The sequence below is a fragment of the Vombatus ursinus genome, unplaced genomic scaffold (genome assembly GCF_900497805.2).
Source record: "Vombatus ursinus unplaced genomic scaffold, bare-nosed wombat genome assembly UNPS02005286.1, whole genome shotgun sequence".
Classification (NCBI taxonomy): Eukaryota; Metazoa; Chordata; class Mammalia; order Diprotodontia; family Vombatidae; genus Vombatus; species Vombatus ursinus.
The window spans coordinates 14,899,507-15,043,685 of NW_020945064.1; the positions used below are offsets into that span (position 1 = coordinate 14,899,507).

Genomic DNA, 144,179 nt, shown 5'->3' on the forward strand with positions numbered 1-144,179 from the left:
AAGGATCCTTTGAGGGCTAGGCCTTCACATTTCCACTGGGCTGTCCCCAAGAAGGATTCCTAGTCAACCAAACATGAAAACTGAGGAGGGGGATGTCAAGAAAGAAAAGAAAATGACCAAATCAACCTCCTCCATTTGGTAAGATTGATCATTAACACCTCCTGCCACAAGGTCTCTGCACAATACACACAAACGGAGAGAAATGGCATCTTGCGTTCCCAGACAAACAGCCCCTGTGGCACCGTCCTGCACCACTTGCTTTTCCTCAATTGTGCTTTCTTTGGGTCCTCCCTTTGGCTGGTCCTGGGCAGCTCTGATCCCAGGTATCACTGCTGCAGGGGAAAAGTTAAACTCATTTCACTCTCACCACCGAGGGATCCAGTTTGATCCTGGATGTGAAAATCGCCTGTCCGGGAGCCTGATGCCAGCCAGACCTCCTCCAACACGTTCTGCCGATTCCCGTAGGAACATCCTGTCTTAAGCACCTTCAGCTTTAATTCTCTGCGTAGCCTCTTTAAATAGAAGCAATCAGGCATTTTCCTCTCCCTCTTACCCGTGGAATTTTTTTAACTTTATCCTAAGCTACTACTTAGATTTTGACCTTGGTTTTTTGGCGATCTCTGGTTTTAAACAGAATGTTGTTACTGATCGTTCACACAACCATACAACACCCTGAGCTCTTACTCACACCGGTCTCATACCCCAGCATAGTCCACAGTAAGAACAGGGTGATGACAGCACCAGAACCCCATGGTACAAATTCTCCTCGTCTTAGTACATTGACCCTGTGCCTTCTGATGCCTTCATCTGCATGGCAGGCTGAGTGAAGGTGATGGGCAGGAGCGGCCGGGGGGGGGGGGGGGGACATATGACTCTCCTTCATCCCAATCCAGCCAACCATCCGTCCTCAGCCAAATGCAGCCAGGAGGCAAGACTGGCTATGGACAGGTGACCCGTGTGTGACCCATCCAAAGGCCTTAGCCCTTCACAGCCATGAGACACTGCTACTGTTTGGGGGAACAAATACCCCTCCCAAGTCAGGTAAGCCCAGGGCAGCTCTATGTATGATTCTGCTATAGGACTAGACCCAAGGTTAGGCTCAAATTCATGGAAACCAAGGCTGACAAATAACCGTTCCCAGGCAGTTTGACAGCAGGTGTCAGGAACGGAAGATGAAGAGCAAAGAACAGGACCCAGGGCAGCCAAGCCACTGCAAGTCTGAGGGGGAACAGTGCTGCCTGAGCCCACTCCATCAAGAAATGCTATTTTTCTGAAGGGAGCAAGATCTAAGCTTGAAACAAAGGATGAAAGGGTGCAGGCTATAGCTGAGTGTCTGATCAAATCATTCCTCTTGCTTAGTGAATCCTCCCTATTCCTGATCTCACCTCCAAGGGTCACCACGGGAGTGATCACAACCACAGAAAGCAAGGGCTCCTAGCTATGCTAGGAAGAGAGCTGACCTACCCCAAGAGAGCACTGCCAGTGTCCCGCCATCTTTACCAGGGTGTTTCATCCAGAAATCATGGTTGCAGCATCTCTACATTCCCATGGCTAGCGTGCTTTGAGGAATGCTAAACTCCAGGCCCTCCCTACCTGTCTGTTCACTCACTGATTCTCCAAACAAGACTGACATCTTTTTGGAATCATCCTCACTTTAGAAAGAGTTTTCACAGAGCTAGAGAATCCCAACCTCTTGTAAGAGAGAAGCCTTTAGACTCCGGGATTTTTTTAACATTCACTTATTCTGGTTTGTCAGCGTGCATGAATCATGTGATTGTATGATTGAACACATGCAACAGGACTCATCTGGTTACAATTGTTCCAGCTGTGAAGCCACACACCCCTACCCACAAACACAACCACCACCCACAGCCGTGCACGTACGGACATCCTCACATACAGAGCCTTGCAGAGCGCCCTGAGACCAGGGCCAGTGATGGAGAATGTCACCTTTCCCTGGCTGGGACGAGCAGAGGAGCCAGGGAACAGTGAGGGCCAGTCCTTGGAAGCCAGGCAGGGACTGGTGCCTCTCTCAAAGGCTGGAGATAGAACAAATGATGGTTAGCACTGTTCTGCCAAGTGGGCCGTCTGCTGGGAACTGTATTCACTCACCTGGAAGCAACTGTCCCATCTGGAACATGATGGCTGGGTCACACACTCCCCCCTTGCTGACTACACAGCCTTAGGCAAGTCTTTCAGTCTCCCTGTGCCTCCATCCTGTCCTCTGTAAAACAGGGACAAAGTCCGGCCAGCCTTTGGCTGGAGGGAGCAGCTTGCTCCCTCTTTCTGCTCAAACACCTAGCCCTGCTTTTATCCTTTTTGATAGAGATGTAAACTCGTGCTCAGAGACCACAACTTCCCATCCCTCAATCCTTGGCAACCAGCCCAGAGCATCTGCTTGTCATCCTGGTTTTAGGAAACCCATAGATTATTCTAAGGGGGCTTGTCCATAAACTAAAATTTTTACAATCTTGATTTTTTAAAAAATTTCCCTGTGACTCAGATTCAATCAAATCAAGTAATGTCCAAGCTAGGAGTAGCTCACAGTCTCGCTCCTAGCTTAGAAACAATAATCTGCTTCTGCTTCTGCTCCTACTCCAGGGCTGGGGAAGGGGAAGATACCTCTGACCAGCTACAAGATAAGCCATGCATTGAGACCCAGTTCAGTCAGATGGCTTATGAAGGAAGCGTTTTCATGTGTCCAAAACCATCTTGAGTTTTAAGTATGAATATTAATCTTGATGCTTTTTAAATATTGTATTACTGCTAAGGTTTAGAAAATACTGTTTTAAAAAAACTTTTTTAATTTCAATAATTTTTCTGTATTGTATCCTTCTGGGACCTGAAGGGATTTTATACGGTAAGCACACCTAACGTTTTGGTAAAACTGTATCTGATATATATTCATCTGTTTCTTCCCTATAAGAAAACAAGTCTTACACCTAATAAAATATTTTGAAGGGGTTTTTTTTTTCCATTTATTGGTGCTGAAAGGAATGAATAGTTGATATGAAGGAGAAAATAAAACATTAAAACTCAAAGCTTCTGTTTCCCATTTATTTGAGTGATTTATTGGGGAAATTCATTTTGCTCTGACCCCAGAGTAAAAGTCACTTTTCAGGGTTTTAAAAACCAAAGAAGACCCACCCATTCCTGATCTCTGAGAGAACCCACAATGGTAGCTAACAAATTTCTATTATATTCCTCATGTATCTCCCAAAGATGCAACTTATGATTACAGAAAGAAGATGCACAGCAAGACCCCAGTTCCAGGCCCAGCTCTGCCATTATATGTAACCATGACCAAATGCCCTAAGCAAGTAACTAATCCTGACTTTCCTCCAAAATGAGGATACACTGCTTGTCCTACCTACTTCATGGAGCTATTGTTAGCAAAGTACTTTCAATTCTTCAAAACATCTGTCGTTTTCTCTTTATAGGTACTTCCCCCAACAATGCAGCCTGAAAACCCTTCCTCTATTGCTTGGTAAACGTTTCACAGTTAGCTGTGGTGGGAAAAAATCCCTAAGCTGGTGGCAAACCCTACACTAACAAGCCTCTCTGTAGTCAGCTGAGCCAGACAACTGCAAGCAACAGCACAGGCTCATACTTGAGGCCTTTCCAGTTCAGTTGGGATCTGCCCCTCCTGATGGCAAGGCCCATTCCCCAGCGGAGGGCTTGAATGGAGAATTATCCGCTTCAAAAGCAGTTAACACAGGAAAGGACAGGATGTTCCCCAACTGGCCTCTAATACTGCATCCAACACCCTTTCCTGCCATTGAAGATGCAGTGGATGCTTTGAAGGCCAGGAGGGGGCTCCAGTGCCACCTCAACTGACTGAATCACTGGCTCCCACATCTCCTGGGCACCAGTTTTCGGAGCTCGGGTGGTTGCAGTTTTGTTTTGTGGCTTTCGCTTTGGCCTAGATGAGTGACAGTGAGAAACTGAAAGGTAAAAGACACTGACATAGTAAGGAACCATCTTCCAACACTGGGATCTGCAGCAAGGCGTTGGCTCTTGACTTCAATGACCCCATCTCCTCACCTCCAACCTCAAATGACATTCCCACAGCTCCATGGGAACAGCTCATTATCTGTCCAATGCAACTCTCCTCTGCAGGGAGAGACATCAGCTTTCACCAGTTTTCTCTCTCTTGACTGAACTCCCCTTACAGAGTACAAAGCAAAACTAAGCCTCTAAGATGCTGGGCCACCCCAACCTTCCAGAGAAAAGTGATCAATGCCCAATTCAAAAGGTATATGATTACTACCCCATACAACTACCCTGTAGGACCTCATCTCAATTCCTTGCACGAAGTCAGGCCCCCACCTGCAAGTCCCTTCTGGGCCCTGCTTTTGTCTCTAGATGTGGATAAGTCTCTCCTCTTTCGTGATACAACTTCCCTGAATGCAAAGCTGGTAGGTCCTCTCAGGTAACTTATGATAACAGTGTAAACCAGAAGTGTTATACATGCAGCCCACAGTACTCCCAAATGTGGCCTAATCCAGATTAAAATATAATTAGGAAATATTTAACAAAATAAATAAAAATACAAGACAGAGATAGCATTAATGTGATTTTCTAAGTCAACATGAGGCCCTTAGGAATCCTTACGTATAGTTCGGTGCCCCTCTCCACCACCCATTTCTATTTGAGTTTGACACCACTGGGATAAACCACATGACTAAACCATCTGCCATTAGACTGTCTGTTTTCAGTGTTACTCGAAACCTGCCACATGTCATGATTACCTGCCAAAGGCATTTCCTTCACCATCTGAAGCAAGAAGTTCCCAGGTCATCTCCATCTATAACCACTAGCTCTCCCTCCCCAAACTGGTTGTGGACAAGCAGCAATAGCCCCACCACCTGGAAAGTCAAAAGATGAATCTATCTCAAGCAAGGGAAACCAATGCAAATGTGGTCTCTATTTCTCTCCGTTTGCCAAAAATGGTCCTGATCAATGGAGCCTCTGAGTGTACCCTCATGGAATCACCAACCTGAGCTAAGAGTTTCAGGCAACTTTACACCATATTAACTACCAAAAATGAAGTTGTACCAGGAAGGCCTTATTGGTGAGGCACAGTTGGAGGAAACCCAAGCTACTCTTTTTTTATTATTATTAATTTATTTTGATTTATCAATAATCACTTCCATATGCTTTTGAGTTTAAAATTTTTCTCCCCCTTCCTCCCCACCACCCTCCCCAAGATGGCATGCAATCTGATATAGGCTCTACATATACATTCATATTAAACATATTTTCACATTAGTGATGTTGTAAGTAGAAATTAAAACCAATATGAGGAACCATCAGAAAGAGGAAACAACTCAACAGAAGAGAAAAAAAATTAACAGTTCGGCTTCCATAGTTCTTTCTTTGGATCATAGCATCTTCCATCACAAGGCCTCTGGAGATGTCTTAGATCCTTGTATTGCCAGGAAGGGTTAAGTTTAAGGGTTAAGGGTTAGTCATCACACAACGTGACTGTTATTGTGTACAACATTCTCTTGGTTCTGCTCACTTTCACTCAGCATCAGACCATACAAGTCTTTCCAAGTTTTTCTGAAGTCAGCCTGTTCATCATTTCTTATAGCACAACAGTATTCCATCACATTCATATACCACAACTTGCTCATCCATTCCCCAATTGATGGGCATCCTCTCAATTTCCAATTCTTTGCAACCATAAAAAGAGCTGCTATGAATATTTTTGTACATGTAGGTCCTTTTCCCATTGGTGTGATCTCTTTGGGATACAGCCCTAGAAGTGCTATCGCTGGGTGAAAGGGTATGCACATTTTTATAGCCCTTTGGGCATAGTTCCAAATTGCTCTCCAAAATGGTTGGATCATTTCACAACTCTACCAACAATGCATTAGTGTTCCAATTTTCCCACATCTTCTAAATTGGGAAAGAATTTTTACAACCAGTCTCTCTGATAATGGCCTCATTTCTAAAATATATACAGAATTAAGTCAAATGTATAAGAATTCAAGCCATTCCCCAATTGATAAGTGATCAAAGGATATGAACAGCCAGTTCTCAGATGAAGAAATTAAAGCCATCTATAGTCATATGAAAAAATGCTCTAAATCACTATTGATTAGAGAAATGCAAATCAAAACAACTCTGAGGTACCGCATTACACCTATCAGAATGGCCAACATGACAAAACAGGAAAATAATAAATGCTTTGTTGGTAATATACAGAAATGCCGATGATTTATGTGGGTTTATTTTATAGCCTGCAACTTTGCTGAAGTTGTTTATTATTTCAAGAAGTTTTTTACTTGATTCTCTGGGATTCTCTAAATATAACATCATGTCAACTGCAAAGAATGATAGCTTTGTTTCTTCTTTGCCTATTCCAATGCCTTCAATGTCTTTTTCTTCTCTTATTGCTAAAGCTAACGTTTCCAATATGATGTTGAATAACAGTGGTGATAATGGACATCTTTGTTTCACCCCCAACCTTACTGGAAATGCTTCTAGCTTGTCCCCATTACATATTATGCTTGCTGAAGGTTTTAGATAGATGCTATTTATTATTTTAAGGAAGACTCCATTTATACCTATGCTCTCCAGTGTTTTTGATAGGAATGGGTGTTGTATTTTTGTCAAAAGCTTTTTCTGCATCTATTGAGATGATCATGTGGTTTCTGTTAGTTTTGAAACCCAAGCTACTCTTACCACAGCTAAGTAAAGTGCTTTTTCATCCAAGTTGGGATTTCCTGAGCCAGCTGTGACAATCTCTGACCACATGGTCACTTGATGGAAGCCTCCTGGTTTGGCTACTGTGAGATGGATTACAAGGTCTGTGCAAGAGATAAAACAGCAAAGAAAGGCCATGTGGGATAATGGATAGAGTGCTGGACATGGGCTCAGAAGACATGGATTCCAGTCTGACCTCAGACACATATAAGCCATGTCATCTAAATTTCCCGTGCCTCAGTTTCCTCATCTAGAAAATGAGGTGGATATGAACACAATCACAAAGCACTTTTCACACAAATAAAGTCAGATCTAAATAAATGGAAAAACATCAGTTGCTCGTGGGTAGGCCAAGCTAATATAATAAAAATGACAATTCTACCTAAGCTAATTTACTTATTCAGTGCCATACCAATCAAACTACCAAAAAATTATTGTATAGAGCTAGAAAAAAAAACAATAACAAGATTCATTTGGAAGAACAAAAGGTCCAGAATATCAAGGAAAGTAATAAAAAGAAATTCTAGGGAAGGCTGTCTAGCCCTTCCAGATCTTAAATTGTATTATAAAGCAGCAATCGTTAAAACTACTTGTTACTAGCTAAGAAATAGAGTGGTGGATCAGTGGAATAGGTCAAGTATGCACGACACAGCAGTCAATGACTATAGTAATCTACTATTTGATAAACCAAAAAACTCCAGCTTCTGGGATAAGAACTCACTATTTGACAAAAACTGCAGGGAAAACTGGAAAAGAGTATGGCAGAAACTAGGCATAAATCAAAATCTCACACCATATACCAAAATAAAGTCAAAATGGGTTCATGATTTAGATATAAAGGCTGATACTACAAGCAAACCGGGAGAGCAAGGAATAGTTTACTTGTCAGTTTTACAGAGAACAGGAATTTATGACCAAACAAGAGATAGAGATTATGAAATGCGAAGTGGATAACTTTGATTACATTAAATTGAAAAGTTTCTGCACAAAGTCAATGCAACCAAGATTAGTAGGGAAGCAGAAAACTGGGAAAGAATTTTTACAATCAGTGCCTCTGACAAGGGCCTCATTTCTAAAATGTATAGAGAACTAAGTCAAATTTATAAGAATACAAGTCATTCCCCAATTGATAAATGGTCAAAGGATATGAACAGGCAGTTCTCAGATGAAGAAATTAAAGCCATCTATAGTCATATGAAAAAATGCTCTAAATCACTATTGATTAGAGAAATGCAAATCAAAACAACTCTGAGGTACGACCTCACACCTATCAGATTGGCTAACATGACAAAACAGGAAAATGATAAATGTTGGAGAAGATGTGAGAAAATTGGAACACTAATGCATCGTTGGTGGAGTTGTGAACTGATCCAACCATTTTGGAGAGCAATTTGGAACTATGCCCAAAGGGCTATAAAAATGTGCATACCCTTTCACCCAACAATAGCACTTCTAGGGCTGTATCCCAAAGAGATCATAAAAATGGGAAAAGGACCCACATGTACAAAAATATTTACAGCAGCTCTTTCTGTGGTGGCAAAGAATTGGAAATTAAGGGGATGCCCATCAATTGGGGAATGGCTGAACAAGTTGTAGTATATGAATGTAATGGAATACTATTGTGCTGTAAGAAATGATGAACAAATAGACCAGAAAAACCTGGAAAGACTTGTATGAACTGATGCTGAGTAAAATGAGAACAGGAGAATATTGTACACAGTATTTAGCCACGCTGTGTGATGACTTTGATAGACTTAGCCCTTCTCAGCAATGCAAGAATCTAAGACATCTACAAAAGTCTCATGATGGAAAATGCTATCCACATCCAGAGAAAGAACTATGGAGTTTGCTTGCAGATTGAAGCATACTATTTGCCTTTTTTTTTCATTCTGTTTTGTTTCTTCTTTCTTGTGGTTCCTCCTATTGGTTCTAATTCTTCTTTATAACATGACTAATGTGAAAACATGTTTAAAAGGAATGTATATGTAGAGCCTATATCAGATTGCATGCCGTCTTGGGAAGGGAAGGGGGGAAGAAGGGGGAGAAAATTTAAAACTCAAAAGTTTGTGGAAGTGATTGTTGAAAACAAAAAACAAATTTATTAATTAAAAAAAAGAAATAAGATATGTACAGTTTTAAAAGGGGTTTTAATTGGGGCAACTAGGTGGCGTAGTAGATAGAGCACCAGCCCTGAAGTCAGAAGGCCCTGAAGTCAGGAGGACCTGAGTTCAAATCCAGACTCAGACCAAACACTTGACACTTACTAGCTGTGTGACCCTGGGCAAGTCACTTAACCCCAATTGCCTAAAAAAAAGGGGGGGGGGGGCTTTAATCAAAGTCCACCAGAGGGATAAGTAAATAGAAGAAAAGGCAAGAAAGTTGAAACATGTAGGAATGAGAGGAGATGGGTAAACAGAAAGGCATAATCTATTTGCACAAACTGTGTGAACAGAGGGTTTGAGAGTAACGGTTTGGAAACATTTGGAAAACTATAAAATTGTAAATTTGTAAACCGTAAATTGTAAAAATTGTAATTTCAATTGTAAATAAAAAAAATTCTCTCTCTCTCTCTCTAAAAACAAAAAAATTAAGTGGGACTTTATGACCTCCATGGTCCCTTCCACCTCTAATCTATGTCCCTGTGAAATCACGATATTGCGATATCCTTTTACAACTGTTGATCATGACCACAGAACAAGGAAGGAGCACATCCACATTGCTGGGGACAGATGGACTCCCCAAGAAGGCCGCTGATGAATGGCTGGTGGGGGTGACCTACGGAGCAGAACACTGGCTCAGAAAGCAGGGACTCTGGCTTCCCAAGCACACGGTCTGCAGCAAGTCATTCAATGGGATCCTGTTTTCTCACCTGAAAAGTGGGAGGTGGGGGAGTGGGAAAGAAATCTTGAAGTCCCTCCCAATGGTAGAGTCTACACTTCCTTGTTAGAGGGGTTGTGTTAACAGAGAGCCAGGAAGGACAGCAAAGCTCAGTCTGGCCTTTGGAATGAGGCCACCTGAGCCTGTCAGATGAAAGCCGCCATCATCTGCTCTTCTGAAGCATCCGCACTTTGGCTTCAGGCACACCACGCCTCCTGCTGCAGGTGAAGTCACTACTCAAGCTTCATCTCAAACGAAATTCAACCCTCTCAAATTAGATACAGATTGGCTGAATTTTTGCAAGATTTCAAAACAACATGGAAGGTTCTGGTTATGTTCTTTTCCCACAAGAAAATACTAGAACCAATTTTCATATTCCTTTTAAAACTTTACCTGTGAAAGGGTAAAGTTTTCTCTCTCCTCCAATCCCAGTGGAGATTAGGCTCATTCTTCTGACCCAGGCTGCAAACCATTACTGATCCCCCTACTTGTTGCAGCTTTAAATACTAAAAACTCAAGAAGAGCTCAACAGCAGGGGTTCTAAACCTTTGTGGGTCATAGAACACTTTGAAAGTCTGGTAAAGACTGTGGACCCCTTCACAGAATAATGTTTTAAATGGAAGGAAATGCTAAATTCCAATCACAAATTAGTAAAAATAAAGACATAATTTTTTCCCACCCAAGTTCACAGATCCCTTAAAAATGTGGAGACACCTGCTGGAAACTGCCCATGAAGAAATGCTCTAGTAGCACCATTAACTGATTTTGTTAAGAATTGTCAACATCTAGATCAGGGATTCTTAACTGGGGTCCATGATCTTGTTTTTAAATACTTTTTTAGAACTGTATTTTACTATAACTGGTTTTCTTTGTAATCTTTTATATTTTATGAATTTAAAGATCTTATTCTGAGAATGAGTCCTTCCACGGAGTCCATGACACAAAAAAAGGGGAAGAGCCCTCGGCCTGGTGCCCATCTCACCCCCACACCCCCTTTCAGTCTCCTCACACCTTGCACCCCGCCTCCTGTACATATGCTCTGGGATCCAGGTACAACAGCCTCCTCACACGGGACACACCATCTCTTGGCTCCGGGCTTTTTCTCTGGCTGTCCCTCAGGCCCTCCTCAAATCTGCTTCCTGGCTTCTTTTAAGGCCAAATTAAAATCCCATCTTCTCCAGGAAACTTTCCCAACTCCCCTTCACTCCGGTGCCCTCTCTCTACCAATTACTTCAAACTTCTCTTGTCCATATCTTGTTTGTCCACAGCTGTTGGCATGCCACCTCCCTCCCTAGCCTGTGAGCTCGGGGACAGTGGGGACTGCCTTTAATCCTTCTTTGTAGCCCCAACTGTGACCCCTAGAAGACATTTATTTTTTGTTGAATGCTGATCTAGAACACCAGAGCTAGAACGACCACAGAACCAAAAATGCTTCAATAGACAATACAGAACATCAGAAAAACAACATCTAAGTCTAACCCTGCCCACCCCTGCCCCCTTTTCTTACAGACCCCGAGGAGTAAAGGCCAAAGGTCAAACAGCCAGCTTCTACTTGAAAAGGACCCTGACATGTTGTGCTTCCCTCCATCTTAAAGAGCAATTTTCTTCTTCGCGTTCATATTGAACTTCATTCCCTTCTCAGGGAAGGGAGGCTGGGCTTCACATGTTCTGTTCCAGAGCCACGAGGCTTTTGAGACTTAGCCCCCAGACCTCATTTAGACTCTGGCCTTGCCGTGAGGACACCACTTTCCTGGTCATCTTTGTTCCATCCAGCCTGCGGCGGCTTCTCCTTACTAATCAGGGCTCCCCAAGAAAAGACAGGGGTGGTTTTTAACTCTCCCTTCCCAAGAAAGCCACTGATGACATCATGACAGCTCTTGTGCTACTTTATTTCTTTATAACTGGAAAAGTCCAGGAGAGCGGATTAATTTTAGCTTACAAGCCTGAAATCCATGGAAATATCACCCACTTTTGGGTTAAACTCAAGGGCATAGGTGACAGTCTGGGGACTGTCTTGAGTTTTTGCTTCCAAAGTAGAATTAAGGAAATAAACAGCCTGTTTACAGTGGGGGTTCCACAAGCACTCACCCTGTGGGAGAGAAAAGAGAGATTTTATGAGTTCTGGAGCTTTTCAATGACCAAACCCAGTAAGCAAGGTGGGGAAGGAGTTTGCCCTGAGCTGTTTTGTTTTGTTTTTTTTTTTCAATTTAAGATAAGGACTTTACATTAATCCTTACTACATTTAATAGAGGTTAATTTTCATTCCCCCAATTGTAAATTCCATCATTAGGTTAAGCTCTCCACAGATCCTGATTCCATCATCTGCTCTCTCCCTTTGCCCATCGCCCCTGACCACTGCTGACCAGCCCAAAGCAGACAGAGTCATCCCCTGCTCTAGATTCTTTAAGGGCTCCTCACAACCTCATGGTTTAAAATACAAGTTGCTCTGCCTGGTATTGAAAGCTCTCCAAGTGGGCTCCCCACTCCCCTTCAGTCTCATTTCTCAGTACTCCCACAATCCCGCATTCTCCACTCCCCGTGGCCTGCTGCTGGCTGTTTCCTGGACAGGACATTCTCTCTCCTCCCTCGGGGCCTCTGCCAACATCCCCCAGGATACTGCAAGATGTTATCTCCTCACCTCTGCCTTCCTGATCTCCCCTCCATGCCTGGTCACTAGCAATTCTCTCTTTAGTCTGTATTTCTTAACACACACTGGGGTATGTGTGTGTCTCCTCAGTGCGTGCATTTAGGATTGCAAAGTGTAAGCACTCCGAAGGCAGGGCTCTTCCTTGTTGTATCTGACGTCCCCAGCTCCTCACAAGGAGGACCTGGGGGACTGAACGGTCAATGCTCCGAGCCCTCGTGCTAGGCCCCAGAGCTCAGCCAGTGAGGAAGGAACAAGATTTCTCATTCATCTTCCAATGGGCTCTCTCAGTCGCTGCAGATAACCCAATGATCTGAGAACAGAACTGAACACCGGAGAGCGCTGGCTGGACCGCCCCAGAGAAGCTGGGCAGCCCTTCAGTGAACTCAGGTTGCCACCTGACCCACAGGTCCATGTTCTTTTTAACACTGACGAGTTTTCCTCAAATTCCAAGCTCATCATGCCCCACGGCAGGGAGGTACAGGTTAGCATGGATTAACAAAAGCACCAGCTTTGACCAGGCCCTTGTGAGCTGTCCAAGGACTCACTGGCCAACGCCTCTTGACCACCATGTGCTAAGTCACAGAAGCTCTGCCATCCATGTCAGGAAGGATACCAACAAAGGCATGATCTCCTAGTATGGAAGTCAGAATATTCCCCTGGCCATGCTGAAAGTCTGCAATCATGAACTTCAGAAGAACTGGCAGCAGGGTGCAGTGAACAGAGTGCTGGGCTCAGCATCGGGAAGACCCGAGTTCAAACTTGACCTCAGACACTTCCGAGCTGTGTGACCCTGGGCAAGTCACTTAAATTCTGTCTACCTCAGTTTCTTCACCGTACAATGGAGATAATAGCATGTACTACTTCTCAGGGTTGTTTTAAAAGTCAAACGAGATAACCACTAGGTAAAAGGCTTTGCAAACTTCAAAATACTATTTAATTGGTAGCAATTATCATTATTATTAATCATCATCATCAAACTGCAAGTGGTCCAAAGGACAACAGAAAGGGCTCTGATGGGCACAAGCAGGCTCAACAAGAGCACAATGAGCCAGCGATGACTTAGGCAGAGACCAAGGGCGCACGTCCCTAGGACAAGGAATGTGAAGGGTGAGGTGCCTACAAAGCACCAGAAGAAGGAGGCAGTAAGTACACTGGGCAGATTCTCCATGAAGGAGCTGCCCAGGAGGAAAGCCCATGCATGAACTGGGATCTGCACTAGTAAGGGCAGCACCCACATCAAATAGATGATAGAAGCGATGGAGTACTCAGCTTGGGAGTCAGGAAGACCTGAGTGCAAATCCTGCCCCAGACACTCACTAGCTGGACCACCCTGGACAAATACTTTTACCTCTGTCTGCCTCAGTTTCCTCATCTATAAAACAGGGATAATAATAGCACCTCCCTCCCAGGGTTGTTTGTGAGGATCAAATGAGATCATATTTGTAAAGCCTTTTGAAAAACTTAAGGTGCTACGTAAATTCTATTGTTATTATTGTTATTACTATTAAATTCATAGGCTCATCGAAGTATTCTGACCAAAATTACATTTATCTGGAATATCATACTAATAGCCCTCTAAGGCATGTCCTGTGCTACTTCTCTTGGCCAGTTATCTGGGTTCCATGGCCATAAAAAAAACAACCATTCTCAAGAAGGTAATTGGCAAGGGGCTGATGGGAGACACGTGAACAAAAAGAGCCAAAGTGACAGATGAAGTTACTGGCATAACCACTAGGTTAAAAACAAACACACACCCAACCTACTTTTGATAAGTTCATTCTGGCTTGTAACCCTGCCAGGCACTAGAGATACAAAGAGGAGGAGCATGAGCCCTATTAGAGGAAACACTAAGTACCTAAATAAGTAAATTCTGAATGTTTACAAAATAAAGACAAAGTAAACTTGGGGGTAGGGATGGGAGAATCAGGGTGATTGGATCAGGAAAGATTTCCTGTAAAAAGTGGCATTGATACCAGTCTTGAAAGAAACAGGCACTCCAAGGCCAGTTTGTGATTAGGCAAGTGCAGCAAACATATCTAGGAGCAGGGCTCAGAACACGCGTCCTTCACTTAGGATGTGAAGGTTTTATAGAAAGGAATAAAGGCATGTACTATCCAGCCACGCTCCACAACCCTCCAGATACCTGGGCCTCGGGCTTCTGGACAAGGCCTGTGCTGATCCAGCTCTCGGCAGTCAGGTGGTACTCCATCCAAAGGACCACCCCATGGCTCCTTCCAGGCCTGGAAGAAAAGGCCGTGAAGAGTGGCGTGAGTTGTGGCCTGAAAAGATCCTCAGCAAACCAAAATGGCAGCTCCCCCATCTATTTCCCAAAACATTTGTTTGTCCTCTCACTTCTGGACCTGCCTCAGAAAAAAGTCTTCTTCAGAGAGCTCAGTCTCCAGCTCTTCCACAACAGCAAAAGAAGCTCAGACTGGGAAGGGAAGGTCAGGGTCAGCCACAGTGGACCCTACAATGGCCTCCACCACTCAGCAGTCAATAATCCCAAGACCTGAAAGGCCTAGATGGGTGGGTTCTCCTGGTAAAAGAATGTCCCAAAAGAAGAACTAAAAGTTCATCCAACAGGCCTTAAGGGCCCTTTCCTTTCTCCACTTGCTATTTCCAGTTCTCATGAGTACTTGGGACATCCTGAAGCAGAAACTACTATAGAGACAAATGTAGTAGAAAGCATTTCATTCAACTAAATAGTAGTCTTTCTTTTTTTTTTTTTTTTTTTTGGCTAGGCAATGGGGTTAAGTGACCTGCCCAAGGTCACACAGCTAGTGTTAAGTGTCTGAGGCCGGATTTGAACTCAGGTCTTCCTGACTCCAGGGCCAGTGCTCTATCCACTGCACCACCTAGCTGCCCCTCCATTCTTTCTAAAAGCCATTTTGCTTAGACTGTTTCATCATGCCCTGAAAAGAACTGCTATCTCCCAAGGGGGCAGCTAGGTGGCGCAGTGAATACAGCGCTGGCCCTGGAGTCAGGAGGACCTCAGTTCAAATCCGACCTCACACAAGTAATACTCACTAGCTGTGTGACCCTGGGCAGGTCACTTAACCCTACTGCCTAGCAAAAAGAAAAAGAAAAAAAAAAAGAAATGCTATCTCCCCCATTAGACTGTAAGACCTCTGAAAGCAGCATCTGTCTTTGGCCTTTCTTTATCTCCCCAACAGCGCCTAACATATAGCAAGAGCTTAATAAGTAAGTGCTGACTTCACTGAGAAAGACTGCCTGGGGGGTGATGGTGGGCAGAGAGTAGTTAGTACCCAGTCCCACAAAAGGACATCCTTCACAACAGAAAAACAGGCAGGGTGAATTTCATTATCGTTAGGAATAATCTGCTTTTCTTTTCTTTTTTTTGTGAGGCAATTGGGGTTAAGTGACTTGCCCAGGGTCACACAGCTAGTGAGTGTTATGTGTCTGAGGCCGAATTTGAACTCAGGTTCTCCTGACTCCTGCTCTATCCACTGTGCCACCTAGCTGCCCCAATAATCTGCTTTTCTAAATAGCCAAGGACCTTCCCAGGGAAAATGCAGAGGAGTTTAAACACCACAATAGGAAGGTCCCAGGGGCCTTGTGCTTTGTAAACTTTAAAAAGCTGTACAAATTCCCTGTTATTAGAGGAGATTCCTGTTTGGGTACAAGGTTGTACCACATGACCTCCAAAGTCCCTTCTAACTCTGAGATGCTATGATTCTGCAGTATAACTGCATTCCTTTTAAAATACACTATGAAGGCAGCTAGGTGGCACAGTGGATAGAGCACCGGCCCTGGATTCAGGAGGACCCGAGTTCAAATCCAGCCTCAGACACATAACACTTACTAGCTGTGTGACCCTGGGCAAGTCACTTAACCCCATTGCCTAGCCAAAAAAAGACAAAACAAAAAACACTATGGACTTTTTACCTAGTCCCACATCAACAGATGCTTTATGGATATCTCCTGGGTAGTTCATTATTATTTCAAACTCAATAAATCAAAAAACAAATTCATTATCTTTCCCCTAAACCTGCCCCTCCTCCAAACTTCCTTATTTCCACTGAAGGCATCACCTCATTACAGCGACCCAGGTCATACTCTAGGAATAATCCTTGACTTCTCAGGGTCCCTCAACCTCCACAGCCAGTTGGTGGCCAAGTCTGGCCAATTCTACCGCCACCACAGCTCCTTCTCATCAGCCTCCATCTCTCTCCCCACATGTGGCTAACACCATTGTTCATTACTTCTCAATTAGACTACTGTAATAGCCTTCCACTGGGCTCCTTTTTAAAAGTATACTTTCCATACAGGCAAAACATACTGATCTTAAAGACAGGATAAGTAAAGACAACTTATACTACAGATCTCCCAGAAGAACACAACAAATAAAACTTGAACACCACAATGCAAAAGAAATACAAGAAACTGCCCAGAACCTCTAAACACAGAAAACAAAGTATTAATTTTTTAAAAATCCACAGGTCACCTCCAGAAAAAAAAAAACAAAAAACTCTAAGGCACATAGTGCTTAAATTTAACAATTCCATGGAGAAACAACAAATTCTAAAAGCAACCGGGAGGAAGATCTTCAAATACAAAGTATAGGAAAGGTGAATAATACAGGGCTATTCAGCAGTTCCAAGGAGCAAGGCAGCTAGCTCAAGGTCAGACCAAGGTGACCTGCCCTGCAAGAGAGATGGATGGTCAGTAACAGAAAGTCATTCAACTAGGGGAGCTGTGAAATGGTACAACCATTTGGAAAGGTAATTTCCCCCCACATTTGTGTTTCCTAAAAACTGACACTAAACAAAACCTGTACAAAAAAACATTCTGACTTGGGTGGCACTCGTGGAAGACGACCTCTGCTAGCACCCCGTCTTCCTCTGCCATGACCACATCCTCATCCTCCAGCCCACCTCGGCTTCTTCCTGCAACAGCCTCCCTTTGCTTAGGTTTTACCTTTGGCTCAGCACCCACAAGTACCCAGAGGTGAGCTGTCTCAGTGTTTTCCATAATACGGGCTCTCTGTTCTTCAAGGCCATTTTCATAGCTTTAAGACACGGATTCATACTAACTAACAATTATGCAAACTATACAAATAAAGTAATTATGCAAATGAAGTTACTAAAAAAAAAAAAAAAACGGCCATACCCTTTGAACCACAGACTCTATTACCGGGCTTATAATCCAAGGAGGCCTTTGATTGACCAAGAAGAAAGTCCCCAAATATTCTAACCTATTTATAGCAGCATTTATGGTAGTAAGACCAACAGCTGCTAAACTGACCTCCACTCGACGCCACCAGGGACTCTATCTGTGGGCGTCACTACAAGGAGCACCACAGTGCCTGCCTAACACCTTAGAACCTGGCATCAGGCCTTCTGCCAACAGTTCTGCAAACCATCCCTAGGATGGTGACATCCTATCAAGGAAAAGCCAGGCTTCCAATTCTTCTTTATGATGGGACTGAACGTGCTCAACTCTATCTCACAATGATGGCTTGCTAATAACCAAAACAGCACTGCTTTGCTGCATCTCTAGAGAGTAGAGGAAATGGTTAAATTGAAAAGCATAACCACATAAACAAAACCAAAATGTCTCTGCAGCTGTAAGAAAATGGGCCAAGTTACTGGAGAGCAAAGTTCCTGAATCTCTAACAGAAATTAGGGTGAAACACAAAATGGGCTCTTCCCGCACTAAATTCATACAAACTAGGGGTCTCCTATCAGATACAGGGCAGGTGTAAGAATGTGATTCTTCTATGACTGAGGAACTGGAGCCTATAATAAAAATCACACAAGAGGGGCACTGAGAAGGATCAGTGTCTAAGTGTGGCCTTGGTCTAAGGTGTGGGGCTTTATGCCCAAGCTAGGAACTGTCTCTCTTTATAAAGGCTTACTGCACTGAAAGCCATATCCTCAGTGGCCACTCAGGGAGGAGAAGCTGAAGATAAGCCCTTTCAGAAGGAGCCGAAGCGGGTGTGGCATCATCAGGAATCTGCTCCACCTCTTGGGACGCCCTGGGCGATAGTCTTCCTCACCTTATCTGTTCTGGGGACCTGCTCACCTTTGCAGGGTGATGGAGCCTTTGGCACCAAGTGGCTGCTGAGGGACAGGCTTTTGGAAGTCAAAGGTCAGGACCTGCTGGGGCTCCGACAAGCATCTGCTTGAGTACTCCCAGAGAGGGTGAGGCTCTGCTTCCCAGGCTTCCCTAAAGTCCAGCGAGTGCTGAGGAAAAAGAACAGTAACCGTAACAACAAGCTGAATTTCTACAGCACCTTAAGGTTTTCAGACATTCTCAGCACAACCACTCCTATGAGGCAAAGCAGTGCTGGCATCCTTCTCTCTTCTTTCATGGCTGAAGAGCCTTCCTCGCCCCTGGCCTCACACAGGGCAAGGGTCAGAGCTGAGACCTGAGCCCTGATCCGCCTCACTCCGCATAACAATGACTCAAAATAACAGGGTCCCCAGAAAAGGGATGAGGCAGGATGGATCCGGCAGAGACACAAAGGAAGACTTGGCCTGGCAGATAACGTGGACAACAGAGTGCAGACTTTGACGTCCATGCGCCTCAGGCTAGAAACCTGGATGACTGCAGCTCTCATTTACACAATGCTTTAGAGTAAACGCATCACCTGGATACCCTCGGAGGGTTAACTCTGTGCAATCTCAGGTCTCCTTCAATCCAAGACTCCCCTGTCAGTCTCTCTCTATGGGCTTCCTGACAGTTGACAGTAACTTAGCTGCGTTACAGTCACCTTAAGGCTCTGCTCATTTGAGGAGGTGCCAGGAGGAAAGCTGGTGGCTCCTGAGGCCTGAAATCCTCATCTTCTGTCAGTGATTACTTTTAATTGAGTGAAAATTCTGCCCCAGCTCCCCACCATCACAGGGTTGTCCCAGGATGTCCTAGAGACAGGCACTGTCTCAAAATACCTAAAAAGGAGTCATTTCTGTTTGGCTAAGGAGTTGCTTCCTGCCACCTGTCGTAGCAGAGGCTGCACGTCCCATATCTCCTTCCTTCAAACATAACAAATGGGCTAGGGGATGAGAGAGATCTGGCTGAGCCAGGGCTGCCCCAACCGAGGAGGGCTGCAGGAAGTTGGCTCCACACCCTACACCCCAGCCTGCCCTCCAGGGCTGGGAGATCAAAGGAGAAGTGTCTGTCCACAGAGCCATGATATCATCTCAATACCTGCCTGTGCAGGATACCTCCGCTGACACTATCAGTGCGGGACTACTCCAGTACCACCTAAAGATGGCAGACTGTGCCCACCTTAATCATGTCATCCATAATGTGAACGTCAAAGCCTTCACAGCTACCACATGGGCTTCGGATGCGCCACAGGTCCTGGGAATAACAAAATAAACATTCACATCCTATACCAAGCTGATTAGAAACAGGTCTGTAATTTCACTAGGAAACCAAAAGGGAAAAAGGGAAAAATCACATATCCACAAGTAGGCCCACAACTCAATCTCCCAAAATGTACAATCCCTAAAAAGTTCATTAAAACAGCAGATAAGACAAATCTAAACAACTGGAGAAATATTAATTACTCATGGGTAGACCTAGGCAGTCAATGTAATAAGAATGAAAACACTATCTAAATTAATTTACTTATTTAGTACCACAGAATTATTTTATAGTTTTAAAAAAAAGTAAAATTCATCTGGAGGAAGAAAAAAATCAAGAATATCAAGGGAATCAATGAAAAAAAAAATGGGAAGAAGAGGGAATAGCAGTACCAGATCTCAAATGATGCCAGAAAGTTGTACTCATCCAGATAATCTGGTACTAGGTAAGAAATGGAGTGGTAGATCAATGGAACAGATTAGACACACAATATACAGAAGTAAATGAGCATAGTAACCTAAGGATTGATAAACCAAAAAATTCAAGCCACTGGGGCAAGAACTCACTCGTTTACTGCTGGGAAACTGGAAAATAGTATAGCAGAAACTAGTTATCGACCAACATCTCACACCATACATACATACTGAGATAATCTCAAAATAAGTACATGAAATGGACATAAAGGGTGACATCATAAGCAAATTAGGGAAACATGGAAAAAATTCCATGTTACATCTGGATAAGGGAAGAGTTCATGACCAGACAAGAGACAGAGAGGATCACAAGAGGTAAAATGGATAATATTTATTATATTAAATTTAAAAGGGGTTGAACAAACAAAACCAATGCAGCCAAAATTAGAAAGAAAGCAGACAACTGAGGAAAAAATGTTACAGCAAGTGTCTCTGACAAAGGTCTCATTTCTCAAATACATAGGGAATCGGGCCAAACTTTAAAAAATAAAAGCCAACTGATGAATGGTCAAAGGATATGAAGAGGAAGTTTTCAGAGGAAGAAATCCAAGCCATCAACAGTCATTTAAAAAAAGCTCTAAATCACTAATAATTAGAGAAATGCAAAGTTAAGACAACTCAAGTTCTACCCCATACACATCATAGTGACAAAATTGACAAAAGGAAAATGGCTCTTAAAAAATAAGATTCTATTATACAGAACCCTGCAATATGCATAATTTCAAATGCCCCAGCTTAACCCAAATTATCCGAAATAAAATTGTTCCATACAGTTTACCTTGAACTCCACAACCACCATGTGCAAGGAGGCAGCTTGTGGCAATACTGTAATGCTGTCAGTGAGGTGTTCAGTCACAGCTGTCCTTGCATACCAGAAGTACAGACTGTGCCATGGCAACAGACTGGTTGTGAAGAAAGGCTCCCCAAGAAGAACAGAGATCTGAACGAGAAAAAGAAGATGAAACCATCAGCCTGATCTTACTTGGAATCAAGTGTAAGCCACAAATCCTAAGCATACAGGAAGGAAAGAGGACTTTCCAATTTTAGGGAAATAGACATGATTGATAGATATGATAAATTCTGAGTCATTTCTGCAATCTGAAGGCAAAAAACTGATGGTATAATGGTTTCTATTATTTATCAATTTAGTATCTTTACAAATGTTAATACGTTAAGCTAAAAATCTTTAGAGTATTAGTGGGATAAGTAACACAGCAAGATCTATTCCCAGAAAACAAGAGATGGGTAAACAAAAATTGCACTTGGAAGTTTGCAATGAGACTGGTCAGTACTGGAACTTTTTCATTAAAACAGTCTTGCATAAACATACCATCCATATTACAGTCTCTATTCTCTTGTAAAGAAATATAATAAATTAAATTAGGTAACTTAAATAAACCTTACTTAAGTGAAATGTCAAAACAAAAAGCAGTGTGGCTTGGAGTACTGCCTTCAGCAGGTATGTGTCACTAATGCAAACATACAGTACCTATTACTCACCTTTCTATCACCCAAATCTGCAGAGGTGAGTAATTCAGGACGCTTCTCTATTATGCTAATTTTATCCTCTAGGTGATTAGCCTTAAGAATCTTTAAGAGAAAAAAATAAATTGATGGCTTTTTTTTAAACAACTTCAATCTATAGGCCTGCCCAATGCAGTCTTTGCTTCCCAAACACCAATTTCTCTTTTGTGTGTATTCAGCATAAAAGCATCATGATGTGTCAAGGACAAGACTGCCAAAGAATCAGCATGATTCCAAAACAAACGGCTCTTGTAAGCACTTAAGCAAATCCAGTTTCTTTATGACAATACAACTTTCTGAGAAGAATTTCAAATTTGCCCATTTCATCTCCTGACACATTTTACTATCTTCCCCCACACCCACAGGATAAGGACAAAGGCATAAACTCATCAGGATATGGATGTGATAAACTTAATTCCCCAAGTGGAACTATTCCTCAGACAAACACTACAGAATTATTACTGCAAAGGTTCTATATCCTTCTTGTAGTCTTTTTACTATTCTGTGAAATGAAGGAAACAAGTCTCAGTAAGAACAGGTAACCTCAGGTTTTTCACCAAAAACAAATTAAAATATAGTACCATATGTTAGTTTTATACTCAAGCAGAAAACAAGACAATCTACAGGTCACCTGTTTCTCCATTTTGTTCTAAATTTCAAAGGGATAGAATCAAAAACAACAGTTCAATGCCAGATGTTTAATCTCCCATATCACCATTCTAGCCAAATCCATCACATCCCCTGAATATTTATCCACTCACTTTTTTCATCAGTCGATGTGACACTGCCAAGTTCTCTACTGTGAATACCTAAAGGCAATCATGCGCCATTAGTCACAACTGGATTGAATTCTTAATACCATTAGAAAATTACAAATACTAACACTTTATAAGAGCATAATAAAATGAGAGATTAGGAAATACTATCTGTATGACAGATACTTGTCCATTCCAAAAACTGCCCATTATCCAGAAACACAAACCACAATGCTGGTCTGGACAATGCCTTGAAAGCCTCAAAGCCTCAAGATCTGAATTTTTTTTTAATTTTTTTATTTTTAGTTTTCAATATTTACTTCCACAAGATTTTGAGTTCCAAATTTTCACCCCATCTCACCCCTCCCCCCACCCCAAGATGGCATGCATTCTGAATACCCCTTCCCCTAGTCTGCTTTCCCTGCTATCTCTCCCCCCCTTCCCCTTCTATTTTGCTGTAGGGCAGGATAGATTTCTGTACCCCATTTCCTGTATTTCTTATTTCCCAGTTGCATGTGAAAACATTTTTTTTAAACATGTGTTTTTTAAACTTTGGGTTCCAAATTTTCTCCCTTCCTTCCTCCCCACCCACCCTCATTGAAAAGGCAAGCAACTCAATATAGGCTATATGTGTGCAGTTATGCAAAACACTTCCATAGTACACATGCTGTGAAAAACTAACTCTATTTCCCTTAATCCTATCCCACCCCCCCATTTATTCTATTCTTTCTTTTCACCCTGTCCCTCCTCAGAAGCATTTGCTTTTGATTACCCCCTTTCCCAGTCTGCCCTCCTCTCTATCATCCCCCTACTCTCTTGTCCCCTTCCCCTCCTATTGTCCTGTAAGGTAAGACAGATTTCCATAACCAATTGAGTGTGTATGTTATACCCTCCTGAAGTCAAATCCTATGAGAATAAGATTCACTCATTTCCTCTCACCTTCCCCCAGTTCCCCTCTACTGTAAGAGCCTTTTCTTTTATGTTTGTGAGATAATTTACCCCATTCTACCTTTCCCTTTCTCCTTCTCCTAGTATAATCCTCTCTCACCCCTTAATTTTATTCTCCAGATATGACCCCTTCATCTTCAACTCACCCTGTGCCCTCTATCTATCTATCTATCTATCTATCTATCTATACATACATATAATTTTTTCCCTCCAATTACCCTAACACTGACAAAGGTCTCATGAGTTACAAATATCATCTTTCCATGCAGGAATGTAAACAGTTCAACCTTAATAAGTCTCTTATGATTTCTCTTTCCTGTTTACCTCTTCATGTTCCACTTCAATCTTGTATTTGAAAGTCAAATTTTCTATTCAGCTCTGGTCTTTTCATCAAGAATGCTTGAAAGTCCTCTATTTCACTGAATGACCATTTTTCCCCTGAAGAATTATACTCAGTTTTGCTGGGTAGGTGATTCTTGGTTGTAATCCTATCTCCTTTACCTTCCGGAATATTATATTCCACGCCCTGCAGTCCCTTAATGTAGAAGCAGCTAAATCTTGGGTTATCCTGATTGTGTTTCCACAATATTTGAATTGTTTCTTTCTGGCTACTTGTAATATTTTCTCCTTGACCTGGGAACTCTGGAATTTGGCTACAATATTCCTAGGAGTTTTCCTTTGGGGATCTCTTTCAGGAGGAGATCGGTGGATTCTTTCAATTTCTATTTTGCCCTCTGGTTCTAAAATATCAAGGCAGTTTTCCTTGATAATTTCTTGAAATATGATGTCTAGGCTTCAAGATCTGAATTCTAAAGATGACTCTGCTGGGCTATACCCATGAGCTAGCCAGAGCCCTTAAGTTTCTAATATGTGTATCTAAGAGGCATGAATAGAGTATCTGGCCAAGATAAAGTAAGCAGTGTGAGCACTTCCTATGCCACACAAATTGCAACCTTTCCATGCCTTAGAAGACATTTCCCTAGGTTGCTGTGGCCCACACCCAGTCGTCACCTGCCGGCCAGGCCTCTGGGTCAGGCTTCTTGGCACTCTCCGGCCGCTATTGTTCAAAGTCCTCCCTCCAGGGAAGACTGCACTCCATCAGCACTGCCTCCCAGAACACCTGCTCACCTGCATGAAGCACTTCCCTCCCTCCACACTGCAGTGCAGGAAGGGCAAGTCCTACCACCCTCGAAGGCATCAACTACATGAACAACACACCAAAACTGTTCAGCATGTGGGTGAAGGAAAAGCTATAAACTATAAACAAAAATGAGGTAAAAGTGCTAGAAGCAGTTAACTTCAAAAACTGATCTAAGAAGAATGTAGCAATGTGCTGTTACCTGTTCTGCCCCCACACAGTGAGCCAGTATTGGAAGCAGGCTGCCATCACTGATGCAGAGACAAATACTGTCTACTTTCAATACCTAAGAGAAGAAAACTACTGTCAGCATCTGCTTTTGTTACAGATTAAAAGGTTTTCAGACATCATTTGTCAAGAAATTCCTGCCAGTTTAAAATACAGAAGAAACTCATTAATCTGCCTTTATTATTTCAGAATTGACAATAATTAAATGTGGTCAGAACTCACCTTAACATCTATAGAAATTATGACAAAAACAGACTGATAAGCAAACAAAGTCTGTAAACAGGATTGAGGAGGTGGATTTAACCTGTTCAGGAGAGGGGTTTTTAAGGTATTTAGCACTTCTAAAAAACGCATAATACTACTAGTTACAAATAATTTTATCTGCAAAGCCATCTCTGGGGAACTGCACAGTTCACCACTCAACTTACCTTATATCTCATGACTCCCCAATACAAACTATCCTCTGTACACATCATATTCATTCCAACCAACTTCTGTGCTGATCTGGTACCCACAGGCTGGGGGCCCTTCATATTTCTCTCGGTCAATTCAACCCCTCACTTCTCTCAAGCACTGACTTCTCCACAAAGCCTTCCTTGATTTCCTTGTCAGTAATGATCTTTTCCCTTCCTGGAATTTTATAGCACAGAGTATCTATGCCAGACAATCTTGGTTAACTATAGTTTACCGTATGCTTTTCTGTAGTTGTTCTCATATGTTTACATCTTGTTTCCCCAGCTAAACTCTGAGCTCCCTGACCATAAGAACAGAGTCTGGAGAAGACTTACCCCTTCTTACCCGCCTCTCCTATGCCCACAATACCTAGCACATTGGGTACATAGAAAGCATGTAAAATACTTGTTGACTTCTGAGCGGAAAAAAAAACCTGTCACCCATTTATATGAAATATATTGCAAGCCCTACCTTAAAGTATCCAAAAAGTAATGGAGTCAGTCTTTAAAATCTCATAATCTAATGTCTCAAACATTATCATCATAACATCTAACCCTAAATCATTCATTCTATGCTTTAAAAGGATTCCTTTACATAGGGCATGTGTGTATAGAGAAGTTCTAGATTGCAAAGAGATTTTTCAAAGGGAAATTAGCTTCTAATCCTAGTATAAGATTAATTCTATTGTTAGGTAATATAAACTTCAGCCAAACCCTGCAAATTAGAATGGATATGGCACAAGTTAATATCACAGCCCAGTTCTAAAAGGACTTAGGCAGATTCACAGACGAAATTAAGAGCAGCACAAGATGTTTTGGGGACATCCCTAAGCTTCTGAAGTTGATTGACATCATGGAGGAGAATCATTCTGATCACAAACTATCCCTTGGTGCCCCTACCAAAAGGGACTCCTGAGCAGGCTTCTTTGGGAGTCTGACCCAGGGCACCACTGCAGATGGCCCTCAGCTATAGGAGTCAAGCACAGCAACTTTACTCTTTAGACAAATCCAGTCTTCTTTAATGATATCTAGCAAAAATGCATTAGAAACATATCACCAAATGATTACAGCAGTCTGGTTAGGGCAATAATTCAGGCAAATGTGCACCTTACCATCATGTTTCCTTGATTGGAAAAGGCCCTCAGAGAGCCATGATCTACTGATTCTCTGCTTGTGTAGCCTGCCTTAGGGAAGGCAGATTGGCAAGTTAACAGGTTACAGTCTAGAGCTGGAGGGGGTCCACAAGGCAATCCAGTCCAACATCCAAGTTTACAGCAGGTCGAGCAAGAAAAACCAAGTCAGTTCAGACAGCCCAGACACCTACCTTCTTCAATGCTTGGATGTATCGTTCTGTTCTGTTTTGGTCATTTAGTTCTCCAAATCGTGGCCGGTTCCAGAGCAAATGGGCTTGACATTCACAGACTGGACGCTCTCCATGGAAGTTGCTCTTGCTTTTTTCAATCCTAAGGCACACAACGAACTAAAAGGTAAGGTAACTGACAAGGTATCAGGAAATACTAAAGAGGCTGTCAAGGTGCTAATGGGGTAATAAGAGTAAAAAGTCACTTTTCTGAGACGGAAATCATTCACAAAATGCAGCCTGGTGGGGAAAAGGGTTAAGGCCTGAGAATCTCACTCCATATAAGTATGGGGAGCATGGCAAAGTTTGCCATTTACTGCACTGCATGCCCAGCTCTGGATTTCTGCCTTGGTCCTGTGTCTTTCTATGCCCTAAGTACAGGCTGTTCTCCCTCCTGTAAGAAAAGGTAAAGGAAACCTGAAGAACACCTCTCCAATTTCCAGATTACCAATGATAACTCGAGGCTCTTTAAAAAGGTAGAAGAGCTTCACTGTGAAAAAAATTAAGAGGAAAAAGAATCTGAAGAATGAAAAAGGAATCTTTACCTGGGTCAAGAGTTGGACAGCGGAAAGATATAAGTTGGAAGGGAGAAGGATTAATATGGAGGGGAAGATTAAGAAACAAATCTTAAGCTGATTGCTGCTTAGAAAGCCCCTGCTCCTCCCTAAGGCTCATCAAGTAGGCCCACACCTGTGGTCAGGTAGGAGATTATCCCCAGCAAACATCAAGAGAAGACGTGATTGGAATTCCTAGATGAGGAGAACTAATGATATCTATTTGTCAGCCTAATAACAACAGAGATGCTGCTGTTGTCTTCATCCTCCGGTGTCTTCCCAGAACATGTATCCAAGGCATGACAGAAATATCCCAAGCCTTGTCAAAATGACTATTACAAACTTCTGCTGATTCACATGGGCACAGATGACACTGTTTGAAGGAAATTAGAAATCATTACTATTGATCATGGAGTCTTGCACAAGATTTTATAAAGACTTTGGGGGCACACAGTGAAGACAAGGGATTCAAAAAAAAAATCAAAAGTGGGAAGTGAACAAGTGGTTAAGAAGATGGTGTCTCAGTACAGTATTTAGATTGCAGGCCATAGCTTAAAATATAGGAATGATAGGCTTCTGAGCACCTAACAAGACCTAGTAAAAATGTTTTCCTAAGAGCCCTGGCAAATCTAAAGTGCTTTCAAACTGAAAAGGAAGGGGAAGAGAGAAAACTCTCTATATACAACAAGCTGAAAACCACAGAGCAGGGTTCACAAACTTTTTGTCTCAAAACCCTTTTACATTTTTTAAATTATTGAGGATCCCCAAGAACTTTTATGTGGATTACACCTATCAATATGTACTGTATTAGGAATTAAACATTAATATTATTATGAAAATAATTTTCATCTTGAGGACTCTTTGAAAGGGTCTCAGGGACTTTGAGGGATCCCCAGATTACACTTTGAAAAAGGCTGCCAAAGAACAAGGTGGAGAAAAGCACAGCAGGAAAGCTACTCAAAAGTTCACAGGATAAGCCAGAAATAAAATCTATAGCCTCAAATTCTCTACAGACAAATGTAACAAGGAAAATGGAGTAGAGATTCTCATGAGAGGAAACAAATTTGACCTTGGTGAGATAAGACCTATGACTAGAATATGTCTCTGGAAAGAAATACTTTGTTCAAATAGAAGATGTTAGGTAAGAGGGGAAAGATAAGCACTGCATATTAAGATATACTCGTGAGGAAATTCAAGTAGAAGAATATGAAATTATAGAGAGCATTTGTGCAAAAATCAATTAAAGCAAAGCCAAAAACAATATGGTCACTTTCATATATATATGACATTTTGGTTAAAAAGAGAAAAGAAATGGGAGAGTTCACAAGTTGAGAACAAAGTTAAGATATACTAGTAAAAGAAAATTATCTGGACATCTGTTGGTATCTGGACCTCTGCTGGTAATCTCTGACAACAGCAACACAGCCAACAATTTCCTAACTTCCCTTAATGACCATGTCATTCATCAAAAGGGAAAAAGCTATTTTGGATCCAATTCTCACCAATATGAAAGAACTAATTAGCTGTTGGGGAGAGGAGATCAAATGTAATAGAGAGTGTGCTGGACTTGGAATCAGGAAGACCTGGGTTCAAATTCTGCCTCAGACACTTGCTACCTCTGTGACTCTTGGCAAGTCATTTAACTTCCATAAGCCTCAGTTTCCTCATCTGTAAAATGAGGAGGATGAACTCAATAACCTCAACGGTCCATTCCAGATCTAAATCAATGATCCTATGATGACAAAGGGATCGTTCTATCTCAGAATTTGTAACAGAAAAGCAGAAGAAAGAGGAAGTAAATTGAAATGCAAGTGTCAGGAAAGGCTATTTCAAAAATCTTCAGAGGATATCAGTTGTACTTCTATATGAAATTATTTTAATCAGGGTTATAGCCTTTCTTCTATCTCTCCTAATGGGGACGGCCAGAAAGTTCTCAAGGCTTAAATATTAAAGACATAAAGAGAAATAACGTCAGTGAGGAAGAGAGAAAGTTTCCTTTAGAGAACAAAGTGGATACAGAGAAAACATAATGATCAATTTCTCTACATTAAGTGAAACAAAGCTTCCCAGGGAGAGGCCCCTCGTACTCTGCCTTCATCAGCTCGTGTCCTGAGTGCTATATATAGAGCCCTGGTACCACATTCTAGGTAAGCCTGGAAGAGTCCAAAAGAGAGAAACCAGGACAGTGGAGTGCCTTCAGTTCATGCTACATAAGGGTCAAACTAAGGAGCTGGGGGCATTTATTCTGAAGAAAAGAAGAATTAAGTGGGAAATGACAGGAGTTATCTTCAAGGATTTGGAGGACAGTAACATGAAAGAGGGAGTAAAGTTATTTTGCTTTTTCTCAAAAGCAAAATGAGTAATGACTGAAAGCTACTAAGAGATAAATTCAAGTTTGGTCTAAGAAGAAGATTCCTAAGAACCAGGTATCCAAAATGAAACGAGCTGCTTCAGGAGACAGGAAGTTTCCACTCACTGGAGGTTCTCAAGCAAAGGCTAGGTGACTATTTGTCTTATCATCTTATAGAAATGATTTTTTTTTCCAAGAATGATTTGGAATTGGTAACTACCAAGTTCCCTTCTGTGAAATTCTGTGATTCTATAGAACAAATGACACTCTTTCTTTCTACCTACTTTAAATTCAACAAAAATTTATTAAACATTTCCTGGGCTTTTCCTGAGTAGATAATTAGGCCAAACTCTTTGATTATGGAAACTCCTTTAGGAGGCTCTGCAATGCTCCAGGCCTTAATGCAACAAGCACAATGTCATCAATAAACAGGAACATCTAGGGAGCCGGAACATCTACGGGGAACCCCTCTTTAACTGGAACTCTGCACTGGGCCTTCTCCATGGCAGTGGTGAAAACCTGTGGGTTTATCTCACTTGATATGAATAACCAGAGAGGATCTTTGAGGAAAATTATCTCTGTTATTACCTTTGCTTAAAACTTGAATAAGTTTGATACACGCACAGGGAGACACCTTATTGGAAGGCAAACTTTAAGGAGGCATTCTGCTCTGCTAAATCAAATGTTTTCTGTAGTCAACAAATAATAAACAGTAATACCTTGTATTTTTAAATCTTTCAATCAGTTGTGTAATGGCAAATAAATAATCTACTGTGGAATATCCTTTGCAAAGGCTAGTCAGTTTCCTACTAATACCCTTGTCAAGAATGCCCTCAATGTATCTGCAGATGCTTCTCACAAAAAAACTTTATATAAATGGGAAAATAGGCATATAGGTCAAGAGCTACTGTTGCTCTTTGTCACCTTTTCTTGGTATTTATAATGTCCAAGATTGTTTTCAACACCTTCAGTATCTTCCTCCTTTCAGAGACTTGATGACTCAATCCCTCAGCACCAATATTTGCGTCAGATCTCTTTCACATGCACTTGGTCAGACTGTTGGTCACATATACTACGTAGCTGTTCTTCCCATCTTTGGTCTCTTTAGAACCACTTCCACCTCCTCTATAAGCAAACAGACTTAGAGAACGCCAAGGTCACCTCCACTACGTGATGAGGCATCAAACAGGACTACTAAATCAAAACAAATGCAAAAATGTTCATGGGGACAAGTCTCCTACATTTTCTGTGATTACACATTTAGCCCATCTCTCTCTTTGGGCTTATTACCTGGTTTTATGAAGGTTGTACCACACACAATAATCATCCCGGTGTGCAGTCAGATAGAGGGATTCACCCTGAACCACTGGCTCCTCATTTGGCAGAAAATAGACACACTGCATCCAATGATCTCGCCACTAGAAGAATTTTACATAAAAAAAGAACAAAAAAGGGAAAATTTTTCTATGAAAAGAAAATCAAAATGGGGAGTAAGAAATAATAAAAATGATCAGTAATGAATAGAAATTACTCAAAATGATCAGAAATTACCCAGATTTGCAGACTACTTTTCTCTACCCATCTGACCCCCAACACTTCCCATCAATGCGCTATAATAGCAATATTCTATTTCAGGATCACAATGAAGTTTTCAAAATGAAGGTCACGGAGATTTAGTTATATGGAGGTTGTGAATACTAATCAACCCACATTCTCTTGGAGGAGCACAGGGTGGGTTTTTTTGACAGTAACTGTACTACAAAAGATAGCGTAGCCCTCCTCCCTCCCAAATATTACAATGGCCTGAGATATCTTTTTTTTTTGATTAAGCTAAAGAATAAGAAGAAAATTCTAAAATTTGGTCTGCTAACTTAAAAAATATATAAACCCTGAACCTATGCTATAACACAATTCACTACAAGAAAGATTTAATTTTACAAGAAGTCCATAGCACAGATCCCAAGAACAATTTTATAAGTCTTCCATATATTCAAATTATATGTCAGCCCATTAGTAATTTTGCAGAGACAAAGCAGGGTTTTTTCCCCTTAAATGCTATTTTCCAACACTGTTCAATAAAACCAGGACACAGAATTGATTCCTGGGGTACTTTCACTGTGACTTATCTCAGAATTGAAAGGTAGCAAAATTTATCCTAGGACAAGTTCTGTTTAGCATCCTCACTTTTACTGAAAAGTGTCAGAAGGCGCGTGCATGTGTGTTTGTGTGTGTATGTGTGTGTGTGTGTATGTATAATGTCCAATAAGCAATCACTGACTTGTAAAGCACACTCTAAGTTTATTCAATATATGCTGAATGAGACACATCAATCTGGCCCGAAATTTTGCCTGACACTAGACATTGAAAACAAGTATTTGTTCAACAGATCCCCTCACCTGCGAAAAGACAATACGAGAAGCAATGATACCAGTGTACCTACAAACGCAGTGCTGAAGGTCGTTAAAACGACTATTCAACAAAAGCTCAACAATGTTAGAGCTTGCAAGACTTTGGGGTCATCTATTCCAACCTCCTCATGTTGCACAAAAGAAAACAGAGGCCTGAGGTTTCGCCTCACTACACAGCAAACTGACAAAGCTGACAAAAGACAGCAATAACCAACACTGAAGGGGCTGTGGAAACAAAGGCACCCTAATGCACTGAGTGCAGCTGTGAATTAGTACAACCACTCCGGAAAACAATTTGAAATTATCCAAAAAACTGGCTAAAATGTCCATCCCTCTTGACCCAAAGATCCTCGGCATAAAATCCAAGGAGGCCTAGTCGACAAAGCATTTACTAAGCACCGACCAAGTGCCAGGCCCCCTACTAAGCATGAGGGACACAAAGAGAGGCCAAAAAAACAGTAACAGTCCTTGTTCTCAGGGAGCTCATAGTCTAATGGGTCACTGAGAAGAAGACAGGCTTCATATACACCAAAATATTCATTACAGCATTTTTATGTTAGCAAAGAACTAGAAAAAAATGGATGCCCATTGATTAGGGAATGGCTAAACAAACTGTGACATATAAAAGTAACAAACATTACTGTAGGGCATTTAGCACAATGCCTGGAACATAACCGAAGCTTAATAAATGTAGGTTTTCCCTTCCCTGCTCTGCCACTTACTTGAAATGTGAGCATGGACAAGTCCCTTTCTATTTCCCCGTGATAATTGCTACAGTTTCTTCCAACACTATGATTTCAACATTCAATACACTACTATATTTGTTGCTTGTTTAACAACGAAAAAAATTTCAAACATGTCTCTTACCTGGATATTTTTAGGGTCAGAATGCACCCAGTAAGGTGCCATACTGCACTTTATTTTCCCATCAGGATCCATATCAATATCCCACCATGACAGGACCACCTGGGCTCTGCCAGACACTAGAGGCTCAAACTGCATTGTGTGATAGGTTGGTGAGCTATTCACTTGCTTGCTGAAGTCCACACTGTAAAAAAATATTCAAGAAACTTAAGAAGTTTTTAATGTCATGGGTCTTCACAGTTTAAGAATATATGACATGATATAGGGGGAAATCTAGACAATGAAAAACTAAAGATCTTGATAAATCAACGTATATGTATATTACACACATACACACACACACACACACACACACACACACACTCCCCATAAAAAACAAGAGTCCTTCCCCCAATGGATAAGTAGTCAAATGACAGAACAGGAAGTATTCAAAAAAGGAAATACAAGCTATTAGTATCTATATGAAAGAATTATTGACTACAAAATATGCAAATTACTACTCCGAGGTGTTGCCTCACCCAACAAATTGACAAGGGTGATGAAAGAGAAAAAATGATACATGTTTGAGGGGCAATGGGAAGATAAATACACTACTGATGGAATTGTGAATTGATCCAACCATTCTGGGAAGTGATTTGTAATCATATTTTAAAAAGTCATTAAAAGTATAATAATAGCTCAAAAACCAGGAATTCAACAGTTATTAAAATACCACCTAATACTTCTAATGATTGTTGCTTATAAAATTATATATGACCATTGCCAGTTTAAGCCTATATCACAAGTTTTAACATCTGTGTAAGGGACAGCAGGTGGACAGCCAGAGTGCTCCACTGGTCCCCCAGCTAGCTGGAAGCACGGAAGAATCCAGCATGGTGAGTGGACCTCTCCCTCCCCCTCACTACAAAGAGGATGTGGACAAGAGGGCAGAAAGGATGAGCAGACATGGTCGGGTAGCAATTTACATCACTGAAGGACAGTTCTAAATCAGTGAGATCACAGATCCATTGGAGTATATACCCTATGAAGGTCACAGATAGGAGGAAAAGTCTATAATATAGTGTAAAAAAATGGGGCCACACTTTTTTAACAACAAATAACAGGAAGCAAAGTGGATGGCCATTAGTTGGGGAACAGCTAGACAAACTGTGGTACGTAAACGCGGAGGAACATTATTATACCATAATAAACGATGAATACGAAGAATTCAGAAACTTGTTAAGATTTAGGTGAACTGATACAGAGGGAAATAATAGGAACTCGGAGACCAATTTACACAATGACCACAATAATATAAAGGACAGCCTGAAGACTCTGATCAATGAAGTAATCAAAAGTAAGTTCAAAGAACCTGAGAGTGAAACACATCTTACCTCTCAGTAAAGTGGGATAAGCAAAAGGTACAGAGTGAGATATACATTTCAGACATGGCCAAAATGTTCAATTGTTTTGTTGACCATATCTATTTATTACAAGGGAGGGTCCTATGGGCTAGGGGAAAGAGATAGTGATGTTTAAAAAAAAAAAAAGAACATCAATAAAACAATTTTAAGAAGATCTGATATGCCAGGGGCAGCTAGGTGGCTCAGTGGATAGAGCAACCGCCCTGAAGTCAAGAGGACCTGAGCTCAAATCCGGCCTCAGACACATAACACTCAATAGCTGTGTGACTCTGGGCAAGTCACTTAACCCCAATTGCCTCACAAAAAAAAAAAAAAGAAGAAGAAGAAGAAGAAGATATGATATGCCTACCAACAATTAAATTAGACTCCATGATCAATCAAGAAGCATCTCTCCACCTCAAAGGCAGTGTGCTGCTTTCCCTTTCAAGCCCCCAATTCTATTACGTGTCTTTGCCTGTGTCTTTACTTTCCTGCTTTCTGCTTTCTGGACAGCACATTGTAACAAAAGGATTGGATTGTTGGTTTTTTGGTTTTTTTTTTTTCCTTTCTTACCTAAACATTGTCAGTACATTACTGAGGACAGTGAAGTCACCCCATGGCATCTGGTTCAGCTGAATATCATAGACTGATGGAGCCCCAGGGCAATTCTCCATTTCTGATGGAGCAACAATAATTTTCTCAGCATTGTCTGTCTGGATATGAACAGGAAACAACTTATTCCAGGACCACATTCTTCTGGACTCCACCAGCTGGGCATATACAGTTGCCTTGTGGGGCACTGCCTCACAGTTTTCCTAAAGGTTCATAAAAAAGAGAAATGCAATGAAGTCAGTTACTTTTATGCTTATTACTTCCATGCAGGCAAAGGTCAACTATTTTTAAATATTAAACATTTGTGGTAACTTCTACTACCTTGTAATCTGATATAAGTAACTTGAATTAAAGAAAGGGCATATATGACGTGTCCTACGTTACAAGAAGAGGCATAGACTTCAGAGCGCCTCACTTTATAATTATGTTCCCTTCTTAAATACTTTTAAAAATAGGCTGTTAACTGTGGTCCTGCAGATTAACTCCCGCATTCACTCTGTCACAGGCCTACCCTGAATAGCAAAGACATAACACTAAGCCATAGCTGCTAAGCTCTACTTCCGGCAAAACAGAGCATGTAGCAAAGCTTACTTGGTATTTTGAAAGGAAAATATTTAAAGCAGTGCTTTTCAAGTTTTTTACAATGCTCATCCCTTATGTAATTTGCCTCTCCACTGAGGACCTTACCTATTACTTCACTGAGAAAAACGAGGCCGTTAAGCTGCCTCTTCTCTTCATTTCAAAACACCTTGACATCATCCCCCACTTCCCTCCCTCCATTCTCAGATCCTTTTCATCTTCCCCAGCAGAGGGAACCACAATCATCCCCTCTTTCTATGACCTTCAGTCTCTCCTTATTTCCACGTTCCTTTTCAAATGCCTTCAAACGTGTCCAAGTCTAACTCATCAGGAAAAATCTTTTACTGGACCCACAATCCCCGCTGAAGTCAGCCTCTTATAAAAGCTATCCGCATTCACTGCCTTGGCTCCATTTCCACTCACTCACTTATTCATTGACCCATGCAGTCCAGCTTCTGACCTCATCACTTCTCTGAAACTGCTCTCTCCAAAGCTACCAAGGATCCCTTAATGCTCACAGCTAATGATCTCTTCTCACTCATCCTCCTTGACCTCAGTGCCGCGTGATACAGCTGACCACACTCTCCTCTTGGAAGCTCTGCACTCCCTAGTTTTCATGAGAACACTCTCTCCTGGTTCTCCTGCTCTCGATCTGATGGCTCCTTCTCAGTCTCCTTTGCTGTCTGATCATCCGGGCCCTGCCCCAAAGCTCTGTCCTGGGGCTTCTTGTCTCCTCTATTCTCTCTCTCTCTCATCAGTGATCTCATCAGATTTCGATTTTAATGATCATCTCTATGTAGACAACTCCAAGATCCATGGCTCTACCCCTGAGTTCTAGTCCCACATCACTAAATGACTTATGGATATGTTGAACTGGACGTCCTACAGAAATCTCAAATTCAACTTGTCTAAAAACTGAACTTAATGTCTTTGGTACTACCATTCCTCCTAGCATTGTTCTAAACTCACCTTTCCTCAGCTCACGTATCTAACCAGTTGCTAGATTTCTCCATTTCTCATCTCCATCTCACACCTCTTGTATCCACCTATTGTCTTTATTCATACAGTCACAACCTTCGTCCTGGTCTTCATCAGCTCCTGTCTGGGCTATTGCATTGACCCCTAGTTGGCCTTCCTACCACAAGTCCCTCTCCAGTTCATCCTCCACACAGTCAAAGTGATTTTCCTAAGAACGGCCCGAACATGTCATTCTGCTAACTTACTCAATGTCACTGGTTCCCTATTAACCCAGGATTAAATATAAACTTGTCTACTGGATTTTTAAAGCCCTTGACAACTTGGCCCCAACCTAAGCTTGGAGTCTCACTCTGTATGACTGTTCTCCTTCACACCCTCCATAGTCCTATCAAACTGGACAGCTCTATGTCCGTACCATGACTTTACAAGGGTTGTCCCCCATGCCTGGAATGAATTATCTCCTCAACTCCACATCAAAGAATCTCTCACCTCTTCAAGACGCAGCTCAAGTACTGTCTTCTACACAAAGTCTTTCTTGACTCCCAAGAAAGGAGAAGCGATACATCGATCAAACAGGACAAGAGAATTCTTTAGACTCCACCATTTGGCTATGCCCTACCATAATTTCCATGACAGCAAGACAGAAAGTTGTTAGAATTCCCAAATATTACCAACACAGTAGGGTGCAATCCATGAGACTGGCTAAAAAGCAACATTTTAAATGAAAATGGGTTTAACCCTGCATGGTTATACTAAAATCCTTGAGTCAATGTTTCCATCTATACAGATGAGCTTTACATTGCAAACTTCAGGGGGCAGCTAGGTGGTGCAGTGGATAAAGCACCGGCCCTGAAGTCAAGAGGATCTGAGTTCAAATCCGGCCTCAGACCAAACACTTGACACTTGCTAGCTGTGTGACCCTAGGCAAGTCACTTAACCCCAGTTGCCTAATTTAAAAAAAAATTTTTTGCAAACTTCAAACTTCTTCCTACCTCTACAAGATTCTTATGGGCATGCTCATAGGAGGGTAAGGCACCCTCCCCTATCAGCTCTGTATCAAACAGCTCAGTGACCAGGATGTTTGCATAGCACTGCATGTCACCATCTAGAAATCACAAGGGAAAACATAAGAAACAGGTTATTTATCGATCACAGGACTATAAGCTTCCGTTCCCAAGGGTTCATTAGATCCCACCTCGTCTCTGAAGTCACTGAGCTAAAAGAAAGTCAGAGCTAAAGAAAATTTGTTTATATGATTCTGACATATTCCTAATGCCTATCAAACTATAAAATATAACTACTGTATAAAAAAAAATAATGCTTCTCCTTGGATTCCAACAGACACTTAACTGTCCATTTATTGAAGTTTTTTTTTTCCTAATATCAGTCTTACATACAATAATGCTACAAATGCAAGGAATGCAAAGGAATAAAAATCCCTTTCCCTATTAGGCAGTTTTCAGAGGTCAGACATAGATAAACATATTAAAATGTAGTTGTTTGGGAAGTTTCAGTTTTAATACACATTTCTTAAGCCTCCTTAGGGAAATCCACAAATAGTCAAAAGACATTACTTTAAGCATCCACATGGAAAAAGAAATGATGACAAACATACACTGCCCAAATGATGACATGCAACTGGATGGTTGGCTCACTGAACAAGTCTGTCTGTCTCAGATAGTGCTAAAGATGGACAACGAGCAAGCACAGAGACGATGACAAGGATGAAAATGGGCATTAGAACGAGCGCATGTATGGAACTCCACAGTGCTGTCAGGGATACCATACCACCAGCTGCTAGCAAAGGCTATCTCATCAGCACCAAGAATCTTCTGGTGATACTGCATAGCCATGAATCATGAAAGACCAGAGCAAAAAGAAGAATTAAAATTGGAGGTGATCCAAAGGGCACTGGGAAAATACATGGTATGTGTAAAGTGAAGTACATAACCAACCATGACCTCCTAATGAGAAGTACTATGAAACACATCAATAAAGACAGATATGCCCCAAAAAGTAAGGAAGCCAATCACGTTGGGACAATGGAAGACAGCAACGAACAGCCCAACTGCTACAATGGTAACCTCCAGACATTAAAAGAACTGGAGGAAGACTCTGCATGTTGAATGACTACCCTAAGAAGGATTTACAGGAAAGCATGGACAAAAATCACAAAAAGTATAAAGTAGTTTCAACTTGCACCAGGGGAGCATCAAAACTGTATCACCATCAAAACTGACATTCATATGGGGCTTTAAGGATTGCAAAGTACTTTCCATATGTTATCTCATCCCCATATGGTTCTACAGGTACTATTAGGCCCATTTTACAGATAAGAAAACTAAGGCTCAGAGAGGTTAAGTTACCTGTGCATGGTCACAAAGCTAGGAAGTATCTGAGGCCGGATTCAAACCGAGGTCTTCCTGACTTCTGGTCCAAAGATTAGGATCACAGTACTTCAGTTTTAGTAGCTACTCTGTACAATGCATATCTGAACAAGAATTCCCCCCAAACATACAAAGGGAGATGGCTCAAACAGTAGAAAAAAGTGATAGTCAGGAAGACATGAATTCAAATCCTACCTAAGACACTATCTGTGTGACCCCGGCCAAACCACTGTAAAATGGGGTCCTAATAGGTCCTACCTCCAAGGATTGATGAAAGGATTGAAAGAGTTAATATACATAAAACATGTTGCAAATCTTCAAGTGTAACAAATTTTAGTTTTTATTATCACTGTTGTTATTATTATTATTACCTGCAAAGTGGTCATCTAGCTTTTGCATGAATATGTCCAATGAGGGGGAAATTCACCACTTCCATTTGGTGACAGCCATTTTTTAGACCAAGACCCAATTTGTCCCTGTGCTCCTAATTCTGCAACAAGTCTAATCCCTCTCCTAAAGCCTTCTCATGCCTTCTCAGCCTTTCAGATACTTGAGGGCCTCCCTCCAAATCTCTCTTCTCCTAGCTAAATATGCCAATTCCTTCCACAGGTCTTCCTGTCAAAGGAATTTATGGCTTTTTAACCATCTTGGATAACCTGGTCTGGAGGCTCAAGCCAGCTTTATCCATGTCCTTTCTAAAATGAGGCCCCCACAAGTAAACACAACACTGTGGGAGGAGTCTGACCAGGGCAAAGAACTCCAGGACTACCCTCTCCTTTTTTCCTGAAAGTAAGCCTCTCCTAAGGGCCCATTAACCTTCTTGGCTGCCATATCAGGACACTGACCCAACCTATAGCTCAGGAAAATCCCCACAAGTTTTACAGACCAACTACTGTTTCCCATCTTTGATATGACAAAGCGATGAAATGTAGGGAAAGGTGACTATGTGAAAGGTTGAACTGCATGGAGACCAGTATCTTTAGAATCTTTCCTATCAACAGTTTGCTCCTTCTGCAGATTTTGTGCATTCTAGGTGCAAACAAGCATGAAAACCTGGCTGTACTTATTCATTTCCACACAGCCAAAGCTATGAGAAAAACAGGTCCTGATGAACACTCTCCTAGGGCCCACGGAACATGCCCACAGGGCACTGTCCTTGACCACAAGGAGTTTCTATTCTAAGTGGAAAGGAAAGACATATACATTCTAACTGCTTGTTTAATTAAACAAGTATATAAAGCAATATATTATACTGCCAAATTAGTAGTACAGACAATAAGCATTCGGGAGAGGGAGAGATCACTTTGGACTAAGTCACAGTTAGGGAAACTTCATGGAAGAAGCAGGAAGAGAACCAGGACTGTGGGAATGGTAGGATTTTAAAATGGCTGAGAGAACAGCAATGTGTTAGGAGGATGCATGAGAATAAGAAAACAACACAAACTCTGGGCAAGGGGATTTAACCTCTCAGCCTCAGCTCATCATCTGTGAAATGGAGATAACGAGGCAGATACTGGGACTGAAGAAGGGAAAATGTGTTCAGAGGACAGTCTAGACTTTATCCTTTAGCAATGAGGCGTTAATTACTATTCTGGAGGAGAGGTGTGACAAGAAGAGTGTTTTAAGCACATAACAAGAGATTATAAATGCTTGCATAAAAGTTTAATAAATATAAGCACAGAATGGCCCATGGTACATGAAGACCAAAAGCAGGAAAACCAGTCCAGTGGCTCTTGTAACAATTCGTGCACAAGATAATAAGAGCCTGAACTAGGTTAACAGAAGGAAATGATGCAATCATTAAGGAAGAATGCATAGGCAGGGATCAGACAGGGAAGCCTTGAGGGAGCAGAGAAGGAAAACCATAGAAGCTTATAAGTGGAAGGGGCATTAGAGAGCATCAGCTGCCACCCTCTCCTGAGGAAGCCGAGCACCAGAGGGGAAGAGCACAGCAAAGCTGGGACTGGAATCCAGGTCCAATGGTCATTGCATCAAGCCACACTGCATCAAGAACGCCATACATGGCAAAGCAACAGAGCCCAGGCTCAAAATGACTCTTCTCCTGGTCAGACCCTAATGGCCCTCGTACCTGCCCTGGTCTCCACCTGCGCTCTTTCATTAGAGTTACCCCTCTGCACCTGCAGCCCTGACTAGTTCCCATTCAAGAAACAAGAAAACTCTCCCAGGTTAAACTCATCCTCTCTAATCTCATCACCCTGCTGCTAATTCATCACCAATCCATTGGACACTGTCTTCCTCAGCCTCCTCTCCCCTCTGATTGGAGGGCAGGAGGGGGCATACCAAACTCCTCCCGATGATGTCCTTTAGAGAGGGCAGAAACTGGACTCTCAGCTCACCCTGTTAACCTGCCTGGTTTCCACTCCACAGAACAAGATTCTAGGCCAGGGACCCCTTAGTGTTCCATTCCCTCCCAACATACTTTCCTCCCTCCTTTTGTGTATTGTCTCCCATTAGATTGTAAGTTCCCTGAGGGCAAGGACTGTCTTTCCTTTTATTAACTGCATCCCCAGCACTTAGCACAGTGCCTGGCACGTAGAAGGTGCTGAATAAATGTTTACTGGATTAGCTTAGTGTCTAGATTTGTGCCATTGGTATAGCCATCATTTGTCCAGGTATAATGTCTCAGGCTATGAACACTCCTGAGGGTGGGAGTTTTGGCGTAAAAACTCAAATGATAAATTCAATTGCTGATCAACATGATGGATTTAAAGTACTGAACAACTGTCTACAGACTAACAATTTCTGTAACCAAAAAAAAAAAAAAAACTCCTATGAAGGGAAATATACCTCCATTTTACCATTCTCTACTATTAATAATTTTTTTTAAATGAGTATTTGATCACCAGCCCTATCACCTTCAGCATTACAGCTGGTGTGTCAAACACTTCTGATGGGTGCTCGGGCCCCAGCCCTAAGATCATGTCTCTGGAAGCCTCCCAATTTCTCACAGGACAGGGGCTACTTCCAATTTCCTGAACAGCAGCTACCAACACTCAGCCCTTTCTACCATGCTGCTTCTCACTTCTCTGATCTCTCCCTGTCCAATGGCTCCTTCCTACTGCCCTCAAGCATTCCCAGGATTCCCTCGCTCATTTAAAAATCTCACCTTGACCTGCTCAAATTACTGTCCTTTTCCGTATCACCCGTCCCCTCCCTTTCACTGCCAAACTCCTAGGAGAAAAGTCTCCACTCACCGTCTCCATTGCTGCTCAGTCTCTTGCAACCCAGATCCTGAACCTGAATCACTTAGATTGATCTCCCTGAGGTTACCTACAGTCCGTGAACAGCCTATGCTCAGTCCTCACCCTTCTTACCCCTCTGTAGCCTTTCACAGGACAGACCCTTCCCCTTGCCCCTAGATACTCTCTCCCCCGGGCTGTGGTGACACTGCTCTTGCCAGGTTTTACTTCCGACTGTCTGACCTCTTCATTCTCCTCTCCTGGATCACCATTCATGTCTAGACTCCTACCCCAAAACTCGGACTTAGACCTTCTTCTTTTCTCTTCTTATATCTTCTCTCTTGGTCATCTCATCAACTCCCACGGGCTTATTATTTCATGCAGCTCATTTCAAGATATAGATAGATTAGATAGATAGATAGATACATATAAATAAAACATACACACACACGCGCGCGCATGCGCGCGCCCAAATGCAGTCCAAACTACATTAAAATATAATTGGGAAATATTTTACAAAATAAATAAAAATGATAGAACACAGCTAATATTTATATGTAGTTTTCTGAGGCAATAGGAGCCTGTGGGGATCCTTATGTATAGTTTAATGGCCCCCATTTCTATCTGAATTTGACTCCACTGCTCTAAGGCACCTCAAACTCAATATGTAAAAAATCAAACTTATATATCTTTTCCCCCAACCACCAAACCCATCCCTCCTCTCCAAAATTCTCTGTTTGCTGAGAATACCATCACCCTTCCAGGTTCCCAGCTTTATAATCTCAGAGTCCTCTATTATTGTTTCCTTTCCCTCATTTCCCATATTTAATCAGCTGCTGAATCTTGTTGATTCTACTTCCTAATAAACTGTGCTTTGTACTCACCTGAGTGATTTTAACAGAATTCACTATACTATCTTCTAACATAAACATTTCTTCCTGCTGTGCCCTCCAGAGGACAGAGGTTCTGAGACGGTTACTTTAAAAGAATCACAAGCTCACAGTAGTATTTTAAAAAGCTGATCTTCACTTGACACTTACTAGCTGTGTGACCCTGGGCAAGTCACTTAACACCAATTGCCTAAAAACTTAAAAAAAAAAAAAAGCTGATCTGAAACATTAGATTGCAAACCACTCTGGAAAGCTCACGACATCATACTTTGCTATGGAGTATCTGCTATCACTTGTATTTAGCGAGGCTACCAAGACTATGTAAATATATTGTTCTGATCATTTATTGTCTAAAACTGGGAAACAAAAAGGAGCGTGGGGATATTATTTTAGATCTCGAGCCTTTTAGGCCTGACCAATAATGACCTAATAATGACAAGTACACATCTCGCAACCTCTCTCCAGTCATGAGTTATAACTTGTCTGTTATCTTAAACAGAACTTAAAATGAATAATTAGTATGAATTTGAATCATTAAGTTATGCTTTCCTTCCTACCTCAAATGTAAGAATGAGCCTTCCTTATTGTGGATAATAACCTTTCTACCCATTGACATGATCCCCAATTTCCATCAGTTATCTCTACTCTCTCTCGCCTTTGGTATTCCGTTAATATTAGTTTTCTTCAATTCTAGCCAGTGAAAAAATATCAGAATTAGCCACATACTTATTTTAATAATTACCATCCCCCCCCTCAAAAAAAAAAAAAACTACCATCCCCAAAAATCTATCCTTCCTTTCAATTTCACACATGCATTTCCCTAGAGAAAGGAAGGCACAGGGGGATTATGGTAGCCTTCTTCAAGTACTTGAAGGGATGTCATGTGAGAGATCAGGGATTACACTTGTTTTTTGGGCCCCAGAGGAGAGAACTAGGAGCAAAGGGAGAAATTATAGGGAGATAAGATTTTGACTCAATATTGAGCAAAATTTCCTATTAATTAAAACTGCCTAATAATGAAATGAAAAGTCTTCATGCAAAGGTTGGAATGACCACTTGTCAGGGATTCATGATGTGGTTAGATTAGTAGATAACTTCTAAATTATTTCTAAGATTCCATGATTTCTAAGTTGTGACATTACACCTTCCTCACACAGAAATATACCAGTAAGACATCTGAGAAAGGAATCCATGACCCTTACCTGGCCCCACACTGACTTCAGTAGAATGTTTATTAATGATCTTAATTTTATCACTGAAGCCATTTTTCTCCACAATCTTCACAGCAGCATCAGCCATTGGTTTGAAAACCTGAAATAAGGAGCCAAAATCAAAGCTGAAATGAGAGATTACTAGTATACTACTGCAACAACTGAAACTGCCTCCTGATAACGATCCTTGCACTTGAATTTGGGGAGCCGCAGATAAGGATGTCATAGAATTAATTTATTCCTCTGATTCAGCAGTGTACCCATGTTTCCATTTTTTATCATACAAATACAAAAGTTTGTTTTAGGCTTATCTTAACCAAATTAGTAAGAATCCTATTGTCTCACTTAAAATATAAAATATAATTTCTTTTGTAGAAATTTATAGCCAGAGTTGTAGAAAAAAATAAGACTGCATTATGAGTTCAATGCTCTTCAGAGAAAAGATGGAATATAAAGTGTAACTGTATCAGCATTATCATTTGTAATTGTAATAAAAATAATAGTAAACTAACACTAACAAGCTAAGTAAACTCCAGCTTCAAAGAGAAAGGTGAGTTAATCTGCACAGGATGATTCTTGAAATGAACTTAAATATTGCATATGAGGCAAATGCCCCAACCACTAAAAATCTACCTGAGAATAAGAGCAATGATGAGATTAAAATTTCATGTCTAATTACGGGAGCTGGTTGTCACCATGACCAGCTATCAAGAATGCAACAAGGTCGGGGCAGCTAGGTGGTGCAGTGGATAGAGCATCAGCCCTGAAGTCAGGAAGACCTGAGTTCAAATCCAGCCTCAGACCAAACACTTGACACTTTCTAGCTGTGTGACCCTGGGCAAGTCACTTAACCACAATTGCCTAAAAAAAAAAAAAAAAAAAAAACAGAATGCAACAAGGCAAGTGAGGTACCAGAAAAACTGCGAGGTGTGGTGGAATCAGGGCTCACTCACCATGGCTGAGGGCTCTTGGTGTGAGCACCTACCTGTATTTGGCAGCAAAGGCCTCTCCAGTGTCCATGCTGCTGGGAAGGATGGCAGGGAGAAAGGGAAAAGGTCTAAGCACAAGAATTACATGCCCTACAAAATGGGCACCTACAGGATATCCTGTGCAGTCAACCAAGGCCTCAGGGGCCCAGAGCTGAGGTGGGATGCTGTTGTCCTCCAAATTCATATCCAAACCGGGGGTGGCAACTCCAAAAATGGATTCTCAGACTTTCTCCTTTTATCGTATAGGAAAAGACCCACCTCTGACATGTGTTACGAGTTGCTTCCCCGTTTACAAGGTTTTCAGGATGGTGACTGGTGGAGGACAGTATATTATCTGCTGCCTCTGCCTTCAGTGCCATGCTTTGGGGTCTCTGAGCACAGTAACTGGTTGAGGAGATTCAAAGCATGAGAGTAAAATATTCTCATTCACACCAGGTTGGATCACAAAAGAAAACAGAAGGTCTTAGCCATGCTTCCAGGTTCTATACTTCCATCTGAGCCCAAATGGACACTTCATCTATAAACTTATTACTGGGGAAAAAAGGAGAGACCTTCACAGCTGATTTTAAGAGTAAAAGAAAAACAAAAAGAAAAGCAACAAGAGACAAAGTAAAAAGTGGCAAAGTACCTGCCACGTGTTCTGGGCATAAATCTGCTCACAGAGTTGTCTCTTCAATTATCTGGCACATGCCAAGAAGAAAGGCCTGGGGCTATTCTCTCAAGTGAGAGCTCAAAAGTCCTTTCCTTCTTAGGACTCCTATCTGTGACATGTTATCTCAGACTCCATAGGAGAAGGGGAAAAAATGTCTAATGCACAAAGATCCTAATGGAGGAACAAAGCCCTTATTTATTAATTTATCTACGGATGATGCACATGTATATGTATACATAGTGTAAGTATATATGTATACATATACACACACATACATATACTGTACAAGCAATGGTGTTTCATTTGTACTACTCAGAGTGAGGAAAGAAAGCACGTGAAATTACCCAATTCTAAAGAGCAAAATGATAACCTTCTTATATACACAATAAAGAGGGGTCAGAGGAACCAGAGTCAAACACCAAGAAATAAATCATGGCAGTCCCAATGCAGCAATCCCTCAAATAGCACTGCAAGGAGTACGGGGCTTCAGCACAAGAAGACCAGAGTTCAAGCCCTATTTCCAACATATTAGTTGTGTGATGATAGTGGGCAAGTACCCCACCTTGCTAGGCCTCAGTTTCCTCATCTGTAAAATAAGGATGAAATGCATAGAATCTACCTCACAATATTATTACAAAGTACTTTGTAAATTATAATGCATTGTGAAAAAGAGGGCTAAAATTAATTTTTAAATGTGGCCAGTTTTCTCACCTATAAAATGAGTCTAATGCATGCCCTGCCTGTCTCACAGGTTGCAGTAATAATGACAGTAGCTGGCATGTAAATAGTTCTTGATAAAGGCCATAAGATGCCCAATACAATACCTCACTGGCTCCTTGCAGTGTCCCTGTGAGGTATATTACCCAGGTACAATTATCTCCACTTTACAGAGGAAGTAAGCTCAGACAGGTAAAATAACTTGACTACGAGCACACAATGTGAGATGAAGGATTTGAACCCAGTTCTCTGCTGATTCCCAGCTCCCAATCTTTTTACATAACATGACACTTGTAAGGAACAAATGATATAATCTAAGGTCAGTCAGTAAATAAACATTTATTAAGAATCTACTGTGTGCCAGGCACCATGCTAAACACTGAGGAGACAAAGAAAGGCAAAAAACAAAAAGCTCCAGCTCTAAAGGATCTCATGGTCTACAGGAATGCATTTTATAAAGAATAAAATGCTACACAAATCTTAAAAAAAGATGTTGTCAAAAATGGCAAAGCAAAGAGCTGAAAAACAATGTTTAGGGTTTTTTCCAAAACCAAATGTGTTTAATCAGTAACTAAAGAAAAACACTAAAAAATTTTGGAGAAATTAAATTTTAAACTACAGCACTGGTCTTTACCAGGTTATTTTTTCAAAAGTCTAAAAGCATTTGTGCTGTTCAAAAATGCTGATTATTTTAATTGTTGTTGTTTATTAAGCATTCATTAAACAGCTACTGTACCAGGCACTGTGCTAAGTGCTGGGGATACAAAGAAAGGCAGAAGGTAGACCTTGCTCTCAAGGAGTTCACAGCCCTATGGGGAGACAGCATGCAAACAACTCTGTCTAAATAAGCTACAGACAGGATAAACTGGGGATGGACTTAGAGGAAAGACCCCAGTATTAAGGGTTCTTGCAGAAGGGGGGATTTTAAAACTAAAAGATGTCAGGGAAGCTGGGAGGCAAGGATGAGAAGGGAGAGCACTCCAGGCCCAGGGTCAGGAGATGGAGGGGCTTGTAAGAGGAACAGCAAACATGCTGCATAGTGGAAAGAGACCTTTATTACCTCTGTGTGACATTGGACAAATGACTCACCTAAGTCTTTCCTAAACAGTTGCCATACCACCACCACAAGAGGAGCATACACACGTGAGTAAGTGAGGCTCACCTCAATGGCATAGCAGAAATCGGCCCCAGCGCTAACTGCCATCATTGACAGAAGTCCTGTGCCAGTTCCAATGTCCAGAACTATCGCCGGCTGCCCTCTTTCTTTCACCCTCCTCACAGCAGCCCGAATGCCCTGATAATACTTCACATTCTAAGAAAAAGAGAGAGTCATTATTTCAAGTAACATTGTCTTCAAACCACTATAATCCAGTCTTAGTGATTTCAGTAAGATCACAGCCTAATAGTGCCCCTGATGGGAGTCAGCAAGCAAACATTCCTGATGTCCAAATCGGGGTAAGGAGGGGAACAAGGGTTTTGAGGAGGTGATAGGTAAACTCCAAGCCCCAACGGATCCTGCCACCTTTTCCAGAGTCCCCCCATCCTCAATTTCTGAAGCCATTTCATCTGAGATCTCTTGCACTGCATCTTAGAGAATTCCTTATTACAAAGCAAACATGCTTTTAATGAAGAACTGGGGGATGGGGGGGAGGAGAGAGACAAGAAACAGCCAAGGCAACTTCAGAACTCTACCAGGCAAGCAGAGCACCAGAGCATCCAGGCCTGAGCCCAACCAGCCAAAGCCTGAGAGACTACGGGCCTACTTTAGTCTCCCTCAGTCAAAGGCAGCAAGGCTCTCAGACCTCTGTGCCCCCAAGAGTCTGCCACCAGGGTCAGAGACAGCCCGGCTCCTAACTAAGAAGGCAGCTCTGAGGACTAATAATACCAGAATCCAGAATCTCACAGTTACAGAAGATAGGATTTCAGTGGCCATTGATAAATGTCCAACCTATCAAACCTTCAACAGTAACTTGTGGTGACATGGCTAAGCCATAAGAAACTCAAAGGGCCCATCACTGTGGCCTCCTGTATTCTAGAATATGGTGAAGAGGCTTGAATCCACAAAACCACACCAAGCTTGGCCCAGGGCCCTGCCCGACAAAAACATCTCCCTTTCTCCAGTCCCCCCCAACAGCTGAGGAAACTCCCTGCCTTCCCCATTCTAGTTGAAAGTTACAGAAGATTAAAGACTGGTAGAGGAGAAGCAATAACTCAGCTGAATGTCTTACGGCATTGTCCCCCAAACAACTTTAAAGTAACTCCTCAAATTGTGGAATAGCAGGGTCAACAAAAGGTGAGACATTTTTCCAGGGTTAGACAACTGAGGAGGTCAACCAAATAGGTCAGTGACACCCAGGTGGGGACTGGCCAGGAGCAGACCTGGTGGCAGGCAGCACCAGTACCAGCACCAGCAATAGGCCTTGGAGGTAGCTTCAGCAGCAACAGCTTCAGGAGCTCTCACCCCAGAGACAATAGTAGGGGGGTCAGACAACTGGTCAGAAAGAGATTACAGGGAACCCTGTGCTGGCAATGATTGGCAACTCTATTGCCCATAGGCAGTTCTGGGTCACAGTTCCAGGGGGGTGAGGAGTACTTGTGGTTGGTCACAAAGCAGCAGGGACCCTGGTTGCAGTTTCAAGGCAGAGAGGAGCACTAGCGCTTACAGGTACGAGGGAAAGGGGGACTCCATCACAGTTCCAGGGCCAAGTGGAGCACTAGCTCTTTAGGCCAGAGCACAGGCCATGAAAGCAACGACCACACATCTCTCTGGATCACACTGAAAGCCTGCAGACCTCCAGAACTAGCGAGGACAGCAGCACGAAAAACCCTGAAGCTGCTCACCCTCAGGTGAGCAGAGCCCAACCTTAACATAAAGTTCAAAGCCAAGAAAACAGATATGAAAAATAAGCAAACAGAAAAAAGAACTTGACCATAAAAATCTACTACGGTGGCAGGGAAGACCAAGACATAAACTCAGAAGAAGACAACAGTATGAAAACAGCTACAACCAAAACTTGAAAGAAAAATGTTAATTGGACACAAGCCCAACAAGAATTCCTAGAAGCATTAAAGAAAGAGATAAAACTGGCAAAGGAAAAATTAGAAAAAAAAGGAAAATGATGCAAAAAAATATGAAAAGAGAAGTAACAGCTTGATAAAAGAGACACAAAAAAACACTGGAGAAAATAACACCTTAAAAAATAAAATTGGCCTAATGGTAAAAGAGGCACAAAAATTCATGAAGAAAAGAACTCCTTAAAAAGAGGAATAGGCCAAACAGAAAAGGAGGTACAAAAAACTGACTGAAGAAAAGAACTGAAAAAGCAGAATTGGCCAAATAGAAAAAAGAGATCCAAAAACTCACTGAAGAAATACATCCTTAAAAATCAGTACTGGGCAACTGGAAGATAATGAATCTATGACACAGCAAGAAACAATAAAACAAAGTCAAACGAATGAAAAAAAAATAGAAAAAAATGTGAAATATGTTGTTAGAAAAACAACTGAACTAGAAAATAGATGGAAGAGAGATAATTTAAGAATTGTTGGCCCCAATTGATAAATGGTCAAAGGATATGAATAGGCAGTTCTCAGATGAAGAAATTAAAGCCATCTAGAGTCATATGAAAAAATACTCTAAATCACTATCGATTACAGAAATGCAAATCAAAATAACTCTAAGGTACCACATCACACCTATCAGATTGGCCAAGATGACAAAGTAAGAAAATGATAAATGTTGGAGAAGATGTGGGAAAATTGGAACACTAATGCATTGTTGGTGGAGTTGTGAAATGATCCAACCATTTTGGAGAGCAATTTGGAACTATGCCCAAAGGGCTATAAAAATGTGCATACCCTTTGACCCAGCAATAGCACTTCTAGGGCTATATCCCAAAGGGATCATACAAATGGGAAAAGCACCCACATGTACAAAAATATTTATAGCAGCTCTTTTTGTGGTGGCAAAGAATTGGAAACTGAGAGGATGCCCATCAATTGAGGAATGGCTGAGCAAGTTGTGGTATATGAATGTAACGGAATACTGTGGTGCTATAAGAAATGATGAATAGGCAGACTTCAGAAAAACCTGGAAAGACTTGTATGGTCTGATGCTGAGAGAAGTAAGCAGAACCAAGAGAATGTCGTACACAATAACAGCCAAATTGTGCGATGACTAATATTGATAAACTTAACCCTTCCCAGCGATACAAGGATCTAAGACCTCTCCAAAGGCCTCATGATGTAAAATGCTATCCACATCCAAAGAAAGAACTATAGAATTTGAATGCAGATTGAAGCATATTATTTGCTATTTTTTTTTCTCTTCTGTTGGGTTTTGTTTCCTCTTTCTGGTGATTCCTCCTATTGATTCTAATTCTTACTTACAACATCACTAATGTGAAAATATGTTTAATAGGAACGTATATGTATAGCCTATATCAGATTGTGTACCATCTTGGGGAGGGTGGTGGGGAGGAAGGGGGAGAAAAATTTTAAACTCAAAAGCATATGGAAGTGATTGTTGATAAATCAAAATAAATTAATTAAAAAAAAAGAATTGTTGGACTACAACTGATCTGGAGACCAGTTTGGAACTATGCCCAAAGGGCAATCAAACTGTACATACCTTCTGACTCAACAATACTACTAACTAGGTCTGTATCCCAAAGAGATCATAAAAAAGAGAAAAGGACCCACATAGACAAAAATATTTATAGCAGCTCTTTTTGTGGTGGCAAAGAATTGGACATTGAGGGGATGCCCATCAACCAGGGAATGGCTGAAGAAGTTGTGGTATATGAATGTGATGGAACACTATTGTGCTATAAGAAATGATGAGCAGGCAGATTTCAGAAAAACCTGGAAAAACTTACATGAACTCACAGTGAGTGAAGTGAGCAGAACCAGGAGAACACTGTATATAATAATATAAACACTGTATAATGATCAACTATGACAGACTTAGCTCTTCTCAGTAATACAATGATCCAAAACAATTCACAAAGACTTGTAATGGAAAATATTATCTACATCCAGAGAAAGAACTATGGAGTCTGAATGCAGATCGAAGCATACTATTTTCACTTTTTTTTCCATGGGTTTTCTCTTTTGTTCCGTTTCTTCTTTCACAAAATGACTAATGTGGAAATATGTTTACATTACTGCACATGTCTAACCTATATCAGATTGCATGCCATCTTAGGGAAGGGATATGGGAAAGAGAAAGGAAGAAAAAATTTGGAACTCGAAATCTTATTAAAAAATGAATGCTGAAAACTATCTTTACATGTAATTGGGGGAAAAAATAAAATACAGCTTGCCATGTTTTTAAAAATAAAAAGAATTGCTGGAGTACCAGAAAGTCATGATCAAAAAAGGAGCCTAGACATCATATTTCAAAACATTATTAAGGAATAACATACACACTCAATTGGGTATGGAAATCTATCTTACCCTACAGGAAAATAGGGGAGGAAGGGGACAAGAGAGAAGGCAGATGATAGAGGGAGGGGCAGACTGGGGGAGGGGGTAATCAGAAGCAAACACTTCTAAGGAGGGGCAGGGTCAAAAGAGAGAATAGAAGAAATAAGGGACAGGATAGGATTAAGGGAAATATACTTAGTTTTTCACAACATGACTACTATGGAAGTGTTTTGTATGACTATACACATGTATAACGTGTATTGAGTTGCTTGCCTTTTCAATGAGGGTGGGTAGGGAGGGAGGAAGGGAGAAAATTTGGAACCCCAAATTTTAAAAACAAAAGTTTAAAAAAAAATTGTTTTCACATGCAACTGGGAAAAAAAGATATACGGGAAATGGGGTATTGAAATCTATCCTGCCCTACAGGAAAATTGAAGGGGAAAGGGATAAGAGAAGGGGGGGAGAGATAGAAGGGAGGGCAGATTAGGAGAAGGGGTACTCAGAATGCATGCCATCTTGGGGTGGGGGGAGGGACGAGATGGGGAGAAAATTTGTAACTCAAAATCTGTGGAAGTGCATGTTGAAAACTAAAAATAAATTAATTTAAAAAAAAAACCACTATTAAAGAAAACTGCCTCCAATATCTTAGATTCAGAAAGCAAAACAGAAATTGAAAGAAACCACTGATCATCTCCTGAAAGAGATCCCAAAATGAAAACTCCCAAGAATACTGTAGTCAAAATCCTATGCTCCCAGGTGAAAGAGAAAATATTGCAAGCAGCTAGAAAGAAACAATTCAAATATCATGAAGCCATAGTCAGGATCACACATGATTAAGCAGCTTCCATGGTAAAGGAGTGAAGGGCTTAAACTATAATATTCCTGAAAGTAAAGCAGCTAAGATTAAAACCAAGAATCACCTACTCAGCAAAACTAAGTATAATATTTCAGGGGGAAAATTGGACATTTAATGAAACAGAACTTCCAGGTATTCCTGATGAAATGACCTGAGCCAAAGAGAAAATATGACATTCAAACACGAAACTCAAGAAAAGCATAAAATGGTAAACATGAAAGAGTAATCATAAGAGAATCAAAAAAGTTAAACTGTTTACATTCCTATATAAGAAGATGATACATGCAACTTCCAAAAATTTTATCATTATTAAGGTGGTTAGAAACAATCTACATAGGCAGAGGGCATGGGTGTGAGTCGATTATGTGGGGATAATCTCCAAAAAAATAAAGGGGGGAAAAAGAGGGATGCACTGGAAAGGGGAAAGAGAGAGAGACAGAATGGGGAAAATGTCCTCACATAGAAGAGGTACACAAGGAAGAGCTTTTATAGGGAAAGAAAATGGCGGGCGGAGGACAATGCTTGAACGTCGCTCTCCTTCAACTGGGTACAGAAACCTATCTTGCCCAGCAGGGAAATATGAGGGGATGGGGACGAGAGATATGGGGTGGGAGAGGATAATAAAAGGAAGGGTGGATTAAGTGAGACAGTGATTAGAAGCAAAACAGACTTCTGAGGAGGGACAGGATAGAAAGAGAAAAGGAAAAAGACACAGTAATCACAACTGTGAATGTGAATGGGATGAAATCACTCATAAAAGCAGATAGAATGAATTAAAAACCAGAATCCAGCAATATGTTGTTTACAAGAGATACACTTGAAAGAAAAACACAGTTAAAATAAAGGGGTGGAGCAGGATCTATTAAAAAGGCAGGAGTAGCAATCATGATCTCAGATAAGTAAAAGCAAAAATAGACCTAATTAAAAGAAACAATCAAGGAAACAACATTTGACTAAAAGATAGCATAGACAATGAATATCAAAAATTTTTATAGCAAGTTTCTCTGATAAAGGTCTCATTTCTCAAATATATAGAGAACTGAGTCAAATTTATAAGTATATTTATATTTATTTATTTCTATTTATATAATTTATTTATTAAAATTTATAAAAGGCATTCCCCAACTGATAAATGATCAAGGGATATGAACAGGCAGTTTCAGAAAAAGAAATCAAAGCTATCTATAGTCATATGAAAAAATGCTCTAAATCACTATTGATTAAAGAAAGGCAAGTTAAAACAACTCTGAAATACCACTTCACACCTATCAGAAAAGACAAATGCTGAAGGGAGTGAGGGAAAGTAGGTAGGTACACTAATAAACTATTGACGGAGCTGTCAATGGTACAACCATTCTGGAGAACAATTTGCAACTACGCCCAAAGGGCTATAAAACCAGGCATACTCTTTGACCCAGCAATATCACTACTAGAGCTGTACCCCAAAGAAATCAAAGAAAAAGGAAAAAGACCTACGTGTACAAAAATATTTATAGCACCTCTTTTTATGATGGCAAAGAATTGGATATTGAGGGAATGCTCATCATTTGGGGAATGATTGAACAAACTGTGACATATGATTGTGATGGAGTACCATTGTGCTATAAGAAATGATGAGGCGGATGGTTTGAGAAAAAACATGGCAATGTTGTATGAAATGATGCAAAGTGAAGTGTGAAGAATCAGAAGATCATTGTGTATAGTAACAGCAATACTGTAATGATGATCAACTATAAAAGACTTGGCTACTCTGATTAATATAACGATCCAACAGACTCAAGATGAAAAAAATGCTATTCACCTTCAGAGAGAGAAATGATAAACTCTGAGTGCAAATTGAAGTATGATTTTCTCACTTGATTTGGGGGGGGGGGTTTACAATATGGCTAAATCTGGAAATATGTTTTGCATGATTTCACATGTATAGCTAATACCATTTTGCTTGCATTCACAGTGAGTGGAAGATGGATAGGAAAGAGGGAGAAAATCTGGAATTCAAAATTTAAAAAGAAAAAAATGCTAAATATAAATAAATACATAAACTGAAAAACAGCAAGAAAAATAAACTTTCAAATAGGCAAAATTTTAATGTCAAAAAAAGATTAAAGCAAACTTAATAAAAATCAAGAAAACATTTAAACTTCATTTGCAATAACAACAAAAATCACAAACTGTGCCAATAAACCTACCTAGGAATACACAAAATTTATATAAAGGTAACAAAACTATTATAAGCAAGGATATTCAAGGACATTCCAGTTGTGATACATTTGATTAATATAGCAAAAATGACAATACTCCCCAAATTAATGTATATATTCAATGAATAGCTATCAAAACATCAAGGGACTGGGGCAGCTAGGTGGAGCAATTGGGGCAGCTAGATGGTGCAGTGAATAGAGCACCAGCCCTAAAGTGAAAAGGACCTGAGTTCAAATCTGGCCTCAGACCAAACACTTGACACTTACTAGCTGTACGACCCTGTGCATGTCGCTTAACCTCAATTGACTAAAAATTAAAAAAAAAATACCAAGGGACTTCTTTATAGAAAGAGACAAAATCCTTTATAAAGAAAAAGAAAAGGTTCTTATCAGTAGGATGAGAAAATTTGCTGAAAATGGTCTTGAATGACCCAACTTTCAAACATATTATTAAACACACCAAAACTACCTGGTTTGGGGGGGAAGGAAGGATAGAAAAAAAAATCAGAGATGAGATAAATAAGTCATCCAACCAAATGCATACAAGAGTGCTGTTGGATAAACCTCTGGGGAAAGAGTTTATATCCAAAGAGAAGTTGGTTGGTGTTGTCCTTCGTTCCTGAAGAGGACCAAAATGGCATCACTATGCTAGAGTCAAGTTACAGTGCGTCCGACTGTGGCTGAGCAGACCAGCACAAGCTCAAAATGCTCATCCACAAGTCGGGCACAAATAGTCCATGTAAATACTTGGGGTGGATTCTCTAAATTTGCACATCTCAAGTTTCTTTTGAGCTACTTCAATTCTGCTTTGCTCATAGAGCACAGCTCCTTCTCTGATGTGGGCACACCATGCTGGGTGGTCCTGTGCCAATGTCTCCCATGTCACACAATCAATTCCAAAGTTCTTAATGAGCGTGTCCTTATATCACTTCTTCTGACCACCATGTAAGCACTAGCCCTGTGTGAGTTCTCCATAAAATGGTCTTTTTGGCAAGCGTATGTTTGGCATTCAAACAACGTGGCCAGCCCATCATCGCTGCACTCTCTGCAGTAGAGTCTGAATGCTTGGCAGTATAGTTCAAGAAAGGACCTCAATGTCTGGTATCTTATCCTGCCAGGTGATCTTCAGAATCCTCCTAAGACAATTCAAATAGAAGTGATTCCATTTCCTGGCATGGTATTGATATATTGTCCAAGTTTCACAGGCATACAACAACGAGGTCAGCACAACAGCTCTGTAGACCTTCAGTTTGGTAGTCAGTCTAATACCTCTTCTCTCCCACACTTTCCTTCATAACTGTTTTCAGCCATGTTGTCAAACGCCTTCAATGAGAAGCAACATGACATCAAAGTCAGGTACTGTACTGGGAGTAAATTCTTCGACTTGAAAAGGCTACAAGCCAAGACCAAAGTGGAGGGAGTGTTGGTACATGGACATTCTATCCACTGGTTAACACTATCATACCTTCTCCTCCAAGTGTTCCTTAGCAAGTATGGTTATATTCATGTCCAGTGTTTAATAAAACACCTGATAAAAACTCATGAGTCCTCACTGGGTCGTATTTAGCAAGGAGCCAATCTCCTTGGCCTCTCACAATCCGGCTCCAACATCCCCTTCCCTTCAAGCCTCATCTCCCCTATTCCCTAACCTATTCTATTTTCCAAGTATACTGGACTACTCACCATCCTCTGAATTCATTCTGTACTTTCCCACCTTTCCATCCTGCATATGTTATTCCCTAGATCCCTATGTCCTCCTCCCCAACATGCACCTGCTGACACTCTATCCACTGTTTTAACACTATCATACCTTCTCCTCCAAAAACTCATTCCTTGACAGGACATTGAGCCATCTTGAAAAAGGCTGAGGAATAAAACGCACTTCCGTGGCTACTAACACTGGCCTCCTGGCTGGTCCATGAACCAGTCCATTTCTTGGCTCCTGGCCTTTTCTATGGCTGTCCGCTATGTCTGGAATGCTTTCCTTCCTCATCTCTTTCCCTGGCTTCCTTCAAGTCCCAACTAAAACCCCTTCTTCTACAAGAAGCCCTTCCCAATCCCTCTTGTTTCTAGTGTCTTCCCTCTTTCAATTATTTCCTATTTTTCTATATATAGCTTGTATGTACATGTTTATTTGTTGTTTCCCTCAACAGATTGTGAGCTCCTTGAGGACAGGAACTGTCTTTTACTACTTTTTGAATTCCTACCATTTAGCCCAATCCTGGCACATAGTAGGCACTTAAAAAATGTTTATTTACTGATTACTGAAACATTATTTGTGAGAAACTTGATTTGGCTTTCCATCCAATAAAATACAAATTGGTATGCCCTGCATTATGTGTTCAAATGCATCCAATTATATGTTGTATGTGTCAACTCAATTTGTCAGCTGGCTAATCTGAAAAGTATAACACTATCACAATTTCGCCAAAGAAGTTCTAAGAATTAGAACTGAGATTCACTCCAGGCAGTACTATTACAGTTAACCCATCACATTCACACAAACACATAATCCCTAAAAAGTTTTGGAAAAAAATTTATTTCTTCTCATAGTTTTTTTTTCTGTTCATTTAAAGTTAATAGAACTAATTCCAACTTTGTACTGTTATGAGGCCTCCCTCAAAACATGCTGCCATTGGCTCAACATTCATTCAAGACATTAGGTGGTCACCATGAGCAGTGTGTTGATTGATGTCTGGTTACTATTCGAGAATACTACAGTCAATAAAGTGCTGTTTCTATAAACAAATAATTAAAGGATTAACCAATATAATTGTACATACCTGAGAATTCTTCCTAAGGTTCATCCCTAATATCCTATGAAAATGTTTTTGCCTCAGACACTTTTACTGTACTCTATGCTAACCACAAAAACAACTGCTCAGAACATTTCATGCCCTGCCTATATCAAACAGCAAGGTAAGGAGGGGTATGCTTGGATGTAGCTGGTGAGTACACCTACTAGAAGAAACTCTTTTTCTTAATATCTTATAAAGGTGCCAGTTGGCTCCTGTTCCAGTGCCACCGAGGAGGTCTCCCCAGTGTAGGTCCAGAACCTCCCACTGCCTGGTGCACAGTTTCTCCCTGCACTGGGATGCTCCTGCAAAGCTTCCCAAGTGGCTGACAGCATCTGAGTCCAGAGGTATCTTCTGTTGTTCAGACCCAAACTCAGGTGAGAAACTTGCAGAGCTCACTCAGACCGAGGAGGCAGACCACTCTGGGAGTACTGAAAGCTTGCAGGTCTCCAGCCTAAGCAGTCTCTGAAATCCTGAAATAACACAATACTCCATACCCCAAGAAAACAGCAACATGACAAGTCCAGAGCCCTCCAAAAGTGGGGCCAAGCCCAGCCCTAATATAAAGTTCAAAGTCAAATAGTAGGCTGGAAAAATGAGCAAACAAAAAACCATATAGAATCACTTTGATGACAGAGATGGATGCACAAGACACAAATCCAGAAAAGAATGACTCCAAAACATCTACAATCAAAGCCTCAAAGAATACACAGTTTTAGCAGAAATTCAACTAGAATTACTGAAAAAGATGAAACAAGAGTGTTTACAAAGTTAAAAGATGGTTGAGAGCACTAGAAGAAAAAAAATTGAAAAATAAATGAGAGTTATGGAAAAAATAATTGGAAAGGGTTTGACAGCTTGGCACAAATGACATAAAAATTTGCCCAGCAACAATTAAATTTAGAAATGAGCCTGAAAACTAGAATGAACCAAATAGAAGACAATGACTCCATAAGACAACAAGAAATATTAAAATAGAGTCAAAAGGCTGAAAAAAATAGAAGAAAATCAAAGTATCTCATAATTTAAAAAAATGACATGGAAAAGAGATTTAGGAGAAAGGAATTTAAGAGTCACTGGACTATTAGAAAAACATGACCAAAAAAAGAGCCTAAACATCCTATTTCAAGAAATCTTAAAGGATTACTGCCTCGATCTCTTAGAAATAGAAGGCAAAATGGAAATAGAATCCTAAAAAGAAATCCCAAAATGAAAACTCCCAAGAACATCATAATTAAAATCCAGCGCTTCCAGGTCAAAGAAAACATTCTGCAAGCAATCAGAAAGAAATAATTCAAGCATTGAGGTCACAATCATACATAATTCACTACTATCAAAGAACAGAGAGTTTGGGAATATAATACGCCAGAAGACAAAGGATATAGGCTTATGGCCAAGAATAACTTACCTGAAAAACTGTGTAAAATAATAAACAGGGGAAAGAATGAATCTTTAATGAAAGAGAGGACTTCCAAGTATTCCTGATAAAAGACCAGAGCTGCATAGAAACTTTAAAGTTCAAACACAGGAGTTAAGAGAAATGTAAAAAACAAAACACAAATAAGCAACGATATTTACATTCTAATAACTGAACCCTATCACTACCTGGGGTCATAATTAAACAGAAGGCCTGAAAGTGATTCTGCCATGTTTTAATGATCTTAAAAGAATAATGGAAAGGTAGAAGAAAAGGAATACACTAGAGGGGAAGAGAAAAGAAGATTGGGGAAAATCATCCCACAAAATCAGGGTGCTCAAGAAGACATCTATACAAAGAGCAGGGGATGCAGGGACTGGAGGGACTGGCTGACTACTGAACCTCACTCTCATCTGAACCAGTCAAAGGAGGGAATACACAAACAAACACACACACACACACACACACACACACACACTCTCACTCATTCACTCACACACACAGATTTAATTACAGAAATACATTTCTCTCAACAAGGAAACAGAAGGGAAAGAAAAGAGAGAGGGGAACAGGGAAGCAGAGGAGGTCAGAGATTAAAGGAGAGATCAGTCCTCAACAAAACAAACCCTAAAGATATACAAAAATGTTTATAGTTCTTTTTGAAGTAGCACAGCATGGGAACCTGAAAGAGGGTGCCCATCAACTGAGGAACGGATGAACAAAATAAGGTCTATGAATGGGATGATACTGTTGTGCTATAAGAAATGACGAAGGGGATGGTTTCAGAGAAACCTGGAGAGACTTGTATAAACTGATGCAAAATGAAGTGAATGGAAGCACAAGAACAATTTATATAGTGACAACAATACTGTAAAGATAAACATCTTTCAAAGACTTGAGACTTCTGCTCAGTGTAATAACCAACCAGGATTCCAAAAAGTTGATGATGAAACATACTACCCACTTCCTGATAGAGAGGTAAAAAACAAAATGGAGAAAGAGACAGACACACACATTCACATACATATTGTTTCTTTCAGACAGAGTCAATGTGGAAATTTTTTTTGCTTGACTACACATATGTAACAGGATTTTTTTTTCTTTCATTCTTAATTGTGGGGGGAGAGAAGGAGCAAGGGTAGATTTCTGCTAAATGAAAAAATAAAATTTAATTTTTTTTTAAAAAAGAGACCACTGCAAGGGGCAGCTAGATGGCAGAGTGGATAGAGCACCAGCCCTGGATTCAGAAGGATCTGAGTTCAAATCCGGCCTCAGACACATAACACTTACTAGCTGTGGGACCCTGTGCAAGTCACGTAACCCCCACTGCCTAGCCAAAAAAAAAAAAAAAAAGAGACCACTGCGGGCCACAGAGATTAAGCAATTTATCTAAGAGCATAAAGCTAGTAAGTGATGACGAATGAGAAACTAACTGGTCAAATGACTCCTAGTCAAATCCAGTCAGACTGGTATAGCTAGACAGAGTACTAGAAAGAGTGCTAAACTTGAAGGCAAGAAGACCTGAGTCTGATACTTACTAGCTGCATGACATTAAGCAGGTCACTTAACCTCTGTCTGCTCAGGTACCTTATCAGTAAAATCGTGATAATAAACTTTACAATTTGTATTTGTGAGGATCAAGCAAGATATATAAAATACTTTATAAACCTTAAAGCATTATATATAAATATATATAAAGCAATATATATAAATGTTAGCTCTTACTACCATTAGATTTTGTAACAATATTCAAAAAAAGATGTCAATTATGTATGTGCCTACTTCTTCATTTACTTAACAGTCTAGGTGGTGAAATTCTACTGCTTTAATGTTTTGGAGGGTTTAAAGAGTGCTGTTACTCTTTCCAGGAGACATTTCTTTCCATCTTAGGAAACAAAATTCGTTTCATGAACGTTTGCTGCACAAAAAGGACATTTCTCTATAAGAGTAAAACCTTGTATTTATTATCTGTAGTAATTTATTCTAAAAAATGAAAACATCTTAAGTTATTTTACTCAAATTTTTAGAACAAAATAGTCATAGATTTAGATTGCTGAGAGGTTCCTGAATGCCCTTTAAATAATTTTTTTTCCAATTAGGTGAAAGTGTAAAAAGATTAAGAAAATGGACACCTAGGTGGCACAGTGGATAGAGCACTGACCCTGGAGTCAGGAGGACCTGAGTTCAAATCCGGCCTTAGACACATAACATTCACTAGCTGTATGACTCTAGGCAAGTCACTTAACCCCAAGTGCCTCACCAAAAAATAAAATAAAATAAAACAAGATCAAGAAAAATAATTACAATGCTGAAAAAAGATTGGCTTAGAAAAAAATTTTCAAGTTTTAGAAAATATTTTTATATCAAAGTACTAACAAAAAACCATTTGATTTCAAGACATAAAAATACAACTTCTTTTACAAATACCAGAAAAGATATGACTGGTATCGCAAAAACCAGGTTACAGCTTAAAAACAAGTGCTTATAAAGTGCTAAAGTCAGTGCATTTCCACTGTCCCAGCGGCTGCAAGCATGCAAAGATTAGCCAGGAAATGCTAGTGTCGCTCCATTTGTTCAAATGAGGTAAAGAGCCCAGGGATGGCTTTTACAAGAAAAACATGACACAGTTACTTCTAGTTCTCAAGTTTCCAAGGAAACAAACTATAGTTTCTAGTATAGCAAAATCAACACAACTCGAAGAAATCAATGTAATCTCCCTAAATCGCTGTGAAACCAGGACTTGTGTAAATCATGACGGTGAGTCTCACTGTATACTAGAGCAGAGGGCCTTCAGGTTAACAAGGGTTTATTGAAACTACTCAAATAATGACAAGGAAGAGCTGTAAAAACCAAAATACCTGGGTAAAGCATGATAGTGCCATGTCTATGTATTTGGATTTACAGGCTCACTCGTGGTATTATTGTAAGCACAAGGTGTACAGAGGACAATTCCGTCATGAAATCAGTGTAGCAGTTCTTCAAAATCAAGGGTTCCTAACCCAGGCTTAACTTGTGAGTTTGTTTCTTAAAATATTTTGATAATTATGTTTCAATATGGTTTCCTTTACAATCCTCTATATTTTATTTTAAGCATATACAAACATAATTCTGAGAAGAGTTCCACCATAAGCTTTAACAGGCTGCTACCTAAGGTGTCCAGTGTCCAGGACACACACCCCGAAGGTTAAGAACCACACCTGGCCTAAATGCTCCCCAGAACTGGGACACCAAAAGAAAATCAAGCACAAAAGTGAAACTGCCTATATGACTTAATCTGGAAGTGACTTAACCCTGCTGTGGTCATTTTAAGAAAAAGAAGTTTTTAACGAAAACCTTCACTTCAAAATTAAAGATATTTTCTAAAAGTTCTAGAAAAAGTCATCTATTAGGTGTTGTTTACTATTGACTGTACAAGGAAGGAGGCATGTCAAAAAATAAAATCAATTTTTCAAGGTCAAAAAAAAAAGACACAAGAAATCTGAAAACAGAGAGACTGAGGGTAGAAGTCCCTGAACTGGAGAAAAGCACTCATTGTCCAGAATCCTGTTCTTCACACAATAACCCTGAGTTAAGAGGGTTCATCCTCTCCCCCAGAGTTATCCATAACCACTAGAATACTGGTGAAGGCATGTAGGGAGAAGAACAGAAAATGAGAAAGCCAAGGAGGAAGGAATTAAAAGAATTCTGTAAATGCTGAATTGAGTACAAATGTCCATATACACCAATGCCAAAAATTCTGAGAGATCTTAGGTATCATTAAATATTATGACTGTGTTGATAACACGTGGGATAACGCCCACCTCTAATAATATTACAGGAAATGAAATAGGCATTCTTTAAAATAGTCTTGTTCTAATTGTTATTATTATTGTTGTTGTTATTATCATTATTATTATTATTATAACATGAACTACCTACAGGATCCCAAACAGCTGGTGATGCAGCAAACAAAGCATCTAGACCTAGAGTCAGGAAGACCTTAGTTCAAATCTGGCCTCAGACCCTTCCTAGCTGTGTGACCCTAGGTAAAGCACTTAACCTCAATCTGCCTCAATTTCTCACCTGTAAAATGGGGATCACATAGCATCTACCTTGCAGGGTGAGGATTAAATGAGATAGCAATTTACATAGGATTAAATTAACAAGATAAATTAATAAATCTCATTAATAAATTAACATCTTTAATTTTTAATTAATATAATTTTATTTAAATAAATTTTAATTTTTTAATTTAAATAATTTTTAGAAATTAATAAACTAATGAGATAACATATGTAAAATGCTTTACAAACTTTAATGTGCTATATAAACACTGACTACTAAGATGAGAAGGAAGAGAAGGAAAAGCAGAAGGAGGAGAAGGAGGAGGAGGAGGAGGAGGAATAAAATAGGAATGATAATAGCACCTACCTCCCAGGGTTGTTGTGAGGATAAATTGAGATAAGATAAAACCCTTTGCAAACCTTAAAGTGCTATATAAACACTAGCTGTCATTATTATTATCATTACTGAATGCTAAACGTCCACTGTTTCATAATAAGTGTATTATAACCTATACCTCACATTGACCAATACTATTTGCTAAAGATGAATGTGCAATGAGAGAAAAACGGGATGGCAGATGCTGAGTGAGCCATATACTGGGTGAGCTTCCATGTCAACTTCCAGTTCTCCTCAGATCTTGAGCAGCAACCTCTGGGACCCCCAACTCTGCTACCAGCTCAGTCCCTGCTGAGACATGTCACCCCAACATTCACAGCAGCCACAGCTTCTGACAATCCAGAAAAATTCTTTGACCAAAGTCCTTGTCACTGTCCAAAATGAGAAATGGGAGTAATTTTGTCACTACAAATGATACTAATGAAGATTCTCTGCCCGTCACTGTATAAGAAGGACCACTGGCCCTTTTCCATCTCCCTTTGCAGGTGAATCACCCCCATATACACACAATTAGGATATGAGTTTCTAGAAAGAAGGGGCTGTCTCATTTTCTTGTAGAACTTATATGCAATAACTTTATATTTAATTCTGAACCATTTAGTTCAAAACATTTTTAAATTCCCCACCGCAAAAACATACTCACATACTCCAATATACCAGAGCAGAGCAAGTGACCAACTTGTACCCTGAATGGAGTTAAAAAGTGGAAGTTGGGTGTCTGCTATCTACTAAATACCACTGACCATGTAACCTCAAGCATATGCATTGTATAAGGCTCACTTTGTCCTGACAATTTAGTAAAGTATGCAAGGACATCTCCTGGCCACTCGGAGGACTGCACAAACAAGAAGCAGAAGCACCAGCACCTTAAGAACTAGAAGGTACCCCAAAGACGATGTCCAACACCCTCATTTTACAGTTGAGGGAACTGAGGCCCAGCAAGGATAAGACACCTTCCCAAACTCTCTCAGGAAGTAAGCAGCAAACCTGCTCCTCTGAGGCGCAGCTCAAGTCCTGCCTTCGACACAAGCCCGATTCCTCCAAGTGCTGGCGCCTGCCCTCTGTTGGGTAGTTACGAGAACGGAAAAACATCAAGAATGAAGATGGATACACTAGAAAATGTGGTGTTTCAGAGGCACAGTAAACATCAGAAAGTTGATACTCATCAAATCCAGTGTCATCAGGTGGAGAGAGCACCCAGGGCAAGTCTCCACCTTGGTGCTCCTTACATATACTTTTTTACTTCAATGAATCTACTGATTCACATGGGAATTCATTCTCTCCACACCACAGATCACAACCCCTCTCTTCCACACACGGTCTGGAGACCTTCCTCTCTGTCCTTTAACATTTTGCGGCTACCAGCCTGGGCAGCATTTGAGCTGTTCATCTCTCCAATGGCTAGACCACCTCCTGTCCCATAACACGTGTCCGTAGTAATTTCTGGCACTCAAGGCATCTGCCATAATTCCTCTCCAATGCTATTTGGACTCATTCATTCATTTAGTAAGAACCTACAATGGACAAGGCACTATGCCAGCTGCTCAGGATACAAACACAAACTGAAAAACAACCTCTACCCTCAAGACACTTACATTCTTCTACTAGAGAAGCCAACACCCTCCTGCATCACCTGTAAGTCATCAGAAGATGACTTCTATTAAAAAGATGGAGCATGCACAGCTTCAGGCCTTTCCTCTTTGCACAATTCTCCTCCACATAAAGGCTCCTCACGCTCAGCTGCTGTGAGGTGTAGCTACTTCAATGTTCAGGTGCTCCACACTGAGGCCTGTTTACCAGCCCCAAGTACTCTCTGGGCTGCCGATGCGATTCAACATTTATTAGGTGTCTACTCTGTACAAAATACTACGCTCGGTACCGGCAACACAAAAATAAATGGAACACAGTCCCTGACCTCTGTGAACTTACAGTCTAATGGAGACGCTATTACATTTACACAAACTGCTAGGAGACATGGGGTTCAAATGCAACATCTTCTTCATAGTCTTTTTTTGAGAGGGAAAGGAGAATGCTCTTTCCTCTCTCATCCAGGCTGGAAGTACAGCAGTCACTCATGGGCCCAACCCCACTGATGACTGGCAAGGAAGTTCTAAAGAGCTCTTCTCTCCTGGGCAGCTTGGGGCCTACCACATTCCCTCAACCCCAGGAGTTCACCATATTAGTGCCCAGAGTTAGTGCAGACACCTGTTCAGCTTTAGCTAAAATTCTCTCCCCACCCCCACTCAAGCAATCCACCAGCCTCAACCTCCCCAGCAGAAGGGACCACCATGGACGATCATAACCAGCTGCCATAGACTTTAAAACTTCCTGCAGTCTACAGTGACATTCAGACAGGAGGTACTTAAATATTTGATAACGACAACAGTAACAATGAGGTCCATTAGCCTTTTAGGACAGCTTTCGTAACTAAAAGTATTTTAAGTTTTCTATAGAGGCCTTGCAGAGAAGGAGACCGAGTCTACCAGGCCAGCCCCAGTAAAGCAGAGAAGATATCACCACGCACAACTAAACAGATCCACCTCCGGCCTGGTGACCTGCCCCTCTGAACTTCCTCTGTACCTCTCTGAGCTGGACCTCGCTATCCTTCCCCAACTCTTCTTCCTCTGATCCTAACTGTGGGCAAGTAGTAAAGAATGCCAAATTTACTTCTTTCATTCCCTGTATCTTCCATTAAGTCCTACAATGCATATTGTTATGTTAGGTAGAGATAACGCTGAAAAGGTGTTGCCAGACTACAGGAAACAGAACACAAGGTCTGACAAACTCAACTGTATTAGAAAAGTTTCAAGCACAGCCTTAGGAAAAGAACACACTTGCTCTTCAAGGACCAGATAGCTTAATAAGAAAAGCTCATCACCAACAGGCAAACCACTTGTTGATTAATTCCTGAGACACGGAAATTCATTAAATAAATAAAAATACAAAATGGCACCCAGTCCTCTATGACCCCTTCAACTTCTATTATGGCAGTGGTAGAGTGGTAGAAAAGGAGACAGAGGGTACCAAAAAAACATGCAGTTTTTAAGTCACGCAAAAACTTAAATTTGACTACTGGTACTAAATGTGAGGTTCTTGTCCAGTTATCAGTGAGGGCATATGCCACTGGAAGAACTGAATGGTGTCAATCTTGACATTCTCATTATAAATGGAACTGGAAGACAAAAGGAACTTGCTCCCAAGCATTCCTTGAAGAAGCTAGTAAAAGTGGGGGCAGCTAGGTGGCGCAGTGGATAGAGCACCGGCCCTGAAGTGAGGAAGACCTAAGTTCAAATCCACCTCAGACCTGACACGTACTAGCTGCGTGATCCTGGGCAAGTCACTTAACCCCAATTGCCTAATTTAAAAAAAAAAAAAAAAAAGGAGGCTAATAAAAGAGCTGACACTCTTGAAAGTTTCATGAGATAGCTAATGGTCATCTCCTATTATAGAGCTCATGATGAGCATTTATTTAAGCCACAACGAAAATAAGTGCAACTTATGTGTCTAAAACTACTGCAGAAGATAAGGAGAGTAATTCTAAGAAGAATTTGTTTTAAGAATCACCAAATTAAATTAACAAATTAATACATTGGCACACATAAATGCAAAAGTGAGTACAGAGGAGAAAACAAAAAACACGTTGGAAAACATGGTTTAGGAATAAGACCCAAGAGAAGACAAGGTCAAGTAGACTAACTGGAGCCTCTCACCTAAATATCATGAATACTTCCTTTGAAAAAAAAGAGTACAGGATAAATCATATATTTAAGACATGGCCAATATGGTGACTTGTTTTGTTTGACTTTGTTTTGGGGGTTAGGGAGTGAGTCAGTGAGTAGTGATAGAGATGCAAATAAAAAGTTCAATTTTGTTATTACCTCATTAAGCTTAATAAGCATTTTTTAAAAACTGAAGCAGAGGTTGAAGGATTCATATACAAACCTTTTTCTTATTCTTTGTATATTGAAATGTTCTCATTTGTTAACAATTGTTAAGTTTATAATAAAAAATTTATTTTTCAAAAGTCAAGGTACTAAACATGGCAAGCATAAAGTAACATCACAATAAGTAAAACTGATTATTTTTCTTTGTCGAGGCAATCAGGGTTAAGTAACTTGCCCAGGGCCATACAGTTAGTAAGTGTCAAGTGTCTGACGCCGGATTTGAACTCAGGTTCTCCTGACTCCAGGACTGGCACTCTTATCTACTACACCACCTAGATGCCCCAATTGATTATTTTTTAAGAGACAGGAAATGACTGGTTACTAATGCAGGTGTCATTCCTCAGTCATCCAGGTATAGTCAGACCACTGATTATTTAGAAGATTAAAATTAATACCAAAATAGGAGAAAAATGAGAAAATATGATTAATAATTGAGGGACCAATTAAGAATATGAACATTACTATAAAATATTAAAGAGGAAGATGGTGGAAGTTTCTAAATATTATCAATTCATAAATCAATGAAATATCATGAAAGGAGAACTTACGTGACATTGAGTAAGTCATTTCTAACCTCCCTAGGCCTCAGTTTCCTCATCTGGAAAAGAAGGGGGTTGGATTATACAGCCTCCAAGGTCCTTCCATCAGGATCCATGATGTGAACTAGTTTCAGTGAAACAAGTTCACTGAAAGTTTGGCAAGAGACCCCTTCAAGCTAAATATTCCAAGAGTGTTTAAGGATGGACCTGAAAGGATGACAATGAAGAAATGAAACCTAGAAAAGACCTCTCAGTATTTCCATAACAAACCCTTTCTCTCCTTTGTGACAGTGAAGCTACTGCTTGACAACTAATACTCAAGATTTCAGTGTATGGGAAGAACAGTTTGACCATGCCAAAGTAACACACAGGCTGTTCCATGTGGGAGGGCCACACAATTTCAAGTGCAAGGACAGATCAGTTTTTTAGATAATTAATTAAAGAAGAAAGGATAGAACACTTGGTAAAAATCAGAGACACCTTATTACTACCCAAAATAGGTACCCAAGAAAATAGCAATAACTACTGACTCACTTGCCTTACTTTCCATCTTTACAAAATCTTTATGAGAAAAATCTATACATGGTCCAAGGGGCTCCTTGATAAGGTTTAAGAAAGGAATAATCACAAATTATGGTCTACAACAGACTACATCTTTACAGTCACACAATTGACTAAAAAGCAAAGAATTCAAAATCTGACCATGTTTAATATTTGTTGAATATAAAAACACATTTGCTTTGGTAGAATAAAACACCACCTTAAAGGCCATCCTCCAAAAAGGTATCTACCATACATGTCAAAACTCACTCAAGATTCCTTTTTAAAAATATAACAGATAACTTTATCAGTGACCCAAATAAGACATAAAACAGGGAGAAACTACTTAGCAAAGAACAATGGAGTGTGTCTAGCACACAGTCTAAATGGAAAAGAAATTCATAAGGCCTCCAGATAGTTCTATTTTTGTATGACATTGTGATATCTTTACCATGCATCCCATAGAAATATCCATAATCATTCTGTGGTAAACTGCATTAGATTGAGACAAATTCAAAAGCAGGCAATCTAACTATCTATACAAGAAACATCAAGTGGATGAAGAATGCCTATTGTCATGCAGTTGGATAGACAAGCCATAAAGTAGGCCCATCACTATATACAGCACGGATTGATGTGGTCCTAGAATTGAACATGAGAAAAGTAGGCTGGATTGCCTTTTGGAAACCATGAAGTAGTGCATTTAATGGCCCTGAGAGTCTCCCTGAACTTACTAGATCTATCTTTTTAACATCAATATTCTTCTGGTGATGCTATAGGATTATGAGTCATAGAGAGCCACTCTCTGAAAAAATTAAAATTGTTGGTCACCCAAAGAGCAATGGAGAGGTAAGTGATGGGTTTGTCACAGCATATTTAACTAACCAACCAAAAATTATGCTGGAGCAAAAAGAATAAATGATGTTACCAGAGAGAACTATGACCTGAAAGAAGGGAGGTCAGTCATATATAAGAATAAAGCCCTTTTTATTATATGACCTTATTAATATATTATTATTGTGAAAATATGTGAATTTTGGAATTCACATGAAGTCAAGAAATTTATAAGAATGCCAGAGCAGCTGATGGTCCCTCAGTGGAGAATTTGTGGGGGAATATGGACAGGGTTCCACAAAATAGGAAGGCACTGCTGAAAGTGCCCATATTGATGGGATCACCGATCCAAAAATGTATCACAGTATTACCCATACAACACCTAGGATGGGACAACTAGCAAAACATTTTTTACGGGCTAATAATAAAGTCTTCATATTTATTGATACATATCTGGCAGTTACAATACTCAGTTCTTGTATTCCTCTGTAATCCTACTAAGAACAAAAGAAACCACTAAAGTAAAGAAAAAATATGCATAAAATCTTAAAATATAATTATACATTAATAGTCAAACTAGTTACTTCAGTCTAAGGGGATTCCAAAGGTCTAAGTGAAAATTATAAACTTATTTTGAAATCTATATAGTATAGATGGTGAAATATTATTATATCACATAGCATAGTTTTGCTTGTTTCTCTCTAGTCAGAGTAATTTGAACATACCAATAAGATACAGTTTTCTAATACTCACTCTGTCTTTATCATGCAGCATGTCTGCATATGATGATCTAAAAAAAAAAAAAAAAGAAAGAAAAGAAAAAGACATTAGAAACCTCTGGTTAAAAATAAAAAATACACATATAGGTACAATGTCAGCTCAAGTCCTCCTCTGATACCTAATTATGACTCAGAAGAACCACAAAGGCCTCTCAAAGGCTAGGTCAGCAGCCATCAAGTCTGGTGTATCCTACCAATGGAGTGTGGATGGAGCCAACAAAAGTCAAGCTTTGCTTCTTATCATGAGACAAGCCTCACCAAAGAGCCAGCTGTCAAATTTTGGAGGACAGAGTAGTTTCTTTCTTTTTATTAAATTTTCCTTTCTTCTAATCAGCAAAAACGTACCCTCTCTCCCTCCCACATCCTTCAATTTCTCAACTAAGAAAACAAAACAAAATCCATTAAAAACATGTATAATCAAGCAAAATAAATTTCCACATTGACCACATGCAAAAATATGTCTCACTCTGCACTGAGTCTTTTACTCCTCCATCATGAAAGAAGCAGCATGTTTCATTCAGGAATCCTTTGAAATTGCAGGTGGTCATTATATTGATCAGCATTCCTAAGTCTTTCAAAGTTGTTCTTCTACAATACTGTCATTATATAAATTGTTCTCCTTGTTCTGTTCACTTCACTTTGTGATACAGTAATTAATGAAACCATAAATCAAAGGCCTAGAAGGTTGTGATATTCACCAACAAAAGGTGAACCGCCGACAGTGAAATCACAGCACTGATATACATATACATGTATATGTGTATATATATATATATACACATATATACATATACATGTATGTATATATATATACACACATATACATATATATGTATATATGTATATATACATATATATGTATATGTGTGTATGTATGTGTATGTGTGTTCTCATGTGTCTATGTGCCCATTCCACAATTATGCTACCATTTCCTACAACATTTCAAGGACTAATGATGTTGTCAGGGTGGGCATTTCATCCGCTAAAGCAGATCTCCATCCTTTTCAACAGTCTCTGAGAGGTGCTGTGGCTAAAAACATCATCACACTGGTTGAGAAGTCTCCAAACACTGAGCTAGGCTCATCTACAGATCTACGCTGCTCAGCACAGTACATGGCACATAGCAGACATTTAATAAATGTTGATTGACTGACTAATGTTGCAAAATCTTTGCTCAAAGCCCTCTCAGCGTAGGCAGGCCTGCCAGAACTTCAGACCAGGGGCGTACCATGTGAGAACCCAGGATCATGTCCATGCCATCGTAAGGCAATGGAGGTGGCCATTAGTGGAGACCGTGATACATATCTATTTAGATATCATTTAGAAGATGGGACTCTGCATTACTAGAGGACAATATAATGATATAATTTTACATTTATATAGCGATTTACCATCTACAAAGTGCTTTCCTCTCAATTCTGTGAGGTAAGTAATGTACTATTATCCCCATTTCATAGATGAGACAATCAAGGTTCCAACACATTAAGTAACTTGCCAACAGTCACAATGCTCATATGTGTCCGAATCAGATCTGGGGACTTTCCCACTGGGAGATACCTAGGCTCTGGCTAGAAATTACCCTCTTCTTTTCTCAATACTTAAGATATTTATGTGCCCTATGACTATTTTTCTGTGGGCCTACCAGTATAAAATTCCTGCATATTTCCTAAGTTGTACCATAGCACAGTAATTTAAGACATAATATTATGGTTCATTTTGAAATAGCTCAGGGGTTGAGAGGCAGGAAAAAGCAATGCATAATTCCATTCCAGTTATTCTAACCCATGATAAATATATTCTAATTTCAAACGAACGTATAGATCTTTAAAATTCATAAACTTGTTTCTCTTTTGCTGAACTCTACAAGACTAAGAATGTTAGAACTAATATGGAATGTCTATCTATTTACATGGATTCAGAGATTTAGAACAGGAAGAGATCTTAAGATATTATCTAATTTAACCTCTTCATTTTATAGATAAAGAAACTAAGGTCCAAGAAGTTATTAGTTAAGAGTAAAACCAGAACAAGATCTTCTGACTCCAAAGTCAGAGCCTTTTCCAATACACTAGGCTCCACATTTTTCCATTAATACATAGCCCAGAGCCTGTACGTTGGTTTCCTCTCTGTATACCTGTAATGTGATTATTACTACAATGCCATGAAGCACAGGTTGGCTCAAAAGGGGTTGAAAATTCTGCGGGTGAGCCTAAGAAGTAATAAGACCTGACAAAGAGGGGTGCCCCATCCAAAAAAGCACCCAGATCACCCAAGTGAGCTGCCTGCCTCTAAGAGGCAAACATTCATGGGATGAGATTTAACACTACGAGGTCATCCCTACATTGAACATTTAGCAAGGACACAATGCAGACAACAGAACAGCCTGCCTCTGTTCCCGTTATAAAGGGATCTCAAAAGAATTTCAAAACTACATGCATAGATTACCGCTGTATCACTAGTGTGTGACCTATTTGGCTCCATCACATAAATTCCATGGCAGTTAAGTTGATGGCACTATAACTATTCAACTGGAACTGAAGTTCAGTGTTTTCCTACCTTGCAATCTCTTGGTGATAATCATAGTGTTCATCCTCCTCCAGCCACTCCACTGAGCCTGTTGTTGGGTTCGCTCGCCCACAGAAGACCTTCATGGTGCCAATTAGGCCATCTGGTTTTTAGTGCAGAAAAAAGAGTTCTCTTGAGTAGATTTTAGCAGAGGAACTTGTGCTTTGGTCCACTTATCAGAAACCTATTCACACATAAGATCCCCAAAATAGAGCAGAGAGAAATAAATCAATACGCTAACAGAGCACAAACCACCTATCTTCAAAGATTCCCAACCAAGAACGGTTAATCAACATGATTCAGGTAGTTGTCTCTTGAGCTTTAAAGAAGTCTTTGATTATTTGCAAGACTGCTAAACATGTTCACAGTAGTTTAAATCCAATCAGCAAAAACTGGGTAAAAAGGTCTTCAGGAATAAAGAGTTAGGCGAAGGGTCAACAACTTCAGTAGCTCTGAAAGGAACCAAACAATCCTCAAGATGTAGTACAACCATGATGGGCATAAATAAGAGAAAAGGTGGAAAAGGCAAGGGGAAAAAAATGAAGAAAGGAGAAAACAAAAGGACAGAGAAGAAAAGGGAAAGGGGAAAAAATACACATGGTAGAAGAAATGCCACCACTAATTGCTTCCCTTTGCCCTGAGAAATACAAAGATACCAAATAATTCAAAGAAGTTGGCTAACTTTCTACTAAGGAATATTCATTTACATATATAAAATCCAAAGACTTACAGCTCTATTACATGAACAATCACATCCATTATTTTCTTTCACTGTCAAAAGTAAGCTTACTTAACAGTGAGCCTGTCTACGCAGGTGGACCTGAAGTAAAACGGAAAAAGCCAGCAACCTTCTCCACACTTAGTCCGTGTAAAGTCACAATTAGTGGTCAAAGCTTGTACATTCTACCTCGGTAATCCACACCCTTCTTCCTATGCCCACTGCCACTATCCTAGTTCAATCCCTATTTGTCACCAAGAATATCACAATAGTTTCCTTACTGGTCTCCGCACCTCCAAGCCATAGTATACAGCACTGTGGAATTGTACTGCAATTATTTTGCTAAATCACAGCTAGTCATACCCTTGGTCTACAATCTTCAGTGCCTCCCCATCGACTACCTGAACCTCCATGTGGATCTCTTCCTCTCTATATGACCATGATTATCACTGACAATTTTGTGTAGCATTCCTGGGAACTTAAAAACATCTTTTTGATGATTCGTTAAAAACAGCACCACAAGGTCCGCTTTGCCTCTGGATGAATTTTTGTTGTTTACAATCACTTTGGAAAATACCCTTTTCACAATCATCTGATTATCTTTCTCTTCCTGCAACTTAAATTCAGAAGGATGTGCTGTGACAGCCATGAAGTACAACAGTCTTCTAAACTCTTCTCTCCTGGCAGAATCCAAAAGCTTCAGGCAGAGCTGGGTAGATTCTAATGCTTCGTCTGTCTTCCACTCAACTAGGAGTTCTGAAGATCAAAACTAAATTCCTGCCTTACGATTTCAGTTAATTACCAAAGAATAAAATAAAAGCACACTATACAAGGGTAATATCACAAGAGTAAACTTAGATTACACTTATACCATTTTTAAGCCTCTTCTATCAAAGTTACTTAAACTATTTCTTTTGCATATAAACGAAAAAGCCCAACCTCCTCAACTTTGAATTCAAAGTCATTCAAAATATATGGCTCTAATCTAGTTTTCTAGTATTCCTCTACATAAAATTCCATTCAGACTGGAATAATCCCTAATCCATGAATATGTGCCATACTTTCCTACTTTTACTCATGAAATAAGACTTACTGAAATTTACACAGAAGTTAAAGATTTACAAAACACTGTATATACATTATCTCATTGGATCCCCACACCTATGTTGTGAGGTTGCCAGTGAATACATTGCCTCATTTTACAGATAACGAAATAGATTCTGATTTAAGAGACTAGATTTTGAAGGCCGGTCTCTTCTAACTCCAACCCCATACTATGCTTTTTCCTCAGTCCCCATGTCTTTCTTACCCATATCCACCTGTCAAAATCCTGCCCATTATTCAAGGCCCGGTTCCAAGAACAGCTCCGACAGCAAAGTTTCCCTGATCCCTTCCAACTATGTGACCTCTCTGAGAGCTTGGAACTTAGAGAGATAGAAATCAAGTTTACACCGAGGGTCCATCATTTACAAATTCTGTGACGAAATTAAAGGCAAGGCACTTATGAGTCTCATCTGTCAAATGGGAATATGGGAATCGCCCTTGTACCATCTACCTCACCGTGTAACTGTAGTTAAAGTGCTTTAGAAATAGCTATTCTTTAAAACACAATCAACTGAACACTGTGTAATTATGATCATCAAGTCTAGCTCCAGGGAAGAGCTGACAAAATGCACCTCCTTCCCCTCTTTCCAAAAGTTGAGGATTACAGCTGTGGAATACTGCCAAAGAGGGTTAATGCATTGGTTGGTTTTACTTAGGTTTTTTTATCCTTTTTTTCAATCTTTGTTTCACTGGATGGCTCACTAGGTAGGAGAATGGAAAAGGATATTCAGAAATAAAACTGATATAAAAGCAAAAAACAAATCAATAAAAGATCAATTTTTAAAAGAAATGTGAATTATTAGTATTTATCATTAGGCAATGACCTGCCTCAAGGCATGGCATTTATATTCTACCCGGCATTAGTTACCTGTGTGTTTCTCTTATCACACCACCCTTCCCCCACCACTAGATTATAAACTCTGAAAACAAGGACTTACTCATTTTTCTAACTACAGCACCTAGTACTAGGTTCTCAATAATTAGTAACAACTATATCAATCACCTGAAGGTTTTTCTCAGAAAAAACAAACAAACCTTTATTTTGAACAAGGTTCATTTACTCATTCATTTAAGAAACATTAATTAAGTACCTATTCTGTGCCACCATGCTAAATGTTAGGGAGCCACAAAATTTAGGTAAGACAGCACCTGCCTTCATGGAACTCACAGGTAAGATACAAATACAGGCAACTGTACTACGTAACACAAAGTGTCCTAGAAGGTCTGAGGAGGAAAGTCATTACATGCTTAGGGGATTGAGAAAGGCTTCATGTTGAAGGCTTTAAATTAAGGGAAAAGTAGAAATTCAACAGGCTAGAAGAAGATGGAAGGCACTCCAAACACAGGGAGCAGAGATCAAAGAGAAAGAAGAAGAAAAACATGTAACCTGCTCAGAGGTAGAGTGCCACATTTTAACCACAGCATAATCTGGTGCAGAGGGAAATAATGAGAGAAAGTTGGGAGGGTAAAGCAGTACCAGACTGTGGAGAGCTTCAAATGCTGAGGAGAAGACAATCAACTTCACATAAGACAAAAAAAAAAAATTCCATGATTACGAAAACAGAAGAATATCAACTCCATTTATTCTTAGAGAGAAACAGGGGAATCAGAAAGATGAATGAGGTTAAGGGAAAAAATAATAAACTATTTTAGATGTACTGATTTGAGGTGCTAAAGGGACATCCAATTTTAGATATACTATAGGGAGTTGAATATAGAGGTCCAGAGTTTACAGGAGAAATGAAGACTAGAAATAGAGATTTGGAAGTCATGTGCCAGGGTTAATAGTTTAAGTCAATAAGCAAATGAGATTGCCAAGGGAAAAAACATGGAGAAGAGAAGAGAGAGAAAAGTAGAACTCTTAAGATCACCAAGGTTAAGGGCATTAGAGGATGAGAAAGAATTATAAAGGTAGGATGGGTATATCAGTGACTGTTAACCAATCCCTCAGGCTCACAACCTAAGTGTCATCTACACTATCTCTCACCCCCATATCAAATCTGTTGCCAAAGGCTGTGTATTTCACCTTTGCAACATCACCTCAATGCCTGGACTATTGCAATAAACTGCAGGTACGTCTGCCTGCCTCAAGTCTCTCCTCCATCCAGTCCAGCCTTCATTCAACTACTAAAGTGATTTTCCTAAAGTACAGGTCTGATGTCACCCCACTCCTCAATACACTCCAGGGGCTCCTTATTGCCTCCAAGAGCAAATACAAATGTTCTGTTTGGCATTCAAAGGCCTTCATAACCTAGTGCCCTCCTACCTTTCCACTCTTCTTACACCTTATACATACTCTTCAATCCAGTGGCACTGGCCTCTGGCTGTTCCACATACGAGATTCTCCATCTCTTGGCCCTGGGCATTTTCTCTGGATGTCCCCATACCTGGAATGCTCTCCCTCCTCTTCTGTACCTACTGGCTTCCTGTAAGTCCCAACTAAAATCCCACCTTCTACAGGAATCCTTTCCCAAGCCCTTCCCACTCTTATTTCTCATTTATCCCTTATATAGTTTGTCTGTACATATGTGCTTGCATGTCATCTCCTCCATTAAACTGTAAGCTCCTTGAAGGAAGGGGCTGTCTTTTTGCCTCTTTTTGCACAATTCCTGACACATAGTAGGCACTTAATAATTGTTTACTGATTGATTTAATGACCAAGAGCGTATAGACTCTGTGAAGCCAACAGAGATGGCAGATAACAAATTTCATCATATAATCATCGCCACCACATAATCATCGCACCCTGTTTTTTTTTTTCCCAGCCCAAAAATTGGTTTTATAACCTTTCATCACGTAATTGTCACGTGGGATAATTCTATTCATCACGCTGCTTAAAAGGTAAACAGAGCAGCAATGTATTCACCAGTGGCATATGGACACACGTTTATCTCTTGTGTGTTGTGAGCTGGAAGTCTATACCTCTCTGCACACTCTCATTGTCAGTATATTTCCAAAAGCTGACTTGCATGGTTTGTTTGGAGCGCTGCAGTACAAAGAGTATTGTCATCCAACCCAATGAAGAGTCCTAGGCACAAGGTAAGCAAGGCGGGCAGGCAAAGGGGCCCGGAGTAAGTCACGTAAAATGATAAGACTTGCATCTTCCTGTACTAACTAAACTGTACAGTTTGTCTATCAGCGATACAGTTTAGTAATTAAATGATATTTAGGTAATACCATCATAATTTTTTAAAAGCTTCACATGATGGTCCCACCCCACTTTTTTGGGGAAAATTAAACTCTGCAATGATTATGTGGTGAAATACAGTAACAGTAAGGAATGGCCAAGTCAAATCAGTTTGAGGATGAGGACTTAAAAGAGTGCACTAGATTTGGCAATCAGGAATTCATCAGTGACCTCTGGAGAAGCAATCTCAATGCAATGGTCAGTGTGGAAGGCAAGATGCAGGTGGAGACAGCACAGTAGCTGGAAAGATCACTAGAATCAAAGGAAGCTTTTTTTTTTAAAGAATTGAGAAAACCTATCCATGTGTAGCATGCTGGCAGAGGAGCCAGGGAAAAGGAGAGGTTGAAGAGGCATGAGAGAGAAGCAATGAGAGTCAAAGCTAGGTCCTAGAAAAAACAAGAAGAGAATGGGCTCAAGGCTACAAGTCTTACTGATGACTAGGGATCCCCCTTCTGTGGCCAGGCAAGGAGAAAAAAAATCGTGTGATGTTGAAAGGTTTCTAGGGAATGGGGAAGGGCGGCTGAGGGAGTTCAGGCCAGATGGGCTAGACAGCACTCAGAAAAAAGAAGGCTCGGTCATTGGCTGTAAATGTGGGGAAACAGAGAGAAGGGAAGGGTGGCAACAAGTCCTGTGGCAAACATTCCTGATCACGTGGAAGGCGTCACATCCTCAGGGCAGGTCACTCCAGAATTCTCCCTACTCGTCAGACAAACCAGAAAGGAGATGCTCATTCTTTGCCTGCTCATGGCACCCCAGGAACCACTGTGACAAACTGCTTATTAGTGACTTCAGCTCCAGACGTGACAGTGTCCTCGCGTTGGCCTCTTTTGCACTCCCTTCAGTACCTCTGAACACTGACAGCCAGACCCACACCCCATCTAACTTCTTACCTTGCCTCATCAACTACCTTTTCCTTCAACTAGAGACCTCTCCCTGCTGCTGCTTCTTCCATCTTCCACCTTCTTCTGTTCCTTCCTTGTCTCTTCCTTGGGTCCTTAAAGCTCCGACTCTCCTCCTCCGTCTTCTCGAGTCTTCCCATTTTTTTCTCTCCCCAAATTCAACCTCTCCTCTACAGTTCCAAAGTCCTTCAAAGAACCTTCACATCTGCTTGTCTTCTTCATCCCTCTCCTAGGCCTGCCCCTTCTCCCACATGACCCACTGTTTCAGAAAGTGGGAAACAATGAAGTCACCCTTCCAGGGTGAGTGGGGAAGGCTGGATGAACAGAAAGCCTGCCTACCCTTCATCCAAGGCAGTCTTCTAGCCCTCGATAGTACTGTGTTTCTGACTGTCATAAGAGAGAGACAACCAGATGAGACACCCATAAAAGTCTCTCATTCTTAGTCTGTTTTGTCATTATCAGCAATGAACATTTACTTTTTGTTCCTTGAATCCTTAAAATAATTCTAGCATTTATACAGCACTTTAAGATTTGCAAAGCACTTTACAAATATCTTATTTGAGCTTCACAACAACCCTTGGAGGCAAATGCTATTTTTACCCCCATTTTGCAGATGAGTAAACTGAGGCAGAGGTTAAGTGACCTGCCCAGCATCACACAATTACTAAGGTCTGAGGCCAAATTTGAACCCAGATCTTCTCGATTCCAAGCCCACTGCTCTACCCACTTCGCCACATAGCTGTCTTCCCTTTGGCTCAATACAGAATCATTTGGGCTTTCTATTTGTTATCATGCTTTTTTTCTTAATTAGTCAGCAACGTCCTAAGAACCCTGCTGAACTCAAGAGACAGGAAAGACCTGGGTTCAAAGCTTACCTGTAACCCACACTAATTGTACAACCCTTGAGAAGTCACTTAACAGTTTCCTCATTTGTAAAGTAAGAATAGACTATGTGGAGTGAGAAGTCAAATGACAGAGTCTATCGACAGCTGGCCTGGCAAGCAGGAAGCCTGGGTTCAAATCCTGATTCTGACACCTACTGGCTGCATGACCCTGGGCAAATCTCACAATCACAAACTCTCAGTCAGAGTCAATAAGCATTTATTAAAAGCTAATTATGTGCCAGGCACTGTGCACCCAGTGCAAAGCACTGGGGAATAAGAGAAGGACAAAAAAGTCTCTGCTCACAATCTAATATGGGAAACAACAAGCAAACATGTACAAACAAGCTATATACAGGATAAATAGGGAATGAGAGAGAAGGCTCTGGAATTAAGATGGCTTGGGAAAAGCTTTCTACAAAAGGTGGGATTTTAGTTGAGATTTAAATGAAGCCAACAGGTAGCAATGAGAAGGGAGAATATTCCAGGTAGGGGAACAGAAAGAGAAAACATCTGGAGCTGAGAGATAGAGGGTCTTTTTTGGGAAATAGCAAGCATGTCAGGGTCACTGAATCAGAGACTATGTTGAAGTGAATAGGTGTAACAAGATCCAGTGTTACTGAATCAAAGAATTGTGTCAGAGTGTAAAGGTGGAGAAGATGGAGGCCTGAGTTATAAAGGGCTTGGAATGCCAAACAGAGAATTTTGTATTTGATCCTGGAGGTGACAGGGAATTTAGTGGAGTAGGGGAGTGACCTGATTGGGCCTTCACTTTAAGAAAATCAACTTTGTCAACTGAATGGAGGATGGATTGGAATGGGCAGAGACTTGCAGCAGACACCCACCAGCAGGCTATTGAAATAATCCAGGCATGAGCTGCTGAAGGCCTCCATTAGAGTGGTCAAAGTGTCAGATGAGAAAAGGGGGCATATTCGTGAGATGTTGAAGAGGTGAGATCAACAAGCCTGGGAACAGATGAGAGACAGTGAGGAGCCAAGGATATATGGTGCCCTCAACTATAATATGGAAGTCTGGAAGTGAAGGAGGACTTAGGTGGAAAGATAATGAGTTGTTCTGAACATCGTGAGTTTAAGATGTCTACTGCACATCTAGTCTGAGATGTCTGACAGGCAACTGGAGATACAAGATAGGGAGTCAGCAGAGGTGGGGGCAGGAAAGGTGGATTTGAGAGTCAGTGTAGAGATGGTAATTAAATCCACAGAAGCTGTTGAGATCACCAAGTAAGGTAGAAGACGGCCCAGGCCAGAGTCCTGTGGGACATCCACAGTTAGTAGGCAGGATCTAGATGAGGATCCCACAAAGGAGACAGAGAAGACACAGTTAGACAGGCAGGAGCAGAACCAGGAGAGTGGTGTCCTGAAAACCTAGAGAGGAGAGAGTATCCAGAAGAGAAGGGGGATCCAATAGTGTCAAAAGTTGCAGAGATGCCGAAGAGAATGAGGATTGAGAAAAGGCCACAGCAGTTCCAGGAGGCCAGTCTTGAAGGCCACTAAGACTCTACATTGCAAAGAAGGTGCCAGCCCTACATTAGTAGAGAATTCATCATCAAAAGCACCCTATACCATTGACAGCAGAGGTCCAGGCCCCATCCGTAGTCACCTCAGGGTTGTTGTGAGGACCTGTAAATCATTTCTGTGAACCTTAAAGCACAGTTAATATTAGTGGATTATTATTATTAATGGGATGGGGAGATAAGCATCACTTTATTGTTGAGAGACTGGCTATACATTCCAGGCCTTTGCTGTGATTGATTCTGTGCTCCCACATGATGGCTCATAAGTGATACTAATGAACATGTTCAAGCATCTGGTTTTTTTCTTAAAAACCATGCCTTCAACTCAAAGATAGAAGATAGAGGGAAGGAAAAGAACATGACATGTTTGGGACACTGTGAGTAAAAGTTTGATTTATGTAGAAGAGTAGAAAGGCAAGAAAAAACAGGATTCAGATTGTGGAGGGCCTAAAGGAGTTTGGACTTATAGGTGTGTGGGCAGTGGATAATTATTGAGTTTTTGAGGATTTCTCAGGGACAGAAGTTTTGGTAAGAAGATGAAAAAGATTGTTGCCAAACAATATGAAGCCAAAAGCTTTGGTACAGATGAGTCTGTAAATACTAGTTGAGGAAACATGAAAATGATAAAGTTTGGGGTCAGCATGTTCTCCTTGAGGAAAGGATTATGCTTTTATTCCCCATTGTGGGCCTCTCCCTCCTCCCATCAGCTTGAAAAATAAAATAAATTATACTTATATGAAAGCTCCTAGAGTCAGCAACTAAGTTTCCCCTTTGGATCCGAAGCACTTAGCACAGTACCTGGCACATAGTAAGCTTCATTGATGGACAAGTGATTTAAACTTTGCAAAAGCATTCTACATATATTATCCTGGCTCTAATTTTTATTAGATAGGTGACCTTGGACACATGATTGAACCTCATTTTCCTCTTCTGTAAAATGCGGAATGTAGCCCATGTGAGGGCAATATCTAATTCTAACTCTGATCCTATGATCTCATTTGAGGCTCGAAAGAAGACAGGAAGGTGCAACAAGTATATCCCATTTCACAAGGAGGAATCCTAAGCATCACCACCAGGATTGAGCCTACATAGTTGACTCAAATTCCACCATCGCTTCACAAGTACAAATGTTGAACAAATACATCACTAACCAAATCAATGTCTGTCTGTCATCCCTCCACTCCTCACACAGATTTTCTTAGTTCCAATTGTGTATCCCTACACAGCTTTTCTATAAATAAGCCTTTCTATTCTTTGGTTGTCTCTGAAAGGTCGAGATGCTTAGGAAGGTTAGGGTTACTTCGATGAATGGAGCTTCTGGAATCTCTTCATTACATCTTCGGGACAGCAGTCCAGAAGACAGGGTCTGTCTGCACTACCCACTAATGGCTGACTGATATCATTTAATTACTTATTTATTTGCTTTTTAAATTTAAATTAATTACTTGTTTATTTCTTATTATCTAATTACTTAATAGGTGCCGGCCCGGCCCGGTGCTAGGGGCTGGGATTCGCAGCCCTCAGGGAGGTCCCGGTCCGAGGGGGCGGGACAGATAACAGTCTGGGGTCTGGGCTGCTCTCCCTGACTCCTGTTAGGTCTGTTACTGCACAGCGCTCTGGGGGGTCTTCAGACCTTGGGAGCTGGTGATTAGCCATTTAGAGGGAAAGGATCCGGCGCTTCCAAAGCTGCAGCGCTAACCGAGACTGTGGAATCTGTTCTAAATTTTTGGTTCTCAATTTTTTTGGGGGGGGGACAACGGGTGATTTTTATTTTTAGAAGTCAAACAAGAGTAGCTCTAAAAACTGTGGAGTTGGCCGTGGAAGGGCCCTTTGGGGATTCTCTAATTAAATCGGCCAGTTTTATTCATTAGGAAATGGCTTCGGAGAAGGAACGTGATTTTGCCTAGGGTCACGCCTGGGTAACAGCACAGGGGGATGAGCATCTAGGTCTTCAGACTCGCGGTTCTTTCCTCGACAAGCCCAGAACGCCTCCTCAAACCCAGAACACGGCCCCAAAGCAAATCCCGGAAGGTCTTGGGGCGAGGGACTCAGGTGCGGGCGCGCCCCCTCGGCAGGGGGTCTCGGGGGCGGATCCCGACCACCCGGGGTTCCTCTTTCCGGCGGGCGGCCAGAAGAAGCGAGATGCCCCCAGGCCCCCGGCAAGGGCCCCCTCGGCTCCCTCCTTGCCACTCTCGGGAGCGGGGCAGACCAGGCCAGGGCTCCGCCCCCCAGAAAGAGGGGACCCCTGCGACCCAGGCCCGAGAGGTGGGAGGGGGGAGCATCTCAAGCTCCTCCTTCCTTCCAGGACCCCCGCCCTTGGCCCGCCTCTAAAAGAGCCTGAAGCGGAGCCCGGGAGCGCAGCCTCCCCTCAGTCCCCGAACCGCTCCGGCCTCCTTTCCTGCGGCCCCTCAGGCACGCATGGACCGCGCCTGCGGTAGCGCACGCGCACCGCTTCCTCTCCGCGCTCCCTTCCCCCCACCCCCAACCTCCGCTTTAGAACCGTAACGGTCGGTAGGCCGGCTACGCGTCTCACCGTCCTCGCGACCCGCCGCTGCCGCCAGCGCCATCTTCTCCCCGCGCCCAGCCGGCCCAGAGGCACGCGTCGGAGGGGGCGGGGTAAGGTTTACGGGAGGTCCCGCCCCTGCCTCGTGAGGCCACGCCCACCGGAGGGTTGGCGAGGAAGCACGTACGTGTCGTCGTCGGAGGCGGGGCTAAAGGGAAATCCCAGCGTGCCCCGGGCGAGGCCAGTAAGCCCACGACGATGGAGGCCGGTGAGGCGTCCGCCGTGCTGCGGGTGAGGCGGAAGCGCGGCGCGGATCCCGCCGAGGCGCTCGTCCTCACATGTAAACGGCTGCGGAGCGGGGCCTCCGAGGAGGGGGCGGGGGCCGCGGGACCGGGTCCCGTGGAGGAGAACGTCTTCAAGCTGGCGGCGACCGTGTGCTCCCAGGTAGCGGCTCCGGGCTGGGGAACGGCGAGCCGGGCAGGACAGGTCATTTCGGCCATCCCCCAGCCTCCGGCCGCCGAAGCTGGGGAGCAGGCAGCCGCCAAAGGCAGGAGGCCTGGGCTCAGTTCTGCCCCCGCCGCCTCTGGGGTCTGAGCCTCAGTTGCTTCATCTGAAAAATGGGGGTCATCGTGCTTACAGAGCCTAGCCAACTGGTTCTGGGAAAGCATTCCAGAAATGGAAGCAGGGGATTTTTCGGTCCAGTCTCCTCATTTTACGCATGAGGAAACTGAGGACTAGAGAAGAATAGGGATAATCAATATATAAGTAGGAACGATTCCGAGCCCATTTTACATTTGGGCGGTTGCAGGGGCTACTTAATTACACAGAATGGAAATAATTTTGCATGAACAAAATTGGCACAGCCAGGGTAAGAAGAGAAACTGTGGCTGGGACAGAAAATCTTGGCATTGAATATCTCAAATAAAGGCCTTATGACCCGAGTCATGGGAAATATACCTAAAAAGACCAGTTATTCCTCCATAGATAAGTGGTCTTTAAAGGGTCTGAATAGTTCTCCAAAAGGCCCACTGCAGACTATTAACAGCTGTCTGAAAGGTTGCACAAATCACTGATAATAAGAGAAAAGCAAATTAAAATAACACACAAAAGATGACAAAAGTCAGAAGTAGTCAATGTTGGAATGCCTGTGGGAAGAAGGGAACTGATTGGGTGGACCTGTAAATTGGTCCAGCCACTGTTGTGAGCAATTAGGAATTGCATTTTTAAAATGACCAAAGAGTTCACACCTTTTGACCAGATAAACATCCCAATGCTTGGCATATACTCTAAGGAGGTTAACAGAAGTCAAGTCGTATATAAATTTGGAACTATGCCCAAAGGGCTATAAAAATGTTCATACCCTTTGACCCAGCAACAGCACTTCTAGGGGTATATCCCAGAGAGATCATACAAATGGGAAAAGTATAAAAATATGTGTTATAGCTCTTTATGTGATGGCAAAGAATTGGAAATTGTGAGGATGCCCATCAATTGAGGAATGGCCAAACAAGTTACGGTATATGAATGTAATGGAATACTCTTGTATTACAATATGAAATGGTGAGCAGGCAGATCTCAGAAAAACCTGGAAAGACCTGCATGAACTGATGCTGAGTGAAGTGAGCAGAACCGGGAGAACATTGTACACAGTAACAGCAACACTGTGCATTGATCAACTATGACTGACTTAGCTCTTCTCAGTAATACAATGATCCAAGACAATTCCAAAAGACTCAGAATGGAAAATACTATCCACATCCAGAGAAAGAACTATGGAGTCTGTGTACAAGTCAGAGCGTACTATTTTCTCTTTTTTTGTTGTTTTTTGTTTTTCCCTTTTGTTCCGATTCTTCTTTCACAACATGACTAATGTGGAAATGTGTTTAATATGATCATACATGTATAACCTATATCAGTTTACATGGCCTCTTGAAGAGGGGATAGTGGAGGGAAGGGTGAAAATGTAGAACTCAAAATCTTATAAGAGCAAATGTTGAAAACTAAAAATAAATTTTTAAAAATAGTAATTTATGTGTAACAGCATCATGAACATAAAAAGAAAAGTCATACATAACAGAATACTTGTCAGGCACTGCCTGGAAAACTGGAAACATAGTTGGTACCCATCAAGAAAATGGATAAATCATAGTTTACGAACATAATCGAATGTTATTGTACTGTAAGAAAAGACAAATACAAGGGATTCAGGAAAACTAGATGCAGAGTGAAGTAAGCAGAAATAGGAAAGCTGTAAACTGAACTGAACACAGCGTGATTATAATAGCTAATCTTGACGTCCAGGAAGGAAAGAAATAGATCTCTTCCCTTTCAGTGGAATAGTGAGGGACCATGAGGGTGGAATGTATACAGTACTGTCAGACTCACATGATAGGTCAGCAGTGCTTAGCTGTTTACTGTTTTTTGTTAAAAAGGAAGGCTAGGCTCACTGAGGAAGGGCATGACCTGAAACAACTATGACAATCATAAAAAACAGCAACAATGCTTTAAAGAAAGAAGCTACATGACTTTGGAGTCTGAAAACCTGAGTTCAAGTGTGACTGTCCCTTAAGCTTATTAAGCCTCAGTTTTTTCACCTACCTCTCTTCAGTGTTCACAAGCCTCCACTGTGTCATCTGTACAATGAGAAGGTTGAACTGGAGGATGTCAAGGGTGCTTCCAGCCCCATCATTCTTTATATCCTGGTTGCTTCTGTCTCATTTTCTTTCCTCTCTTCCCTCCTAGGATGAACCTGTTCAGAAGTATGTCAGAGAAGCCATCACCAAAGAGAAAGCCACCAGAGCCCTGACTCCTTCGCTGGAAAGTCATCAGAGAATCCGTCAGGATCTCCTCGCTGCAAAGCTGGTGACTCGGCAGGATGACCGCTACCGCCTGGTCTCCAAATACCGGGCCCCCTGTGCGGAGGGAGAAGCAGCCCTGCCAGCTGGGAAAGCTGCCAGCAGGGCTGAGAGGAACGAGCTAGGCTCTGATGGCACCAAACAGATGTCACACAGAGGAGGCAGTTCGTCCTCTGCAGAAGAATTCCAGCTGTTTGACATCGTTCACGAGGACGCTGCTGAGAAAGAGGCTGTCTCAGTTCCGGCCACCTGTTCTGAGGTAAAGTGCTCCAAGACGGCACTGTTTTGTTGTTTAGTCGCGTCTAACTCTGTGAGCCCACTTTGGGATTTTCTTGGCAGAGATACTGGAGTGCTTTGCCTTTGATTTCTCTGGCCCATTTTACAGATGAGGATACTGAGGCAAACAGAGTGAAGTAGCTTGCCCAAGGTCACCCAGCTAGTAAGTGTCTGAGGCCGGATTTGAACTTAGGTCTTCCCGACTCCAGGCCCTGTGCAGTGCTCTGTGCACTATGATGCCACCTCCTAGTTCTCATTTGGTAAGGAGTGTTTTAAAGCTTACAGGGGACTTTCCTCCCCCCAGCCTGGTGGAGTGGGCAGTGCAAGTACAGTGATCCCCTCTTCATAGATGAGGTGACAGAGATTTGGAGACAACAAATAAATTGCCATAGTCACACGGGCCACATGAGAGCTGGGATAATGGAGGGGATAGGACAGAGAACTTCCAGTGTGTGTCAGAACTCATGTTGACTCAAGAACTGATGCTGCATTAAGGACTGGGGCAGAAGCCCAAAGCACGGAGAAATTACTCCGATTCTAAACCTCAGTTTCACGCTCTGTACACAACGGTGGGTACTCTTCCAGCTGTTGGACCTTGGACAGTTACAGTAATACACTTATGTTAACATTTTACGTTTTGCGAAGTACTTTCCTCATAACGACCTTGAGAATTAGATACTATGAGTACTGAAATGGCATTTTACACCTGAGGAAACAGAGGCCTCAAGGTTCTAGCTCCACAATTCTTATTCTGTGAATAAATTAAACTTTGTTCTTATTCATGTTGGTCTTATTTTCTACCCTTCTTCCTCATCCTGTATTCTTGCTGTTTGATTATGCTTCAAGAGATGTTGTTGCTGATGTTGAGTCTCGTCTGACCCTTTGTGACCCCATTTTGGGTTTTCTTGGCAAAGATACTGGAGTAGTTTGCCATTTCCTTCTTCACTGGATTAAGGAAAAACAAAGGTTAAGTGATTTGCTCAGGGTCACACAGCTAGTGAGTATTTGAGGCAGGATTTGAACTCAGGTCTTCCTGACTCCAGGCCCAGCATTCTATCCACTGAGCCACCTAGCTGCCTTCAAGGCAAACACATTAAGCGACTTGCCTAAGGGTCATACCACTACTGAGTGTTTGAGGCAGGATTTAAATTCCATGACATGTTAGATGACATCTGGGCCTGATACTCCTGCTGCTTAGGGGCTGCCACAGGGTCAGGCCCATTTCAGGGACCAGAGTGGCTTTTCATTGTCACCCTTGCCCTCCTGCCCCAAGGGCACAGAAGCAACAGAGGACCTCAGGCCAGGGTTGAAGGTTTTTTTTTTTCATTCCCCAATCCAAAGAGGGAAACAGTACTCTTGGGTGTTGGCAAGTTGGGTCTTCATGATATGGCCCTCCTCAGTTGTGGCTACCTGCAGTTTTGTTTTTTGTTGTTTTTTTTTTTTGTCGTTCCCCCCCCCCCCCAGTATGAGCAAAGTTTCAAAGAGAAGGCTACTTTTGTAGTTGTCATTCCTCCTGTGCATTTTGACCTTGTGTCTTGGGCTGTGGCCACTTCAGGAGTGTGCTGTGATAAACCCAGTACATAATGGCGGTAGTCATCGTTGTGAGCCTTAACATACAGAATCTGGGCAGTGACAAGGCCCAAATTCAACAAAGGACTTTTCTAACTCGGTTTGAAAATTCAGGGTACTCCCTTCGTTGTGAAATGAGTAGTCATCACTAGCCAAGCTTGGCTCCAAAGAAGAGATAGGAGAAGACACCTCAGAATTAGGGACAGAAGCGATGGAAGCATGAGTGTGGCATGCTGCATATTATGTTAGCACTTTCTAATAAGTTGTTAGTTTTACTTTCTTTTTTAAAAATAGCTTGTTATTTTTCAAGTATCAAATATTTTTTATTGCTCTGTTCCCTTCCCACCCCCATTAAACAAAATTTTCTTTATTGAAAACAACCCAAAAAAATCCCTCAATACGTAGCCACATAACTGAAAAATTAATTCCTACATTGGTTGTATCTAAAAATGTGTCTTTTTATTTTAAGCTCATCATCTTTGCAGGAAGTGAGTGGCATGTTTCATTTCCATTCTTTTGTACCTCATGGTTTATCATTTCATTAATCAGAATTCTAAAGTCTTTCTCTGTCATGTTATCAGTATATAAAATTGTTCTAATTCTGCTCACTTTGCTCTGCATCAATTCATAAAGGCTTTCTTTCCTTTAAAAAAAAAATTCATTGTTATAAGGGATCATCTCTTAGAGGGGCTGGAGAAAGGGATACAACGAGATGTAGGTAATGACAAGAGGTAGCAATAAAACTTTGTTCTATAAAATAGAAACATGTAGTTTGCTGTGGAAATTAGAACCATGGGAAAGATAATGGAACAAAAAATCATAATTCCCTTTATATTTCCAGGATGAAATGGTAAATTCTATATGGTTGTCCACTTTGGTCTGTTGAGCTTCTTGGCAAATTACCTATGTTACCTATAGTCATTCCTTTGTGTTTTCCTAACAGAAATCTGACCCAGATGTGATACTTTGTAATTCAGTAAAGATGATCCGTGAACGGCTAGCCATCTCCAAGGACGGAAAAGGAACGGAGCACCGAGAGGAGGACAATTATGTCTATGACATTTACTACATGGAGACATCTACCCCAGGATGGATTGAAAGCATCCTCTCTGTGCAGCCCTACAGTCAGGATTGGGAGCTGGTAAGGCAGGCCTCGGTAGGCCCTGAGAGCAGGGGTCACACTCAGAATCACAGAAGGGGAGTCAAAGGGCATCTCAGCATCCACCTGGACCGGCCTATCTGCTGTAGGCTGCAGACCTGCACAGATGAAGTGCCTCTTGGGACAGCTCACATGGCTGGGCCACTCACCCTCAATTTACCAAAAAAAATCTAGTTCTTCCTCCTATGACCACCCTCCTCCAAAATGCTTAAAGGCATCATGTTCTCCCTGAATCTTTCTTTTTTTCCTCGGGTTTAATGTGCCTAGTTCCTTCACCCAATCTTCATAGAGAAGGAACCTGTGGAGGTGGGTTATTTTCCAGTCAGTACCTATTGAGGCTGCTAGGTGGTGCAGTGAATGGAGCCCTTGGCCTTAAGTCAAGAAGAGTTTCAGTGAAGCCTCAGACACTTGGAGCCATGTGACTCCAGGCAAGTCAAAGTGTTACCTCCTTCTGCCTCAGTTCCATCATCCACAAAATGGGGACAGTAATGGCACCCAGCTCCTAGGTTTGTTGTAAGGATCAAAGGAGATCATATTTGCAAAGTGCTTTGCAAACCTTAAAGCACTATCTAATTACTAGCTATTAGTATACTCAGTCCCTCCAGTAATGATTTGCACTTTAAATGTTTGTTTTTACTTATCTTTCCCTAGGTTTGTAACAAAACCTTTATTTTGGATCATCTGAAAAGACTTGTGGAGAAGCATTTTTGCAGTTCAAAACTGTAGTCTTTTTTGTCTTTCTTGCACTTGTCTTTCAGTATTCTGAGAAAAGAGCCATAGGCTTCAGGAGATTGCCAGATGGGTCCATGACATGAAAAAGGCTAAAGAACCCCTGGTCTGGTCCAACATTCTCATCTCACAGATAGGGGAACAGACTCTGGGGGAAATGGCTTGTCTGAGGTCACAGAGCTAATAAGTAGGAAGGAGCAGGATTAAAATCCAAGTCCTCTGACCTCTCCCTTCCCCCCCCAGTGCAGCAGTGCTGGTTTTTGCTGTGCTTCTCTGTTTGGGTCATGTAACCTGCTTTTCCAAAACAGATGGTAGTTTGTGATTTGTTAGGACTCTGACTGTGATTCCTCTTTGTATTGAGATAAACAGGTAGCTGATGATCATCAAGCCGAGGAGATTGATGATGATGATGATGATGATGAGAACAGTGAGAATCACTGGCGTAACGAGTACCCCGATGAGGAAGAAGGAAGCAGTGACAGAGAGAGCACCCGAGGTAATCATAGTAGGAGTTCACATTGAACGTAACACTTTGATTCATTCCATCAGCTAGCATGTATTAATTGCCTGCTCTGTGCCAGGCACTGTGCTAAGCACTGGGGATAGAGATAGCAGGGCTAGATAGTAGTGGTTAAAATACCACTGACTGTGTGACCTCAGACAAGTCAATCAATCAATATTTATTAATTACCTACTATGTGCCACTGTGCCAAGTGCTGGGGATACAGCATTGGGGGAGGGGGGAAGGGTGTGCAGAGTCAGAGAAATCCCAAGGTAATTCAACCAAGGTGAGAAATGAAGAGATGTCTGAGCTGAGTTCTCTCTTAAATGGAGGCTCTGAGGGACATTTAGGTGGCACGGTGGATCGGCCCTAGAGTCAACAGGATCCAAGTTCAAATCCGGCCTCAGACACTTGACACTTACTAGCTGTGGGACTTTGGACAAGTCACCTAACCCCATTGCTGAGCAAAAAGGTTAAAAAAAAATTGGAGGCTCCAAATTCATGGCCCCAATCAGAGAGGGAGAAGGTGCTAATGAGGTGGAATACAGGGGCTGATGGGATTCTACAACATGATGAAGTTTTTGAATTAAATTATAAGGCCTTGAACTTTGTAGAGCAAAGTCCTGGTTTCTATTTCTACAGTGAGAAGGAAGAAATGTGTATAGCATAGCATTCTCACAGCCTGGTCATCTACGGATACCTTCAAAAAAAAAGATGTCACAAGTGCCTGGTTCATCTGTTCTCATTCTTTTTCTAGGGTCTGATGAAGAATATGGCAGCTTTAGTGACGAGGAAAGCATCATCAGACCAAGGAAATGGAACAAATATCCCTATGATGTGCTAAAGGAGTTTGAGTACGACAGCTCCCAGGACTTCGATTCAGACTGAGGACTGCTCAAGCGTTCACCAGTTGTTTGGGACGAGCCCTTTGGTGTCTCTGACTATAGACATCAGCCTCTTTGCTGCTGACTCTGCCCCAGAGTGTTATAACCTACCTGGAAGGGGAAAGGGGGGGAAAAAAGTCTCTGGGGATGTTCAGCTCTGGGGTCAAATTCTGGCCTCCAGACAATTTTGTGCTACTGGGAAAGGAAAAACCTAAGATAAATCGGAGTTCCTTTGCCTCTAACTGCAGTATTGCCCATTGGTATGGGAAGAAAATCCTCTTTCACCCGATACTGCCGGAAAATATTTTCCTTTCCCTACACTTTACTTTAGCACTTTGTTTAATCTGAAAGATTTTCCCCTTCCATGTGAAGAATTGACTTTGCATGTTCAAATCTACAGCATTCCTATGGCAAAAAAAAGGTAATTTTTGAAGCCAATGAATAAAGAAAGAGATGTCGCTAATGTGTTTCATGTGAAAAGGTTGGTCTTCCCTAACCTCTGCCCTGCCACAGAAGGCGGGTCCTGCTTCATGCTGCTGAGTGAGGCATTTCTTCGGAAGCCTCTAGAGTTAGAGGCGAAAACACTATGAAAGGCTGCACTGACAAATACGCTTCATCAACACAGGAAGACAATGCATATGTGTTCACTAAGGTGGTTTCTGGTTGCAAAAACCTGCAAGTGTTAAAAAAGTGAAAAGACTCCATGTTGGTATTTTCCCCCATTTTCCATCTGTGGCCTTACTTTGATCCTGCTTATAGAGTTGGGAGTCCTTTGACAAATGCCAAAGGAGCTGTGTGTGTATGTATGTGTATGTGAATTTGATGCACTGATTGTATTAAAAAATTGTTCTGGAACGTGGAAGAAAATGCTTTCTTAAATGTTTGTTAGACTCTTCATTGTGGGTCATGCCACAACCTCTCCTTCCCTAGCACTGGCAAAATTAACTTTATTTACTTTGGAGTGAAACAGCAATGATCAAGTCTGTGGTCCTGGTTTTGCTTTCCCTTGAGAAAGGTTGCTGGGGAGCTCTCACCAAAGGGAAAATCACAACAGAAACAGTGGTTTTATAACCAGAAGTTGTGTAATTACAAGTGAACTTATCAAATCCCCACTTTAAAACCACAGCTGCCTTTATTCCAGTTTGAGTCAAAGCACCATCGAATGTAAGAATTGGAAGGAGCTACATAGACTTCTCTGGTCCAAATTCATTCTGCAAAGAAAACAATCCCAGCAAGCAGACATGACTGCCAGATTGCACAGGCTAATGGCAGAGCCTGGATTCAAATCCAGGTCTGACTTCAATCCATCGCTCCCCAGATAAAAGGTACAAATTGCCTGGCTAAGAAATGCTCATCAGGATAGAAACTTCATACATCTAGACAATTGGGCCATAACTGAGGAACCTGACTTGGACAGAAGCTTTCTTCCTGATGTCTTTTTTCTTGGTCTCAGAGGCAGCCCTTGCTCTGCCCAAATTTTTTTCATTAATTTGCTACAGGATGGTAATAATTCAGGAATTAATCTCAGTTAATAAATATGTCGGAACTGCCATTAGCTTTGTAAATTCTGTAGGGGAAGGGGCGAGAACATGTTTCAATTCTGAGGCTTTCATACCGTCAAGATGGAAGTATGCATCTTTATTAAAGAAGTGAAACCAGAGATTAAAATTCTTTTTCTTCTATTACTCCCAATACTGAGCAGTGGTGCTTTGTAAAAGTAAATGCCATTTCCTAATTCATACCCACTGTGCTTTCTGGATTATCTATGCCTGCACAAGAGACAAAGACTCGTAAAAGACACTACTGGTGATGACTGGTGATAGCTACATCGAAGGCCTCCGAAGATTTAATCATCCAGGTCTTCTGACTTCATATCCAGGGGCGCTTTCTGCTCGATCACACTGTCAGACAAAAGGCTCCTGTGATATGGGGGAAAAAGCACTGGAGTGGGAACGAAAAGGTTGGAATCTTAGCTTGGCTACTTAGCACGTCTATAGGTGCTGGCTTACCCAAGCCCTCACCTCTCTCAGCCTACAGGAAACAATGGATGACCTCTAATGTACCTTCCAATTTTAAATCCTATGACCTTGGTGAATTTAGTAGGTACTTGTTAACCTGAAGACTTGCAGAGGTAGCTGAGATTTGATCTCTTTGTTGGACAGTCCCACTAAGAGTGCCACTTGACCACATCACTTTATAAAGTGATATTACTGTTTAGGGATTGTACAGCTTCGGTTTTAGCACCTCCAATGAGACTGAAACCATATACTTCCCAGAGAAGCCCATTCAATTTCTGGACATCTCTGGTTGGTAGAAAGTAATCTGCATCTCTGCAACTTCATGAGGCACTGTCTGATTCCTCCTGGTGAAGAAAGGTGCTCTGGAATTCACAGGTAATCAGCTGCATATAACTAGAGAAACTATAGTTGTTTTAAACCTAAAGGTTCTAGGTCACAAAATAAAAGCCTTGATCCTGCCCAAAACATGTTATTTGGTTTCTTCCCTACTTTCTTCAGGCTAGGGACTAGACTCCAGGAAAACCTAAGGTTACAATTTCTAGGAATAGCTAAAATTAACAGTTGCTCAATTATAAAATATAAAGCTAAGTGGGTATAAACTATATCAAGAAAGCATACGATTGGATAAGGAGATAGATAGTATAGTAAGATATCAAGATTTAGAGAAACAATCCAAGTACTGCACCATTACCCTGAAGGCAGAGGCAGGACTCTAGCATATTGGATAGGTAGGTCTTCAATGAAGGATGTATGGTGTTATACATAGATTGTACAATATGAAAAGGCATGGATGGGTTTCTAGCTGCACTGGTGAAGGAAGAGACCACACAGTGGAGAGAACGTGAGTCCCTTAAAGTAATAATGAGTAATGGGAAAAGGCAATGCTGTATCAATGTGACTTACTACTATATTTTGATAGTTGCTGTTACTCCCCCTCTTTGGTCATCAGTTTAAGGGTAAATTAGAACAGCTGTGTCAAGAACAAAAGGCAATTAGACTGCGGTTTTGTTGGGGTTTTTTTGTTTGTTTATTTGTTTTGGTGAGGCAATTGGGTAAGTGACTTGCCCAGAGTCACACAGGTGTAAGTTTTATGTGTCTGAGCCTGGATTTGAACTCAGGTCATCCTGACTCCAGGGCCAGCGGTCTATCCATTAAGCCACCTAGCTGCCCCTGGACTGTGGTTTTGATAGGCTTTCTGGAAAGCCTAACCCTAATTCTGAGCTCTGCAATGAAGGAATTTTGGACTCTCAGGTTTCTAGTGCTTCCTTCTGTTTCCCTAGAGGAGTTAAGATTGTGTTTATAAAACCTACTGCTTTTCCTACAGTCTTGGACAAGTGGTAATCAGTGTATAGATATGTATACTATCCTCTAGTAAGGAAAACGTTTTCCTTTTGAACTCCTGGAGCTATAAAGCGCTATTACCTTCCCTAACTTTTCTTCTCCCAGATAAATAGAACATCAAACTTGAGAGTCAAAAGATTTGGCTTCTAATTAGCCTCACACACTCACTGTTGTGACTAAGAGCAAATCTCAAGCTTGTTTCCTCATTTGTAAAATGCAGATGATGCTCTAACCTCCCTCATGGGACTGTCGTGAGGAAAACATTTTGCAAGCCACCTTCCAGCTTCTTTTCTCTCCTTCATCCTACACCAATGCAATTAACATTTATTAGCCACTTACCACCTATGTGCAAGGCCCTGGGATTACAAAGATGAAAAATGTCCTTGCCATGATGGAACTTAATTCTACTGGAAAGGAGAACAGATGACATCTACACCAATACACAGAATACAATTTAGTCTTAGACAGGGACAAAGCAGAAATCCAGAATTTGAGGGAGAGATCACTTTCAACTAGGTTTCATGGCAGAGGTGGTAGCAGAGATGAGGAAGGAGTGCATTCCAGGCATGCTCGCAGGTGCCATAGACTGAGGAATGGCTAAACAAACCGGTTAATGAGCATAATGGAATATTACAGTATGAGCTAAGAAAGAAGACAAATAGGAAGAATTCAAGAGAAACATGGGAAGATGTCAATGAAATGTGAACAGAATCAGGAAGACTATTTGCATGACCACAATGATACACATGAACATTAAGATGAAGTCAAACACGGCACAACTGTAATTATCCATTTGGCCCCAAGAAAGGACAGGGCTGGATTTTGTGATTTCACGGGCACAGGTAATTAACTTCTGGCTAAGGAAATTCCCTCCACCAATGCAGTCACCTCAAGCACTAAGAGGCTGAGTGTCAGGCTGGACTTGAACCCAGGTCCACTTAACTCCAGGCCAGCTTTCCAGCCACTGCTAAGCACTGCTTCTTACCTCAGAGATGTGTCGAGTTGGCTACTGCCTCAGATAGGGTTGCTGCATCACAAGACCACAGAATGGCTACATCACAGACACAGAGCTGAGATGAACACCAGAGGCAGTAAAGCCCAAGCCAAGCAGGGGAATGATGCAATTTGTAAAGAATGGGTTAGAGAAGAGACTGGAGACAAGAATACCAATTAGGAGACTATTAGAATAGTCCAGGAAATAAGTGATAAGCGCTTAATTGAGGGTGGTAGCAGCAGAAAGAGGAGTGGGAGAATGATGCAAGAAGTATTGTAGAAGTAGAAAGAACAGGATTTAGCAACTGACTAGATGAAGGGAAGCAAGGAGCCAAGAATGACTCTGAGATATCAAAAATGGGTAGCAGGATGGCAGTGTCTATAGAGAAGTCAGGAAAAGCGATGGTTGCAGGGGTGGGGGGTGGGAGGCAGATTAGAATTATTGGCGGGGGAAGGGGTGTAACCTACCAGGGGAGATTTCTCAGATGCACTTACAGGGAGGACGTGGAGCTGATAGAAACATGCTATATAGATTTGGAAATGATCTTCAAGTATAACCATGATAACTTAAATTAGAATTTTAGGGGACACCCACCCTTAGGATATGGGAGAACAATTAAAGAGCAAATGGTTGTCAAGGATTGGTCAGATAAGACAGGAAAACTCGGAAAACCAAGAAAACAGAATATCCAGATGGGAGTGAGCAACATTACACGATGGAGAGAGGTGAAGGAGGACAAAGGCTGAGAGATAACCATCTTACTTGATTACTCTGGAGGCCAACAGTGACCCTGGAGCAAGCAATGTCTATATTATATTGGGGACCTCAGTCACTACATGGTGTTTCAGAGTGAAATGGGTGGTATGGAATCACAGGCACCAAGTAAAGGTACTCTTTCTTGAAGATTGGCAATTACTGAAAGGACAAAGGAAAACAGCAAGGTCAAAAGGACTCTTGCCAAACAAGCTAAAGGCAGAATCTAAAACCTGTTTTATAATTATAATCTGTTGTCAGACAACATATGCTAAGTACTTAATGCTAGAGTCAGCCCCCTTCTTAGAACTGTAGCTTAGTTTCCCTTCAATTGGTATAGAAACTAAAAGGATTAGACAAAGCACTCAGTGGGTTAGTCCCATGGACATGGCATGCTGTGCTTATGCATTCATTAGATTTTTTTCCTATCTTTTAAAGGGTTTACTTCACAACTTCATAAAACTTCCTACTGAAGTAGGGATTAAAACCACAAGTAAATAATTTCAGATACTAGCAGGTACCTCCTGGGAGCCTGTTCCCCCAGAGTTCAAAAGAAAGGTCAATTTACAGTCCCTTAGGATATTAACTTCCAGTCCTCTAGTAGCAGGTTACCTTTCCTACAGTAACAGTGCATCAGAAGTGAAAGGCCTGGGCCAGGGGTAATTAATAAGGATAGGTACCCCACTAGGTTTACCAATAGAATACGCCCTGTAGACAAGCTCTGTTGCTATGTAAATACAGAGGAGCCACCAGCTCTCTAGGGTGGTCACATTAACAACCAGATGTCATGTAAAATGACATCATTCACAAAGCATGCAGTGGCTAAACTCTCCCAGAGAGGCAATAGGAAAAAAATGTTTATCTTCATCAAAATGTCTCAAATAACAACGTTGTGTTTTTTAATGAAACTTGTAAATTAATCACCAATTTGCTACCTCCTAAAACTACTGGAAGGCAATTGTCATTCCAGAAAAATATCCTGTGTGCAGAGTAACACAGGGTCAGGGGCTTTCAAATCCCACCAGACAAGAGCTCAATAAGATTTGAGATTTAAGGAATTACCTCACATGAGGGAAAGTGCAAGGCACCAGACTGGCACAGATTTGAACTAATTTGTGCATTAAAGTGGCAAGTCTCCAGGGAGGTCAGGCAGGAAGTGAGAAGGAAAATGATTGCAAAAGAATTTGGGGGAAAAAAAAGTTTAATCTTGAGCGACTACAAACAGTCACGTCCTAGAGACCCTCCACTAGTCCCAAAGCTCGTAATTGCTTGCAGAGTCACTGAAAGGCAAAGGTAAAGAGCTATAGCTGCTACCCTCCCTCAGGGTCCCTGTACCACGACCATGCCCCAGCTAGAGTTGATGCTTTCTGGAGACTTGTGCCAGGAAGCTTTTGTGGGTTTGAATCCCACCTCTAACATATACCTGCTATATGATCCTGGTGAAGTCATTTAATGTCAAATTCAGTTTCCTCATCTGTAAAACAGGGATAATACAAATACCAGTACTAGCTCAGAAAGTTGTTGTAAAGCTCAAAGGAGAATAAAAATTAAAGCACTACATAAATGCCAAGTTATTTGTATGGTGCAGCATGGCATAGAGACCTGGCCAGAAACTATAAGGCCTGGATTCAAGACCCACCTCTGACACACACCAGCTGTGTAATCCTAGGTAAGTTGTAAGTCACACAGAAGGTACCTACCTCAATTAATAGAGGGAGTTTCCTCACCGGTGAGAGTTTTCTATACCAATGAAATCTGAGGTCCTGTCCCTAGCCCACACGTCTCACTTGAAACATCTGACTGGGAGGGGTCAATATGGAGGCCATATTCTGCTAACAGACTCAACACCAATCCTTAGTTCAAGAAACCTCCTACACCACGAGGTCTAAGTTTGAGATTAAGTGGTGGCAGTGGCCATGCTGATCAGCCTCCGTGCCATCAAGGCAGGAAGAGATTTAATAACCTGGGATGATGTTTGTTTCTTCCTCTGAATGGTAGCCCTACTGGAACCAAGGATGAGATGAAAGTAAGCTGCTGTTTTTGGTTATTGTGAACTTCCCAAGAATGTTATTTTGCAAAGACTGTTTATGCAAAGTATTCCCACCCAAATCACCATTGCCAATGCAAGTGAAGTGTGACAGAAACAGACTGAATCCATTCTTATCTTCATTTTTTATTGATTCTGAGGCCAAAGAACAAGGACCAACATAAAACGATGAGGTATTATTATCCCTGATCACCTCTGGCCCTGGGATGAGCACTGCCTGGCCTGCAGGGCAGAACACTCTGTCCAGCATTAGACAGTACTATAATTAAATGCAACCAAGTTGCACACAAAGGAACACACACCAGGCAACAACATACCACCATCACCCACGCCTCTAGTCTTTGGGACCAATATGTGCACGAGGACTAACTTATCTCCCTTTGTCACCTGCACCTCATTACTGTCTGCTTCAAGGCTCTCGACAAGAAGCTTGGATGACAAGCTCCAAGAAATAGGTGCACAGGAGAAGGAAGCTTCTACCAGAGGGAGGTCTCAGGTTCCTAGCTCTAAAGCTTGGGAAGGAGTTCTAAAGGACTTTACTAAGTACAGTCCTTACTACCTTCAAAGGTGATTCATCTCTTCCCATAGAAGCTCCATGTTCCAAACAAAACTAAACTAAACTAAACCCTTCCACAAGCAACCAAACTGTACCACTGAGAGATCTCAGCCCACCCAGACTTAGGGAAAGTCCCCTCTGGTAGCCCAACTCCTGGAAATCAGGGTAAGTAAGAAGGGAAGGGAGTGTGTTTCCCATATGGGACACACATTGAGGCCACAGGGCTTGTGAGGTATATGAATCCTGGCAATCCAGCCACACGGTCAATATGTGAAAATGCCAGTGCTATCTGTGGGAGTTCCAAGACTAAAGTTTTCAGAAAACTACTATCACATAACACATCAACATGATGTGTGCATGTGTGTGAAAAAGGATCTGACTATTACCTGTCTTTATCAGAAAAGAATTAGATAATTCATGACTCAGGGTTGATTTAGACTTTTCACTGTCAGAGTTAAACACATTTACTTTCAAGTTGTCAAAGCAATTAGCAGTAAATGTTTTTTGAATTTCCATACCACGGCCCAGGATCAACCAATATTTTTATGAGTTAAATCTAAAATAAAGACGTAGGGCCTTATTTAAATGAATAAAGTTACTCCTCTTCACAAAAGGAATATGAACCCTCACTCATGAATTTGCTAATCTTTTTTCCCTGCTAAGACATTAGCCAGAGCTTATAACATACACACTTGTGTACATGTGAACATTGCACACCTATAAGTGTACAAATGTTATAAGTAGAGGAGTGTGAGAAACTTTACAGTCAACCTTTACTCAACAGCAACTGAAAACACCGCCAGTGCAAAGTGTTGGACTAAGCACAATCCCAACTGTTAATTCTGACCCATCAGGAAGAAAGTCTCCACTTGCAGCAGAAACTAACCAGGCCAAGAGGAATCAGCTGGGACATCTCAGAAATTACAAATGCAGCCAGATTATCTCAGCCTCTGAACATATGAACACCTGACATTTCAATTTGAGACCAATTATTCTGGATAAATAATCCCAATTTAAAAAAAAAAAAAAGGCACATAACCCTCTCCCCCCTACCCCCCAACTCCAGAGGCAGTAAGTAATAAACCCAAGTCCTGTAGAAAAAGTTTGGATTTGATCAAAGGAAAACTTTTAAAATCTAGAATCCTTCCCCACTCTACCTTCCCTCCCCGCCTCCCCCAACTGAGAACTCTGGCCCTCAGCCCCCAAAACTTGGAGACCATTAATACACAGATTTGATTTAGATTTAGTATTAATGGCCTCTGAGTTGGGGGGGGGCAGGGCAAAGCTGAGGGCTAGAGTTATCAGTGAGGGAGAGGGAAGAGGGAAGGTGGGATGGGGAAGGATTCTAGGTTTTAAAATACCTTTCCTCTGACCAAATCCAAACTTAAGAGACTGACTTAGGAGACTGAAGATGTGACCCATTTCTTCTACAGGACTCTGGCTTATTACTGTCTGGCTCCAAGGGGAGAAGGTTAAATGTTCTTTCTAGACTTAACATCTCTATCTCCTCACCACATGCCCTCCCCTTCCTGCTAAACATTTTTTTCTTACCAGTATGGTCTCCCCAACATTGACCATTTTTCTCTACCATCATTCCACAGACTCCCCCCTAAGCCTGTCAGATGTCAATACAGGGGTTTGGAGTTTTCAATCCACAAGAGGACTGCCATGTGAGGAAACTGAGTTCCAGACTGTAGACTTTCCCACCTTCAGGAGGTTCTGCTGTCTTATTTCCTGGATATGCAGTCACCTGGGCCTTGCTGACCCGTGTGCAGCTGGTTTTCCTGCCCTTAGAGGAAGAAGCCTCTGGCCCCTAGTCAGATTTTCTTTCAGTTCTCCTGTCTTCACTTAAGTCCAGCTCAGTCAGGACACAGCGGCAGAGTAATTGTGTGGCCTTAGTGATAGAAGCTAAATAGAAAAAGACAAAGACAACATCCTCACAAACTAGCTCCAAAATGAACACTGTTGAATCAGTCTTCCTAAGAACAATTCCAGGGATTCCTCACCTAGAGCCCCTGATCAGCAGGGCTGACCTGAGGCAACCCTGTAACATGATTCTCTGCCCACCTGCCTTTTTGTATTCTGGAGTATCTGGTTGGTTGGCTGGCTACTTTGGTGGCCAATGCCTGTTTGCTCCTCATCACCTTCTACTACTACTCTGCACCCTTCCTTCCCCGCCTTTCTCCAACCTACCAAAAGAACTTACCTCCATGTCCTTTCCTCAGAATGTCCTTGCTAAGAGTGCCTTTCCAAACAACTAGCTAATCTGAAAAACTAACCTGTGCTTCCCTCACCCTCCCAGGTAATTTGCAACTTTAATAGAGGGCTCTTGGAGAAGACTAAAGCAATGACTAACAGTGGGAATTTCAGAAGCCCTGGGAAACAAAGCTTGTTGCATGCCTCACATAGTAATTGGCTACTCTTTCGAGCACCTACCATGTTGGGCCAGCTATGGAATTCACTCTCTCTCCCCTATCTCATTCCACCCCACACAAACCCCAAGTAGGAGAGATACTCACCCAGAATCTTCCCAATGAAGAGTGGTTTCTTGGATGCAGGCAAGTAGATACCCACAAAGTAGACTGGGATCCCAGAAAAAGCAATTGCAACGCCAATCAGGGAATTGATAGTGTCACTGTAAAGGGGTACAACCAAGAGGAAAACACAGCATGCGCAGAAAACAATAGGGAAAAACAGGCTCAGCTAGAAGAGAAAAGAGAATGAAGAATGTGAATATTAAATACTTGGACCTAAGGATCATAAGATCCTACATGCAGAGCCCGGCCCATCCCTCCTTCCAGTGCCACCCCTACCTCCAGCTTCCTAACCATAGCTTAAGCCAAGAGGGATAAGAGTCTTTACTTGTAACCCATTAGATACGAAGATATGGCTGGAATATCTCACATGAGGACAAACCAGGATGTGCTATGACCAGGGTACTTGTTAATGGGACCTAAGTTCTTGGGTTCGGAAGCCTCTTGAACAAACAAAACCAGTTCCCTCTCCTCTATCCTCTGCCTTTCCCTGCAGCCAACAGGAATAAACTCACCTTGAGGGGTCTAGGCCTCTCTGGCTCCTTTAACCGGAGGTAGAGCTGCCCTATGACTGATAAGCCCACAAAGAACCAGTAACTGAAGCTAAAGTAGTTGATAAGCTGGAAGACATCCTTCACAATGAGGTAGATGATGGTCATGGTGCACTATAAAGAAAAGGATTTCATGTTGCATAAGAAAGGCCATAACAAGAGATCTTGATATATGACATTCACTATTTCATATCAACAGCACCTTACATGTGCACAGTGCTTTATGGATACAAAACACTTTCATATTTTTTACATAAATTCTCCAATCTGAGCCTCCACAACCCTGTGATAGTAAATAGGTCAGTTATTATCTATTCCTATACTCTTAATAGCTGGGACAGCTAGGTGGCACAGTGGATAGAGTGCCAGGCCTGAACTCAGGAAAACCTGAGTTCAAATCTGGCCTCAGACACTTGCAAGCTGTGTAACCCTGAGCAAGTCACCTAACCCAATTTGCCTCAGTTTTCTCATCCGTAAAATGAGTTGGGGAAGGAAAAGGACAAACCACTCCAGTGTCTTTGCCAAGAAAACCCCAAACGGAGTCACAAAAAGTCAGACAAGACTGAAATAACTGAACAACAAAAATACTCTTAACAGTAAGTCACATTTATGTATCACTTTAAGGTTTACAGTACATTTGCCTCACAATCACTTTTTCGAGTGACCAGTCCAATTATCATACCCATTTTACAGACAAGGAAACTGGGAATTATGGTTTAGGATGCAAATGGTAACATGGGAAGTAAGTGATGGTATCAAGACTGGAACCTGAGTATTCTGACTCCTAAATGATGTTCCTCCTCCACTACACTGCACTACACTGCCCAAGGTGGCCCATCCTCTATACTACCTGACATTCTCCCCAAACTCCTTTACTATCCCATCCTCTCTACGCTCTGTAAGGTTCCTGGCTCCTTTTTCCTCACTTAACCTCTTTCCTTTCCTGAACAAAATCAGGGCCACTGCTCCAACAACATGTTCTCGACGATTCTAATGCCCCTGACACCAACTTCTTCAATATCACTACTCTGTTCCCCTTTAGGACTGTGGCCCCATTACCCCCAGAAAGCAACTATTGTAGTGACTAGGCTCCAAACCTTTCCTCCCCATAAACCCCCTTCCCTTCTAGTACAAGAGAGCTCACATTGAAAAGCAACGCTGGAACAGGTGTGAAGCGTTCAATGTGAATCATGGATAGAAGATAGGGGAGATGACCTTCTCGAGAACCCACAAAGAACAACCTAGAACAGTAAGAGTTAGATTAAGTAGGACTTACCCACATCCAACACTCATTTAGCCCTGATACATGTATACACACAGACACACATCTACTTGTCTATATATCTGTATCTTTCTACATACACATACACACACACACACACACACACACACACACACACAACATTATCCAAATCCTAAGCCTTATATTATACAGGCTGAGTGAATGGCAGCCAGACTTCCAAGATGGAGGGAGGCTCCATTAATACAGCCAAAGGGATGGCCAGAGTTCCAGTTCAAAGTCTGCATCCCTTAGCCCCAGTGATAACCATTAAGATGGTGCTTGCTCATATAAATACCCTTGCCTTCAGTCAGTAGGATAAGATAACAACAGATACTTTCACCATATATACCCCTAGGATGGAGAAGTACAGAGGGACAAGGACTTTAAATAAAGCTCACTTCACAGGCTAGCAAAGCCAGCCAGTTTGTGCTATCTGCCATTAACATACATGAGACACAAACTAGGCAGCATGAGCTTTATTACCTCGATGACGCAAAGATGGATGCATTGAGGCCTCCAAAGCAGGAAAAGGCAACAGCAATAGGAATTGTCCAGCTAAATATGCCAAACACCTTGTCAGCAAATGTCTGGTAAAGAAGAAAAGAAAGAAAGTGAACACAAAGACTAGAGCATCTCACAAAGAGCTAAAGTGGGATGAGCATCATATGGCCTATGCTAGAGACTGATCTCTGCTCCCAGATCAGATGATGGCTTCCACAGAGCAATTCACTGTGCCAACAATAGGGGCAGAGATAGAAGGAGGTCACACAGCCCGATCTTACGCTGTTTGTGGCTGGTCCAACCATCAGGGAAAGGCAGAATATAGTGAAGAGGAATGAATTTTGTGACACTATTTCCAAGACAGTCTCAGAATACAAATGGGACTAAGACCAGGGGCTCACCACAGCCACAGCATCACTTCCTAGCACAGCCTGGATATCCAACACGGTATAGTAGGCCACATTGGTCAGGATATAGATGAGTGTCACAATAGGCATAGATATTCCAATAGCCAGAGGCAAGTTCCTGTTAAGAAAAATGTCAATCATTTACTAGGACCCTGTACGTCCTTCTTTCAGGCCAACAACATTAACCGAGTCTCCTTTTGGGAAAGCATTTTATGCAACTGTGCTACTAGCCCTTAATCTCCTTAATGTGTTACCCCCAGCATCTTTTCATTCCACAACTAGGTGAGATACCAGTCACAGCATCTTAGATTTAGAGTTGGGATTCAGTCTGATATTTTACAGATATGGAAATTGAGGATTAAATGATTGACACACGCTCATATAGGTACTAAATAACAAATCAGGAGCCATACCCAAATCCTCTGACCCCTAAATCCACTATACCATGCTGTGTCCTCAAACGATCCACTCAGACATGTTTTTTTTCTTTAAAGGCATCACAAGAACATCATTTCAAGTCTTTCAGTCAGTGAAAAATGATTGTCTAAGAATGTAGCTACCATTGGAGTCTTCATGGAAGGGTTATAAAGAAACCTAGCTGGCACACTGGGGAGCCAACGTCTCTACCCCTTTAGCACACTTAGCCCAGGTCTGGGACAGTAATACTTGGCCTGACTGGCTTAGACTTCTCTTCAGGTTATAGGCCTATAGTCAGACCAGGGTTTAGATTTGACTACCAAGGTCACACTTCCTCTAGGTAGGACACTGGCACTCTAGTGATATGTATTTGATAAGGTGAAGTCATGACCTTCCCTCCCAACAAACTCTCTCCTCCTTTCCCTCTCTCCTTCTCCTGCTCAAAGTAATAGAAGGTAAAAGGAAGAGGATGGAGAAATGAAAGGAAAGAAAAGGCAAAGGTAAAAGGTACAGAAGTTGGAGATGTGAGGAAAGATAATAATTTATGTAAAGATACCCAACAACAACAGGATTTGCAACATAAATTAGTCTGGTAGTGCATTATGATCTCAACTTTACCTTTCTGGGTTTTTTATTTCCTCTGTTACAAAATTAAGGGTGTCCCAACCGGAGTAAGAGAAGAGGGCAGAATACAGGGCGAGAGAGAGGTTTCCCACATCCCAGGAAGTGCCTTGAAATGCATCCTGAAAGTGCTCAGAATGGCCTGCAAAGGGGAAGGGGGAGGTTTGGGAGGGGGAGAAGAAAAGCAGAGCAGAGAGACAACAAAATAGAAACACACAGAATGAAAGAGAAACAGCAAGAATGACCAAAAAGATTGGGTGGGGGGTTTAAGGGAAGAAAAGAGGGGAAGAGAAAAAAAATAAACAAAATTTTAGTGTAAACAAAACCAGAACTCCTGCCCCATTCACTTCTGACCCCAGAACATTCAGTGCTCCCTCAACTAAAACAAAGCAGCCCAGCTAAGTAAAAGTATAGGCATTTCTGGCTACCTTTTATCTAACATCCTTTTAAAACCCCAATTACCACTTCTGCCAAAAGCCCAAAGTAATGATATCTGAACGCTTTTTTTTTTTACAATAAGAATACAAAGAGTTTCCCTTTAGACATACCGAGAATAATTTTCATCATACCCAGTAGTATCTCTTGACATCATAAACCTTAGCTTGGAAACACTGAACAATTTGCCTAAACGAGTTTATCAGACCCATGAATAAGATTCCCACTATTCTGTTTTTTTCAATTATAACTGTCCTATGTTAAGAAATCACAGGCTGTGCCAACCATGAAGCCTTCTTATCTTTACCCACAGCCTAGACTAGCACTAAGATAATCATTAGAGCTTTCAACTCAAAACAGTCACCACCCTCTGTCCTTGGATTTTATTCTTAGGAATAGCACAGGCTGGGAAACATGTAGATTTTCTCCCAGACTTAGGGGAACAATGGGCCCAGTTAACCCTGTGTTCAGTATCTGATGGCCCCAACAGTCCAGATCCCTTAGGGCAGGGCTAAATCTGAACATGATGGGAAATGACTTATTGCATCAAGGCTATAAAGTAATCCCACCCAATAGATCAACACACTCAGAATAAACAAGGAACCTTTAAAGAGGTACAAACCCCTCATTTTTCATATGAGGAAACCAAGGCCCAGAAAGGTTAAATTTCTTGGGCAAGATTACATAAGTAATAACAGAACTTGGAATACCAAAATCATTGCTCCTTTCAATATACCACACTGCCCCCTGGACCTGCAAATAAAAAGCACTAGGAAATCACTGTTAGCCTCCCACATCAAGCATAGCCCCCCTGGCTCTCAAAACTTTTGGCTATGCCATCTCAGAGCCCAGCAATGAGAAACCCCAAACTCCACTCTCTCTTTGATGTCAGCAGCCACCTATCTGGTAGAATTTGAAGAGTAATAAGCAGGCTTCTCTGCCCCCAAATAATCTTCCTTATTACTTGTTATAATATCTGAGATTCCATGTCTGTAAACTCTTTTTAAGTATTAAAGATTTTTGATCTCTAAGAGTCCAAAATCCTCTGAAAAGGGAGAACACCTTTAAGCTCTTATTAGCTAGCAGCTTAGTAGGTATCCATGAAATTTAGAAAAGATCAAGGAATAGAGCAGGATTGATCCTAGATAAGAGGAGAAGAATTTTGAGATGCAGCAAGGCTTCACAAGTTTACAAGTTGGCCTACTAAGCAAGGCCCGACTAGAGAAGGACACAGTCAAATAAAGGTTGTAAAACTGGCTCCCTACCCCACTGCTCCATGCCCATCTCCAGCAAAGCATTTTCTACTGAGCCCTATACCAACTGCAATATGACTCACTATTTCCCAGCATAGCTCTAGGCTCCTGTATTTTAAGAGATCCCAGAGACTAGACAGTGTCCAAAGCTCATCCTCAATGGGAGAGTAGTCCTGGAGGAGAAAGGGGTACAACCTCATCCCCAGCTGACCTTGGCCAGCCTATCAATGGACCCAGTATCTTGCCAATCCCTAAAACTATGCTCCAAGGAGTATCAAAATCACATAACATGAAACACTATCTCAATAGTGAGATGAAACAGGTAAACCCAGGTCCTTTCAGATATGCCAGAGAAGCTGGCAGGATGGCTAAACTGAATATCCTCTCTCCCTCCCAGGACCAACTTACCCTGGCACAGTTTTATAAGGCCTGTGACGATGATAGCAATAAGGGCAAGAACCTTGGCATAGGTGAACACATCCTGTACACGCGTCCCCCACTTCACATATGCACAGTTCACAAATGTCAGCAGACCTAGGAGAGAAAATCCACGTGGGGCAGCAGGTCACAGGCAAGCTTGGGCAGAGAATTCCTAGCCCCCTGGGCCAACAGCCATCAGTAATGTTCCATTTCTGTCCCCAACTGCTACTTAGTGACATGGTAATACAGCTCAGATACAGGACTTAGCATTATTACAGATCAAACTTAAGACACTAGATAACTGGATCAATGAAAGAAAGCCACCCCACCCAGGTCCAAATACACCCGTGAAGACCACACCAGCACTTGCCTTTCACCTAAGAAATACAGGTGTGAACCACATCACTACCCCTTCTCAACTAGAGAATTCCCTCCATTAAATAACTCCCTTTACCTGCCCATTTCCCCACTCAAATAATGCTGATGCAACTACCCTCCTCTCTCCACAAGGAAAGGTCTCAGACAGGAACAAGGTTAATGGCCAAATTAAGAGATGATTAATGTGAGATGCTGGGCCTAACAGACTCCTGGGACACCTGCCCACCTCCCTCCCTTCCCACAATTACCCTACCCAACTTCCATGCTATCCATTCTTCCTTCCTACTAGCTTGAGAAGTCCATCAATGAAGCAAGTGGATAGAGTTCAATGGGGAGGGGGCAGGAAGGAAGGAAACTACTTGAATTTGGTGGGGAAGGTAGTGACCCAAAAATTAGAGACAGGAACCGAGTAGACTGTCTTATAAATAGCAAGAATTATTTGTTGGTTTACTGACAACCTCAACAACACTTAGATAAATGCAACCCCTCTTCCCTTTCCCTCCATCCTACTGAATCCTGTCCTCCTCTACCATCACATATTTCTTTGAGCCTCAGTTTACTCACCTGTAAGATAAGGAAGGAGGTGGACTAAATCACCTCTAATGTCCCTTCCAGTTCTAAATCTATAAACTCTAACTTTCCAGTTATCATTGAGACCAATGGGGAAAGAGACTTTTCCTTAGCTTAATTTCAAGACCTCTGATTTTCAAAACAACTCTCACTCACTACAACCATTGTATATCTGCATTGAACAGGAGTTAGAAGTAGGTACTATCCTCAGGATCCAAGAATTTCTTCCCTTTCTAAACAAGAAGCTGTGCCAAGGGCAAGGAAAAAAAGGACAAGGGCATCAGAAGACATGCCATTACCTAGGTCAGAAGAAAACATAGTGATCTTTATATCCACTACACCAGGGATGGGGAATCTGCAGCCTCAAGGCCACAGCCTTTTGGGATTTGTCCTGTGAAGTCCAGTCAAAGGGCCACAGGTTCCCCATTCCTGCACTACATCAAACACTAAAGTTGCTTTTTCTCAATAAACCTGAAAAGCTACTACTACAAAATATCCTGGCTCCATCTTCCCTTTCCAGATTTTTCCCTCAGTCCTTCCAAGACCAGCATCCACAGTGTGCGTATATGCCTTGCTCATTACTCCATCAGAAAGATCATCTTTCATCTTCTCCACATATCCAAGTCCTACCCCCACCCCAGAAGTCTTTTTCACCTGTGCTAGCACATTAACCTCTCCTTTTAACTGCATTTATCATCAGATAATACTGATTACTTTATTAATAAATAAGATTAATACCGATACTTTACCTAAGACTTTCTCTAGCCTCATTATCTTCTGCTTCATATTGCTTCTTATTGTTCAGAAAAGGTGTCGTCTTTTCTTTCTGTCACGAGTTTTACACAGTGCTGGACACTAAGAAGGCTCAATAAATACTTTCTGAATTGAACCAAATAGAAATATTCCTTTCTTCCTTCAAAGCAATTACAGTTGGAACTTTAGTCTCTAATTTCTCAAGCAGCAGGGGATAAAAAAGCAAGAGCAACTGTCAGAAAGCCAGTCCTTCCACGTCATATGGCAACAAAGATCTTCAGACCAGTTCACGGACTAATATTAACAAACCAGGAGACAGGCAGCCTCTGGTCATCCGTCAAAGACTTCACTTCATCAAAAGCAAAACAAAAACAAAGTTTTCACAAATGACTAGACAACAAGGTGGGGCAAGGATAAGGCAGTAGAGGACAGAAAAGGTCCAAAAGAATGTATGTTACCTACCAGAAATCAAGAAACTGCTTCAACTGGCAATTATGACTATCTATATTAGAACTAGGACTGGTAAGTGTAAGAATTGACTAATCGTAGGACAGATGAAGACCCAAACGCTGATATAAGTAAGCAAAAGCTGGTCCCAGCTCTGACACTATTACCCAACCCTACCTCCTCATCTATCTCCCCACTCCTGATTGCCACATCTCCAACCCATTCGATCCACTGCTTTCCACCCTCTAGTAAGACTAATCTGAATCAATTAACAAGCATTTATCAAACACCAAGAACAAAAATGAAACAATCCTGGCTTTCAAAGAGCTTTCATTCCTACTGGCAGAGACATGTATAATGTGTTTGTACGTGCATGTTTGTTTGTGTGTGTGTGTGTGTGTGTGAGTGTGTGTGTGTGAATGTATATACAGACTGAAAACAGTAAATACAAGATAGTTCAGAGAGAAAGAGTGATAACAGTTAGGTGGAGGGCAGGAAGAGTGGAGGGAAGAATCAGGAAAGGCCCCAAGTAGAAAGTAGTGTTTGAGCTGAACCTAAAAGTAAAGAGGTAGTCCATTCCAAGCATGGGAGATGGTCACTACAAAGACCTGCAGACAGAAGGTGGAGAGTTATGTGTGAAGAACATCAAGAAGGCCAGTTTGGCTAACTGTAGTGTACAGAAGGGAGTAATTCATACCTAGTATGGAAAGGTAGGTTGGGGCCAGGTTGTGAAGGGCTCGAAAAGCCAAGCACAGGAGTGTATATATTTGATCCCATGGACATTAGGGAGTCACTAGAGCCTACTGAGGAGGGAAGTGACATGTTCAGACATTCGTTTAAAGAAATTTGCTTTTGCAACTGTGTGAAAGATGAATTAGAATAGAGAGCTGAGACCACAAGATCAAATACGGAGGCCATTGTAAGAAAGGTGATGAGAATCTTGACTAAGTGGTGGCTGTCTGAGAAGTGATAAAGGGACAAATGTGAGATATGGAGGTAGAAAGGGAAGATCTGGCAATGGATCAGAAAAAGTGAAGTTGAGGGCAGCTAGATGGTGAAGTGAATAGAGCACAGGCCCTCGATTCAGGAAGACCTGAGTTCAAATCTGGCCTCAAACACTTGACACTTACTAGCTGTGTGACGCTGGGCAAGTCACTTCACCCCACAGCCTCGCCCAAAAAAAAAAAAGTGAAGTTATTTCAAAGACTATAGTTAAAGATAACCCTGAAGTTACAAACTAGGGAGAACAGCAGGCTGATCATGCCCTTAACACAAGTAAGAAAGTTAAGAGAGGCTGGGTTTAGGGAAAAAAGAAAATGAGTTTGTTTTGGACATGATTGAGTCCGACAAGTTTATGGAAAACCTAGTTTAAAATGTGCACTAGACAGAGTGATATAGGACAGAAGTTCAGGAGTGAGATCAGGGATGGATATACAGATCGAGGAGTCAAATGCAGAGATAATAATTAAACCCATGTCTGAGTTGATGAGATTGTCAAGAGAAACAGTATATAGAGAAAAAAATAGAGTTTTCAGGTATACTCCTATTTAGGATACATGACAAAAATGTTGGAACCATGGAAGAGTACTATCATGAAAACTCAGAACAGAGAGAGTATTCAGAAGAAATGGTCAACAGTGTTAGATAAAGCAGGGAGGTCAATAAGGATGAGAGTGAGAAAAGCCCATCAGGTTTAGCAATTAAGAGACTGTTTGGCAATTGGAAACAGCAGCTTCAGTTAGTGACGAAAACAGAAGCCAAACTTTGACAAAAGAGCTGACAAGAGAATGAAATAAGAGAAAATGGAAGCAACAGGTAAAGACAGCTTTTTTCTGAGAGGTTGTTTCCTGAGATTTTGAGAAAGGAGAGTTGAAAAATATAAGACAATTTGGGGGGATGGTAAGGAAAAGTTTTTTTTAAAGGATGAGAAGATTTGCAAATGTTTACAGGCAGCAATGAAGTAATCAGCAAAAAGAGCTTGCCTAGGCTAGAGGATGGAAGGGAAGACAATTGAGGGAGCATTCTGCTAGAAAAGACAGGAGGGAACTGAATGAATGTACACATAGAAGGGTTGGCATTGAAGACAGCACCACATCATTATCAGAGACTAAAAAAAAAAAGATAGAAGATGATGGCAAGGGATTTTGTGGTGATGATTTAGGAGGGTTTGTAAAGCATATGGAGAGAGAAAATGATATAAAGCTATGATTAGATAAAGGAAGTCAAGTCACTTAAGTAAGGCCCATAGTTCCTTTCACTCTGTATACAAAAGGCAAGACTCTTGAGTATTTGATTACAGTTATTGCTTTCAGAAGCACCTTCTTGGATCTATATTCCTAAAAGATTCCAAACCTATTGCCTAAAATGGCACATCTCATCAAGAGCATAATTGTACCACGCACAGGGCTAATTAATTGCTGGGGATAGAGCACCAGTCCTGAAGCCAGGAGGACCTGAGTTCAAATCCACCCTCAGACCAAACACCTGACACTTACTAGCTGTGTGACCCTGGGCAAGTCACTTAACCCGAACTGCCTAAAAATAAAAATATTTTTTTTAAATAGTGCCTAACTCTGGTCATATTACAATAAAAATTGCAATAAATAAGTTGTTCCCCTGAATAATAGTCCTTGAAGCACAGGTTCCAAAGCAAAAAGGCCATTAGGGTCAGTCCCCCAGAAAGCTCTGAAAAACTTCTTTCAATCCTTCCAATCTTCTATCCTCTCCGAGTTCTTAACTAACACTCTCCTTTTTGGCCAGGGCTCTCCAGTAGGGTCTTCATCTTACAGGCCAATGCATGCCTAAAATACTTACCGAACAAAGAACAGTCATAATAATAACCATTGACATTTTTATAGTACTTTAAAGCTTGCATCTGATGCTCAGGACACCTGTGTGAGGTAAGTATTGTTTCCATCTCCATTTTGACAGAAGAGGACACTGAAGTTCTGAGAGGCAAGTGGGTGAGGCAGAACACTGACTCCTAGTCCTGATATCAATTCAGGACCCTACCCCACAATGCCGTCCAAAGGGAATGAATAGAGCTACAAAGCAGGTGCTTCATTTCAGCAGTTTGGGTTTTTGTTTTTTTTTTAAAAACCGAGTGCCCAGCAGCCTCTTCCTCTACCCTTGAGCCTAAAGAATGTAGCTTCTCTCATAAGTACAGCATCAGGGCTGACATCTCTATTGTTATGGAGAAGTTTAATGTCCCCAGGCTGAAGTGGGAACTTCAGAGATGATTAGTGTTTGCTAAAAGAAATGTCGAATGTAGAATCCTACATGTAAACTCTTTGGGATGAGACCTCAGCTCCCAATATCAATTTCCAAACAGCAGCTGGGGGCAGGAAAAGAGGGCAAGGCAGCTCTACAGAGGGTCCCCTTATAAAGTTGCCTCTGCATCACAGCACAAGTTTTAGAAGTAACCAGATTGACTGCAAGAGAGACATTAACTCTCTCCTTAGAAAGACCTAGATCTTCCTCTCTAATACACAGACTTTTGGGGGAGTTTCTACAAGCAAACTGGAATGTTTTTACTTTATTATCTGGATAGCCATTCTGGAACTTGGCTCAGATACTAGGGGGGGTGAAAAAGCCTTTGACTACTTAGAACCTAGGCTCCACCCCAGAATGGGGTTTAAGAGTTAAAAGTTAAACTGTGCTGTGGGCAGAGATTTAGGAGAAAGAGCTAAAATACTGTAAAAGAAGGAAACCCTATTTTCTCCCTTGACAATCATTTTTTGGTACCTACTTCTCTATGATGGTGATGATGGACACCTTCCTGACCTCAATCCTGTCCAGGGATTCCTTGTCATTATTTCTGCTGTCCTGGCCTCAGGGGCACATTGGTGAGAAGGGATTAACTTCTTTTTGAGACACCTTATAGCTATAGTCAACTAAATATCACCTCCTTGGTAATGATTTTACAAATACAGGAAGAAACACTGTCTCCTTTTGGGACTGTTTTGTTTGAAGAGTCCCATTTTCTTTGGCCCTTGGGCCATTCTTTTCTGTTCTAAAATTTTTATTTAACTTTTTTAATATTTTGAATTCCAAATCCTCTCCCTCCCTCCAGCCCCTCTTCTACCCAATGAGAAGGGAAGTAATATGAGATCAATTATACATGTCAGGTCATACAAAATATATTTCCATATTAACCATATTGAAAAAAAAATAAACAGTATGCTTCAATCTGCACTACGAGTTTAGTTCTCCTCTTTGAAAGACTATACAACTGGAGAGATCAAGAGGTCCCTGCCCATCCCAAAGCCTATCCAAAGAGGCCATATCTCTTATCATAGCTCTATTCAGTTGTTGTTGACTAAAGTCACTCAAGTTTACATTCAAGCTTACCCTGTCAAAAATAACAGTTCCGGGGCAGCTAGGTGGTGTAGTGGATAGAGCACCAACCCAAGTCAGGAGGACCCGAGTTCAAATCTGGCCTCAGACCAAACACTTGACACCTACTAGCTGTGTGACTCTGGGCAAGTCACTTAACCCCAATTGCCTAAAAAAAAAACAAACAAACAAAAATAACAGTTCCTAGATTCTGGGAAATACCTTAGAGCAGAGATTTTCTGTAAATGGCACTCACATTTCTACAACATTTTGGTTACAAATTGTGTTTCCTCACAATAATCTTATGAGGTATGTAAAGCAAGTATTATTATTCCCAATTGATGGAAGTATGCCTAAAGGGCTATAAAACTGTATACATCCTTTGACCCAGCAATACCACTACTAGGTATATATATTCCAAAGAGATCAAGGAAAAAAGGAAAGGGCCTACATGTAAAAAAAAATTTAGAGCAGTTGTTTTTGTGGTGGCAAAGAAATGGAAATTGAGGTGTTGCCCATGAATTAGAGAACTGCTGAACAAGTTGTGGCGTGTGAATATAATGTAATACTATTGTGCTACAAGAAGTGATAAGCAGGTAGATTTCAAAAAAACCTGGAAAGATTCACATGAATTGATGCAGAGTGAAATGAGCAGAACCAGGAGAACATTGTACAGAGTTAACTATAATATTGTATGATGATCAACTGTGAATGACTTAGCTATTATCAGCAATACAATGATCTAAGCCAATTCCAAAGGAATCAATGAAAAATGCTATCCACCCCCAGAGAAACAACTGATGGCATCTGAATACAGATTGAAACATAGTTTTTAACTTTCTTTATTCTTGGGTTTTTCTTTTGCGGTGAGGCTAATAAGTAAATATTTTATATGACTGCACATATATAAACTACATCAAATTGTTTGCCTTCTCAAGGAGTGGGGCAGTAATTTAGAATTACACATTTTTTAAAAGAATGTTAAGAAAGTTTGCTTATATCAAATTGAAAAAAATTAAAATTAAATCTACTAGCCAGTTCCAGGTCACAGATCCAGAAGAGCCAGAAAAAAGGACCTGTACATAGGAGTGGTATTCCTGAGTGAGGAGTGGCCACGGGCCCTAGAATATAGGCTAAGCAAGAAGCAAGTTCAGAAGCAAGCCACAGTTAGCTGTGTAGCTCTGACTTCAGGAGTGGGGCAGGGCAGAAGTGTGCTGGTAAATGTTTAACAACCAACTCTTCAAAAAAAGTACATACTGTGCATTATTAACATTTTCCTTATCACTTTTAAGTATAGACAATCAATAAAACAATAAATCATGCTCTGATTTGTAGCATTTGCCTATTTCTGAGGTGTAAATGGTCACACTGAAAATTTTAAAACTAGATCTCTGAAACTAGTTCAAGCTGCCTTCAGCACACCCCTGAAGCAGGATGTCATTTCCAGCTACCAGCCTTGTCTAAAGTTTGCAGAGGAATAACCAGGTCAGGAATCTCAGATCAAAAGGAAGCCTATAGTTCTGTCTGGCTGATAGTGGCTAAGTCCAGTAGCAATTTGTTGGGATTACAAATGGGGCAAGTCCAGAGGTATGTTGCTCAGACCAAACCCAGGCCAAAACCTTGAAGAACTCAGACCAGGAGGGCAGCACTCAGCCTCTGCCCTGGATTAGACCACTTTAGAAACAATGAAAGCTTGCACTTCCCCAGACTGAACTATCTGTCCCTGACAGCCTGGGATGACAACAAAACACTCAAAACCCCAAGAAAGCAGCAACAGAATCTGCCCAGACCTTCCCTCCAAAAGTGTGTACAGCCCAGCCCTGACATAAATAAAGAAGTTAGGAAAAAGACTAGAAGAATGAAAAAAAAAAAAATCTCACCATAAAAAACCGTTATACTATCAGGGACACATAAAACACAAACACAGAAGAAGAGAAAGATTCCAAAATATCTACAAGCAAAGCCTTAAAGTGTGAACATAGGTAATCAACTAGGATTACTGGAAAAGATAAAGACTTTTTAAAAAGACTTTAAAATACTTTTATAAATGAAACAAGAGAGCTATAAGAATTGGAAAAGTAAGAGCTATGGAAGAAGGATTTGAAAAGACTGGCACAAAAGGTACAAAACCATGTCTGAGAAAAAAATTCCCTAAAGACTACAATGGAGCAAATAGAAGACAGTTATTCCATGAGACGAGAAGAAATTATCAAAATGCTGAAAACATAAAAGAAAATGTAAGGTATCTCGTTAAAAAAAAAAAAACTTACCCAGGGGCAGCTAGGTGGAGCAGTGGATAGAGCACCAGCCCTGGAGTCAAGAGGACCTGAGTTCAGGCCTCAGACACTTGACACTTACTAGCTGTGTGACCCTGGGCAAGTCATTTAACCCCAACTGCCTCACCAAAAAAAAAAAAAGAGAGACAGAAAGAAACCTTACCTGGAACACAGACTGTGGAGAAATCATTTAAGAATCACTTAACTACCAAAAAGCCAGAACCAAAAGAAAAAAAACCTAGACATCACTATTTCAACAAATTATAAAACTACCCAGACCTTAGAAACAGAAAAAAATCCTTGTTAATTCCAAAAGAAATCCCAAAATGAAAACTCAAAAACATCATAGCCAAAATCCAGAGTTTCAAGGTCAAAGAAAAAAATACTGCAAGCAGCCAGAAAGAAAGAATTCAAGTGAAAAGACCAGAGCTACATAGAAACTTTGAAGTGCAAACATAGGAGTTAAGAGAAATATAAAAAAGTTAACAGGAATAAATATGGGACTAAACAAGTCTAAATTGTTTATATCCTCATAGAGGAGATGATACATGTGTCCCTGTGTGTGCAGGAACCAACTCTTAAAAGGTTCAGAAGAATCAATTGTTACATTTTCAATGTGAGTATTTACACCTCAGAAATTGATTGTCTGAACTTAAGAAAATGGTGCTAAAATGATAATAATGCAGATAAGACTTAAAAGTGTGTCATCCTTTCAGAGAACTGGCACTTACACTTACCAACACACTCCTGCATGTGTCCCCTCTGAAACCTATTATCATCAGGTCACAGAGGGAGTCTGATGAGACAGAGGGCCTGAGAATAGTTCTCTTCTATCTTGATTCTAAAAGAAAAATGGAAGGGCAGACAAAGAGCAATAGGTGAGGGCAAGGGAGAGGACGTTAGAGAAAATTATCTCACATAGTCATGGTACACAAATAGAAGTTTACACAAACAAGGAGGAAGGAGTAAGAATGTAACACCACTCTCATCTGAAATGGTCAGAAGTAAAAAACACACATGTACAGAAATATTTTATTCAACAGGGAAACAGGAGGGAAAGGTGAGAAGGGAGAATGGGGAAAAAGAAAAATAATAGGACCAATCCCTCCCTTAACCTAAGTAAATCAAAAAATATTTATAGTTCTTTTGGCAGTGGCAAAGATTTTGAAACTGAGCAGGTGCCCCACAATTGGGAAATGGCTGGTTATGTTTTGGTACATAAATGTGATGGAATACTAGTATGCTGCAAGAAATGATTTAGGGAATGGTTTCAGAGAAACCTGAGAAGACTGGTATGAACTGACACAGAGTAAATTAAGCAGAGTAAATAGAACAATTTATACAATGACAGTAACATTGCAAAAGACAAACAAGTTGATCATGACCAACCACAATTCCAAAGGAATCATTAGATGAAATATGTCACCTGATGATAGAGGGGTAAAGGACTCAAGAGTGCAGACTGTGAAATCTTTTTTTGGACATAGCCAATGTGGAAATTTATTTGACTAGACATGTTTTTCTTTCTATCTCAATTGTTGCTGTGGGAGTGGAAGAAAGGTAAGGAAGATTTTTTACTGATTGAAAAAATTTTAATTCAAATTTTTTTTTCTTTAAAGAAAGAAATAGCTGAACCAATAATGGCCATCTATGGTCCTGGGTAAGGTCTTACTGCCTGGCCTCAGCCCTAGCAGACACTTCTATCCTCTAATCCAATCACAGATACGAGATAGGATTTCTGGGCAAAAGACAGTACCACAGTTGGCTAGGTAGTCTGGAGAAAAGGAAACATCAGCTGAGCTGCCAAGTATCACAGTGACCTAGTCATACTTCTAACAGGCCGGAGCTTCTCCTCAACTCAAAGGCAAATTAATAAGTCAACCCCCTCACAGAGCCAAGGGCAGACCCCCTATTAGTGTTTCATGGGATTCAAAGAGTTTTGCTGTCATTTACAAGCTGCCTACACCATAGAGGATTGGGCACTTTCTTAAAATTAATTCTATCCTATTTAAGAATAGGGAATATACCTGTGATTCCATTGCTCTAAGGAACTCTCCAGTGAGGAAACCCCCTCAACCAGTGGACATCAGTAGCACTTTCTCTGCACCTTACAGTCTTAACAGCATTTCCCAGAAGACTGAGTGGTGAAGTGACACATAGCCTGAAAGCATCAGAGGTGGGACCTGCTAACTTTGAGCACAGCTCTCTATGCACTACAACACATTGCCTCTTTGCTGAGATACTTTTAGCTTATTTTTTTAACAATGAACAAACTAGAAATGCTGCTAAACCTTTTGAAAAGAGATAAGGAAAGAACTAATGATAACGAAATGCTTCTGGCAGTACCAATAATGAGCATCAGTGCCATTTCTCCATTAGAACGACTGACTCGTCAGGGCTCAGTGGACTTTCAACAATCTTCTGGCTGGCCCTTGGTAATTTTACCCCAGAGACTTCTGACCTCCTTCTAGCCTCAGAGCACAAACAGTAAGATGACAAGAGAGACCTGAGACAGGGAGGCAGTGCATTCAAGATTTATTTACACAGCCAAAAATACTGAAACACTAAAGAGGCAAATGTACCTGTGAGGGATTAGAGAGGAATGGGGAGTTGCTATTCAGAGAAGGCCCTTGGCCATCAAAATAGGAAGGTGTCATCCTATAAACTATCTCCACAAAAGCCTTTGGAAAACAAAACAAACCTTGTTTTGAGACAAGGACTTAGGTTCCAATTACTTTAGTTAGGCCCCAATCATCCTATGATCTCATCATGGATATGCTGAGCTCCCCTGGCCCCAATACACCCAAAAAGTCCCATGGACATAAGAGTGCTAAGGGCAGTGACTGATGTTCTCCTCAAAAATGAAATCCTACCACAGAAAACAGCTCCACCAAGAGCCAAGTATGAAAGAAACAGGGAACATAAAAATTCTTAGACATGCGTGTGCGCGCGCGCGCGCGCACGCACGCACGCACGCACGCACACACACACACACACACACACACACCCCCTTGGACACACTGGCACCTTTCTTTCCCCTTCCTAAAATACATACTTCATATAATACACTGGGGCTCACAATAGCCTACATGTCTACCTACATAATAGGACTGGGTATTAGGCAAGGATCAAGTGAGAAAAGTACAAAATATTACATGATAAGGAATTATTCATCATATTTAAATTCTGCCCCCATACTTACATATACAAGCAGCAGCAAGCAGACGAGAAGCTATGTATGGTGGCTCACAAGAAGGAAACACAGGCTGGATAATGTAGTTAGCAAAAGTGATGGCAATGATGGCCTGGCTGGTAGGCTCAATGATTAGCAGTGAGGTCCACAGACGGATAAAGGCGATGAAGCCCCCAAAGGCTTCCAGAATGTAAGCATAGCTGGCTCCAGATTTGGTGATGGTGGTTCCCAGCTCTGCATAACAGAGGGCACCAACCACAGAGAAGATACCTCCAATGGCCCACACCACAAGTGACAGCCCATAGGAGGCGCTGTGGACCAGGACCCCCTTTGGAGAGACAAAGATCCCTGATCCAATCATATTGCCTACCACTAGGCTAACCCCATTTAACAAAGAGATTTCCTTCTTCAGCTGAAGAGTTTCTTGTGGCCCCTCAGATGACACGTTGCTGTCACCAGCACCAAGATGGCCCTCTTGGTGGACGGGGCGGTATTCAGGTATGCGATTGACATTTTGCCTTTCTTCCATGGTGTGTTAGATTCTTTACAGCATCAGTTACTGGGACCTGAAATCAAACCAATGCAAATGAGTTTGTTGCTGTAAATGGTGCTGTTCTAAGTCTGACTAAAGAGGGATACAGAAAGGCTACAGAGGCACTTCCCCCAATCTACCTTTTCCCCCACAGATTCTAATCCTACCCATGTTCAGCATTAACTTGAGGTTAATTAGGTTTTAAGCCCCAAATCTTTGAAACAAGCTTCCCCTGATCCCCACCAAGGACATGGGAGATGAGCAAGTTAGATCTACACACCCTCACAGAAGTCCCATGTGAACTCAAGATGTTATAACAAAGAAAACCCTGGGTTTGAACTCAGGAGTGGGGCTGGTGACAAGGACACTTCTAAAGCAGGGTATCTTAAACCTTTTTTGTGTCCTCTGGCAATCTGGTGCTATGGACCCTTTCCAATTTTAATTGCATAAAATACATAGGATTACAAAAGAAAATAATTACATTGGAATTCTATTATCAAAATATTTTTTATAAAAAACACAAAGTTCACAGATCCCAGGTTAAGAGTTAGGGCACAGGACAACTCCAAAGGTACCAAAGAGCTCATCAAGGATGAAGTACAAAATAAACTGTTATGGATGGGGGGGAGGGGGTGGAAACAGAGCCTGTAGAAAGTAAAGAATCCCCTTACTACAAAACCTAAGGATCTAATCAGCCCCTGCATCACGGGGATTGATGGGTAAAGGTCTTAGAGTCACCAGAGCAGAAGGATAGTCCCTAGAGCTACAAGCCAACCAGACCTGATGACATTCAACAGAAACTAAGACTAAAAACAAGAGTGATTTAAGAGAAAACCGGTTCTTAAGAAACCTGACAATTTAAAAGATCTTGCCTTCAACCTGAGACCTCACCTATCCAGGAACATATTCTCTTGTGGATTTTTTTGCCTCTTTTAACATTTCACCAATTTTGTTTCTTTTGGTATCTTTTTTTTTGGTCAGGCAATTGGGGTTAAATTACTTGCCCAGAGTCACACAGCTAGTGATTGTTATGTGTCTGAAGTCAAATTTGAACTCAGGTCCTCTTGACTCCAGGGCCAGTGCTCTATCCACTGAGCTACCTAGGTGCCCCCGGAAACATATTCTCAATAAAAAGCAACGACTCTACTTGGGATCAGCAGGATTGGTCACCTCACTCCATGGGAACTTAATTGCTCAGCTTGGGGATAGCACCATTTTATCCTCTGCTTCTCAATCCAAGGTGTCTGTGCACAAATGATGGCAAATGTATGTGTGTGTAAATAAAGTGATGCCTCTGTGTATGTGTATGCCTGTGTTCTTCATACAAAGAACATGCATTGTAGTCAGTCAAAAATAATTATAAATGATGCCAATGTGCCCAACCTGCTATAACTTATGATGGATGCAAAAGAAAGAAATGATAGGAACCCCGCCTTTAGGGAGCTAATAATCCAAATGAGGGAAACAATATACAATTGTGTCAAAATTGTCATCTTGCTTCCCTCACACCCAAATTAAAAAAGAATCCAAAACAGCTGACAGCAAAGCCAGCTCTAACTACTCCCTTTACTTTCTTAAGGCCAGGATCCTTGGAGTGTAGAACACTCACTACTATATTTAACACCTTATCCTGGATCCTAATATCAGTGCCAAGTAAAAAAGAATGACTATTAGAAAAGATCCTCATTAGCATTTCTTCCTTAACCAGGTGGCAGGAAAAAAAGTTAGTCACACACAATGGAACACACAGAATATTTTTTATTTATTCATTAGTAAAGAAAACAATTGGAAAGAAAAGTAAAGAAAGTGCTCAGGCACCAATAACCTTTCCTTGTCCAAAATAATTAACGTCTGTACTTTTTACTTGCAGAAATACCCAGTGCAAGTCGTCCTAGCCAACCTTTCTCAGAAGCAGATGGCTCAATCAGACCAATGTAGGAGTCAAAGCCAACCAAGTCATATGGAATAAGTCCAGCCAGAAAGAACTTTAGAAATCATCTAGTCCAACAACTAATTTTAAAGATGAGGTAACTAAAACTCAGAAATTGTGGGGTGCTTGCTCAAGGTCACAAAGGTAAAAAAAAAAAAAGCAGCAGTGAGATTTAAATCACTCTTCTGATTCCAAACCTGTACTCTTTCCACTACATTGCCATCCCTACTCCATGCTCCCTGTACCACTGAGCCTGACATGGTTACCACAACGCACCTCTCCAAACCAGACCAGGTGCCAGTACATACACGTATGTACGTACACACACACACACCCCATTATTCACATCCTTACACCTTGTGATTAATCTGACTGAAGTGCAGTGAAGGAAAGGATTCACCTGAACATAAAATCTTACAGAGAAACATAGCTTAAAAGGCTCAATAACATAAGCCAATTACAAAAGGCACTCTTAATTATCAACTTTTCCAACACAATTCCTCTCAACCACTGGGCAAAACCAGCACTTTCCTAATAATACATACCAACAATATAAGACTCCACACAAATTACAGACCTTTTCCAGGCAATTAAGATTAAGACAGTAAAGTAATAACATCCACCTAATGGGGAAAAAATAGGAACAAATATTGACAAATTGTCTAATCATTAATGTGTCTTTCTTCTTCAAAATAAGTCTCTAGCATTACTATGTACCAGGTTGTTATGAATATCAAGTGAGAAAAAACTTTTGCTAACAGTAATTGAGGGAACGTGGCAGTGTGGATAGAATGGGGAATTCAGAGCCAGCAAGATCCAGGTTCAGGTCTAGCTTCTGACATTACATACTAGCTGTGTGTCCATGAACAAAAGTCACTTGACTTTTCAGTGACTCGAGCAACTCTTTACAAGTTACAGATAAGTTGTAGGTCTGCATATATGGAGGGAATTTCAACCAGAGACTTCTTTATGCTAATGAAATTACAGGTACAAAACAAAAATAATTATCTTCATTAACATGAGCCAATTCACTCCAGATTCTAGTAAGTCTCCAAAATGGGAGGGTAAGAAGACTGCTATGTCAAAGAAGCCACAGCAGGAAATAAGAATACAAAGAATGACTACTAGCATCCTCTAATGTGAAATCTATATGAATGTGGGTGTTGGGGTAGTGGTGAGGAGGGCTGGAGTACAGAAGATTCAGTTACTGCTAAGTTCCACCACAAACTTGAATTTCTTGCCTAAGAAGTACAAGAGGAAAAACTAATCTAAGTGGTTCTGCCACGGTCCAACCTAATATGCTTGCTAATTCAGAAACTGTAGCACATTTACTCTATTAGGAACAAACATTTACACAATTTTTTTCCGGCAAGCACCCAGCCCTATAGAGAAGTAAACAGACAATTTGGACAGTCTAAGGATATGCCCTCCAGGAATAGTCATGGCTGATGTGTAATTTGGAGCAGCAATAATAATCTAGCTACACTGCCACACTAATTGGAAAGGGGGGAGGAAGGAAGCAGGAGTATTAGAGTAAGTCAGTTGTATGGTTTCCTATCAAGTTAAGTCGAGAAAAGAAAGCAGGCAACCACCCAAGTAATGGTCTGACAATAAAGCAGTGGGAGGAGTAACCTAGACCAAGGCTTCAACCTGCGACCGCAAAGTAAGAAAGTCAAAGGGAGGGTAAATGAGGGGAAGGAAGTACTGCTTGGTGTTTTCTGGACTAAGAAAGAGAAAACTCTGAGTAAAAATATACAAATAAAACTAAAAAAGATTTTTTTTAAACTAGTAAATTATGAATCAATTATTTCCTATTCCATTACTTCCCCCATCTGAAGGCATTCCATCATCTTCCTGAAGTATACTCTAGGCCCATTTTAGTTAACCATTTCAATCACTCAAATATTCCTGACTAATATTCCTGGACCAAAGAGTTCCAACACTAACATATAGCTGGTTATAACAGAAAAAGCACTGGGCAATGGCCAAACAGAATAGGTACTTTATATTAAACTGCAGTGTCAGACTTTTTGATATATTAGTTGGTTTTACTAAACTGGGTTTTTTCCCCCTCTTTTTAGTTTTTTAATGTAAGGGGTGGTTCAAGCTCTTTCTGTAGTGGCAAAGAACTGGAAACTAAGGAGGTGGTCATTAACTGGGGAATGCCAAACAAGTTACGGTATATGAATATATGGAATAATTGCGTTGTAAGAATAGATGAAAGGGATAGTTTCAGAAACCCGTTAAGACTTGAACAAAATGAACATCACTCTGTAAGCAGAACCAGAACTTGTACAGTAACAGCACAGTAAAGATAAAAAAAACTCTGAAAAAGTTAAGACCTTTGGTCAACATAATGACCAACTATAATTCCAGAAGGCTTATAATAAAGCTACCTACTTTGTGACAGAGGTGATAGACTTGACATTTCTTTTTTTGGTACCGTGATTACAGGAATTACTTTGACTATGACTACTTGTTATAGGTTTTCACTTTTTTTATCTCTATGGGAGAGAAGGACGTACAAGTGAGAAAAAACAAAATTTTAATTTAAAAAATAAATTCATACAAAAAAAGTAATGGTGCTCTGGGGAGGAGAGGGAGATAATACAAAGTAAAATGCAAGAACTGTAAAAACAAAAATAGCAATAAATTTTGTTTAATGTATGTTGAATTGCATATTGTCAGGCTGGGTTCCACCTCTCAGCTTTGCTAAACTGCTTTTTTCCTCCCTCATTTTTTTTATTCTTTGCTACAGGAAATGATCCTCTAGGTGGGAAAGAAGGGGAAAGATATTTGGATATGAAGGTCATATAAAAATAAAAGAACGTAAAAATAAAAAATAAAGGTAATCAAAAAATATGTCGAGTTCAACTGAAATTCACTAGGGTCAAGACACCTAAGGTAGGCACTAAGCTGCACCTAAGTGATAATCTTCAGCATTTAATATTTATATAAAATAGAAAGACCATTCTCTCAATGACAGGAAAGAGATATATATAGTATGTTAAAGAGTTTAATTTTGTTTTAACCAGACCTGTGATTTCATTGGTACCAGGAATTCCTAGTGAGGAAACTCCCTTTAAAAACACAAAGATGAAACTATTCTATAACCTGTAGTCTTAAAAAGTTACTTGGAGAGAGTACTAACAGGCTAAATGATTTGCCCAGAATCCAACATCCAGTTTGTTTCAGAGACAGGACTTGTAATTCAAGGTCTTCCAAACTCCAAGGCCAGCCCTTTCTTCACAGATGCCTCTTGGCAGGTAGGTGGCACAGGGGATAGAGCACCGGCCCTTAAGTCAGGAGGACCCGAGTTCAAATATCACCTCAGACCAATCACTTAACACTTACTAGCTGTGTGACCCTGGGCAAGTCACTTAACCCCAATTGCCTTAAAAAAAAAAAATCACAGAGCTAATTTGACTTTATTACATTTATGGGAAAATGAAATGTTTGAAAACTTTTTGGAAAAGAATCATAAATATGAATATATAAATACCTCTCTAAAATAAAAAACCTGTGAAGATCATATTAAATAATAAGTATAAAGCACCTTGAAAACTGATTTATGAATGTTGGGAATTACTATTACAATATTAATGTTTCTAGTAGTCCAGACTTCAATTCTAAAAAACTCACTTTTTCCTTCCCAAGGCACAGCAAATTCCCAAATAACAGATTCTGTACCCTGGTGGGTTGCTGCTCTGACCAAGGCTGCCCTAAGGTCTGGGTACCTTTCTCCAGCTACCACCTCAACTTCCAATACCACATAGCTGAGGGGCTAAGTAGAAGGAATTCAACAGTCAATACTATGTAGTGAAAAGTATAATATATAAGTAGCAGAGCTACTTAAAACTGTGTGGCCTAAAACAAGCCACTTCCTTTCTCTGGGCCTCAGTTTCCTCAACCATAAAATTGTGGGGGAAATGAGACTAGATAATCTCTAAAGACTCTTCTACCCTACCGAACTCTTTCTCCCTCCCCTTTTAAAACACTGTACCCATTCTCTGGAAAAATAGCAAATGCATCTTTTTACATGGTACCTGGTTCTAGGCATTCTTGCACCTAGCCAAAAAAAAAAAAAGAAGGGAGCAGGCACTACTCTGTAGGGAACAGAACGCCAAATACTGAATGGGGGTGGAGGGGGGGGAGAGAGAAGGGAATACAAAAGTTCTCCCCAGCTAGTAGTCTGGCAGGTTGGGTGTTTCCACACAGTGCTGTCAACAACCTCTAAATTTCATTCTCTGGGCCAAAGCCCCAATCACCCTGCCTAGTTGCAACTGTATAACATAATACCCTTTGTCCCAGAGAAATATCTCTGGGGTCCTGACTCAATGTGACCCCCATCTTTGGCTGCCTCATTCACCCTCTGCCCTTCCTGGGTGGGAGACAAGCTAAATCTGAACCCTCAACCCCACTGTCTTAGGACAGATCCCAGAGAGCAACAAATGGGCCCTAAGGAGCCCTGGAGGGTGGGCAGACCCCCCCCCACATATGCTCCAGCAATAACCCGACAGCCCCATGCGGAAGAAGCCCCCCCAGTTCCTCCTCACCCCACACCATCCCCCCAACCCCCCCCCGCCCTCCAATACTCCTCCGCCCCCCCCCACAGATTCTTCTCAGCCCTCCCAGTCCCTCCTTACCCCCAGTCCCTCCACCTTCAGGTTCTCCCCAGCCCCTCCGGGTCCTCATCCCCCCTCAATTCTCCTCAGACCCCCCACAGATTCTTCTCAGCCCTCCCAGTCCCTCCTCACCCCTAGTCCCTCCAATTCTCAGACCCCCAGTCCCTCCAATCCTCCTCAGCCCCCACCAGATTCTCCCCAGCCCCCCCAGGTCCTCCTCGGCCCCCCCCCCCCCTCTCCCCGCCCCCGTCCCTCCAATTCTCTTCAGCCCCTCCAGGTCCTCCTCAGTCCCCCCTGTCCCTCGAATACTCCTCAGCCCACCCCCGGGCCCTCAGATTTTCATCCGCCCCCCTTCTCCCCGGCTCCTCCGGAGTCCCCCGGGTCCTCGGATCCTCATGGGCGCCCCGGCCCAAGCCTCCTCAGCCCCGGCCGGGCCCTGGCTCTTTGTGTCCTGCGGGACCCCTGGCCTTCCCCGCTGCCTCCTCAGCCCCGGCCCGGGCCCACGCCCACGCCCGATACCTCCTCATGGCCCGGCCGGCCCCAGGATGCTCAAGGTATCACCGCCACCGCCACCGCCTCCCTTCCTCACGCTGCCGCCGCTCCTCCTTCTTCCTCTCCTACATACTAGCCCCCCACCCCCCTCCACCGCGCGCCGCGCAGCCACGTGACCTCTCCGGGCAGGGGAGGGGGTGAGCGGGGGGGCGGGGCGGAGCGCAGGGGAGCGCGTCGTTGCCCCCCCCTTGCCGCCTGCGCCGCCGCTCTCGGAGCCCTAACCCGGACTTAGCGGGGGAACCTGATTCCTCCGCGGACGCCTCGCTCTGGGAAGCTGCAGAGTGTTCCTTTCACCCGGGGCTCGGACGCTCCTGCGGGCTCCCCAGCGCCTCTGCATGCCTAAAAACCAATAAAAGAAATCCCCACGTGCGTCTTGCGGTGGGGTGAAAATACCTCCCGGCCCTTCCTGCAGTGCTAGGAACCTTCCCCTGTGGCTGCTCTCCCCCCAGCCCGGCCCCTTCTCGAATCGCCAGCACCTGCGGAGTAGTCCCCCCGCCCCCAACCCCCTCCGAAGATCCTCCAGGGTGCCGACCTCCACGTGCCGCGGTTCCCCGGCAGCTTCAGCCTCCCCGGGACTGAGGGGAAAGGGGGAGAGGGACACAATGTACCCAGTCCTCCAACAGCCTGGCCCTCCCGACCCCACAGATTTAGAGCTGGATCCAGCCCCTTCAACTTGTCCTTGCTGAAACCGAGGCCAGGAGAGAAGTTCCTGGACTACGGTCACACAGGTTCTAAGTGGCCAAGTCCGGATTCAGACAAAATACGAGGGATCCGTTCTGCGCTATTGTGTTCTCTGACTTTGGTCCCTGGACTATCCAGAGCTTCCGAAGGCGAGGACTCCGCTGCAGCCCCCCGACTCCCCTGGGCAAGAATCTGGGGGATCATAGGATGCTAGGACTGGAAGGAATCTTCCACGTCATCCAATCCAACCCCTCCAGAGAGATTCATTAGAGTGCAAGGGGATAGGGAATAGGGTAGAGGGCGGGAGCAGCCATTGGAGGGTCAGTCTTCCCAGAATACACTGAAGCCTCTGCCTGCAGCCAACTCCCTAAGGGTAGAGGGTGGGCGTGGAAGTCAATCTACTTCTGGAAGTTCTTGAGAGTGTGTAGGGGAGAGTCCCTTTCTGATACCCCACCCGACACCCTTCCGATGATAGGAAGGTATTCTGTGATTGTTTCTTGTCCAGTGTAGTGAAGAAAAGCGTTTTTAGCGGTTTCTGAACATGAACTGAGCCTGCATGCTTAAACTATATCTTGCCTAGTACGGAATAAAGCAAAAACTTTAGAAAGCTTCCAAGTGGGAAGAGGGGGAGGCAGCACCTATTGCACAAGTTTTTGCTTGTCTGTGCTGTTTCTTCTTTCCGGCTCTTAGGCGAATGAGCTTTAGAGAAGGAATGAACAGGTTTCGACCTTGTGAGCTTCAAAGGTCAGAAAAACCGACAGAAAGCACAGCAACCCAATCCCTGAAGGAGCCAACCTGTTTGACCCAGCCTAGTAGTGGGTCAACCCAGAAGCCCAGAGGCTTCAACTCTGCCACCCTGGTAGTGAACTCCTGATGGTTGTATAAAGAGGGGAGGGCTGCACAATTCAGTAGTGTGCCGATAAATATTTAAGAACTTGCCGAGGGGGAGAGGTACACCGACACACTTTTCTGTTTAATTTGCATGGTTAACACTTTATCCACCACAACGTTAAATATAAACAATCAACAAAAGAATGAATCAAGCCCTGATTTGCATTGTTTGATGTTTCCGGTATACCTGCTCACATAGAAAATGTAACAGTACACTTTCAAGAGATCCCTTCAAACTGGATCTAGAACACCCCTGGACGTGTTCTAGAAGTTTCAGAGGTGTCTGTTCTTTGATTCTCAGTATATCCTTCCAATAAACATCCCTTTGTAAAAACTGATGCAAATTTGTCATCAGTGTTACTGAGGAGATATCAATGGGTTAAATGATATTGGTATACTAATCACTAGTCACATGGAGGTTAAAGCCTTTGGCTCCAGAAGAATCCTTCTCCCCTACCCACAGGGGTAAACCTACAAACTTGATATGTAGATGTAGCCAGCCATACTCTGGAGACCCAACCCATTAGCGCAGATGTGGGTTAGTAGCTATTGTTCAGTCATGGCCAACCCTTCACAACTCAGCAAAGATACTGGAGTGGTTTGCCATTTCCTTCTCCAGCTCTTTTTACAGATGAGGAAACTGAGGCGAACAGGGCTAAGTGATTTGGCCAGGATCACACAGCTAGTAAGTACCTGAGGCTAGATTTGAACTCAGAAAGATGAGTCCTCCTGATTTTATGCCACCTAGTTGCCTTTTGGGTTGGTAGAGTAAATCCTAAATCTCACATGAGGAAAGCCAGCCTTAGGGCAGGAAGCCTTTGTAGGGAATGCACAAGGACAAACCATGGTGACACTGGGAAGGCTCCTTCACCTTACCTTATGTTCTTACCTTCTCTCCAACTCTATACTTCAAATCCCCTCAATATTATTCTCCATTCTCATCTCCTCTTCAAACTCAGAGGAAGAGGTGGTGCTTCCTCTTGTCAGTGCCAGCCCATATGCCCTTGATCTCATCCCCTCCTTCCCTAATGCCAACAAACATGCCCCCTCTTAAAAAAAAAAAAAAAATTTCACTTGACCCAGCCATTCATTCTCTCAAGCTATTTTCCTATATTTCTCCTTTTCACAACCAAATTCTTAGAAACAATCCTCCACTTCTCCACTTCCTCACCTCCCACTCATTCCTCAAATCTTTGCAATCAGGTTTTCACACAGGTACCTCCTAACTGCCCTTTCCAAGGTTACCAACAGTCTCTAATTGTTAAATTAGGAATTTAGATTGCTTATTCCTAAAGCACCACCATCCTTCCAGTGCTCCCTCATCCCCACACATCCAATTAGTTGTCAATTTTTGTCATTTCTACCTTCATGACATCTCTGGGACTCTAATCCCTTCTTTCCTGACCTCTATACAATGTTTGACACTACAGACCAGCCCTTCCCTCCAGGTTATTCCCTCCTACCTGGATTTTCAGGACACTGCTCTCTGCTAATTGTTCATCTACCTGACTATTTCTGAGTCTCCTTTGGGGAATCATCACCAATAACCTGCTCCACTATGTCTATTACCACAGAACTCTGTCCTAGCCTCTCTTCTATTCTATTCTTTCTGTATTTTCTAAGTGAGTTTCATCAGTGCCCATAGATAAGGTTAATGATAATCTCTATAGTATGGTAAGGTAGAGGGAGAACCTGACCTCTGATTCCGTCAGTATAAGAAACTCTCAGCAAGAAAACGTCCTGGACCAGTTAAGGTCAGCAATGGTCTAAGACCATTGCCTGGGATAGTAATCTGTTAAGTGGCTTGACCGTGGTCAAACAACTAGCATGCATCAGAAACAAGACTGGATCCCAGGTCTTCCTGACTCTGAGACTACCTCTTTATGCACTAGGCTGGCCTGCCATTCTCATACAGATGACTCCCAGACCTACCTATCTAGCTTCAACTCTCTTATGAGCACAGGTTTCTCATCAACTTTACCTACTGGACAGCTCCACCTGGATGTATCTCAGACTCAACATGTCCAAAATAGAAATCTTTAGCTTAAAACAAAACAAAACAAAACAAACTCTCTTCCTAGTTTCCCTATTTCTGCCTAATACACCATCTTCTTTACAGCCACCCAGGTTCTCAGCCGTGTCCTACCTGCATGACACCTATCTCATTCTTTTCACACAGCCAGCACCTTAGTTCAAGTTTCCATTACGTCTTGTCTGGACTACAGCAATAGCCCATAACTGGTCTCTTTCCTTTCTAGTCCATCTTCCACACAGCTACCAAATGTATATTCCTAAAGCACAGATCTGCCCAGGTGACTATGCAGATCAAAAAGCCTAGGTGACTCCCTACTTCCATAGGTCACAGACTAGCTTTCACCTCTTTTTGTATCCCCAGTTCTTAGCACATAGTATTTAATAAATGTTCATTGATTGATTGAATAAACATTCACAGTGTGCTAGAGCCAGCTCCTGTCTGCTTTAAAGAGCAAATTATTAAATTTTCAAGGCCTTTATACCTCAGAAATCAGTAAACACTGTAAATCAGGACTCAATTTATCATATTGTTGATTTTCTAGATTGAAGAAAATGATGAAGAAAATGTAACTAATGCAAAGTATATTTTAAAATGTGTCCTGCATACATTGTTTTAAAAGGAAAACCAGTTATTAAACATTTACCAGAACATATTTAATGACCTTCACAATCTGGCTTCAACCTAGTCAATAAATATTTATGAAGTGCCTACTATATGCCAGGCACTGTGCTAAGCACTAGGGGTACATTCAATAAAAAGAAAGACAATCCTTTCCCTCAAGAAGTTTACAATCTCTTTGGGGGAGACAAAACACAAAGGAAACTGAAAAGCCCGAGGCAGGAGCATGGTGGAGAAGTCAGAAAAGGGAGTAGTTCAGCCCCCTGAGAAATGAGATGTCTGGGGCTGAGCTCCATCCTTAAATGGAGGTTTGAGAGCTCATGGCTTCACCCTCCAATCCAAGGGTGGGGATGAGGTGGAGGCCCAACATTGATGGGATCTTGCAGAATGATGAGGTTTTTCCAATAATGAGCTTACTGGGTCTTGATAGAGAAGTTAAAAAATTTTCAAAGTGTTGCAGCCAAGTGAGAAATAAGTGAGTTCACATGATTATCCCTGATGTATTTTCTGTTTAAGCTAAACTGGTCTCCTTGCTGTTCCCCCACACGTCATTGCATCTCCAACCTCCATGACTTTGCATAGATGGTACCTCATGCCCAGACTCTCTCACCCCTCTTGAAATCTCTAATTAGCTTAAAATCTCAGACCACTGCTACATCCTTCATTTGTGTTTCCTGACCCACACCCTCACTCCCCTAGGAGTGAGAAGTGCTCCAGACACAATGGAAATTACTTGTCATTTTCCTTTATGCACACATGTGATTGCCATATAGAACACAAGCTCTTTGAAAAACAATTTGACAATTTCAAACAAAAATGACAATTTCATTTTTGCCTTTATATTCCCCACACCCAGCACATCAATAAATGTTTGGTGAATTGAATTCCTCCATTTTAAACTGATGTCCCAGAGACATCTTAAACTCATCTCATCCAAAACTGAACACATTATCTTTCCCTCTCAATCTTACCCTCTTCTAAACTTCCATGTTTCTGTGAAAGGCCCTACCATTCCTCCAGGTTTTTCTCACCCCCATATATCCAATTAATTGTCAAATCTTGCCATTTCTGCCTTCCTATTTCTACCATCCAACCCCTTCTCTCCACTCAAATAGCCACCATCTTAATTCACACTCTAATCACCTGTAGCCTAGATTATTACAACAGCAGCCTCCTCATTGATCTTCTGGTCCCAAATCTCTTACCACTTAAGCCCCTCCTATATGCTGCTGCCAAAGGAATGTTTCTTAAACACAGATATGATGTCACTCTCATGGTCAATTAATTCTGGTGGCTTCCTATTGGCTCTGGGATCAAGGACAAATCCCCCTGTTTAGCTTGTAAAGTTCTGCACAAGTTGGCCCCAATCTGTCCTTCCAGCCTCATCAGACATTGCTTTCTCCTCCTTGAACTCTGGGTTCCAGCCAAACTGACCTTCTCTGTTCCTCCCACATAACACTTCTCTCCCACCTCTGGGCCTCTGCATTGGCCCCAATACCTAAAATGCTCTCCCCACTTACCTCTGCCTCACAAAGTCCCTGTCTTTCTTAAAGATGAAACTCAAGCACCATCTTCTGCACGAAGACTTTCCTGATTCCCCCCAATTTTTAGTGCCCCCAATATACCTTATATTCAACTGCTTTGTAGAGATTTTTAGTTATTAACTTTCTATTTATGCTATAGATAAGCTTATAAATGCATATACATGTAAATATATGCATGTATGTATGCATATGTGTGTCCATATGTGTATGCAACTAGGTGACATAGTGGATAGAGCACTGGACCTGAAGTCAGGAAGACCTGAATTCAAATTTGGTCTCAGATACTTTCTAGCTGTGTGACCCTGGGCAAGTCACTTGACCCTATTTGCCTCAGTTTCCTCATCTGTAAAATGAGCCACAGAAGGAAATGGCAAACCACTCTAGCATCTTGGCCAGGAAAAGCCCAAATGAAGTCACAAAGAGTCAGACACAGCTGAAATGACTGAATAACAACTCTCTGATATATGTGTGTGTGTAATGTATATACATATATACATACATGTGTATATGTGTATATATGTGTGTGTATGGATACACAAACGTACACATATAGTCTCTCCCATAAAGATGTAAGTTCACTGCAAGTAGGGACTATTTCATTCTTTATATTTATATCCCCAAAGCCTAACATTGCCCAGCACAGAGAAGGTGCTTAATATTTGTTGATTGATTAATTGATTGTTGAAGGCACCACCATCCTTCCATCAGACCAAGATTACAATTCTGGAATCATCTTTAATTCTTCCCTCTCTCCAGGTCCCACAATATCTCTCCTCTTTGTCCCTACCTCCCCACTCACATGGCCACCATCCTAACTCAGGCCCTCATCACCTCTTACTGGGACAGTTGCAATAGTTCCCTAGGTGAAATCCTTAATTTCAATTCCTCCCTTCTCCAATCCATCTTCCAAACAGTTGCCAAATGAATGTCCCTAAAACATAGGTCTGGCCAAATCACTCCTCTACTCAAAATTCCTCACTGGCTCCCTAATATCTCTAGGATTAAAAAAAAAACATACACACACTCACAAAAAAAACTGGAAGTTGTTTTAATTAACAGTTAGACCAGCACTTTAGGAAAAGCACTTTGGCATAGGAGTGGAGGACAGGCTAGAGCCTGAGAGAAACTTGAGGCAGGAAGACCAACCAGAGACAATGACACCAGTTTAGGCATGACTAGGCTTCGTGACGTAGAGGAAAGATATTGTGAAGGAGAAACAACCAGATTAGATATGTAGGGGGAATTCAAGTGAGAAGCTCAAGATGATAACAGATCAAATCAACAGGAAGTGGTAACAGTTGGCTAGAGAGTATGAGAGGTGTAGAGTGAGGAGTAGAATACCAGGTCTACCTTTCAAGCCTGTGTGACTGAGAGGACGATAGTACCCGGAACAGTAACGGGGATCCGAGGGGAAAGATGATGAATTCTTTTTTTTAGTATGTTATGTTTGAGATGCCTATGGGTCATCCAGTTTATGAAATCACCAAGCAAGACAACATAGAGGAGGTAGAGAAGAGGGCCCAGGTCAGAACCTTGGGCAGTCCATAGTAAGTGGATCTGACTGAAGATCCATCCATGGTTGAGGAGTGGTTCAGACAACAGGGAGAGCAGTGTTACAAAAAGTCAGAGAGGAGAGAGAATACAGAAGACAAGGGGAATTATCAGTGTCAAAGGTTGCAAAGAGGTCCAGAAGTATGAAGACTGAGAAAAGGTCACCAGAACTGGCAATGAAGAGATCTTTGGTACCTTTGGAGAGAGAAGTTCCATTGAACGATGAGGTTGGGAGCCAGATGGCAGAAGGTTTAGAAGAGAATAGGAGGAAGGGAAGGGGAGGCATGGATTCTAGACTGCTGTCTCAAGGATTTTAGCTAAGAAGAGTGAGTGAGTAGGACAATAACTAGAAAGGATAGTCAGATCGAGTGCCGCAGGGTTCAACTCTTCCTCGTTTCCACCTCTTGGAATTCACAGCCTTCTTCAAAGCAAAACTCATTCCTGACCCTCCCATTTGTTAGTGCCATTTTTGTCTTGAAATTACTTCATATTTACTTATCTGTGTAAAAGTTGTATTCCCCACTGTAGAATGTAAGCTCCTTGAGTTGCTGTTTGCAGAACTGTTTCATTTTTTTCTCTGTGCCTAGCACAGTGTCTTACGAATAATAGGTGCCCAATAAATGTTTTTTTAATAATTTAATATTCATGTTTTATTAGAAATGAACAAAAATACTTACAAAATGCATAAATAATATCAAATATTTTAAAAAGAATTAAACTTCTTGGAGTTGGAAAGCAATATGATACTACAAATAGAAACGATTAGCAATACTACAGTATCTGGTCAACATAACACAACAGTAATAGCATAAAGTACACTATACACAGCCAAAATGAAGCACTACACCGAATTAATACAAAAATACAATGTTTAAACATTTGTCATATAACCAAGAATAACCGAGATGAATTTATTCACATTTTTCTTTAGTTGTAAATGATAACACACTGTAAGAAAGCTACATCCTAAATCAGAACGTGACATGTTTCGTTCACAGAGTTATGTTATAACATTTACCATAATGTTGTCTGTAAATTCTCAGCGCTTTAAAATTATCTTTCCCTTCTAGAATCCTCACTTTCTCTCACTGCCTGCTATCCCATCTCTCCCCCCTCCCCATTTTCCACTCAGCTGCCAAATCATTCTTCCCAAAGCTCTGTTGTGACCATGCTGCCTCATTCTATTCAATAAACTCCTGTGACTCCCAATTACTTCCAGGAACCAATTTAAAATTCTCTGTTTGCCTTTAAAAGCTATTCATAATCTTGTCCCATCTTAACTTTCTGGTATCCTTACACCTCATTCTCCCCTCCAAGTATCCTGTAATCTAGTGACACTGGTTTCCTTATTGTTCCCTGCACAAGACATTCCATCTTGCAAATCTATATACTTTCACTGACTGTCCTCCATGCCTGGAATTCTCTTCCTCCTTAATTCCTTGAGTTACTTTAAGTCTCAGGAAAATCCTAACTTCTCTACAAAAAGCCTTTTCCAATTCCACTTAATACTAGTGGCTTCCTTTTGTTGTATATCTCCAATTTATCATGCATATATACATGTGTGTGACTGTACATATGTGTGCACATACATACATACATATATGGTTTGTGTATAGTTCTTTTAATGTTGTCATCCATTAGAGTGCAGCCTTTTAGAGCAGTGACTGGTTTCGTGCGTTTTGTCAGATCCTAGCATTTGGCACAATGCCTGACACATAGTAGGTGCTAAAATGCTTGTTAACAGAATACAAAATTAATTTTCTGACTCCCTATCTGAATTTTCTATTTATAAGGTTAATATAGCAACTGACTGATAACTAAGTGCTATAAAATTTGTTGAGTTTCCGTTATCTGGAATTCCTTTTTCAATATCTGAATACTTTGACCTTGGCATAAATAATTCCAGTCTAATTAAAATTTGCCACACTTTTCAAATAAATGGTTGACACTAATCAATAACTGGATCAGAAAACTACATAGCCTTTTTTAAACGGTACCTTTATCTCTAACTTTACAATACTGGCCCTTTTAAAAAATCCTTCTTCAGCGTTTATCAATTTATATTACCATTGATCCTTGTTTGAGGGCAAATACTACAATTGCTTCTACGTGGGAAAACAACACTAAAGAACTTTCAATATAGAAAATTTAAACAATATTTTTAAAGTACTTTAGAAAAACTGTAACAGTAAATAAGGAGCTGATTAAACAAAAAATACTGTGAACTGTTGGCTGTAACTACTACACCCTGTGTTATGTTCCATTGACTGCTCATGCTTATGGTTTCTTTTACATCGTTTCCATGTCAAGAGAGACTGATGAACAAGAGCAGGATCACTGTAAGTACATCACTGAACTGATAAGGCAGACTTCAGAAAAACCTGGAAAGACTTGAATGGTCTGATGCAGAGTGAAGTGAGCAGAACCGGGAGAGCGTCATACACAGTAACAGCCATAATGTGCGATGACTAACATTGAAAGACAGCCCTTCTCAGCAATGCAAGGATCTAAGACATCTCCAAAGGTCTCATGATGGAAAATGCCATCCACATGTAGAGAAAGAACCGTAGAGTCTGAATGCAGATCAAAGCATACATTTTCACTTTATTTTGTTTTTTTTTGTTTTTCATGGTTTTTCCTTTTGTTCTGTTTCTTCTTTCACAACATGACTAATGTGGAAATATGTTTAACATGATTGCACATGTATAACCTATATCAGATTGCTTGCTGTCTTGGGGAGGGGGTTAGGAGGAAGGGAGAAACATTTAAAACTCAAAATCTTACAAAAATGAATGTTGAAAACTATCTTTACATGTAAGTGGAAAAAATAAAATACTATTTACTTTTTTTTTTTTACTTTTTTGGTGAGTCAATTGGGGTTAAGTGACTTGCCCAGGGTCACACAGCTGGTAAGTGTCAAGTGTGTGAGGCCGGATTTGAAGTCAGGTCCTCCTACTACAAGACCAGAGTCTTCACTGTGTCACCTAGCTGCCCCTGCATACTATTTCCTTTTTTTAAAAAATGTTTTACTAATTTATTTTGATTTATCAACAATCACTTCCATAAACTTTTGAGTTAGTATAATCATGGAAACCTTGGAGAACACCAACTTGAATTTCATAGAACAACTTGACATCAGCATTTCAAAGAACAGGTTTGACTTTTCTCTTGAGCGAATTTTTCTGAGAAATGAGTGATGACTTACTAGCTGTGTGACCCTGGGCAAGTCACCTAACCCCAACTGCTCATCAAAAAAGCAAAAAAAAAAAAAAAAGGGTGGTGGGTGAAATTACAAGAATAGAAAAGGGTAACAAAAACAACAGGAGTGAGAAATTTACATTCACACTGATGGTAAATAACAGATACACACTAACTTGAGTAAGCCTTAATTTTTTAATAGAAAGGATCATCAATTTTCAATTACACAATTCCCACCTTGAGTCCTTTGAGGAACTGCAGTGCCTCAATGGATCATCTATACATTTTATCATTACTATAGCATAAGCTTCCAACCTTCCTTAAAGGGAGGCTTGTCGGATGGCTCAAAACCATTAGGCCTAAGGTTAAAAACCTCTAACACATAGGGAATCATTTAGCATTCTGTAGGCCAAAGTGAGAATCACAGAAGTGGAAAGGCAGGGTAAATTATCTCTTTGGAAAACAACCTAGTAAAATATCTATAATCACTAGGAACTAATTTAGAGAAAAGCTTAGTGCTACAAGTAATACAACAGTTAATACAATGCTGGAGGATGGTTATGAGGCCTAGGGCAAGGAGAACATATTTAACCAAAGTAGAGAACATATGCCCCAAGCCAGGAGAAATTGAAGAAAACCAAGATGAAGGGTCCCACCAGTTATCATTACTTGGTATTACATGGGTTTTATTAGCTATTCACTGAGCATCAAACATAATACATTGTGACAATTTCCCCTAACATATTAATATAAGAACAGCAGGAGTAATTAACAATGGCACAGGCTCCATCTTGGGCAGCAGTGAGAATATCTAACACTAAGCATATTTGTTGTTGTTGTTGTCATTGTTTTTGTGGGGAATGGAATCTCTACTATTTTTTTTTCCAATTTTTTAACATTTTTATTTAAAGTTTTAAGTTTCAAATTCTATCCCTCCTTCCCTCCCTCTCCTCTCCCCTCCCTGAGATGGTAATCAATCAGGTATAGGTTATACACGTGCAATTATGTAAAATATTTTCATATTAGTCATTTTTTATAAGAAGACTCAAATAAAAGAAAAAAATGAAAGAAAGAAAGTGAAAAGTAGCATGCTCAGTCTGTATTCAATCAATATCAGTTTTTTTCTCTGGAGGCAGATAGTATGCTTCATCATTAGTCCTTTCAGATTGTCTTGTATCATTGTATGGTTGAGAATAGCTAAGTCATTCGCAGTTCTTCATCGAATAATATTGCTGTTACTATGTACCACATTCTCCTGGTTCCATTCACTTCACTATGCATCAGTTTATATAAGTCTTTCAAAGTTTTTCTTTTTCTTTTCTTTTTTTTGGGGGGGGGCATAAGGTGATAAGGGTTTTAATTAGGGTAATAGCAGTGGGAACAGAAAGGATAGGATGAAACATTATATCCTACACTGGAGGCCCTCCTTAGTTATCCAAGCTGTTACAAACTCTCAGAAAGATCCTGAAAGCAGCTGTTCCCCAAACTGGAAAGCAACCTGAGCCTAGAGAAAATACCCTTGAACAGCTGTGAGAAACAACATGTACATGTATAAATAGATACATAATACATACAATACGAATACATGTTAGTTTGGGGGAGAAGGAGTAGGGAGGATTAGGAAAGGTTTATGTAGATGTAGCTTGAAGGGTATCTTTTTTTAAAATTTATTTATTTTGTTCTGAACTTAAGAAATAACACAAGCATTTCCATAACCAAGTGGGATAGAAAAACAGGATTGCGCCTGAAATTGCAGATCCACTATGTACATCTTGCTATTCCTTTCAAATATAAAACAAAGTTATCATGTGACTTTCTTTTTTTTCCTTTCCCCCACCCCAAACTTTGAGATGGCTACCATTAGACACAAATCTATATGTGCACGTGTATATACAATATATATACACATATATGTATATAATATATACACACATGTATATATACATATATACATGTATATAATATATACACATACACACACATATATACATATACATATATATATATATACATATATGTCAGTTCTTTTTCTGGATTCAAACAGCATCTTCCTTCATAGGATTCTTTGCAATTAATTTGGGTATTTATAAGTCAGAATGACTTGGTTGCTCAAAGTTGCTCTTAAAACAATATTGCTCTTACTATATACGCCATTCTCGTGGTTTTGCTCATTTCACTCTTCATTATTTTGTGGAGGTTTCTCCATGCTTTTTAAAATCATTGAGCTCATCATTTCTTATAGCAGAGTAATATCTCGTGAACATATACCACAATTTGTTCAGCCATTCCTCACTTGAGGGTCATCCCTACAATTTCCATTTCTTTGCCACCAGAAAGAGAGCTGCTACAAATATTTAAGAACATGTAGCTTCTTTTCCATTTTCCCTAATCATCTTGGGAAACAGAACTAACAGTGGTATTGCTGGGTCAAAGGATAGGCAATTTAATAACTCTTTGGGCATAATTCCAAATCTCCCTTCAAAATGGTTGGATATGAGCTCACAGATCTGTCAACAATGAATTAAGGTCCCAATTTTTCCATAACCCCTCCAACATTTGCCACTTTCTCCTTCTATCATTTTAGCCAATCTGATAGGTATAAAATGATATCTCAAGATTGTTTTAATTTGCATTTCTCTAATTAATAATAATTTAGAGCATTTTTTCATATGACTATAAATTGTTATGATTTCTTCATTGGAAAACTGCCTACTCATAACCTTTGACCATTTATCAATTGGGAATTTCCAGGCTTTTCTGAAATCATCCTGCTTGTCATTTCTTATAGCATAATAATATTTCATTACAATCATATGCCACAGTTTGTTTAGCCATTCTCCAACTGATGGGCATCCTTTTGATTTCCAATTCTTAGCCACCATAAAAAGAACTGCTATAAATATTTTTGTACAAATAGGCACTTTTCCCCATTTATTGGATGTTTTTGGGATATAGACCTAGCAATGGTATTGGTGAATTAAAGGGTTTGCATAGTTTTATAGCCCTTTGGGCACAGTTCCAAATTGCTCTCCAGAATGGTCAGATCAGTTCACAACTCCACCAACAGTGAATTAGTGTCCCAGTTTTCCCACATCCCCTCCAACATCCAACATTTTCCTTTTTTGTCATATTAGCCATATAGGTGCGAGGTGATGCCTCAGAGTTGTTTTAATTTCCATTTTTCTGATCAATAGTGATTTAGAGCATTTCTTCATGTGATAGCTCTGATATCTTTATTTGAAAACTGCCTGTTTGGCAGTTCTCAGATGAAGAAATTAAAGCCATCTATAGTCACATGGAAAAAATGCATTGTTGGTGGAGTTGTGAAATGATCCAACCATTCTGGAGAGCAATTTGGAACTATGCCCAAAGGGCTATAAAAATGTGCATAGCCTTTGACCCAGCAATAGCACTTCTAGGGCTGTATCCCAAAGAGATCATACAAATGGGAAAAGGACCCATATGTACAAAAGTATTCATAGCAGCTCTTTTTGTGGTGGCAAAGAATTGAAAATTGAGAGGATGCCCATCAACTGGGGAATGGCTGAGCAAGTTGGGGTATATGAATGTGATGGAATACTATTGTGCTATAAAAAATGATGAACAGGCTGACTTCAGAAAAACCTGGAAACACTTATATGGTCTGATGTTGAGGGAAGTAAGCAGAACCAGGAGAACGTTGTACGTGATAACAGTCACGTTGTATAATGACTAATATTGATAAACTTAACCTTTTCCAGCAATACAAGGATCTAAGACACCTCCAAAGGTCTCATGATGGAAAATGCTATCCACATCCAAAGAAAGAACTATGGAATTTGAATGCAGATCGAAGCATACTATTTGCTATTTTTTTTCTCTTCTGTTGAATTTTGTTTCCTCTTTCTGGTGGTTCCTCGTATTGGTTCTAATTCTTCCTTACAACATCACTAATGTGAAAATATGTTTAATAGGAATGTATATGTATAGCCTATATCAGATTGTGCACCATCTTGGGGAGGGTGGTGGGGAGAAAGGGGGAGAAAAATTTTAAACTCAAAAGTATATGGAAGTGGTTGTTGATAAATCAAAATAAATTAATGAAAAAAAGGAAAAAAAAGAAAGAAAACTGCCTGTTCATATCCTTTGACCATTTATCAATTGGGGAATAACTTGTATTTTATAAATTTGACTCACTTCTCTATATATTTGAGAAATGAGGCCTTTATCAGAGATACTTGTTGCAAAATTTTTCCCCCAGTTTTCGGCTTTCCATATAATTTTGGTTGCATTGGTTTTGTTTGTGCAAAAACCTTTAAATTTTATATAACCAAAAATATCTATTTTACATTTTGTAATGCTCTCTATAGCTTCTTTGTCCTAAATTCTTTCCTTATCCATAAATCTGACAGATAAACTATTCCATGCTCTCTTAATTTGCTTACAGTATCACTTTTTATGTGTAAATCACATACCCATTTTGACCCTATCTTGGTGTATGGTGTGAGATGTTGATCTATGCCTAGTTTCTGCCATACTGTTTTTTAGTTTTCCCAGTAGTTTTGTCAAACAGTGACTTCTTATCCCAAAAGCTGGAGTCTTTGGGTTTCTCAAACAGTAGATTACTATAGTCATTGACTACTGTGTCTTGTGTACCTAACCTATTCCACTGATCCATCACTCTATTTCTTAGCCAATACCAGATTGTTTTGATAATTATCATTTTATAATACACTTTGAAATCTGGTATGGCTAGATCACCTTCTTTTGCATTTTTTTTCATTGATTTCTTTGATATCCTTGAGCTTTTGATCTTCCAGATGAATTTTGTTATTATTTTTTCTAGCTCTATAAAATAATTTTTGGTAGTTTGATTAGTATGGCACTGAATAAATAGATTAATTTAGATAGAATTATCATTCTTATTATATTGACTTGGCCTACCCATGAGCAATTAATATTTTTCCTATTGTTTAGATTTGATTTTATTTGTGTGAAAATTGTTTTATAATTGTGTTCATGTACTTCCTGGGTTTTTCTTGGCAAGTAAATTCCCAAGTATTTTATATTGTCTACAGTTATTTTAAATGGATTTTCTCTTTCTATCTCTTGCTGCTGGACTTTGTCGGTAATATATAAAAATGCTGGTGATTTATGTGGTTTTATTTTGTATCCTGCAACTTTGCTAAAGTTGTTAATAATTTCAAGAAGTTTTTTACATGATTCTCTAGGATTTTCTAAGTAGAATATCATATCATCTGCAAAGAGTGATAGTTTTGTTTCTTCACTGTCTGCTTTAATTCTTTTAACTTCTTTTTCTTCTCTTATTGCTATAGCCAACATTTATAGTATAATGCTAAATAATAGAGGTGATAATGGGCATCCTTGCAATACAATCCCTGATCTTATTATGAATGCGTCTAGTTTATCACCATTATAGATAATGCTTGCTGATGGTTTTAGATAAATATTTTGTATTATTTTTAAGGTAAGCTCTATTTATTCCTATGCTCTCTAGGGTTTTTAATAGGCATGGGTGCTGTATTTTGTCAAAGACTTTTTTCTGTATCTGTTGAGATAATCATATGATTTCTGTCGGTTTTGTTATTGATGTGGTCAATTATGCTAAATATTGAACCACCCTGCATTCCTGGTATAAATCCCACCTGGTCATAATGTGTGATCCTTGTGATAGATTGCTGTAATATTTTTGATAGTATTTTATTTAAAATTTCTGCATCAATATTCATTAGGGAAATTAGTCTGTAATTTTCTTTCTCTGTTTTGGCTGTTCCCGATTTGGGTATCAGCACCATATTTGTGTTGTAAAAGGAATTTGGTAGAATTCCTTCTTTGCCTATTTTTCTAAGTAGTTTATATATTATTGGGACTAATTGTGCTTTAAATGTTTGATAGAATTCACTTGTGAGTTCATCTGGTCCTGGGGATTTTTTCTTAGAAAGTTCATTGATGATTTATTCAGCTTCTTTTTCTAAGATCGGGCTATTTAAGTATTTTATTTCTTCTTCTGTTAATCTGAGTAATTTGTATTTTTGTGGATATTCATTCATTTCATTTAGATTGTCAAATTTATTGACTAATATTTGGAGCACTGTTTCTGCTAGAGAACTAATCTCCATTTGGAGGGAGGAAAATAACAAACCTGTCACTCTCTGGTGAAAGAGTGATAAAAGGTCTAAATGTCGTTTCCATGTAACTTTCACAGCTTATTTATTTTTATTTTTCTTTAAAACAAAACTAAAACATTTCAAGGGGCAGCTAAGTGGCACAGTGGATAGAGCACAGGCCCTGAAGTCAGGAGGACCTGAGTTCAAATCTGACCTCAGACCAAACACTTGACACTTACTAGCTGTGTGACCCTCGTCAAGTCACTTAACCCCAGTTGCCTAAAACAAAACAAAAAAAAAACCAAAAAACTAAAACATTTCAATATTTCAAACCACAATTCAGAAATTCACAGTAGAGAAATTCGATTTCAGTCACAACTTTTGTCTCTAACTGGATTGCAATACCAAACTACTTTGTCCAGACAATTAAATCTTGTTGAATTGTTTTAAACTAGCTTCAGGTCTTTTATAATCT

General features: G+C 41.1%; 3 protein-coding genes across 6 annotated transcripts; 1 reads left to right on the forward strand and 2 right to left on the reverse strand.

Moving 5' to 3' along the window:
- Positions 1–11,456: 11,456 nt before the first annotated feature.
- PRMT7 (protein arginine methyltransferase 7) lies at positions 11,457–83,495 on the reverse strand. 3 transcript variants are annotated; one of them, XM_027846804.1, is made up of 18 exons: positions 83,415–83,495; positions 72,550–72,661; positions 69,968–70,004; positions 47,384–47,533; positions 43,855–43,963; positions 37,168–37,280; positions 34,580–34,821; positions 32,628–32,808; positions 30,643–30,770; positions 26,413–26,551; positions 24,611–24,694; positions 22,329–22,376; positions 21,544–21,633; positions 20,822–20,983; positions 19,490–19,564; positions 18,284–18,444; positions 14,382–14,478; positions 11,457–11,680 (listed from the first exon to the last, which is right to left on the reverse strand). In XM_027846804.1, the coding sequence occupies exons 1-18, from the start codon at positions 83,446–83,448 to the stop codon at positions 11,522–11,524; spliced, it is 2,121 nt and encodes a 706-aa protein (XP_027702605.1). In that variant the 5' UTR covers positions 83,449–83,495; the 3' UTR covers positions 11,457–11,521. The 3 variants fall into 3 exon arrangements, with proteins under 3 accessions (XP_027702605.1, XP_027702612.1, XP_027702622.1); XM_027846811.1 differs by having other exon boundaries at positions 72,550–72,742; positions 83,415–83,485; XM_027846821.1 differs by lacking the exons at positions 69,968–70,004; positions 72,550–72,661; positions 83,415–83,495 and adding an exon at positions 67,850–68,038.
- A 147-nt stretch (positions 83,496–83,642) lies between these two features.
- On the forward strand, positions 83,643–93,830 carry SLC7A6OS (solute carrier family 7 member 6 opposite strand). The gene is made up of 5 exons (XM_027846826.1): positions 83,643–83,828; positions 86,127–86,498; positions 89,028–89,225; positions 90,342–90,468; positions 91,232–93,830. The coding sequence occupies exons 1-5, from the start codon at positions 83,643–83,645 to the stop codon at positions 91,360–91,362; spliced, it is 1,014 nt and encodes a 337-aa protein (XP_027702627.1). The 3' UTR covers positions 91,363–93,830.
- Positions 93,831–98,617: 4,787 nt separating this feature from the next.
- Positions 98,618–127,131, reverse strand: SLC7A6 (solute carrier family 7 member 6). Of its 2 annotated transcripts, XM_027847632.1 has the most exons (10): positions 127,047–127,131; positions 119,450–120,006; positions 107,477–107,602; positions 105,378–105,522; positions 104,337–104,460; positions 103,918–104,021; positions 103,297–103,393; positions 102,117–102,266; positions 101,587–101,770; positions 98,618–100,975 (listed from the first exon to the last, which is right to left on the reverse strand). In XM_027847632.1, exons 2-10 carry the CDS (start codon positions 119,967–119,969, stop codon positions 100,881–100,883), a joined length of 1,545 nt encoding a protein of 514 aa, XP_027703433.1. In that variant the 5' UTR covers positions 119,970–120,006; positions 127,047–127,131; the 3' UTR covers positions 98,618–100,880. The 2 variants fall into 2 exon arrangements, with proteins under 2 accessions (XP_027703433.1, XP_027703434.1); XM_027847633.1 differs by lacking the exon at positions 107,477–107,602.
- Between the last annotated feature and the right edge of the window lie 17,048 nt (positions 127,132–144,179).

Excerpts from the sequence above, each read along its gene's own strand:
- PRMT7 (XM_027846804.1), bottom strand. The coding sequence starts at position 83,448 with ATGGCGCTGGCGGCAGCGGCGGGTCGCGAGGACG. Across the intron at positions 19,565-20,821 it reads TGGTGGTTGTGGAGTTCAAG|GACCTGTGGCGCATCCGAAG; the intron begins GTAAACTGTATG and ends TGTTATTCCCAG. Across the intron at positions 11,681-14,381 it reads TCCAGAAGCCCGAGGCCCAG|GGTGAGTGCTTGTGGAACCC; the intron begins GTATCTGGAGGG and ends TCTCTCCCACAG.
- SLC7A6OS (XM_027846826.1), top strand. The coding sequence starts at position 83,643 with ATGGAGGCCGGTGAGGCGTCCGCCGTGCTGCGGGTGAGGCGGAAGCGC. Across the intron at positions 83,829-86,126 it reads CGGCGACCGTGTGCTCCCAG|GATGAACCTGTTCAGAAGTA; the intron begins GTAGCGGCTCCG and ends CTTCCCTCCTAG. Across the intron at positions 90,469-91,231 it reads TGACAGAGAGAGCACCCGAG|GGTCTGATGAAGAATATGGC; the intron begins GTAATCATAGTA and ends TTCTTTTTCTAG.
- SLC7A6 (XM_027847632.1), bottom strand. The coding sequence starts at position 119,969 with ATGGAAGAAAGGCAAAATGTCAATCGCATACCTGAATACCGCCCCGTC. Across the intron at positions 107,603-119,449 it reads GCTTGCTGCTGCTTGTATAT|GTCTGCTGACATTTGTGAAC; the intron begins GTAAGTATGGGG and ends TTTCTCTCCTAG. Across the intron at positions 103,394-103,917 it reads TCCATCTTTGCGTCATCGAG|GTTGTTCTTTGTGGGTTCTC; the intron begins GTAATAAAGCTC and ends TTACTGTTCTAG.